The sequence below is a fragment of the Triturus cristatus genome, chromosome 4_1 (genome assembly GCF_964204655.1).
Source record: "Triturus cristatus chromosome 4_1, aTriCri1.1, whole genome shotgun sequence".
Taxonomy (NCBI): domain Eukaryota; kingdom Metazoa; phylum Chordata; class Amphibia; order Caudata; family Salamandridae; genus Triturus; species Triturus cristatus.
The window spans coordinates 1,191,660,310-1,191,804,488 of record NC_140585.1 but is presented as its reverse complement, the minus strand read 5'-3'; the positions used below and the strand labels follow the sequence as shown (position 1 = coordinate 1,191,804,488).

At 43.9% G+C, this 144,179-nt stretch overlaps 1 protein-coding gene across 3 annotated transcripts; it reads left to right on the top strand.

The window, feature by feature from the left end:
• Positions 1 to 50,025: 50,025 nt before the first annotated feature.
• TRIR (telomerase RNA component interacting RNase) lies at positions 50,026 to 126,526 on the top strand. 3 transcript variants are annotated; one of them, XM_085654465.1, is made up of 3 exons: positions 50,028 to 50,580; positions 81,672 to 81,749; positions 83,459 to 83,581. In XM_085654465.1, the coding sequence occupies exons 1-3, from the start codon at positions 50,083 to 50,085 to the stop codon at positions 83,462 to 83,464; spliced, it is 582 nt and encodes a 193-aa protein (XP_085510591.1). In that variant the 5' UTR covers positions 50,028 to 50,082; the 3' UTR covers positions 83,465 to 83,581. The 3 variants fall into 3 exon arrangements, with proteins under 3 accessions (XP_085510590.1, XP_085510591.1, XP_085510589.1); XM_085654463.1 differs by lacking the exon at positions 83,459 to 83,581 and adding an exon at positions 125,241 to 126,526 and having other exon boundaries at positions 50,031 to 50,580; XM_085654464.1 differs by lacking the exons at positions 81,672 to 81,749; positions 83,459 to 83,581 and adding an exon at positions 125,241 to 126,526 and having other exon boundaries at positions 50,026 to 50,580.
• Positions 126,527 to 144,179: the final 17,653 nt, after the last annotated feature.

Here is a 144,179-nt window from a genome sequence, read left to right as displayed (position 1 = left end):
CGGTTATTAATATAGACCGGATCAAGGATACCAAATTAATTGCCACAACGTCAGGAAGGTTATTATAAAAGTTCACTATAAGGAAGCTGTCCCTGTTGTTTAAAGTCAGCCTAAGAATCTGAAAATTTGGATCCAGATTTATAGGCACTACTTCCGTTGTGTTAAGGAGGTTTGAAACATAAATTGTTAGACCTCCTTTCGCTCTCCCGGATATGGAGGGTTGGGCAGGTGTAAAATAGGTTTTAAATCCCTCCATGTGTATCACATCAATAGCCCAGGTCTCTTGAAGTGCTATGATGTCAAATTTAGAGCTGAAATCCCTCCATACGTCATTTGTAACCTTAGATCGTTGGCCTGCTATGTTCCAAAATAAAACTACAATACAGGGTTTTCTCTCCTCCCCTATACGTTCCTGAATATCTGGTGCGGATCCGGTAATAGAATTAGAATTTAGATCCTGTTCAGAAACAGGGGTAGATTCCACCTGATTCAAATCTATGGCCTTGCCCAATAGGTCAGTGGATGTGGCCTGATACCGTTTACATCTTGGATGAGAGACATGAGAGGCATAAACAGTATGGTTAGTATTTGCTTCTGTGCTTGTAGTTGTGGGAGGCACCTTTTGTAGACTGTCAACAGCATCCTTTGTTATACCTCTAGAGTCAAGTCAATCCACTCCCTCCAAACCTGATAATGCCGCATAGCAGTTATAGAGGGGTACAGGATGATCATCCTGATGTTGAAATATGGGCCTAAAGCGATCCTCTTGATATTGAAATAGGGACCTGAAACGACCATCCTGGTGTTGGGATGGAGGCCTAAAGTGACCATTCTGGTATTGAGTTACGGAGCTAAAGCGATCAGCCTGAGACTGAGATGGTGGAACAGAACAATAATTCTAATTTTGAGGTAGGGGCCTAAGAACATCATTCTGGCATTGATGTGATCTGGGAGTAGGGGCCTAAAACAATCCTCCAGATGTTGAGATGGGTGCCTAAAGCAATCAACTTGGTGTTTGAATGAGGACCTAGAGTGCACGTCCTGATGTTGGAGTAAGGGTCTAATATAATCGTCCTGATTTAGGAATGGTGGCCTCGAATTAGTTTCAGAGGTCATCAATGCTCTAGGATAAAAGTAGGACAATTCACGTGCTGTGATTGCGTTACTGGCATTTAAAGGAAACCAATTTAGAACATGTCTAACTGCCCTTTTATCTCTGAAATTGATTATAATGATATCCCCCATAATGTCTTTTGTTCTTTGTCCTAGCCAGGGAAGACGCCTAACATATAGAATTTCTCCATTTCAGTTAGGAGGAAGTGGGCGATTCTGCCTAAGCCAAAATATGCCCTTATTTTTTAGCTGACTGTGATCTTCTCTCTTTCCGTCCTCCAGGACAGGGACTCCCGTAAGGACCACCACGAGCGGAGCTGCTTCCGGAGGCAGTTCCACATTATGGCTTTTGAGCAAGGATGTCCTTGCAAGGTCTTCATGGCCATTTGGTTTTTGGGCACTTTGTGAGAAGTTAAGTTTCCCACCCACCTCAACCTCTTTTTCTCTAATTTTTGCATTTAGACGAGATTGGTGGGGAAGCATTTGATTCAGGGTTTTTGATTTAGCTTGACTCGTAGCTTTTGCTCCCTTTTGATCGGTAGTGTTTGGGGCTGATACAATAGTTAGGGGCACTGATGAGGACTTTGGTAAGTCCTTAGTTCCCTCTTTGATCTCCCCAATTGCCTGTTCTATATTCCCCAGCTGTAGGGCTATTCTTTTTAGTCTCTCTACTAATGGCGATATGAAAGATCTAATCAATTTTTCGATATTTTCGATATTTCCCATTCGATGGGTGTCTAATGTTTCTATTATTGGGAAGTGTGATGGAGTAGCCGATGTGGGTAGTATAGGTGCATTGGATGAGGAGCTCTTAGAGTTACCAAGATTAGTTAGTTTGATCTTGCTTCTCTTTGGTCCACTCCCCCTCTTTCTCCTTTTTTTCGGTGGTGGGCCTTGGACTCGAGAAAATTTTGGAGTAGTAATAGATTTTTGGACAGTCTGTACAGTTGGTAACAGTGTGTCTGACAGAACTTCAGGGTCTGTTATTGTGTTACTAAAGGAAGCAGATAGATTTATAATTGAGTCATTTTTTGGCTCAGGTGAAGAGGTTCTATCTCGAAGGAGTAACAGTATATTGTCACTGAGAGAAGCATCAAGACCCTCGCTTTCGCGAGGCGTACTGAGATGCGGTGACATGGCTAGCTGTGACGGGCCCAGGGACGAACGTTTGTTCTTGATAAACTCAACAGAATGGCGTCTCTCGCCTCGTCGCTCAGCAAGTGCGATATCCCTGTCAATTCCCATGGTAGCCCTGATGACATAATTATCTAACGTTCCTCGGTTAAACGCTCCTCCCACCAAGGATTTTTCTTTAGAGACAGGCAAGGTCATGATACGTGCTACAAAAATATAGGTAGTTAGTCAAAAAACACCTAATCTCTAGTGCTGACTAATAAAATACTATAATTATACAAATCACAATATACAGGAAGGCCAAGTGATGAACTTTAAGTGGGTCAGCTTACTAGAATCAGGTAGAGACAGTTCATACTCGGCGTGAATTTACACGCCGATGGGGGAGGGGCCCAGCCCAGCCTCCTCTGGCCTCTGAGGGCCACAGAGGACCCGCCCTTTGCCCGGGCTTCGACCGGCGCCGCCCGCGCGCGTCCCGCGACGCGGAGCGAGCCTCTGTCTTTTCAGCGCCTCCGGGCGCGAGGATAGCGTCAGCCGGCCGCTAAGCTACCTGGGAGCTGTAGTCTCCCCCTGCAATGGTCGCGCGATGGTGAGTAGCGGCGGCAGGGGAGATACACAGCGTCAGGACCCCAGGAGCGGCGGGAAGGCAGGTAAGGAAAAGAGGTCCCCTGAATAAGCAAAGACAACTCTGGAAATGTCACCCGCTCCACCGAGGGAGCCTCTGTCTTTTCAGCGCCTCCGGGCGCGAGGATAGCGTCAGCCGGCCGCTAAGCTACCTGGGAGCTGTAGTCTCCCCCTGCAATGGCCGCGCGATGGTGAGTAGCGGCGGCAGGGGAGATACACAGCGTCAGGACCCCAGGAGCGGCGGGAAGGCAGGTAAGGCAAAGAGGTCTCCTGAATAAGCAAAGACAACTCTGGAAATGTCACCCGCTCCACCGAGGGAGCCTCTGTCTTTTCAGCGCCTCCGGGCGCGAGGATAGCGTCAGCCAGCCGCTAAGCTACCTGGGATCTGTAGTATCCCCCTGCAATAGCAGCGCGATGGTGAGAAGCGGCGGCAGGGGAGATACACAGCGTCAGGACCCCAGGAGCGGCGGGAAGGCTGGTAAGGCAAAGAGGTCCCCTGAATAAGCAAAGACAACTCTGGAAATGTCACCCTCATGTAGTTAGTGACCAAGTGATGCAGCATGTTACAACAACAGAGACAGTGATGCACACATTCACATAGTTTAGTTACTAATCCATGTATTAAGTGAGACACTTTTAATTACTCACTTAAACAGACAGTCAGACAGCTACTAAATCCTCCATCCAGACAGTTATATATCCACTCAATCTTCAATAAAGATTGGTATATATATAATACATATTTAAATTTCAAACTAAACCACATTCACTGGATGATGTCATCAGTGATGTCATTTGAGATGTCATCAGTGATGTCACTGACCATGTCATGAATGATGCAATATGTGACATCATCAGCAGTGCATGCGGGCGCGCGAGTTATAGTTAGCAGAACTAACTATAACGGAGGAATTTCTATGGTTTTGAATGAGTGAAATGGCCAGCTAACTATAACACCCCTGAAACCTATTTTTTTTCTGTGAATTTCTAAGGTTTTTTACATGCTAATTTCTTCCCATAACATCTCTGAAACCTATGTTTTTTTCAGTGAATATATATATATATATATATATATTCAGTGAAAAAACCATAGGTTTCACACACGTTATAGTTAGCTGCACATTTCACTCGTAAAAAAACCAATGAAATTTCCCCGTTATAGTTAGTTAAGCTAACTATAACTCGCGCGCCCGCAATGCACTGCTGATGACGTCACATATTACATCACTCATGACATGGTCAGTGACATCACTCATGACATCACTGATGACATCTCAAATGACATCACTGATGACATCATCCAGTGAATGTGTGTTTTTCTGAAAATTAAATATGTTTTATATATCTCAAGGTCGATGGAAGAATAAATGAGTATATAAGTGTCTAAATGGATGATTTGTTTTTGAAAAATTGATTGTATTACTGACTGATTAAGTGTATCTTATTGAATACATGGCTAAGTGAGTAATGTTTAAATGTGTAAATACCTGTATCAGTCTCTCACTTTGTGTATAAGTGGCTGCATGGGTTGGTGAGCAGCAACATGAGTGTCTATATAGGTTATTAGTTGGTTTTTTGAGTATCAGTATGAGTGTCTGAGTGTCTGTATGGTTCAGTGGGGGGTATTACGTAGTGCATAAGTGCATGAATGAGTGACTCACTGTTTGTATGTGTTGAAGACAGCATATGTGCAGGACTGTATGGGTGGAAGAGTGTGTGTATGGGTGTGTTAGTGAGTGAATGGCTGTCACAATAGTGTCTCTATGAGTAACTACATATGTTTTAAACTAGTATATGTGACTATTGGTGTATATAAGTGAGTGTATGTGAGAGTGAGAGATTGAAAGAGTTCCTGTATGAATAAGTATGTGTTTCTATAAGTGATTGTTTAAAAGACTAAGTATGTGTAAGTTTCCGTAGAAGTAAGTGTGGTGGTGTGTGTATAACTGTATATGCAAGTAAATGGATGTTTGATTCTTTATTAGCATGAGTAACTATGTGTGTGAGTAACTCTATGGATGAGTGGCATTGTGTTACAGGATGTATAGGTGTATGAGTACATATGATGTGTGAGTACACGAATGAGTGACTGTACAGGACTGTTGGTGAATAAGTGGATGTTTATGTGGATCTTAGAATTATTGAAGAGGTTGTTGTAATTGGTATTGGTATGTCCATTTTTTTGAAAATTTCAGTCTCTATTTTTGAATGTGTGTATCAAAGGTTATATTAGGGTGAGAGGAGGTCTGCCACTCTATCACATGGATGATGTCATCAGTGATGTCATCAGTGATGTCATTTGAGATGTCATCAGTGATGTCATGAGTGATGTCACTGACCATGTCATGAGTGATGTAATATGTGACGTCATCAGCAGTGCATTGCGGGCGCGCGAGTTATAGTTAGCTTAACTAACTATAACGGGGAAATTTCATTGGTTTTTTACGAGTGAAATGTGCAGCTAACTATAACGTGTGTGAAACCTATGGTTTTTTCACTGAATTTGCAAGGTTTTTTAAATGCTAATTCCTAACTATAACGTGTGTGAAACCTATGGTTTTTTCACTGAATTTGCAAGGTTTTTTAAATGCTAATTCCTAACTATAACATGTGTGAAACCTATGTTTTTTTCAGTGAATTTGCAAGGTTTTTTAAATGCTAATTTCTAACTATAACGTGTGTGAAACCCATGGTTTTTTCAGTGAATTTGTATGGTTTTTTAAATGCTAATTCTTAGCTATAACATATGTGATTCCCATATTTTTTTTTATTGATTTTTTATGATTTTGTTATTATAAATTCTTATATTAAATGTGTTTTTTTTTTTTTTAAAAAAACAAGTTTTTTTTAACTTTTTATTCTCTTAAAACACTATGTTTTTTTTCTAAAAAATCTGCAATATTTCAAGTTTTCTCTTTTTTTTTTTTACCAAACAGGTAAGATATATTAGTATAACTTTGAAAATATATATTTTTTTTTATTTTTTTTTTTTAGTGCGCGTACGGTAAGCGTACGGTAAGCGTACGGTTTACGCAATGTCCGTAATTTATCTACTCTGTTTGCGTATAGTTACGCAATTTGCGTAGCCGCGCGTACTGCGCGTGGGGCGCGTACGTGTGTACGCTACACGCGCACGTTACGCGGAAGTGTTGGGGAGGGACTGTTATGCGCATGCGCGCGAGCGCGTGTCTTTTTTACGCGCATGCGTACTTTTGCCGTAAGCGCACCGTAAGCGTAACGTACGCGCACGGTGGGACATTTGATCATGAAACACAACTTTTGATTGGTTGAAACTACTTTCAGTTCTAGAACTCTCCTACACCACACCCATTCCCCTCATTTCTGCTTGTGACCCCTTAGGAGAAGGAGCTGGGTTGTCTTTGTGATACGATGGCAGAACAGCAGAGCTCTTCTGAGAGTGAGGCTAGCAGCACTACCTTGAGGCAGAGAAGGAGGAAAGAAAAGACCTCTTTCATATGGGAGTATTTTACTTTTCCAGAGGACAAGAAAAAGGTAAATGCACCCTTAGTGACTTGTAAGCTGTGTGGCCGTGTACTTTCAAGAGGGAATCCCAACAAGAAGTATTCCTTCGGGAATCACACCATGTTGAGACACCTTAAAGATGTACACAGAAGGACACATGCTCGACATACTGAAGGTAACCCTTCAGTAAGTCAACCAAGCACATCCACAGCAGCTCAGCCTGGTCCATCATCTGCAGGGCCGAGTCCATCTTCGGCAGGTCAGGTGAGCCCTTCATCTGTGGTGGGAGCATCTCCTTTTTCTTCTCCTCTGGAAACAAACCATCGGTTTCTGAGGGTTGAAATACGGTGCACCACTTGTCATGATCTAATTTGTCATAGGGAGACCAGTGTTTCCCTAGTGAACAATAAAATAGATCAGCACATTTGTCGTACCGACTAATATTCCCATTCTTTCTTTCCTCTGTCCCTGCATGAACACAACGGCTCTTGTAAGAGCCAACCTTACCTTTCATCTATTTTTTATATATGTTTTTAAAACTTTTTTTGATTTTTTTTTTACCGTACGCGTACGGTACGCGTAATTATTATTTTTTTTTTAAAAAAAACACTAAAAATCAATTATCACATTACAAGGTCCTTGAGAGACTACAATGAAAAACTGAAAATGTGATTGTGGAGAAGTGGAAAAAAGGGACCATGAAATTTTTGACTTACCATACCCACTCAAAAAAATATTTATTAATTTAAATTTAATTTTAATTGCTTTAAAAATGGTTCTAGTTTTCGAAAATTTTCTATCTCAATCTGAAAAAAAAGAAAAAAGTATTAATATTTAATAAAACATTTTATAATACAGTACACATATTTGCATATTTTTCAAAAAAAAAGTTGCCTTTTTTTTGCTGTTTTCAGAATATATTGCATTTCACTATAAATTGTGAAAGCAATTGCATTCATCATTTAACAGCGGGCAAAAAAAAAATTAACAATCTCAAAGATTGTTTTAAAAAAGCCCACAATCTCTTTTTGCATAAACATAACTTTATAGAAATGCATAATATTCTTAAAAAATATCATCTAATATCAATACTTATTTCTTTAAAATACCGTCTGACATTTTTGTTTCAGAAGTATAATCACAAAAATATATCTCAAATAACTCCACAATACATCTGATTCCATTTCCTTTAGGCCAAATAGTAATTTAAAAATTATTTTTTGATTAAATTTCCAATGGTAATCCAATAAAAATCTAAAGTTTAAATTGTACAGATCTCACCGATTGTCTGTAACATTTTGGTTTCCGAAAGATTAATTAATAATTAAATAAGTCCACAATAGAATTGTTTACCTTTCCGCATGGCCAAATAGTAATTTTAAAAATCTTTTTGGAATAAATTTCCAATGGCAATCCAATAACATTCCAAAATTTAAATTGTGCAGATGTTACCGATTTTTTCTAAATTTTTGGTTTTCCAAAGTTTCATTAAAAATTGAAAAAGTCCACATTACAATTGGTTACCTTTCAATTAGGCCAAATGATAATTTGTAAAATCATTTTTTTTTTAAATTCCAATGGTAATCCAATAAAATGGTAAAATTGTTTTGTACAAATCTTGCCAAGTCTCTCTAAAATTTTGGTTTCAGGAAGATTAGATAGGAATTTGCTAAATCAAAAGGCAAACGTTGCTTAAAAATCAATTGGGAATCATTACACAGTGTCCAGCCTTTTTCACATTTAAGATAAACTGTGTAATGACCAGAAGTTACAGTAGGTCCATCATGGAAAATTATTGCAACTGTTACAAAAGTTTTTCCTGAAATTGATAATTGCTGTCCTGTAAACTTCTATTTTTGAACCATCAGCTTTACTGCGTTGCATCATTAAAATTACATACTGTCCGTATTCCTTTAAAATTAACGTTGAAAACATGTCAGATTGACACTCACTGCATTCCATGCTATGATTAGCATCTTTAACTAATTTAGCAAAAGTGACTGTTTTACTTTCTGGCAATGTTAAATAAATAAACCTTTCAGAATCAACATTAGAGCCACATATATTATAACAGTTTTCACAACTATGTTCCCATTTATAAGAGAGACCAAATAAATTTTCAATGGGAACCCCTTCTTCTTCCAGTACCTGAAGAAAAAACATCAAGAATTCCTGTGCGTCTTGCTGTACATTTTGAGAAAACTGTGTTCGTCCTGAACATACATCTAAAAGTTTTCTAATTTCAGTAGCACTTTCTATTTGAGTTTTATCATTACTCAGCTTTTGAAAAAGGAGACTCAACTCAGAACAGAATCTTTTTCCCTGATTTACTATTATCTGCTCTTGCACACTTTCCAGATAAAATGCAACATTCAGCACTACATTAGCGTAGCAGTTGACACCAGAGCTATTTTCAAAATGACATCCTACAACCTGTTCTTCATTTTCCTTTTTCTTTTTTGCTTGCAATTACATCACTCTTTTTTTTTTTCCTCCTCTCTACATCTTCATTACAGATATTCTCATTTCTCCTTTTACGAGAAACTACACGTTTCTCCAACACAGGATACTGACCTAAATGAGGAGCATAGCTTCTTCTTAATCTATTATACTCCTTTACACAATTTGTATCAGCACTAACTTTTGAGTCATCAAAGTCTATCATGAATAAACCTGATAATGTTTTCACTCGTGACAAAGCAACATATGCCATACCTTCTTTGAACACAGTTGAACCAATGTTCACAAATGCACAATCTACAGTCAATCCTTGAGACTTGTGAATAGTTACAGCATATGCTAGAGAAAACGGAAACTGCTTCCTACGTACATATAAGTCTTTCACAAGCATGAAACGAACTGAACAACGACAAATATCTTTAACTTCTTCTATCTGATCAAATTTTATTTTTAAACATTCAATTCCATCTTTTTTCTGATAATTAATAAAACCCACAACTCTTCCCATAGCTCCATTAACTAAACCTTTTTCAACATCCAAATTTCTCCTTAAAAATACTCTACAGTTCATGCAAACATATAGATTTTTTTCTAATCCAGCTGTTTTGGAAATGTTCTTCTCTAGTGAATCCAATTTATTTTTCAGTGTGCCTGTTAATGTGATAGTAATTCTTCCATCCTCAATTTTGTCCACTGCTTCCAATTTCCTGATATCTTCCTTTTCCAATTTCAAAAGCTCCTCATTGAATATTGAGCATTCACGTAGAGTTGGCATTAAGCAGATGACACTTTTCTTTTCTGCAATGTTCTTGTATATCTTCTCTGCAACTATTTCTTCCTTTGGAAATAAATTATGTAGCAACCGACTCTGTAATGCTTTTGTGCCAGCTTCAGTGAGTAGTCCAATTCTGATATCTTTCAGAATACTTCCATATTCTTCATCGTTTGCTTGCCTCATATTAGTAGTAAGTTCCTTGTACTCAAAGAAGGACCAAATATTTGCATTACCGATGCTTCCCAATGACTTCTTTGTGTTTTCATGTGTCACAGTATTAAACACTGGTTGTCCTTTAACTGGAGTAAGCTGTAGAAGATCCCCAAAAACTATGACATGTTTTCCACCAAATAACACGTCATAGTCCGTCCTTAGAATTTGCTGCATTCTTAAATGCACAAAGGCAAGCATTAAGTTTGATACCATGCTCACCTCATCAATAATGAGAACTTGCATCTTCTTCAATACTCTTGAAACTTCCAAGCATGCTTCTCCAGTTAGCTTGTTGTATTGTATTTTGTTCTCATGCTCCACTGGTAACATTAGCAAACGATGTAAGGTGATTCCTTTTATGTTATATGCTGCTAACCCAGTTGGAGCAGTAACCACACAAGACAAAGTAGAATCCGTTTTTTGCTGTAGGTAGCTTCTGATGACTTTTATTAAGAAACTTTTTCCAGTTCCAGCTTGTCCACTTACATACATCCTGATTGGATGAAATGATGTGCATGAGCACTCTTTTTTTTCATGTAGAAATCCGTGATCAATTTTGTTTCTGATCTCTTCATAAATTTGTTGCTGCTCTTCGTTCAGTTGTCTTTCCAAATTTTGTAAATCTATAAAATCTTCTTGAGCTTGATTCATAGCCGTTTCCACTTCATTCATGGCTATTGATGCTTCATTTTCAACGATTGGTTATCCTAGGGGATCTTGACTGAGTGTTCCTGAACTTTGGCTGTCCTGAGAACTGTCTCTAGCTACTTCTGCTGCAATTGTAGTTTCCTGTTCAATTTCTTCATTTAACATTTGCAGATAAGTTGAGAATGTACTGCATTGTATGCTGTCTTTGCAAGCATTAAAAGAATCTTCATAGCTTTGAAATTCTCCCAGTAGTTCATCCTCTGTACGCCATGGTTTAAACAGCTGTAAAAGAGCCAAGTAGTAAAATTCCTTTTTGTCAGTACGAATGTCGCAACTCAGCTTCCTGTGATTTATCAAACTTCCTTTTGTTTGCTTCACCAAACATCCTTCCTCACCAATGACTTTATATTTTCCATTGTTGATGTCTTCTGCGGCTTTCCGTGAATAAATGTAGTTCTGCAGCACTTCATACAGACACATGTTCTCCAGATGATGACTTCTCTTTGGGTAATATGTGTCCAACATGTTTGATTTCAAAATATCTGTACTTTCTGGGTCATTCTCGGCCAAATATTCAATTTCTCCAACAGATTTCAGTACCCGATTTCTCATTGCTGCAAGGCCTAAACTTGCCCAAATTATTCTTCTTGATTTCGAGTAGAGACTTGCAGAAGATAACCTATCTGAACATTCGTAGGATCCAATTTCTCGATGCGATAACATCTTTAAACTGAAACTGTACAGCTTCTTACTGACCGTCTTCTCGTGAGAAATCTCTTCCCACATTTCCTTCAATTCTGTTTTTTCTGATTTCGTAATGTAAGACGTTACATATCGAGCAACAGCAATGGAATTGTCAGCTACATACTGTATATCCATGTTAGCATTCCACATGGATAAAATGACTGGGTTGTAGTCATTTATATTTTTTTATTCTTCTTTTCTTTTAAGGTTGTAGGTATTCTTAGGTGATTTTCTTGTGATAGTATGTCTCACAGACGACATAAAACTGTTTACTCTTCCATTTGAAAGAACAGGTCTAGGAAATCCAAATCGACATTTAGTGTAGTATTTATCTTTGCTCTTGTATTTCCGTCGACAGTATTTTCCACACCGATGACTTTGGAAACGTAAAACTTGCTCCTTTAACTTTTTCTCTTCTGTGCTTTTTGGTATAGCACATGTTGCATATTCTTCAATGTAAGATAACACTGCTTCATCAGCATCTGTTCCAAACTTTGGGGCATCCTTGATCCACAACAGCATATGAATATGAGGAGCACCTCTTGCCTGGTACTCTTTTCTCCAAAAGAAATCCACTACTTCTCCTAGAGGTGGATTTTTTTTATTGCAGATGAAGGACATCATAGCCTCAAATCTATGATTGAAATATCTGCAAACATTAACCGGATCCAATGAGCACAGTTCTCCTGCTGTCTTGTATTCGATGTTTTTAATGTTTGAATTTGCCTCTCGTAGAAAATCCAGTAAATCATCCCAAGCGTACTCAGCACAGCTTAGGGTAAGGAACCATGTTGGTGTTCCTAAATTCCGTAACATGCATTTTAATTCACCATGGCGTCGGTACCAATATTCATTTGTCCCACGCTGACAAGCCATCAGATTGATCAGTTGTGTTTCCAAATGATCATCTCGGTGCTGCACTTTCTCCATAAAATCCTTAGCAGACACATTTTGTAAATGTACTCCACTTTTTAAAATGTGATTTACTGCATAAGACAGTGCAGACAAGTCGCTTTCAAATAAAAGATGGAACAAATAAGGAATACTTTGTCGAAATCTGGGATCTTCAGCATATAGTCTTGTAGTCCGATACTCAGAAGCTGGAATCTGTTCTGGACGTTCATCGTATCGTCCTCCTTTTCCTTTAGGAAACAGCTGGGGAAAACATCGAGCTTCCAAGCTCTCCTCCCATACACTCACGGGAGTTCCTTTTGCTTTCTTCATCTGAAACAGATCAATATTGTCTCCCATAACTTCTTTTGAATGAAGAGGATGTATGCTAAAATGTTCATAAATTTCTTCTTCCTTTGACTTGTCCACTTTTTCAATTTGTCCAGTTGGTGTTTCTGTGTCTTCTTGTAAATCTTCTTCTTCTTCTTCTTCTATATAAATTGATTCATACCATTTGTTATTCCTTTTCAAATACAAATTTGCTCTTTGTACTTTCCGTACATCTACCAGCTCCTGCCAAATCTTCTTATTCTTTGTAGGTACACCATTAACCAGAATAACTAATGGTTCAGTTTCCAAAGTATCTGCATCAATAGTTTCCATATTTTTTTTCAAATCCAAGGGCAAATACACCACTCTACCTTTTAAACCTCTCAGTAAATCTGAAGGAGGTAATTTACCAGTTTTGGGCTCCATACGTACTATGGTCTGGAACGGATGAACACATTGAATAAGTATAGACTCATAAGTATTTAATTCAGAAAGTTCGGCAGGAATAACATCCAATTCTAAATTATTATGTACAGCTCTGGTCGGCATTCTATTTTCTTCTAATTTGTTGTAACAGTATTTACAAATACGCTGAACTTCACCCAATTCAAAACAATTTTCAAGAAATATATATGTGGCAAAATCCTTCCACTTATAATTATCTTCATTTTCACTTTTTCTATAGAGATCAACATACCTGGTTTGTTTTCTATAATGAGTTCTGCGGCAACAAATACAAGTAATATTTGGTCTTTCATTAGAGATTTTTTCAAATTTTGTTATGTGATCATTAAATGTCTTACTTACAAATGGTTCTACATTCTCTTCCACTTCTTCCTCATTTACTGTGTCCTTTTCTGCACTGTTTTGTTCAGGACCAAAGTAACAAAACTGAATTTCATCAACAACCTTCTCTACATCTGATACTGACCCACGGAACAGAGCCCTATTCAATTCATCTAACTTTAGTGCTGGACTTTTAGCAAAATACAACCGTCTCACAAACTTTCTCATTTCAGTATGATGAACAGCCAGCATCCTAAAATGATGGAAAACACTATTACACACTTTTCTAGATAGACAAGCCAGAGAATGACCCTGCAAACCAGTATTCTCTCTCACTCTGCATGGATCTAGACTTTGAAGCACCTTAATCTTCTGTTTTACACTTTTTTTTACTATATTCTCTTAGAAACTCACGAAATTTATCAATAGATTCCTGACGCACAGTGCAAATACTACTACAATTCCAAGTGTACACTGGGGCTTTAGGACGTCTCCCCATAGCCTCATCCGCCATCACTTGTACCTCATCTCTTGGAACCATTATCTCCTTCTCCATTATGCAACCATTTTTCACTTCGTAAGCACGACCTCTGGTGTCAACTGCATGCAGCAAACTATTACTTTGAAAATAGCTCTCTTCATTAAAAAAAGGTTCACTACTTGAACTATGCATCCATTTTCCTAAAAACACTTTACAAAAGTTTGTTCTGTTCACTACTCTTTTCCTTTTGCTTTGTGATTTCAGTACATTAACCATTTTATCTAATGTACGCATCCTATTCAAAATTAAAATGAATAGTTTCCTTTTTAATTCTAATGCCTTTGCTGCAATGGCTTCAATTTCTTTTTTTCTCTTGTAAAATTTTGCCTTTTGCTTATATTTCTTCACATCCTTTATCAAATTGGACATAACTCTTCTCTGAAACATTTTTCTACGTATCTCTTTAAACGCTGTTTTTCTGTTTAAGTTAATCTTTATATTTACAGAAGGTATATTTGCATTAACTAAATTCTCAATTTTTTCCTGTCCTTGCCTATTGAAAACATTCTTTCCAGTACAGACATTTTGTACATTTTTCCTTTTTTTGAATATGTTCTTTAAAAAATCTTTTGTCTGCTTACCAGAAGATTTTTTCTTTTTCCCAACATGAGCATCTCCAACTAACTTAGGTCCTCCAGTTGTCTTCAAATATAGGTTTTTTTGTGGTCTTTCTTTAGTCTGGATTTTGTAGGCATCTTAAATTTTGTTCACTGCTCTTCAGCAATACCTGAAAAAAACTAAAAAAAAATTCCTTTATTTTATTTAAATATATTACTACATTTTTTATGTTCTTTAGAAATCTTAAAATACTATAAACCCCTTTCCTATAAATGAAAATCACAATAACACCTTCACAAATTAAATATCTAAAAATAATTCCTGTGTGCACACAAAGTCATGCTTTGAAATTAGACAGAAAACGAAATTTCTTTGCCAATTGCAAAGCATACTTTCTACTACTTTTTAGGCAAGTGAAAAGTACTTTTACAGACTGACACATTATGAATCCACTTTTCAGATTCTGATAAAATCACATGTCCAAACAGCTTTTTCAGACCAGCACCATGTGTAACCTGGGTGACTGACTACACTCCAGCAAGGGCAACCAGCCTTAGTGATGCTGAATGTATTTGCATTACTGACTGAAACCTCAAACCCCACTCGCTTGTGAATACTGTGCATGATTCCACAGGGTAAGCAGCTGGGTGTGTGCTAAGAGTGTGCTCCTGCACAAAAAAATGGCTCCCCCTTTCCATCTAATGCAACTGTGAAATCACCAGAGCAATACGCAATAAATCTCTGCCTGTAATTCCTCTTTGCACACAGAGTCATGTTTTCATATTAGTCACAAAACGAAATTTCTTTGCCAATTTGAAAGCACACTTACTACTCTTTTTTTGGCAAGTGATAAACACTTTTACAGACTGACACATTTTAAACCAACTTTTCAGATTCTTAAAAAAGCACATGTCCAAACAGCTTTTTCAGACCAGCAACATGTGTAACCTGGGTGACTGACTACACTCCAGCAAGGGCAACCAGCCTTAGTGATGCTGAATGTATTTGCATTACTGACTGAAACCTCAAACCCCACTCGGTTGTGAATACTGTGCATGATTCCACAGGGTAAGCAGCTGGGTGTGTGCTAAGAGTCTGCTTCTGCACCAAAAAATGGCTCCCCCTTTCCATCTAATGCAACTGTGAAATCACCAGAGCAATATGCAATAAATCTCTGCCTGTAATTCCTCTTTGCACACAGAGTCATGTTTTCATATTAGTCACAAAACGAAATTTCTTTGCCAATTTGAAAGCACACTTACTACTCTTTTTTTTGGCAAGTGATAAACACTTTTACAGACTGACACATTATGAATCCACTTTTCAGATTCTTAAAAAAGCACATGTCCAAACTGCTTTTTCAGACCAGCACCATGTGTAACCTGGGTGACTGACTACACTCCAGCAAGGGCAACCAGCCTTAGTGATGCTGAATGTATTTGCATTACTGACTGAAACCTCAAACCCCACTCGCTTGTGAATACTGTGCATGATTCCACAGGGTAAGCAGCTGGGTGTGTGCTAAGAGTCTGCTTCTGCACCAAAAAATGGCTCCCCCTTTCCATCTAATGCAACTGTGAAATCACCAGAGCAATACGCAATAAATCTCTGCCTGTAATTCCTCTTTGCACACAGAGTCATGTTTTCATATTAGTCACAAAACGAAATTTCTTTGCCAATTTGAAAGCACACTTACTACTCTTTTTTTTGGCAAGTGATAAACACTTTTACAGACTGACACATTATGAATCCACTTTTCAGATTCTTAAAAAAGCACATGTCCAAACTGCTTTTTCAGACCAGCACCATGTGTAACCTGGGTGACTGACTACACTCCAGCAAGGGCAACCAGCCTTAGTGATGCTGAATGTATTTGCATTACTGACTGAAACCTCAAACCCCACTCGCTTGTGAATACTGTGCATGATTCCACAGGGTAAGCAGCTGGGTGTGTGCTAAGAGTCTGCTTCTGCACCAAAAAATGGCTCCCCCTTTCCATCTAATGCAACTGTGAAATCACCAGAGCAATACGCAACAAATCTCTGCCTGTAATTCCTCTTTGCACACAGAGTCATGTTTTCATATTAGTCACAAAACGAAATTTCTTTGCCAATTTGAAAGCACACTTACTACTCTTTTTTTTGGCAAGTGATAAACACTTTTACAGACTGACACATTTTGAATCCACTTTTCAGATTCTGATAAAAGCACATGTCCAAACAGCTTTTTCAGACCAGCACCATGTGTAACCTGGGTGACTGACTACACTCCAGCAAGGGCAACCAGCCTTAGTGATGCTGAATGTATTTGCATTACTGACTGAAACCTCAAACCACACTCGCTTGTGAATACTGTGCATGATTCCACAGGGTAAGCAGCTGGGTGTGTGCTAAGAGTGTGCTTCTGCACAAAAAAATGGCTCCCCCTTTCCATCTAATGCAACTGTGAAATCACCAGAGCAATACGCAATAAATCTCTGCCTGTAATTCCTCTTTGCACACAGAGTCATGTTTTCATATTAGTCACAAAACGAAATTTCTTTGCCAATTTGAAAGCACACTTACTACTCTTTTTTTTGGCTAGTGATAAACACTTTTACAGACTGACTCATTATGAATCCACTTTTCAGATTCTGATAAAAGCACATGTCCAAACTGCTTTTTTCAGACCAGCACCATGTGTAACCTGGGTGACTGACTACACTCCAGCAAGGGCAACCAGCCTTAGTGATGCTGAATGTATTTGCATTACTGAGTGCAACCTCAAACCCTTAAAGTATTCCTTATTTTTACCAGTACACCTTAATTTATCGTGAAAACATAGTCCATATTATTTTACATGTTCCTCACATTTAAGTTTCTCCCAAAACAGAAAATGATAAACACAACTTCAACAAAAGGAATTCCATTTCTATTATTCATTTCTTAATTTACCATATACATCCCCTCTCAAACTCTAAACTCACCTTTAAAATGAGTTAGCTGTGAAAGAAATGTGGCACTCAAACAGCAGATTATCAGAGCCAGGATCTCTGTTCTTTACACCTCTCTCCTCTCAGCAGAACCAGATAATGGCAAACTTTCCCTCTCTTTTTCCACACATATACATGTTAATTTCAAATCTCAGTGCTTCCCCCTTTTTTTCAAATGTAATCACACATTTCTATTGGTTGAAAACCAACCCTTTTCCAAAAGTACCCTTACCCCAACTTGACTTCTGCCTAGTACCCTTCCCCCAACTTGACTTCTGCCTGCTACCATAGCAACAGCTCAGGAACACTGCTGTGTGGAGTTAGGTCAGAAGTTCACCAAACAATGTTTCAATTCCACAGAGCAAGAGTGCTTGACTTTTCAAACCTAACAGCAAATCCATAGTACTGTTCTTTGGTAACACATTTTTCTGTACCAATACAAAACATGCTTCTATTAATTTACACATACAGCCTAGTTTTTATTCTAGAATGGTATGAAACAGCCAATCAGTTCTTTTTTTTATAAAAAAAATATGTATGCCTCCATTTCCAAACTGTCTTTCATTTCTTTTTACCATTCTACTGAATTACACCTCCTGAGTGCATCCAGTTCTCCTTTGAAGATGTTCACTGTGTGGATTGTAGGGCACAGCTATGTCTTCTGGAGTGAAAAGTATGCAGAGAAAACAGGTATGGTGAGAGACCTTGCTTTGCCAAATGTAGACATTAAATGGATTGGTCAGAGAGGGTTAAAGTGGCACCAATTGATGCCATTGGTGAAATCCTTCATGCAAATCCAAAACCCTGACCTCATAATAGTGCACTGTGGTGGCAATGACCTAGGCACTTTGACTGGGGTAGGTCTCGAAATGCTTATGAAGGAGACCTTTGCACAACTGTTTTCACTTTTCCCTATAACTGCCTTTGTGTTTTCTAACATATGCCAAAGGCAAAAATGGAACTGGTCCAATCATTTCTGTCCGCAGATTGACAAAGCAAGAAAGCACGTCAACAAATCTGTTTCTGCTTTCCTCCGTGACTATGGTATGGGTTCCATTTACCACAACAACTTGCGTTACGACATGCAAGACATTTATAGAGGAGATGGTGTGCACTTCAATGATGAAGGGAACAGAGTCTTCCTCTTGAACCTTAGACTCTGCATCGGTACTTACTTGTAGGTACCACTAAAAAATCACTTCATAAACACAACGGCTCTTTTTAGAGCCCCCTAATATCTAAACTCTTAAATCTGCATTTCATTTCTTTTATTTTATTTTTTTTCTACCGTACGCGTACGTTGAGCTTACCGTACGCGTACCCCGCGATTTTTTTTAAAATCAATAAATGTTTTCTTTGTACTTTTCTGTCCTTCTTTGACCCCCTTACAAATGTTAGGGGGTCTGTAACTCTCTCCCTTGCCCCCTTTTCAAGATATCACACTTTTTTTTTCTGAGTGAAACACACGAAATGGCGGCCGCCGCTTCCTGGTTTCGACCGATTCGAATGTTTACTAAGATCTAACAGCCAATCAGAATCGCGCTCGCGCACGTCACCGTACGCGTACGGTAAGCGCACCGTAAGCGCACCGTACGCTGGCTCAGATATATATATTGATTTAAAGGCTATTTTCTCAGAATCTACTGAACAGATTTACACCAAACCTACAAAAGGCACTTCCTTGACCTGAGGACTACCTCTCTGCCAAATTTCAAGTAATTCTGTTCAGCCGTTCGGGCTGTAGCTGTGTCTAAAGGTCCTATGGAAAAATGCATGGGAAAAACGCGTTTTGGGACCCCCCTTTTATCTCAGCCCCCGCTTGATGAATCCCCCCGAGACTTTCAGGGTAGGAGCGGAGCGTAGCGCCCCACCTATTTTGAAAAATTCGCGAGGATTCGTCAACCGGCGCCAAAGTTATTCAAAATAGAATGTTGCGGATTTCCTATGGAAACGTGGTCCTAACTATAACTACCTACTGGCGACCGCCAGTAGGTAATATATATATATATATATATATATATAAATAAATGTTTTTTTTTTTTTTAAGCAAATGACACTCGCACTCAGGAATCTTGACAAAATTTATTGTTAACAGAGTTCCCTTCTGTTACACCGACGCGTTTCAGCCCTGTCGGCCTTGTTCAACAAGGCCGACAGGGCTGAAACGCGTCGGTAACAGAGTTCCACCGACGCGTCGCTGAAACGCGTCGGTGGAACTCTGTTAACAATAAATTTTGTCAAGATTCCTGAGTGCGAGTGTCATTTGCTTCAAAATTGACTTTGGCCGCTGGCTTGGCCCAACACTTGCACCCGCTGCTGAGCGATCCGAATCCAAGCCGCATTGAAAAAAAAATATATATATATATATATATATATATATATATATATATATATATATATATATATATATATATATATATATATATATTACCTACTGGCGGTCGCCAGTAGGTAGTTATAGTTAGGACCCCTTTTCCATAGGAAAACCTCAACATTCTATTTTGAATAACTTTGGCGGCGGTCGACGAATCCTCGCGAATTTCTCAAAATAGGTGGGGCGCTACGCTCCGCTCCTACCCTGAAAGTCTCGGGGGGATTCGTCAAGCGGGGGCTGAGATAAAAGGGGGGTCCCAAAACGCGTTTTTCCCATGCATTTTTCCATAGGACCTTTAGAACGAGCTACAGCCCGAACGGCTGAACAGAATTACTAGAAATTTGGCAGAGAGGTAGTCCTCAGGTCAAGGAAGTGCCTTTTGTAGGTTTGGTGTAAATCTGTTCAGTAGATCCTGAGAAAATAGCCTTTAAATCAATATATATATCTGTGGAAGCTTACGGTGCGCTTACCGTGCGCTTACCGTAAGCTTACCGTAAGCTTACCGTACGCGTACGGTGGCGTGCGCGAGCGCGATTCTGATTGGCTGTTAGATCTTAGTAAACATTCGAATCGGTCGAAACCAGGAAGCGGCGGCCGCCATTTTCTCTCTCGAACTGTCAGGGGGGTGAATAAAAAAGGTGGATAATGTGAAAAGGGGGCAGGCTCGACAGTTCCTGACCCCCTAGCCTTGGTCAGGGGGTCCCAGAAGGACCCTCAAGGGCAAAAATAAAAAAAAAATATTTTTCGAAAAATCGCCGTATGCGCGTAGCGTACGCGCACGGCGACCTGCGAAATTACGCGTACCGTGCGCGCACGGAAAAAAAAATTTTGCGAAAAGGGAAGCTTAAAAAAAAATTAAAAAAATTGTGAGGTAAGGTTGGCTCTTATAAGAGCCGTTGGGTTCATACAGGGATGGAGGAAAGAAAGAATGGGAGTATTATGAGCGTCTACAAACATGCTGGTCTATCTTATTGTTAATAAGGGGAAGACTGACCTCCCCAAAAACAATAAGACCACCACATTTTGTACACCTCATTTCAACACTCGCAAATCGAGGGTTGATGTCCAAAGGAAAAGAAGAAGGTGATGCTCCAACAACAGAGGAAGGGCTCAGCTGAGCTGCCGATGATGTACTCGGCTGAGCATCTGAGGCTGGGCTCTGGTGACTTACTGAAGAGTTTTCTCCAGTATGTCGAGCAAAGGTCCTTGGGTGTTTGTCCTGAAGGTGTCTCATCATAGAGTGATTTCCAAAGGAATATTTCCTACTTGGATTTCCTCTTGATAAAACACGATCACAAAGTATGCAAGTGACCTTTGGAGCATTGACCTTTTTCTCCCCCTCTGGAAAAGTGAAATACTCCCATACAAAAGAAGTCTTTTGTTTCCTCCTTCTCTGGATCATGGTGGTGCTGCTGGCCTCACTCTCAGAAGAGCTCTGCTGTTCTGCCATTGTATCCCAATGTCAATCCAGCTCCTGCTCCTAGAGAATCACAAGCAGAAATGAGGGGAATGGGTGTGGTGTGGGAAGAATCTGGAACTGAAAGTAGTATCAACCAATGAAAAGTGTTCTTTCAAGCAGTAAAGAGGGGAATGGGTGTGGTGTGGGAAGTTTCTGGAAGTGAAAGTAATTTCAACCAATAAAAAGTGTTCTTTGTAAGTCACATGGCCTACCGTGCGCGCACGTGACGCTTACGGTGCGCTTACGCAGCGCTTACGTCACTTTCGCGCATGCGCATTACACGCCCCTGCGTAACCGCGACGTTGCTTCCGGGTGTACGCGTACGGCACGCACGTATCACGTATCGCGCATGCGCATTACACGCCCCTGCGTAACCGCGACGTTGCTTCCGGGTATACGCGTACGGCACGCACGTATCACGTAGGCGCGCTGCACTAATTACGTCCAGAGCGCGTAGCGTCAGCTTACCGTACGCGTATTTTACAAGCGCGTAGCGTCAGCTTACCGTACGCGCACGGAAAAAAATGCATAAAAAAAAACCTTTCGATAATGCAGGATATAGTACATAAATTATTTAAAAAAGGCTTACAAAAAATGAAAAAAAAAAAAATTGCATTAAATTATAATAAAAATATAAAATCGAAATAAAAAACCACTATCCACATTGACCCCACCCCCTGTGCTTTTGGTGGCGTTAAGTGGGCGCGCACGCCACGAATGGCGTAAAGTAACTTAGCATTTAAAAAACCGTACAAATTCACTGAAAAAACCATAGGTTTCACACACGTTATAGTTAGGAATTAGCATTTAAAAAACCTTGCAAATTCACTGAAAAAACCATAGGTTTCACACATGTTATAGTTAGCGGAAATTTTAATGATAAAAAACCAGTGAAATTCCCCCGTTATAGTTAGTGCAGGCAACTATAACTCACGCGACCGCAATCTTCTGCTGATGACATATGTGTCTTTATGAAAAAAAAATATTTGTAATATATGTATAGCTAAAAATTTATGGAAGAAGACATGGGCAAATAAGTGTCTAAATACAGTATTAGCATCAGCAGAGGATTGCGGTCGCGTGAGTTATAGTTGCCTGCACTAACTATAACGGGGGAATTTCACTGGTTTTTTATCATTAAAATTTCCGCTAACTATAACATGTGTGAAACCTATGGTTTTTTCAGTGAATATATATATATATACACATACAAAAAGATTCCACTGCCAAACTGACGAATGGACGAAATAGCAGACCCAGATTCAGTGCAAATGTGTAGTTTATTGGACAAACGCCCGCACCTCTGCCATGACGCGTTTCTGCCTCCCACGAGGCCTTGATCACATATATTTCGGTTTCCGCCAGTCCTTCAGATTGATCCAAAACCACGGACCACAAATACAATGTTCTTTAGATCTTTATTTGGATGTCACCATTACGCGTTTCAACTCTCAAGGAGCCTTGATCACCAGACAACTTTGCGGTATACTTTTTTTCTTTTTCAAGTGACGATGTGATATATATATATATATATATATATATATATATATATATATATATATATATATTACAATAACAGGGTTTACCCCTCCGTTGAGGTGCACTCACTGACGGCACACATCTGATAGAAACAAGAGTGTCCGGCACAAAAACACTCCTCAGTTAAAAAATGCCAACGCGTTTCGGGCTTTGAACGCCCTTCTTCATGGGCAAACATCACAAGGAAATGACGAGCGTGCAACTTTCAGAACATCCCCTTTATATACACGATTCACATCAGGTGAGTATCGCCACTTAGAATTCTGGGACTGGAAGTTCTTTGCTTTAACCCAGTGGGTCGCCACCATTTCCTCACAGTTTTCAATAAAGTTCTTCGATGGAAGTACAAATATTGCGCTCGAGAGCTCTTGCCATTTAGACAGTGTTGGAAAGGCGTTCTCCGGGGGGCTTCGGAATACGTTCCTGACCCCCCTTTGACCCACCTCTCCCAGAGTTAGGCCGAGCAAGGGCGGGGAGGCCCTTCCTGGAAAGGTCTCATTCCTAGGATCGCACACGCTGAGCTTGCACTATCTGACAGAGGGACACCACACAGTAGTTCTTCGTAAGACAGTATACTTTATCGATAGTTTCAGGGGATCTTTATGATCCGAGATGTAGTTATTAAATCAATGCCCCAAGCGGCGGTGGTCTCGTGATAGGGGTATTGGGGTAGCGGGACAGTCTTTGATTTCAGTGTCTCTGCGGAGTATCCTTCGCACAGCTCCCAATCCTCGAGCTGGGGGATGTTGTTTCTCTCGGCAATCTCTGCCGATTCTCCTGGAGGGGAGCGCCGCGAGTCACTCAGCAGGCACAGGTGGTTTCGGAGTCGGGGAGCCGCGACAGCGTCAGCAGGGCTCAGATGGTTCAGAGTTCGGGGAGCCGCAACAGCGTCATCAGGGCTCAGATGGTTCAGAGTTCGGGTAGCCGCGACAGCGTCAGCAGGGCTCAGATGGTTCAGAGTTCGGGGAGCCGCGACAGCGTCAGCAGGGCTCAGACGGGTCAGAGTTCTGGGAGCCGCGACAGCGTCAGCAGGGCTCAGATGGGTCAGAGTTCGGGGAGCCGCGACAGCGTCAGCAGGGTTCAGATGGTTCAGGGTTCAGGGAGCGTTCTTCGGTTCAGGGATCGATCGAGCCGCGACCAGGTCAGCAGGGCTCTCGTAGGTCCAGGTCTTCTCTGCCTCCCGTCCCTTCAGCACCCCTTGTTATACTCCCCCTCCTCTTTGAAGTCCGGAGTCCTCGCTGAGAGGGGTCTTGGTGCCTGGGGGCGGTGTGTCGGGATTTCCTGTCGCTTGGCCCTTTGATCTGTTCAGGTGGGTCTGGGAGGGACTCCAGACGCCCAGCAGGCGAGGCGCCCGCTCACCGGGGGCCTGGTGGCCGATCGAAACCCTCCTTGGGGAGGAGATCAGAGGTGTGACCGAGATGGCGTCTCCTGGTCTTGCTTGGGGGTTTCCCACTCCCTCGGCCGGGCATGCGCGGTAGTGTTGTGGGTTCGGCTGGGGCCCCGGCCGGCCATCGGGTTTGTTGGGTCATGGTGGCCGGAAGTCTGTGACATCGGGGATCAGGTGCGGTTGCAGGGTTGCTTGCTGGTCGGGAGGGCCCATGCCACAAGGCCGGTCTCACACGTCCCCCCCCCCCCAGCTGAACGGCGGGGAGAACTACCCATCCACTTGGGGGTTCTCCTCGCTGAAGCGGAAGAATCGGGACAGGCCGTCGGCGTTGGCGTGGTCCGTCCTGGGGCGATGCTCCACAGTAAAGTCCATCCCCTGGAGGGAGATTGACCATCGTAGCAGCTTGGGGTTTTCTCCTCTCATTTGCATCAGCCACCGTAAGGGTCGATGGTCCGTCTGAACTCGGAAGTGGGTTGCGAACAAGTAGGGCCGCAGCTTCTTGAGAGCCCAGACTACTGCGAAGGTCTCTCTTTCAATGGTGCTCCACCGTTGTTCCCGGGGTAGTAACCTTCGGCTGATGAAGGCTATGGGCTGATCTATGCCTTTGTCGTTGAACTGTGAGAGGACTGCCCCGATGCCGTGTTCCGAAGCGTCCGTCTGGACCACAAACTCCTGAGAGTAGTCGGGGGCTTTGAGTACCGGAGCAGTACATATAGCGGCTTTCAAGGCGTCGAACGCTTTCTGGCACGGGGGAGTCCACTGTATCTTCTTCGGGTGCTTTTTGGAGGTTAACTCTGTGAGGGGGCCCGCGAGGCTGCCATAGTTCTTAATAAACCTCCAGTAGTAACCGGTGAGGCCCAGGAAGGCCCGGACTTCCGTTTGGGTCGTGGGGGGTTCCCAGGACAAGATGGCATCGATCTTCGGCTGGAGGGGGGCGACCTGCCCGCTCCCCACCTGGTGCCCCAGATAGATCACTGAGCCTTGTCCAATTTGACATTTGCTGGCTTTGATGGTTAGGCCGGCCTGGCGCAGGGCCAGCAGTACTTGTCGGAGGTGCTGGAGGTGTTCGGTCCATTGGGAGCTGAATACTGCTATGTCGTCTAGGTACGCTGCGCTGAACCCCTCTAGTCCAGCCAGGACCCTGTTCACCAGTCGCTGGAAGGTGGCCGGGGCATTTTTCATTCCAAACGGCATAACCCTGAAGCGGTAGTGCCCATCCGGGGTGGAGAAGGCGGAGCGCTCCTTGGCTCCCTCAGTGAGCGCAATCTGCCAGTATCCGCAGGTTAGGTCGAAGGTGCTGAGGTAGCGAGCGGCCCCAAGACGGTCGATGAGCTCACCTGCGCGGGGATAGGGTGAGCGTCCGCTCGGGTGACCGCATTGAGTCCCCGGTAGTCCACACAGAATCTCAGCTCGGGGGCGACACCAGGGGCGGCTGCTTTCGGGACCAGGACTCCCGGGCTGGCCCAGGGGCTGTCGGAGGGTTCAATCACCCCTAGGGCCAACATCTTGGTTACTTCGGTCTGGATGCAGGTCCGGACCCGGTCAGGGACCCGGTAGGCTCGGTGTCTCACTGGCGGGCTGTCGCCGGTGTCTACATCGTAGACACACCAGTCGGTGACCCTAGGAGTGAGGGAGAAGAAGTCTGTGAATTGTCTCAGTAGCTGGCGGCAGTCGTCGAACTGTTGGGGGGTGAGGGTAGATGACAGTCTCAAACCCGCTACGGAGCCATCTTTCTCTTTAGCACACAGGGGGTCCGGAAGGGGCTCTGTGTCTTCTTCAGTCCCATCGTCGGTGGCCAGGAGCAAGCTCAACTCCATCCTCACAAAGTGGGGTTTGAGGCGGTTCACGTGGAGGACCTGGAGGGGGTTCCGAGGGGACTGAACATCAACTAGATACGTGACTTGACTCTTCCGCTCGACCACTTTGAAGGGACCAGTCCATTTGTTTTGGAGGGCGCAGGGTTTCACCGGGGCCATTACCCAGACCTGTTGGCCCGGCTGAAACTCGACCAGCATGGCATTCTGGTCATACCAGCGCTTCATCTCTTCTTGGCTAGCCTCGAGGTTTGCCTCGGCGAGCTCTCGGAACTTCCGGGTCTGGTTGCGGAGCGCCAGGATATAGCGGAATACATCAGGAGGGGTTCCTTGGAGAGCCGTTTCCCAGCCCTCTTTGACCAGGCTCAGGGGTCCGCGGACGGGGTGTCCGTAGAGTAATTCGAACGGGCTGAACCCCAGAGATTTTTGGGGAACCTCCCGGTAGGCGAACAGGAGGCAAGGGAGGAGGACGTCCCATTTCCGGCGTAGGGGTTCTTCGAGGCCCATGATCATCCCTTTCAGGGTCCGGTTAAATCGCTCGACTAGGCCATTCCCTTAGGGGTGGTATGGGGTGGTGAACTTGTATGATACCCCACACTGCTGCCATAGGGACCTCATGTACTTGGAGATAAAGTTCGTGCCACGATCACTCACGACTTCGCGATGGAACCCCACGCGGGAGAAGATCTCCATCAAGGCCCGGCCTACCACGGGGGCCGTCACGGTGCGGAGGGGAATGGCCTCTGGGTAGCGGGTGGCATGGTCCACCAGGACGAGGATGAATCGGTGGCCCTGGCCGGTCTTGGGATCCAGGGGTCCCACGATGTCGATTCCCACCTGCTCAAAAGGGGTAATAACAACGGGGAAGGGTTGTAGCGGAGCCTTGCGCTTCCCACCACTTTTTCCGCTGGGCTGGCACGTGAGGCATGACTTGCAGTGGGCTTCTACATTTGCTCGCATTTTGGGCCAATAGAAGTGGGTAACTAGTCGCTGATAGGTTTTGTCTTGGCCTAAGTGTCCTGCCAGGGGTACATCATGGGCTAGGCCCAGGAGGAAACTTCGGAAGCGCAGGGGTACCACCAGTACCCGGGCCGATCCCAGCTCGGACGACTTCTGTTCGCTGTACAGGAGGCCGTTTTCCCAATATACCCAGTGGGTTCCGGACTGGTCGCCTGCTGCCTGGGCTTCGGCCTGCTGTCGGGGTCCAATGAGGGAAGGGCAGGTGGCCTGTTCCCTGCAGAATTCTTCTCGGGAGGGACCTCCCTCGCAGTGCCACTGGGCCATCTCGGGTAGGTCCCCGAGCTCGGTCAGTTGCTCGGGATCTGGATGCACTGACCCGTCATCGGGAACGGTTTCTTCTTCCGGAAGAGGGTCGTCGGGCTCGGGTATCGCGTCCCGGTCCTCGGGGACGGCGACTGGGTTCAGGGGTAAGGCCTCAACTCCCTCGGAGGAAGGCGATCGGGTAGTCATGGAGCGCGTGGTGGCGCATACCCATTCGGGTAGGCCCATCATCTCCAGATGGGCTCTTCGTTCCACTTGTCCCCACGGGGAACTCTCGAGGTTGTTGCCCAGGAGGCAGTCTACGGGTTGGGAGGTTCGGATTGCCACTCTCAATTTACCGGTGACTCCCCCCCATTCGAAGGGTACCAGGGCCATCCGGCAGAGGCTCTCGGAATTGTCCGAAGATATGACTGGACAGAAAGTGTCGGGAAGGATCTGGTCTTCGGAGATCAGGTGGCAGTGGACTGCTGTGACACTCGCCCCGGTGTCGCGGAGGCCCTCGACTCGGTGACCGCTGACCGTCACTTGCTGTCGGTACTTCTTCGTGTTGGCGGGTAGGGGTGTTCCGGGGACCATCTCTCAGTCCCCTAGGGAGACCAGGGCCATAGCGGCTGGTTGCCACTCTTCGGAGTCTTCCATCTCTTCTCCTAGGGCTACGGAGGCCATTTGTCGGGCCAGAGGGGTTGTCGTTGCGGGTCGTTGGTACATGGGACACTGGGGGTCACTGGCATAGTGTCCGGTCTGTTGGCAGCGGAAACAGGTGATCTTGACTCGGGGTCCCGGCCTCCCCGGTGGCCCGGTGCTGGCTGGAGGTGGGGCTGGAAAGTGCGGAGGTTGGCCTCTGGGGGGACTGTGCTGGGAGCCCACCTGGAATTCTCTCGGTCGGCCTTGGTTCCCTCCGCCCCTCTGGCGGCGGGGTCCCTGACTGTGGCGACCGTAGTCTCCCACGGGACCCCGGGAGGCCCGGGTGTTCACCCATCGGGCAGCTTCGACTGCCAGTTTCCGAGGGTCAGTGAGCTTACTGTCCAGGAGGTGCTGGCGTAACTCCACAAAGCAATTTGCGGACAAGTGTTCCCATGCTATTAGGTCAAACAGTTCCTCAAAGGTGGAGACCTTGCTGCTCTTGATCCACCCGTCCAAGGCCCGGCTGTAAAAGTTCACGTACTCTACCCATGTAGTACCGGGTATCTTCTTGCAGTCTCGAAACCGTTGCCGGTACATTTCGGGGGTGAGCCCATATCTGGCTACTAGGGCCTCTTTCATGTGACTGTAGGAGTTCAGCACCGTGGAGGGCAGGTCCAGCAGGGTATCTCTCCCCTCGCTCAGGAACCGGCCCCACAAACCAGCCCCCCAATCTTTCTGCGGAACTCGGTGGGAGGTCATGGCGACTTCGTAGGCCTTGAACCACTGCTGGATGTCGTCGTTCTTGTAGTATTCCTTCACCACATCCTTGGGGATGTGGACCTTTAGTTCCACGGCGGCGGAGGGTGGTTGATTTCCCGAGGTTCTGGACTCCTCACTTTTGGCCTTGAGTTCGATCTCTTTCAGGCTGCGTTTGTGTTCTAGTTGAAGTTTTCTTTCTTCGTGTTCTCTCTGGCGTTTATTTTCCTCGAGTTCTCCTTGTAGGCGTAATTGTTCTACGGCTAACTTTTTCTCGGCCAGTTTTAGCTCTCCCTCTATTTTCAGTTTTGCTAGTTCTAGTTCGTGGTAGCGGCCCCTCTCTCGGTCCGCTAGCTCCTCCGGGGATAGGCCCCCCTCTGGGGCGCTGCTCCTTACCGGGATGCTTCGTGGCTCGTTTGGCGGCTCTCCTTCTGTTTGGGCCAGGGAAACTCCTGCCTCGACCCAGGTCTTCAATGCTCCCTAGAAATCTTCTTTCGTGCTTAATCCGGTGGTAGCGATTCCAAGGTCTTTGCAGAATTGTTTTAGTTCTCGATGCGTATAATATTCCAACTGGTCCTCTCGGAATGTCGGGCTTGTGTTGGTACCTGCGGCACCTAGGGAGGTTTCTCCTTCCATCTCTTTTCGGTAGTGCGTCAGCCGTTTACGGCACGATCTCTAGGTGTCGGCTCGGATCCCGTCGTCTGCCACCAAATGTTGGAAGGGCGTTCTCCGGGGGGCTTCGGAATACGTTCCTGACCACCCTTTGACCCACCTCTCCCAGAGTTAGGCCGAGCAAGGGCGGGGAGGCCCTTCCTGGAAGGGTCTCGTTCCTAGGATCGCACACGCTGAGCTTGCACTATCTGACAGAGGGACACCACACAGTAGTTCTTCGTAAGACAGTATACTTTATCGATAGTTTCAGGGGATCTTTATGATCCGAGATGTAGTTATTAAATCAATGCCCCAAGCGGCGGCGGTCTCGTGGTAGGGGTATTGGGGTAGCGGGACAGTCTTTGAATTCAATGTCTCTGCGGAGTATCCTTTGCACAGCTCCCAATCCTCGAGCTGGGGGATGTTGTTTCTCTCGGCAATCTCTGCCGATTCTCCTGGAGGGGAGCGCCGCGAGTCACTCAGCAGGCACAGGTGGTTTCGGAGTCGGGGAGCCGCGACAGCGTCAGCAGGGCTCAGATGGTTCAGAGTTCGGGGAGCCGCCACAGCGTCAGCAGGGCTCAGATGGTTCAGAGTTCGGGGAGCCGCGACAGCGTCAGCAGGGCTCAGATGGGTCAGAGTTCGGGGAGCCGCGACAGCAGGGCTCAGATGGGTCAGAGTTCGGGGAGCCGCGACAGCGTCAGCAGGGCTCAGATGGTTCAGAGTTCGGGGAGCCGCGACAGCGTCAGCAGGGCTCAGATGGTTCAGAGTTCGGGTAGCGTTCTTCGGTTCAGGGATCGATCGAGCCGCGACCAGGTCAGCAGGGCTCTCGTAGGTCCAGGTCTTCTCTGCCTCCCGTCCCTTCAGCACCCCTTGTTATACTCCCCCTCCTCTTTGAAGTCCGGAGTCCTCGCTGAGAGGGGTCTTGGTGCCTGGGGGCGGTGTGTCGGGATTTCCTGTTGCTCGGCCCTTTGATCTGTTCAGGTGGGTCTGGGAGGGACTCCAGACACCCAGCAGACGAGGCGCCCGCTCACCGGGGGCCTGATGGCCGATCGAAACCCTCCTTGGGGAGATCAGAGGTGTGACCGAGACGGCGTCTCCTGGTCTTGCTTGGGGGATTCCCGCTCCCTCGGCCGGGCATGCGCGGTAGTGTTGTGGGTTCGGCTGGGGCCCCGGCCGGCCATCGGGTTTGTTGGGTCATGGTGGCCGGAAGTCTGTGACATCGGGGATCAGGTGCGGTTGCAGGGTTGCTTGCTCGTCGGGAGGGCCCACGCCACGAGGCCGGTCTCACAGACAGCTTCCGTCTGCTCCGCTGCGCCGTCACAGTGAACAGCTGCGGACCCCCTCGGGTCTCGGGGTGGTGCATCCTCGTGACCAGGGCCGGCCACTAAATATTACAAAAACAGGGTTTACCCCTCCGTTGAGGTGCACTCACTGACAGCACACAGCTGATAGAAACAAGAGTGTCCGGCACAAAAACACTCCTCAGTTAAAAAATGCCAACGCGTTTCGGTCTTTGAACGCCCTTTTTCATGGGCAAACATCACAAGGAAATGGCGAGCGTACAACTTTCAGAACATCCCCTTTATATACACGATTCACATTAGGTGAGTATCGCCACTTAGAATTCTGGGACTGGAAGTTCTTTGCTTTACCCCAGTGGGTCGCCACCATTTCCTCACAGTTTTCAATAAAGTTCTTCGATGGAAGTTCAAATATTGCGCTCCAGAGCTCTTGCCATTTAGACAGCTTCCGTCTGCTCCGCTGCGCCGTCACAGTGAACAGCTGCGGACCCCCTCGGGTCTCGGGGTGGTGCATCCTCGTGACCAGGGCCGGCCACTAAATATTACAAAAACAGGGTTTACCCCTCCGTTGAGGTGCACTCACTGATGGCACACAGCTGATAGAAACAAGAGTGTCCGGCACAAAAACACTCCTCAGTTAAAAAATGCCAACGCGTTTCGGGCTTTGAACTCCCTTCTTCATGGGCAAATATCACAAGGAAATGGCGAGCGTGCAACTTTCAGAACATCCCCTTTATATACACGATTCACATCAGGTGAGTATCGCCACTTAGAATTCTGAGACTGGAAGTTCTTTGCTTTACCCCAGTGGGTCGGCACCATTTCCTCACAGTTTTCAACAAAGTTCTTCGATGGAAGTTCAAATATTGCGCTCCAGAGCTCTTGCCATTTAGACAGCTTCCGTCTGCTCCGCTGCGCCGTCACAGTGAACAGCTGCGGACCCCCTCGGGTCTCGGGGTGGTGCATCCTCGTGACCAGGGCCGGCCACTAAATATTACAAAAACAGGGTTTACCGGACACTCTTGTTTCTATCAGCTGTGTGCCGTCAGTGAGTGCACCTCAACGGAGGGGTAAACCCTGTTTTTGTAATATTTAGTGGCCGGCCCTGGTCACGAGGATGCACCACCCCGAGACCAGCGGGGGTCCGCAGCTGTTCACTGTGACGGCGCAGCGGAGCAGACGGAAGCTGTCTAAATGGCAAGAGCTCTGGAGCGCAATATTTGTACTTCCATCGAAGAACTTTATTGAAAACTGTGAGGAAATGGTGGCGACCCACTGGGGTAAAGCAAAGAACTTCCAGTCCCAGAATTCTAAGTGGCGATACTCACCTGATGTGAATCGTGCATATAAAGGGGATGTTCTGAAAGTTGCATGCTCGCCATTTCCTTGTGATGTTTGCCCATGAAGAAGGGCGTTCAAAGCCCGAAACACGTTGGCATTTTTTAACTGAGGAGTGTTTTTGTGCTGGACACTCTTGTTTCTATCAGCTGTGTGCCGTCAGTGAGTGCACCTCAACGGAGGGGTAAACCCTGTTTTTGTAATATATATATATATATATATATATCAACATTTGACCCAAAATCACATATGGCTGCTAAAATTCTGAGAGAAAATAAATAAATAGTCCACAATTCCTTAATCAGGAAGTTGTTTGCGTTTGACAAAGTTGTGCCTCTCAAAAATGATGCTTGGCTCCTCAGTAAATTGTTTTTGTAACCTTTCTACATCTTCAAAATAAACATTCCATGGGTTATCCCCAGATTGAGCACAGGGATTCACTGCAGGAGGTAGATTACCAAAAATGTGTTGACGGGTAACCCTAAACTGCCATACATAAGCGCTAACTTGCGTTCAGAAGAATAATTGCCAGCGTCAATAGCAACTAAATGGTTCTCAAATAAATGGAACCAATGTGTCCATTTTATACTCAGTTTGCCATGTGAAGACAAGAAAGGAGGAGGCTGTGTGATCTGATGAGAAGCACCATGTAGAAAGATTAAAATTAGATATGTCGTGGAATGTCAATATATAAAATCCAAAAGGCAGTAATATGAATAACAGTACCTGTAATATTCCAGATTCTGAAATAGCGAGCTGAAGATTCACTCTGGATGTGAATGCTGTAAAGGTTTTCAAATAAAAGCGTGTGAACTGCAATGGTGAAGTTAGTTTTCTAATGGGCATCACTTTTATTTTGGTGCCGGAAACTATTTTCTATCCCAGTTCAGCTCTGCCCTAATCTGAAACTCTGACAGATGACTCACACTTAAGCAGCCAGGCCAGTGCACCCAGACTGCAGCTTGAATTTTTAGTCACCAGTACAGCAGCCCCTGGCAGATTGTTTAATGTTTAAACCAGGTAACCATGTGAGACATGCAGCTCTGATTTACCTAATCTTGAATTCTATGTAAATATGTACTTTTACTACATGTTTTATTGTAGTTTATTTCCATTTAATACATGACTCTTGTATAGTGCATAAAAGATTAAATGAGTTGCCTCCATATGTCCGTATAAGTTCACATTTTGGGTGGTCTGCATTAAGAAGCATGACTGAAAGCTCTGGGGTGAGGATTAAGGAACTGTGATCTTTTCACAGTGCCTGCTGGAGGCTTGTGAAAGTGTTCACACCACATACACTTGGAACACACTGAACAGATGCTACACTCGACACACAGACTCCCGATCTGGAAAGTGTGTTTGCCTCCAGGGCTTGTGAAACTGCTTTTTGTCCTTCAGTTATGCAGCCCTGTCCTGTCTTCACTACTTGCGCAGCAAGCAGGTTCAGAGCGGGGCAGTGTTGGGTGGCAGCCATATTGTGCCATGCGATTCACAGTCTAAAATTTAATTAAACAGATTATGGTTTCTGGGACCCTCTTCATAGTTCAGGGAGGTTCACTTTCAAATTGTTCACACGTTTCCTGCTTCAGCTCGTTTTCCCGAGCAGCCTGTTCCATTTCCTACAGAGATAATTAACTACCCTATTGTTATACAAAAGAGCTCAGTTAATTTGATTTTTCTCTGCACATCGGCATTGCTTTGCTACTTAACAGATTGTTGGCGGGAAGGCGGTGGTAGATTGTGCTTGCACTGGTGCCGTTTCTTCAGCCGCCATTGTCAAATGCCAGAGGTTTGATGGGCAGAGATGTCGGAGGACGCATAATTAACACTGCTGAACAAGACTGGCGTTCGTATGAGTACAAACGCAATTTGAAAAGACACTGAGTGGTGTCTGTATTAATAATCGTGTTTGTCAGAAGGAATATCGAGCAATAGCTTTTGCATAATTCTAGTGTTAAAAAAACGCAAATGCCAATTATGGGCAATTGTGGTGTGAGTCCCACAAACTTCACGTTCATCCATAGATGTGAGATTTGTGATAAGACTTATTGAAAAGAAAACTCGTGTAATGTTGTAGGGTGCCAGGCAATATGTACTTTCCCCCACAGACACTCTGGAGACGTTCTGTTTGGTAATTGCGCCTTTATTACGCTTTGTATGCACCAGTGGAGAGAGCGCCGGGCAACACGCTCCGATCGCGTCTCTCGTTCGCGCCGTTGTTCCTCGCGCATGCGCTGTAGCGTCCAACGTCCGCTACGCGCCTTTGCGTCACCACGTAGTGCGCGCGTCCACTAGACCGCGACACTACATATCTCCCCCTTTTCACACCACTCACACAGAGTCCCCGACCCGGAGGTCAGTCCATTTCAAAGTCTCTGAACTTGGATGGTCTCACCACTGCTCTTCCCCCTCGTGTGTGTCTTACCGGAGTGGAATGTCCTTCTCGGCTTCCCTCTGTGACCAGGCCTCCATCTGTACCTTTCGGAGAGCCCTGACTCTCTTTCTCTTTTACCTCGCCATCTTCTCTCGTGGTCTCTCCCCCAGGTCTTCTACCTGGGTTGTCTCTCTCTCTCTCTTGCTCACCGCCCATGTCCTCCCTGGGGCCTCCTTCGGATGAGTCTGTGTCCTTTATCACCCCCTCTGCCGGGTTTTCTCCTTCCGTGCACTCTCGGGGCCACTGTAAGATCTTATTGCATTTTGCCATGCGCTCGTGTGACCACACGTTTCCGTCACTGAGCAGTGCTGCCCTGTCATACACCTCTTCTACTCTGAGGGGTGGGGAGTATTTGCTTTCTCCTTTCCGCTTAAGGATCGCCAGCTTCACTCTGACCCACTCCCCTTTTTCCAACGCAGCATCTTTTGTCTTCTTGTGGCGGTTGTAGTGCTCCGTGTAGATGCGTTGTGCCTTCTGCAGGTTGTGCTGCACCACTGCCGGAGACCATTTGCTAGTGATGGACTTCTCCTGCCATGCCACATTGTCTTTGGTAAAAGGTTGCCGTCCCCGTAAGATCTGGAAGGGACTGTACCCCGTTCCCGTGGGGGTGATGCGGTATGCCCATATCGTGCTGAGCACCTCCTTTTCCCAGTCTTTACCTCTTGTGATGGCCGCCTGTATGGAGCCCATCAGCACCCTATTGAACCTCTCTACTTGTCCATTGCTGGATGGGTGGTAAATCGAAGTATGTTTGAGTACTATGCCATTTCTGTTCGCGAACGTGACCCACTTGTCGGAGATGAACTGGGGGCCATTGTCACTGATGATGCTCCTGGGTATGCCTTCCCGAAGAAACATCGCCTTGAGGAAGCGTAGGATCTCGTCCGTGTCCATGACCTCGTTGATGTGCACTTCTGGCCATTTCGAGTATCTATCCACCAGTACGCATAGATATTTGGGGATGCCTTGGTCGTCCAGTATTGGTCCCAGGATGTCCACTGCTACCTCTTCCCAAGGGTTGCTGGGGTTAGTGAATTTCCCTAGGGGTGGTCTCATCGGTTTGAGAGTCTTGTCTGCCCCTTGGCATTGCGCACAGTCCTTCACGTGCCTCTCAACGTGCGTGTCCATTCCTGGCCACCAGTAAGTTTGTTTTGTTCTGGCCTTTGTCTTCACTATTCCCAGGTGGCCTTCGTGAAGTATGGCTAGCAGGGTAGGTACGATGTTCTCCGGCGGCACCACCCTGTCACCCCTGTAGACGAATACTCCATCGTTGCCCACCGACAGCTCTTCTCTGACTTCGTAAAACTGCCTGATTTTTGGACCTTGTCGCCTCCTGTCCGGCCATCCCCGCACAATGCACGCCTTGATCTCCTCCATGTCGGCATCCCCTTCATATGCATCCTTCCAGTCCTGCCTGCTGATGGCCTTTTCCGGATCGTCCGTCAGAGCCACCATCTCGTCGTCGTCTTCCCTGTCGTTGGACGCGTTGTCCATCGCAGATGCCCTGCTGAGGTAGTCCGCTATTTTGTTCCTGGAGCCCGGGATGTATTCCACGTCGTATCTGTACTCCAGGAGTTTCAGTGTCATTTTCGCTATCCGGGGTGTGGCGCTGGCATGGCCATCGGATGTCAGTACTTTCACGAGAGGCTTGTGGTCTGTCTTCACCTGGAATCGGGTCCCCCACAGGAACTGCCGGTACTTCGCCATGGCCCATACTACCGCTAGCATCTCTTTCTCTATCACGCTGAACTTTTGTTCCGATGCTGTCAGCGTCCGGGACGCGAAGCTGATCGTTTCCGTGCCACCTTCTGGTCTTTCTTGCATGAGCACGGCTCCCAGTCCCTTTTCACTCGCGTCCGTCATCAATATCGACCGCCCCTGGGGGTCGAATCCTTGCAGCGGGACTGCTCCGCCAATCTCCCGTTTCACGGTGTCGAACTCTTCTTGCGTCTCCTCCGTCCATCTGAACGCCGTCTTGTCCCTCGTGAGCTGCCTCATGTGGTGGGTTTTCGTGGCAAAGTGGTGGACGAATTTACTGTAGTACTCTGCCATCCCTAGAAACGACCGCACTTCCTCCTTGGATGAGGGTGGTGGTGCTTCGCAGATGGCCTTTACGTTCCCTCTCTTCGGCGTTATTCCTTGTGCCCCTATCTCGTGTCCCAGGTAGGTGACAGATGTCATCCCAAAAAGGCACTTCTCCCACTCTGCTGTGAGGCCCTTCTCCTCCAGGATCTTCAATACCGCCGACAGTTTCTTGTCGTGGTCCTCCTGCTCCGTCCCCATCACTAAGATGTCGTCCTGGAAGTATTGCACTCCCTCAATGTCCTTGAATAGGCGGGCCATCAGCTTCTGGAACACCGCCGCTGCCGAGGCGAGACCGAAGGGCATGCGGCAGAATTGGTAGCAGCCGAACGGCGTGATGAACGATGTAAACTTTTTGCTCGTCGGATGTAGTGCTACTTGATGGTACGCCGATTGCAAGTCTATGGTGGAGAACCATTTCACTCCTTTCGTGCGGGCCAACATTTCCTCAATGCGTGGCAAGGGGAACCTCTCCACCACTATGCACTTGTTCAACTCTCTGAGGTCCACACAGAGGCGCACTTTGCCTGACGGTTTCATGGCCACCACCAAGGGGGCCAACCACTCCGCGCTGTCAATGGGCTCAATGATTCCTCCTTCTTCCAGTCGGAGGAGCTCCTGTTGCACTGCTTCCCTAACGGCAATCGGGATGTTCCGTACCTTGTGTGCGACTGGCCGGGCGTTGTCTTTGAGGACGATTTTGTGGGAGAACTTCTCCAGCCTCCCTATCTTCCCGCCGAAGACCTTCGGGTGCCCGCTCCGCCATTTTCCTGCCGTCGACTCCTCTCCGTCCAGTGTCGCCAGCACTTGGGTGTCCCCTCCTGCGTTCAACTGTATACCCAACACTCCTTGGTCCATCCAGCCCAGGACTGACTGTCCTTTCTCTGCGACGTACAGCTTGCAGGTCGCGCTCCTCTCCTTGAATTGGAACTTCATTGTCTTGAACCCTACCATAGGGATCGGGTCCCCTGTGTAGGTGACAGGTCGGATGTCGGGGGGTTCCAGGTGTGTGCCCCACGTGGGTCTGAACTTCTCGCTCCATACTGAACGTTGGATTATCGTGTAAGGAGATCCAGAGTCCGCCACGATGGTGATGGGTATGCCTCCTACTATCATGTCGCATTGGGGCTTGCGCGATCTTCTCTCCTCTATGCCCAGTACCTGGTCTTCAATACACAGGACTTCCTCGTCGTCTTCACGGCCTTCTGCTTCTTCCCCCTCGTCCTGTGCCACGAATTTCACCGCCTGCTGTCTTCCTTTCCTGCGGCAAACCTTTTCGTAATGGCCGACTAGGCCGCAGAACGCGCACTTGGCTCTGAACGCGGGACACCGTTTGTCGTGCGCTGCATGATTCGAGCTGCCGCACCTGTAGCATTTCATGGCCTCGCCTTTGCCCTGTTTCCATGTCGGTCCGGGTCTTGGTTTCCCTGTGGCCGCTCCTCTGTACTCCCCCGTCGTTTGTTTCCCCCGCGTCCGGTGGTCCGCGTCGTCTACTTTGTTGACTGTGAGTCTGGGGGCCTGCTCTCCTTTGGCTGCATCCGCACAGCGTTTCGTTAGCTCCGCTCTCTTCACTATGGCGATCACTTCATTTAGCGTTGCATCTCCATTCGCCCATAGTTTGTCCTGTACTGACTTGCTTGTCGTGTGCATGACGATCTGGTCCTTGATGAGTTCGTCCTGCAGTCCGCCATACCTGCACGTCATCGCCAGCTTCCGCAGTGCCGCCACATAGTCATCCACGGATTCTCCCGCTTCTTGCTTCCTCTGCTGGAAGTTATAGCGGTCGATTGAGGTGCACACTGCCGGTCGGTAGTGGTTGTTCAAATCTTCTATGGCGTGGGTGAACACGTCTGTGTCTCCTGCTGGTCTGGTGATCGGTGTGAGATTTTGGAACACCCGTATTCCTTCTGGTCCTAGGTTGTGTAGGAGTATCCTCTTCCTCCTGGCGCTAGAGAACGCCTCCTCGTTCTCATCTTCTAGCGCTTCCAGGTAGTTCCTGAAGTACTCCCTCCAGTCTTCCCACTTCATTATGGGTTCTCCCGGGCGTGGTAGGAACGGTATCGGCGTCGTCAGAGTCGCTGACTGTGCACTCATTTTGGCGTCCACTGGCTTCCTTGGGCTACCTGGTGCGTCCGTCCCCACACCCCTACTTCGGGTACCTGGGACTGCGTTCGAGCCGGCTGCTCCGTCGTCCCCTGACTCCGCCAGGATCTCTTCTGCGGCTCCGCCGTCCGTCCGCGATATCCCCTACCACGTGGCTGGCTCTTCGTTGCCTACGTGCCACTCTCCGGCTTCTTTCTGCCTCTGCCGCGCTCTCCCGGTGTGTAGGCGTCTGCTGTTTCGTCTCTCCGGTCTCTCACCGTGTATGGTGGTGTCTCTCCTGGCTGGCTTCTCTGTGCTGCAGGTTAGGGGGGCACCTTCCGCCTGTTGCACCTGGGGTTCTTCTTGTCCCAGTCTCGTCGCCACTGTAATGTTGTAGGGTGCCAGGCAATATGTACTTTCCCCCACAGACACTCTGGAGACGTTCTGTTTGGTAATTGCGCCTTTATTACGCTTTGTATGCACCAGTGGAGAGAGCGCCGGGCAACACGCTCCGATCGCGTCTCTCGTTCGCGCCGTTGTTCCTCGCGCATGCGCTGTAGCGTCCAACGTCCGCTACGCGCCTTTGCGTCACCACGTAGTGCGCGCGTCCACTAGACCGCGACACTACAACTCGTTTGTTCTGTGTATGTATATTAAAAGCCTTTGTGGTAAAACGGGACGGAAATTACAGTTCATAAGAGTTCAATATTATCATTATTAATCATAATAACATGTATGCCTGGTTGTCTTTTAATGACACTGATATACTTTGTGAGCCTATTACAACTGAGTGATTATTAGCAATACACAGATGTAACCGCTACGAGTAGAATGTAATGACTAGGGGTGTGAGTAATAAAAGTTCTGCTGATCGAGATATGTAGAATTCACAACTTTTCAGCTTGTGAAGTTGCAAAGTTTGTCACGTGAGCACAAGTTCATGTTGGGGAAATATTTCTCAATACATTTTCTTGGGGGACAGTTTTTCCAGCAACACCATTTTAATTTAAAAAAAAAAAACAACGCATTTGGTCAACTAACAAAATCATAGCAATAGCATGTGGTATACCAACATATTTTTTGTGGTTAGAATGTCAAGATTTACCAGAAAAAAAGTGTGGCCACTGTAGATGTTGTAGCATGGACTTGAATCCTTACATTGCACTACAAATCAATTCATATCCAGACCCCATAGTTCCCCTCTGAAATGAGAAAGAAAAAGAGAGGTAACTAGAACCTCCCCAACTTTCTGGCAGAAGATTTGACTCTATGATGACTGTTTGTGGCTTGTATCGAAGGTGTCGATAAACGATAAAGGGGTCCTATGCAGTAGGAGTCAGCCATTCCACTCTAACTACCCATTTTAGGTACAGAGCCAGGTAAATTTTTCCACAATCAACTGTTTGCATTGTTTCGGTATCCAACCAAAGCCATCTTGTAGCTATCCATATTTTTCTCAAGGTTGTTAGACGTTTCTTCACTTGACACTGTTACAAGATAAACAAGGCCACCTGTGCACTACATTTCACCCTTGTACAACCACTCTGCACAGTACTCCGGTCGCTGTATTCAGAAAGGGGACCTCCAAACTGAGGCAGACAAGGAGGGTGGCAAGAGTGCAACACTGCGCACTGACCTTAAGTAAGTGTTTAGTTATTTATTTATTAGTTATTTGTGGTCTTACTGCACCGACATGAGTGGAGAGATAATTGCAGGATGACCTATAAAACACCCCACTGTCCAACAAGGTGAGAACCGAGTACCTACACTAATGGACACCCACTGATTGAGCATTAGGGTACAGACCAGAAAGAAGTAACAACAAGCATTGTAAATGACAATGCCTTTTATTTATGTTTTGAAACCAAAGCATAAATAAAAGGCATTGTCATTTACAATGCCAATAGCTCAAACTCGCATAAATGCGAGACCTATTGCATTGCAAATGCTTGTTCTAGATGTTATGAGTCTGTAGTTTTTTCATGCAACATCTGACTCTTGTATAATGCACACTTTAAACAGAGTTGCTTCTTAGTATCTGTATATGTTCCTGTTATGGGTGGGTGCGCATGACAGTGCACAACTGATTACTCTGGAGTTGAGGCTGAAGTCAGTGGAAGTTTCTCACAGTGCCTCTCGATGGGTCATTCATTAATTTCAACTAAATGCTTATCCCATCTGTACCCTTCTACACAGTGCACAGACCGATTGTCACATCTGTGACGATTGTAAATAACATTTTGTGTGAAGGAGGTATGCAGCTGAAATACTACTGTATTTACATAAGGAGAGTGTATGTGTGTTTGTGTGTGTGATAATAACAAAGAGAGTATCACAAGAAAGTAATGCGGAAAGACAGTGGTGAAGAGAAAGGACATTACATGTGAGATTTGCAGATGGAGGTTTCCTGAAAGATGTGAGCGAAAAAAGGTGCAAGTGGCTTAGAGAGCGAGAAACTGCACATTAAACCGTCATGAGGGAAAGAACAGGAGTGACTAAGACAAACTGAAGACCAAAATCCTTTAAACAGTCCTAGCATTTTTTAATTCACATCATAATACTCTCAGAATGTAAATATTGGTAATTCTATTTATTCACAACACAATTGTAATATGAAGATAATCCATGGAGACTCTCTTGAAGTTGAAGAGTAGTTTATTGAAGCATCCACCTCCTGAAGAGGGGTGGCAGGGGACAATCAGCAATACTTATTTTGCTTGACCTGTCTGCCGCTTTCGACACGGTCAACCATGATATTTTGCTGACCCGTCTAGAGGAGGTGGGAGTAGTGGGCACTACCCTGAATTCCTGAATCGGTTTCGATCCTATCTATCTGGCAAGTGTCAGACTGTGGCTCTTCCACCGTTCCAGTCAGCCGTTACTAACATCTGTCATAGGGTTCCACAAGGATCTGCCATCAGCCCAATTTTATTCAACAGTTATCTGAGCCCATTGATTAATACCATTCAAGCCCACAATGTGAAATTGGTAAACTATGCTGATGACAACCAGATCATTCTATCTCTTGATGGAACCCAACCTAATGCCCTGGAGGAATTTCATGAGTGCATGCACGACACTGCGCAGTGGTTACAGAATAACTCTTTGCAATTTAATTTGGATAAGACCGAAATTCTACACTGCGCAGTTGGGAAGGTTCCTCTGCCTCTTCCTTGTAACTTCTGGCCTCTCGGCACTTCTACTCCCTTGGCACCGTCCACGACGGTGCGAAACCTGGGAGTCAAATTTAATGCCAACCTGTCATTGGAGACGCAAATGAATAAGACGGTGGGGTGCTGTTTCGGCCTTATGAGAGTTCTTAGAAAGATCCTTCCATTGCTTCCAGTCTCGGCCAGAGCCTTGATTGTTCAAGGCGTTATCTTAAGTAGACTTGACTACTGCAACGCCTTACTGTTAGAGTCCCCCAAGTATTTACTCCAGAGACTACAACGTGTTCAGAACACAGCAGCGAAACTAGCTTTGTCCAGACCACTAGGTTCTTCTGCCTCAATGTGCCTAGCCGAGCTACACTGGCTTCCTGTGCAGCAAAGGATATTTTTTAAATCCCTTTGCATGGGGTTTAGAGCGCTGCATGGACTCGGCCCTAAGCCACTACAGAAGAAACTGGTTTGGTACACTCCTACCCGAAGTATCCGTTCCTCTTCCACCTATCTGGCAAAGGTACCCAGATTCTACAGGGCCAGACTGGGAGGAAGATCCTTTAGTTTTTCTGCCGCGAAACTCTGGAATGAACTTCCACTCGCAATCTGACAATGTAGTACCTTGTCCCTGTTCCGGAAAAGGATCAAAACGTGGCTGTTCCCTAGAAACTGATTCTGTTGTCTCTGAGTAATGTTCATATTAGGCTCTTTTTTCTTGTTCCTTGCTGTTCCGTGTTCACGTATCTTCAATGCCGGGGTACCCGTAGGGTGTTTGTCGCGCTCTATAAATATTATATACAATACAATACAAGAGCAGCAGTGTAACCGAGTTCGAACTGCTCTTCAGAATTTGGAACGACAAGAAGATATTCAAAAAGATACAGACAGCGCATTGTAAATACAGCCATGGTAATAGAATACAATAAAGAGAAACATTCTACTATCATATATCTTCCTTCCTTACAAAAGAAAGGAAAAGACCAAAATAAAAAAGAGGATAAGATACCATCAATATAATTTTTAGGTAACAATTTCTGTCTCTTTGTGTCAGTCGACGTGGAAGAAGATGAACTGGAAAGAGAAATAAGAGTATCAACGTTTACCAAAGACTGAGAACATGTTGACTCTATTCCTTTTTCCAAAATAACAGAATCACTGGAGAAATGTTTATTGGAAGAACACAAAGATGTTTTGGCATTGTTTTTTTTTCTTTTCAGACTTTTATATAGCGCGAACTAGACCCGAGAAATCAGAGCACTTTACATGAGCACCAGTTTCATTACAGATGGACACATCCATTTTTGTTAGGCACGGGGAGATTAAGTGATTTGCCCAGAATCACAGGATGTTGAGCGTTGTTGCCGAGACTCGAACCCGGTTCCCCAGCTTCGAAGTCGCCTGCTCTAGCAGTAAGGCTACATTGTCTTTGGCAATTTTAGAAATGCTCCACCAAGAACCATTGTTTAAAAGCACATATGTCTTACCAACCTTCTGAATAATAAAAACACCAGAAAATTTTGATTGGCCTATTTTTTCCATGTACAGGTAATTTGATTTTAACTTTGTCACCTACTTGCAATACAGGTTGGTTAGGATAAACAGAGTTTTTGGAGTTGTTACAATTCTGTTTGGCTAACATGTATTTTATCTATATCCAACCTAGTTTCGAGATATTTAGCCGACGAAAGGGATAATTCTTGTCTGGGTTTCCTACCTTTTAATAGAACAAGAGGTGAAAACTTAGTGGTACAGTGTGGAGTACACAGATAGGACCAAACCAATTCTGCTACACGAGCTTTAACATCAACACGAGCTTTAATGGCCAATTGAATACTCTCCACTAAAGTTTTTTTAAATCTTTCTACAAGGCCATTCATATTAGGAGAATAAAGAGCAGTCTTTATATGGAAACTATTGGCATTTTTGAGAAAAGTAGTAAACACATGTGAGGTGAATTGAGGTCCATTATCAGATACACTCGTTGATAGTAAACCTTCTTTTTTGAAAATTTCTTGAAGAAATGTAATAATAGACAAAGAATCAGATTGGTTGACCCATTTGATTTCAACCCACTTAGAGAAATAATCAATAGCAACTAGCATATACAATTTCTCCTTCGAAATTCCTTCGTAAGGACCAAGGACATCAATTGTAATATCATTAACAGATGCTACTACACATTCTTCAAAACATTCTACTTGATTTGGGGTTTGAGAGTCTGATAACAACCTGGACAAACAATCAGCTCTCGTATTTTGAGAACCAGGAATGTAAATGACTTCAAAATTGTATTCATACAGTTTAGCCAGAATGCGAACTAATCTGGAAGATGCTTTCCCAACACCATTGTTAGATAGAAGAGAGATTAAAGGTTTGTGGTAAGTTTTGAGTTTAAAGGACTTGCCCCACAAATAGGTTTTAAAATGTTCAACTGCCCAGGAGCAACCCAAGGCTTCTCTTTCAATGGTAGAGTACTTTGATTCAGCAATAGACAACGGTCTTGAAGCAAAAGCAATGGTGACTTCGTTGCCAGCTTTAACTTGACTGAGAATAGCACCAAGACCGATGGCATTCATATCAACCGTGACAACATTGGTAGCAGATGATGAAAAGGGAGACAAGGGATTGCATCCAATAATGGCAGATTTTATAGCATTGACAGCTTGTGAATGATCCGGGGTCCAAATAAATGTACTGCCTTTTTTAAGCAACAATATTAATGAAAGAACTATGTCAGAGAACTTTGGAACAAATCTTGAATAATATTCACATAATCCTAAGAAGGATTTAAGTTGTTCTTTGTCTTGAGGATCATTCATATTCTTAATAGAGATAAAGAGATCCTTCTTAGAAAAAATGCCATTGCCATTAATTTGATGACCCAAATATTCAACATCGGATGAGAAAAACTTACATTTATCTAGACAAATGGTCATACCTTTATCTTCTAGCACAGATAACACTTTATCTACTGTTTCATGATGTTTCTCGATGGTGTCAGAAAAACTCATGATATCGTCCTGAAAAGCCACCACTCCATCAGTGTCTCCAAACAAGCAATTCATTAGCCTCTGAAACACTGATGCAGCCGATGACAGGCCAAAGGGCATTCTAATATAACTGAAGGTTCCCTCAGGTGTAATAAAAGTAGTGATGTCTCTTGTATCCTCTGTTAACTCTATTTAATGATACGCTGATTTGAGATCGATGGAGGTAAAAAATGGTGCACCATCGAATTTAGCTAATAAGTCTTGAACCTTAGGTAATTGGTGACATTCCATAACAATTTGTTTGTTTACCAGTCTCAAATTAATGCATATTCTAAGTTCTCCATTCCGTTTCTTAACTAAAACAATTGGAGAAATCCATTCAGAAGCATTGACAGGTTCTATTACCCCATCCGCGTACAATTTTGTTTATCATGTCAGCCAATTCATTCCTTACAGACAAAGGAACATTTCTCAATTTGTGTTTGGACAGAACAACATTTTATTAACACTATTTTGTGAGAAAATCCTTTAACATCTTTGTTTGTTAAAAATAGCTCGAACAACTTTCTCATTGTTCTAAAGATTATCATGGACTACCTGTGTATCTTCCACCATACATACTTGTATCTTGGCATTAGGACACAAAGTGATATTAAATTTACCTTGGTGTTTCCACCACAGCACCTGCAATCCATCAACAGCAATATAAACTTTCCCAAATATAGTTTTTTGTTTAAAGGAAATATCAGAAACAAAATACCCCAACATTTCAATTTCTTTACCCCCAAAACCATAAACACGAATATCGTTAGGTTCAAGCGTTTTATCTTTCGAAGACTTGTTGAAAAAGGAATAAGAAATGATTGTATAGGGAGAACCAGAGTCTGCCATGACTTCCACCTTTTTGCCATCAACAGTAATGGTACACATGGGAGGAACATAAGTTTCCGAATCAATATATGTATTTATATTGTAAGTGACTTGACCTAACTTGTGACACTGAGAATAGTCTTCTGTTATACAAATAATAGTGTTTTCAAACGTTGGTTCATTATTCACTTCATCCACAATTTCCTCATCAGCAAGACTACCAACTGTCCTGTTGGTTTGACATAGCGCTCTAAAATTACCTAGTTTTTAGGTTAAGCCTAGCGCAGCGTGCAAGTGCTGCTCTAGGAGATGACCTTTAGAAATCGGTCAGCACTTTTGTTACACGCGTGCTTGTACATTCCTCTACTCTCATCACAGGGAGCTCTAATATTTAGTAATTAAAGTCGGGTGTTACAGAAAATAAAAATGATCAATAAATATTTATACCTTACGATTTAAAATATGAAGTCTGCAAAATGTGGAGACTTTGAATTGTTTAGTATTGGATGGATTCTTTTTTGGACGACGCATGTGAGAGTATCAAGTCTTCACACAGGAACTCATTGGTGCAAATTGGGCAGCAAACGCCGCCCATGTGTACATGGAGTGTGTGCTCACATCCTCCTTGCGCTCTTCCTGGACATCCCTATGACGTCACCCTCTGCCCCCTCCGTTCCACAGGCGCGCATGCCCTCTCTTTCCACCCCCCATTCCGCCAAATGCGCCCGGCCTCAGTCCTGGCGTTCATTTCATTCTTTCTCCTTCATTCCGGGCATTCTTCGCACAATCCTTTAAAACAGCGGCAAAATGTGTAAGTGTATCAACATTGTACAAACACTGTTCCTCTCTAATAAGCCACAGGGAAAACAAGGACTAAAATACTTCTAATTATATGCATCGAAGGAGCATCCTTGAAAAAGAACAGCTACTCACTACGTATGTTGAGAAAATACATGTTCAAAGGCTGTAGGTAATGTTGAGAAATGTTAGTTACCTGAGCACATAATGGACCTGTGCATTCTGATTGAAGCTGCTCTGCGACAGGGGCATGGTAGTGGGACGGCAGTGACCGTTGGAAGACAGTAAGATCCGTAATCCTGTAAAACTGTGATATTAACCATCTCAACGGATGGGAGCAATGATACACAATGATGTATGTAAAATGGGGACAACTGAACAAGGTTAATAAAACACTTCAATGAGGCACTTGTCTCGGCTGCTGAGCAGCTTCAAAAGAAGAAGTTAGGGCTGGGTTTCGCTACACCTACATGTTCTGTTTACTACATTGGGCTTGTGACAATGTTTAAAAACACATGGTATTTGTAGTTTTGTCATTATATACATTATTAGTCTAATTGTGAAATGGCTGCTGAGAGTACATGTTAAAACAAGCATTGGCATAGCCAATAGGTCTTGCCTTTGGGACCTTAGAAGTATTTAGTTATGCAGTACAATATCCTAGGTGAAACAAAATCAACTGTTGCATGGCTAAACACTTAAGGTCCCAAAGGCGAGACCTATTGGCTATGCCAATGCTTGTTTACATTTGTAACACTCTTTACCTCTAGCTGGGCAATGTCTAAACTGGAATGAATGAGATTTAGAACCACAATGAGTGCAAAATAGTTTACCTGAGTTTGAAAATTGTTTATTAATCAGGGTGTATGATGTAGTGGGTTTACTAGGTTTAGTTCTAAAATTACCAGGTTAAATATTGGAATCGTTCAAACTAATAGTTGCTACACCTGTAGATAGATTGTCTAAATTAATCGTTTTGAATGAGGAAATGGACCGTTCAACAGTTTTGGCAATTTCAATTGTCTCTTGTAATGACGGATTGTGTTGCCTTAGAAGTTGCTCTTGAATTTTTTTATTAGAGCAACGAATGATTAGTTGGTCACGAATATATTTATCTACCTGAGCCCCAAAATCACATTCTGCCGCTAGCATTCTTAAACATTCAACATAAGCATCAACCGATTCATTAACCAATTGATGTCGAGTATAGAAATTATATCTCTCCATGACAATTTGTGGTTGTTCAGTAAATCCTTTTTTAAGCCTATCTATTGCTTCTGTGAAGCAATTATAATCACCACTCGCCATTCCTACTGGTGTTGGAGAAGGAGGTAAATGTTCAAAAACATCTTCAGCATGACCTCCCAACATATTTAAAAGCAACGTTTTATTTCTCTTCGCATTGAAATTATCATCAATGGCTAATAAATTATTATTAAACTGTCTATACCATTTCTCTCATTTCATACTGGGCTGATTGGGACCAGAATAAAAGAGAGGTGGAGGGTTACCACAATCAGTACTCATTGTACAGTAAGTATGAGTAATAAGAGAGACAACAGTTTTACTGCAAAATTGAAGAAAAGAGTTAAAATAGTGCAAATATATGAAAAAGAAAGAAGAAAGTTAAAATGAGGAATAAATACCAATAGGGTGTGCGTGTCACAGAGGCACGGAGAGCAGAAAGAATTAACAAGTTATGCGTGTCACCGAGACACGCAGTATAGCATACGAACCAAAACCCAATCGAAGATGGCGGAGATGTGATGATGTAGCACATATGCGTCTGGAGTCCTCAAGGCAAAGTCAGCGTGACGTGCGTCGAATCGTGGAGACAGAGCAAAGTCAGCGTGATGTGCGTCTGGTGCGAAGAGAATCGTGGAGACAGAGCGTTGGAGAGAGCGTTGAAAATAAACAGTGCGAGCTCTTAACTAGCTAAACCTGCACGAGTGCAATTAGACTATGTGACGAAGTACCAAATCTTCGGAAATGAAGAAGAATTACCGCAGGTTTCAGGACGAAAAGCAGCAGTACGCGACCAGAGTTACACAAAGGCAGGCGGCTTGGTAATCAGCAGAGGCAGCAGGCCGCTCGGTAATCATAAGATATGTAAGCGCACACTCTCGCTCAGAATGGATGAGCAAGAACTTTCCCAGTAATTCCTCCAACGACGACTCCTCGATACTGGCAAGACACACAGAGAGAGACAGTAGATCCAATGGCAATGAATCAAGGAAAGTCAGGATCAGGAAAAACAATCCAAATAAAGGTGTGAGTGTGGATGCTCCAGCGTCTTAAGGCATGTAGGAAAAATCTCAGATCGTCAACAATTTGTAACACGCATTAGCAAAGCCAATAGGATTGGATAGTTTTGGGCATTTGTTCTTTGCTGTATGATGCCTGGATACATGAGCAAAAAAAATCACAGTCATTCAAATAATGGCTATTGTTTTGATGTAATCCCTAGAAAGGGTGACTTGAAGAAGAGGTTGAAGTGGACCGGGTCAGTGCCCCTACTTTTGGATTTATGAACAACCATTCCCCTACTTTTTGTAAAAAGTCAACTGCGCCGGTACTGTTCATTCCGATAGTTTAAATGCTGCAGCTGAAAGGTCATTAAGTGAGACTGAAGCCGGCAGACAGCCAAACAAGCATTCCTGCCAGAGTGCCTGCTTGTTTGAAAGAAATGCAAACGTGGTTTACAAATTATTATTATTTTTTTAATCTTATTGACATTTTCTGAACGTGGTTTATAAATTAATCTGCAAATGTAAAGGAGCCGGTATTGGCTTTAATTAATCGAATCACTGGAAGCTTTCTGAAGACAAAGAAATTTTGGGGGAGTGGTAGTGCAATGAGTTAACAACTGAGCAGTGAACTGCTTGCTTTTAATTGTAATGATATAGTGTTTACTATGCCTATTGAAGGGAGAGTTACATTTTGGGGATTTTGTAGCAGCCTATCTTATACTATGTGTAATGCAAGTTTAAAATAATGACTTACATAAGCACTGTTGCTTTCTGTCACAGGCTGTGACCTCGAACCAAAATACACAGGTCACTATTCTCCACCACACCGACCAAGATTTAATTATGTAGCTCTCTGGTAACACACAAACCTCTGTAGTGCATTAACTAATAGAGGTTACACAATGTACTATAGTGCATTTCCTACTGAGTAACAAGGTTTTTATTAATTTTTCATTTAAGCTGTGCGTTATAGCTACCTGAAAGACCAAAAAAACGTACATAATATTTTTATGAGCCACACCTTTGACCGCGCCCAATTGACTGCAGAATCTTGGTTCCCATGCATTTTTTAATGCACTTCGACCGCTGACTTGCAATATCACACATTTAAGAATGTCACATCATGTATCGACATCGTGACTGTAGAAATGTCACACGTTAGCAATCAGAAAACTTGGCCGCTAAGAGAAAGAAAGCGAACGGGTGGGTTAGAATACCAATATGTAGCAACTTCTGGAGACACACACAAAAATCGCTCTGGATTTTACACATTTTGCTGGACAAATCTCGGAGGGAAGAACTCCTTAGTTTAGACACATCAATCTACCCATGACTGAAGTTTAGTGACCAAGTTGTCTTATAGCAGCTCCCTGGAGTGTGCCTCTACTAATCATCTTTTTGGTCCAATCTCGCACCCGACGCCCCATGTTCCTCATAACGTCGTAAAAAACATAGGCCCAATTTTAAGATGGCCGACGCTGATTACTACCTACAAGGCTACTCTCCCGCATGACTGCTAGTTTCAAGATGGCAGCCCCAAAACTTCCCCGTCCACAACTCCCGGCAGCCCTCACGCTCATCTCTTCCCCTCCCGTCCTTCTACGAGTCCGTTGCCAAGATGGCGGCAAAGCGGAGTCGGTGGGAAGATTCCGGAAGGTTCTGTGGCCCGGAGGAAACCGAGAGCTCACCTGAGGACTCTGAATCTCGCCAGACTTCGAAGAAAGAAAATAACCCCAGTGGCGAGCCTAGCCCTGGGGACAGTAGCAGCTCTGGTGGAGAGAGCAGCCCTGAGAGGGACAGCAGCCCCGAGCGTGGGAGCAGCACCGAGCATAGCGATGGCGGGGAGCAGAGCTCCGACGACGATGAGAGCCAAGACGGAGGGGTGCACCCAGACGAGGAGGAAGGTGGTGCCTCTAAAGCCACCGATGAGGGGCGCGGGTCGCCCAAGGCATCAGAAGAAGGGCCCGCGGGGGGACCTGGGGTGAACATCTTTGCCAATGACGGAAGCTTCCTGGAGCTCTTCAAGCGAAAGATGGAGGCGGCGCAGAATGCTCCGGCTGCAACCTCTGCCCCCACAGAGGAGCAGGAGAAGAAGAGACCCACCGCTTTCAGCTTTGTAAGGAATCCCTGGGCTGAGGGGATAGTGGTGGCGGAGGGTGGGACCTGAGTGGAATGGTGGTAAGGACTGAGATGTAGTTGGAAGGTGCGCGTAAGTTTGTCAAAGGCGCATGAAAAGTGACTGTTTGGAAATAAGGGATTGGTAATGGGCTGTAGATTATGGACACGATAGACCAATTCAAGGGACGAGGTTAATGGGTTGGGTGGGGACTAGCATAGAACAGTTATGACACGGAGGAGTAATGTTTAATCTATGCGCAAGTATTCATGTGCTTGGGGATAATCTTCATCGTATCTCTGGTGTCAACTGCTTTATAACGTCTTCGTGTGTGGCGTTACTGCCAAACGCAGGTGCAGATAATGCCCACAGCAGTGGTCCTCCCAGCCTATTCCGTGGTAAAGAAAAGTGTTAACAATGTCCATCTGCATTACAGTAATCAGTTTACTGACGGCGCTGAATATGTATGTGATGGCCCCTGTAATCGAGGGATTTAAGCTTGTCAAATATATGCAGCTTCACTTTACGAAGATTATGAATTCTAAACCCCGTGCGAAAAAGCAAACTGCAAGGAACCGCGCATTGTCAAGGATCTCGGAAACCATTCCATCGCAAATTACTCATGGTGTCTTTTTTTCGCTTTAGGAAGTAATTCCAGTCGTCTTTTAAAGGTGCATTTGAAGCCGCCTCCACTAGAATTGCCCCAGGTCATTGTCATCAGACTATACGAGAAAATAATTGTAGTTTTTATGGCTTAGATACAAGAATCCCCTTCCTGGTCTTGAATCGTATCCCGCCCTTGTTCGTACTGCACTGTGTTGTTCTCCAGTTAAGTTCACGTTGTAAAAGTCATTTGCATACTGAAGCCGGGGGAGATCCTTTAAGTTTCAGATCCGAATACGCTTTATTCGAATGGCCAAACAACCGAGGGACTTTCTCAGACTCCATCTAGGCATGTTACAAGGTGGACCTAGACAAACAAAAACCCGGTCCAAGGAGTGTTCAAGGCATAATCATAGGACCCGGGGGGGGAAAAAAAAAAAACCCCGGACACTATCGCCATTCGATCAGCAAGTTCCAAAAAATTAAATTGTATTTACTGCATGATCTATTAAGGTCCGCCTTAGATGTTTCGTATAAAGATGAGAGCCACCCAGAATGTAATGGGGCTGTTTTTTCCGTCCAGTGGATACAAATTTGCCTTCTAGCCAATAGAATTGCGTAGAAGAGAAAGGACCTCGCCTTGCCAGTGATGTTATCATCCAAACCAAAGATGACAAGTGGTAAGGTTATTGACAAGGATACATTTAAGATGGAATTTAGGGTGTTCTTCACTTCTTCCCAAAAGCCAGCGATGGCTGGGCAGTCCAAGAACATGTGGACATCACAGGCCTCACTGTAGTTACATTTGTTGCACTTTTTGTCTGGGAGAAATTTGGAGAGTCTCAACGGTGTTATATATGCACGATGAACTGAGAATATGTGGTTTAGTTTTAGCCATGATGGTTTCACAATTTTATGGAGGAGACCAAAGGATTTTAGCCAAAGCTCTTCACAGTGTAGGCCAGTCGCCCCCCCCCCCCCCCCCAATAGCTGGTCTGGAGAAGGAACTCTCCATCACTTTCCTCCATCAACTGCCAATACCATATGGCTATTTCTTTCCCTCCTGAGGGAAGATCCACTAACCGTTGCTCTAAAATGCTGGCCTTCCCTAGATAGGGGTCTATACGTCTTTGGGATCTAGCCCAACTTTCCAGTTGGATGAATTTGAATCTGGAAAGTCCGGGCCCAACACATTCGTATAGTTGGTTCCAAGCTATAAATGACCCTTCCTTAAATAGCTGACCCCATCTCCTGATACCAGCTTGTTGTATTGTGGAGGACAGACTATCATTCAAACTTTGTGGGAGACCCGGCGAGTCCCAAATTGGGGAGAGATCAGAGTAATAAGACAACCCTATTCTCTTCCTAATACTGAACCAGGTTTTGGTCCATGAGTATAACATTTTTAGTTTAATTTTTTTGAAAAATTTCTGACTCCCAAATTTGAATAGAAACCCCTCTGCTGATAGATTCACCCCCATTAGCATTGCTTTGTATATTGACCCAGATGGAAGGTTGGATGGCATTTTTAAAAAGCATCCTGGAGTGTGACAGCAGGAATGCCCAGGCATAGTACAATAGATCTGGCAAGGCGAGCCCACCCTTCTTCTCCTTAACTTCTTCCAAGCTATTCTAATAGGTTTATAGTTCCATATAAAGGAATTTATTTGTTGTTGACATTTTTCAATTAGTTTGGGATCAAATGCCAAGGGGATTGCGTTAAAAATAAACGTAAACTTAGGAAGAATAGACATCTTTACCAGGTTTACCCTACCCGTTATGGAAAGTGACAGGTGAGTCCAAGATTTTAAAAGTTTTTTAGTCTCGATGTATATTCTATTCAAAATGGCCTGCGTGAGAGAGGTAGACGAGATTGCATCTTACAGTATCTGAAAGACTCTCAGGCGCAGGTCATAGTTCTTCAGGAGACACATCTTCTTAAAACCGAGGCTACAGCTCTGCTAAAAAAACATAAGTGGGTCGATAAATTTTGTTCAGCGGATCATAATGCCAACATTAGGGGGGTTATATTCATTTTTAAAAAATCTGCCAAAGCTCAAATTTTGGACTGCAAAGAAGACCATTCAGGGAGATGGCTATTAGTAAGAGTCTCGTTAGATGCTCAGATCTATACTTTAGTTGGCTATTATGGCCCCAACTCCGATGATCCATCCTATCTGGATGCGATCAGGAATCATTTGGTACTAGTTCAAGATCCAGTGATTTGGATGGGGGACTTCAACATCGTCCTCAATCCCAGGCTGGACAAATCTGTGAAATCTAGATTTTGTAGCTCTGTTAAATCCAGGCACACCCTTATAACAACCATGACACAACTTGGTTTGGCGGATGTCTGGAGAGAGAGAGCGGGTAACAAGTTAGGGGTGTCCCTTCGGAACAGCCGCTTTAAACATAAATCCAGAATTGATTACGCGCTTTTTAGCTATCGCCTAAAGGACACTCTTTATTTGATAGACTATCTTCCCTCGCACCTGTCAGACCACTCTGCACTGGCATTTTCTTTAAAACGGGGAAACTCTAATAAATACTCATCCTGGTCATTCGACCGGACTCTCCTGCTCGAAGATGAAGAGGTCCATTTTTTAGCAGATGAGTCCTCAATCTTTTTCAATATTAATAGGGACTCGGTAGGCTCCACCGTTGTCTGGGAGACATTTAAGGCCTTTTTAAGAGGTCAGATAACCAACAGAGCCTCTTTTAGGCGGAAGACATATATAGAGAAGGTTGCTAGCATTGAACAAGAGATGAAACTCCTAGTGTTAAGGACTGACTCTCCCTCAGGAACATCGCAGGAGCAAGAAAAATTGGCCGAACTAAAATCACAACTCACTAATATCTTACAGGAGAGAGTAAATAAAAGATGGGAAGCTTCTAAGACTTCCCAATTTGAATTTGGTGAAGCCGCAGGGAAAGTGCTAGCTTGGAAAATAAAAGCTGAACAAGCTCTTAAATTCATTAAAGAAATTAAGATAGAAGGCGAGGCAGTGACAAGATCCACCCAAATAGACATAGGGAGAGCCTTCTTTGAATTCTTCGAGGAAATATATAAGGAGGTCCTTCCCAATGACCAGCAAGCAAGAGACAGTTGGCTGGGAGCTATTACCCTCCCATCCCTCTCGACAACACAAAGTATGGCCTTGGAGTCCGAGATTACAGAGGCTGAGGTGATTAAAGCCATTCGACAACAAAAAAAAGGGAAAGTGGCTGGCCCGGACGGGCTGCCAGGGGAGATCTACAGATCTCTGGTAGATGTTATAGCCCCCGTGTTGACGACCTTATTTAATGGTATCTTAATAGAAGGTGAGTTGCCCCCCAAATCTTGGGGGGAGGCTACAACTGTACTTATCCCGAAACCTGGGAAATCTCCCCTTGAGTGCGGGTCATACAGACCGATATCATTATTAAACAATTATTATAAAATCTTTGCAACAATCATGTCAGTTAGATTGGAGAGTGTCAGTGGTGCTATAGTCCATCAGGATCAAAAAGGTTTCATTAAAGGCCGACAACTAGCCGATCTAACACATCAATTGATAGGAGCCATAGACATCGCTACTGCCTTTTCCCTACCTTTGGCCACTCTAACTTTGGATGCAACTAAGGCATTTGATAGAGTGAACTGGCTCTACCTCACCGATGTACTTAAAAAATTTAATTGTGGGGATGGTTTTTGTAGAACTATAAAACACCTCTATACTACACCCTCGGCCAGACTGCTGATTAATGGGGTTCTGACAGAGGCTTTCATTATAACCATAGGTACAAGGCAGGGCTGCCCGCTTTCCCCTCTCCTTTTCAACTTATACATAGAACCGTTTGCTCAGCTTTTGCGCGAGGAGGCTAATATTCCATCTTTTAGCTTTGGAGAATGGGAAAGACGGGTAGCACTTTATGCGGATGACATTTTGATTTTTACTTCTGACCCAGTAAAGGCATTTCCCGTGGTTATCAAACAGGCAGAAGAGTTTGGTCTCATCTCTGGTTATGATGTAAACTCTAGTAAGAGCAAAATAATGGTCTGGAACTTACCGGATATACAGCTGGGGGTAAATATTTCCACATCCATGCGATATCTTGGCATAAGAATCACCCAAGAAATGGACAGCATAGCTCCGATTTAGAAAAATATTAAACCATAAAAGCACAGTACATGTTAAAAGACATACATTACAGCAGGATAATTTAAATAAAATGTATTAAAAAAGGACTCCGACAATTTAAAAGGGTGGAACCATCCATTGTCATCCGGTATCTAACCACCCCTTTCAAATATTTGACAATATGATCAGTCACAGGTCCATCATTCAAATATTGCAGCTTTAGGAAGGCGGGTTGAAATTGTAACAGGCCATACCACTTTAAAATAGGTAAAATCCATTTTTTCCCGGGCATGGTGTAAAATGTACAAACAATTAACGTGAATTGTCGACTGTGCAGAGGTGTTATCACACAGTCATAAACATAAAGAGCTAGACCAATCGTTATGCGACCTTGATGTGAAAAATACCAAGGCGTAAACGGGTCAATAACAGCCTATCATAAGCTCCTATGGTATTTAATAGGTATGGTTGTATTCCTGGGTGAGTCGAAAGTAGTTGGTGTGCTCTCACTGACGATTTTGCAATATTAGTAGCTAAATTAATAGACTCCAGATCTAGGCATAATGATATTAAATAATTTCTAGTGACATTGTTCATACTGTCAGGGTTGGAAAAATACTCTGTGTCCTAGATCCTTTAAGAAGTTTTTTACTTACGTCAACCAGAGAATGCGGTCTGCCCCATCAAGGGACAGGCTATCGGTGAGTCCCTGTTCAGGCCAGTAGAAATACCGGTCCAAGCCTTATCCCACAGCAGGATAGGCTGCAATTTGATCAAATCCAAGAGATGGGGCTAGTCCAGCTCAGCGTGGCATATGGATACGGCTATACTGTTAGGGACTGCTAGGAGGTATCTTAAAAACCTATTTTCTGCTAGTTGCAGGCACTCGACATTAGCATAGCCCCAAATGCCTGCTCCATACATTTGTACAAGAAAAGAATAAGTGGATATGCTAAAATTATCTGTTCATCATTATTTGTACACATATGGTATAAATTTAGATAAAAACATTTTATGACCACAATATTGGGTGCTAATACACTGCCAAATACTTGTCCACTCAAAGTATTATAATATTCTTTGTAACTACAAGTAGTCCAAAAAATCGAATCCACTTTTATGGGCAATGTAGCACACCAGAGTATAGTCACACATTTCCATAGCAATGTAACAGCGTTTACACTTAAAAGACCATGTCCATCAAACCATATAGATTATGAAAGACTACAAATCGCAGTCCAATTCTTTGTTGCGATGTTATATTCGATATTTTAATCCCAGTCCAATTCAAACAGCAGCCCCTGCAATTCACACTAATTCTCGCAGCGTTCTTCGACGCGCGAGCCGAGTGATCCACTGCGCATCAATGAAGAACGCAGCTAGCTGCGAGAATTAGTGTGAATTACAGGGGCTGCTGTTTGAATTGGGATTAAAATATCGAATATAACATCTCAACTAAGAATTGGACTGTGATTTGTAGTCTTTCGTAATCTATATGGTTTGATGGACATGGTCTTTTAAGAAATGTGCTACATTGCCCATAAAAGTGCCTGCTCCATACATGGCAAGGGGTGTACATTTAGCTTTGTAGATTAATAGATCAGCGATTGGGCGCCTCCCTAACTTCCTGACAGTCAATCAATGCACCAGTTGCTTTACAAAATAGTAATTTTCTAGATTCTAGAGCTTTAGCCCTTAGACCCTTCTTTCGAATACAATGCCCAGGTATGAAAAGTGAGCTGTAAATTAGTTTCCTGTTATCAATAAAGAATTCTTTGCACTTTGTGCTGGGCTTGCAGCATTTCATTGTAAATGTTTTGTTTTATTTTTACATGGAGGTCGAGATTTAACATATAGGCAGAAAAGCTAGAGATCACATTTTGTAGGTCAAGGGGGGGTGCGGGCCAATAGGACAGCATCGTCCGCATATAACAATGCTCCTATTGGTCGTCTGTTTATACATGGTAAATCCTGACAGTCACTACTTAAAGTTGTTCCCAGCTATTAATGTAAAGAGTGAACAGGAGGGGTGCTAGCATGCACCCATGCCTCACCCCTTCTTTACAGGGAAGCTGTGGCTGAGCTCGCCACCTCTTCCTTAACGCACCCGGGCCCTGGCGTCTAGGTAGGGCTGTTTTAAGACATTTAGAATAGGTGAATCGACCCCCAAGGTTTCTAAAATGCTCCATAGCTTCTGGTGGTTGACACAGTCAAAAGTTGAACTCAAGTCAATAAAACATAAAAATAAACTCCCCCTTTTTGGCCTGTAGGTATTTTCCTAACAGCAAATTCAGATTCAGGCTGTAACAGGACGGGTCGTCGCGATTACCTTTCTTGTAAATAGGGACGAGTATCGACTCTGTCCAGGTTGCTGTGAATCCCAAGGTAAAGCCGGCCTTTAGAACCAGGGCTAACAAGGGTCCCCAGAGTGCTGGATTTAATTTGAATGAATCCACCGGTATGCTATCTGGGCCTTGCCGCCCACGCTTTCATTTATAGACAAAATCACCTCCTGGGGGTCCAAATTAATTTCAACCGGAAGATGATTTGGGAAATTTATGCTTAAGGCCTCTTCATTTTGGGGATCCACCAGATTGTTATAAAGGCCAGAAAAGTGAGTCACCCATTTATCCTCCCCTATTGTAATTTCGATACTGGGCGAATTACCTGAGGCAAGGAAAGGGGCGTTCACTGCCTTCCAAAATCCTTTCATGTCTTTCAAATCTGATGCTCGTTTTAGATTGTGCCATAATTCAAGCTTTATGGCCGACTTGCGTTCCTTAAGGGACATCTTGTAAGCTAATCTGGCCCTTTTTATCGCTTCTCGATCTTTTATGGGCTTATGTAAGGCGGTTATCAAGGCTGCATGAGCTTGTGAACATTTAGAATCAAACCAACCGCTCTTCATGTCGGTCCATTTGTTTACATTTTACCCGTAATCTTTTTTGTATGGATTGGGTTGTGTTTTTAAAGGAGCTAAGAACGTCAGATTGGTTAGCAGTTTCATCAAGGCAGACCATGAAGTTGTTTTTACAAGTGATTAGAAGGTGCTTGCATAATTTGGATGAATTTACGCCTGCCCATTTGACTGTGTAGCCATTTTGTCTGTTAATAACAATATCTTCCGCCGGGTGCATTGCCATTGTTTTACTAGTTAACACCTTGGCAGGAAGATCTAGGAGAACGCTAATGGGGTAGTGATCACTAAAAGCGACGGGGTGTACTTTAAAATAGTGTATTCTGTCTGCATATCTATTTGATACTAATATGTGGTCTATAACAGAGGACACGCCACGTCCATTAAAAGTACTACTGAAGGGAATTGGGAGTGAACACACATTGTTAGCAAATCCCAGATCCAGAGTATATTTTAACAAATAAATAGATCACTAGTGTAGGAAGGTGGAATCTGACTATATGGTTGCCCCCACTTTTTTCCTGGTGTTTGAATGGTTTTTGACTAGTCTGGCTGGGATTCTGCTATCTAGGACCCCAGCCTATCTGCTTACTCCCTTAAATGATTGGTGTGCATATTAGATGCACTAGTGATTGGATACTGTGGTACCTTATGAGCCCCTAGTATATGGTACCTAGGGCATTGGGACTTCACAGGCCTACCAGGGGCTGCAGCATGTATTATGCCACCCCTGGGAAGCATTCACAATCTGACACCACAGGCCTGCTACTGCAGCCTGTGTGAGGTAATGTTAGCACTCCTCACTGAGGTATAGGTTTCTATATCTCACCATACACACACATATATACCTATCAGTCACCCCTCTTGCAGGCCCTAACAATCCTGAGGGCAGGGTGCTTGGTTTACCATGTGAGGGGGTGCTTCTGCATAAGCAGGACCCCTCTGCAGCTGGCAGTCTTTTCTCTGCTGCTGTTTGTGGATGCGGTTAAACCATATACTCTTAAGTGCATTAGAACCTCGCGGTAAATGCTAACTTTGGAATGACTGCTTCAAAACATGTCGTGTTTGGTGTCAAACAACTTGGAATCATACCCCCACACCAGTAACTGGTGTGGGAGTATGATCCCACCCTTCTAGAGGGGACGATATGTACCCACTGTACTAAACGGTAGAAATCTTCTAGAGCCCTGGCATCACAAAATGGATGCCACCAGCACAGACACTGGGCTGCCCTCCTGCTGCTGACTGAAACTCGCAGTGGAGGAAGCCCAACAAAGGGTATCCTGTCACAGGGAGGTGTCACCACCTCCCAGACAGGATTTAGTGTATTGGAGCTGGGAGGGTGCACTTTTAGAGTGCTTTGAAGTCCTGCACTGGGGGAGCAGTAGGCTCCTCTGTGCATATGCCAGCTGAAACCGGTTCAGGGGCTACCTGCCCCTGCTCTGGCGCGAAACTGGACAAAGGGAAGTGGGTGTAACCACCCACTACCCTGACCCTCCTAGAGGAGTGGTCATAGAGCTAGTCCCTCCCCTATCTTCACTATAAGATACCAAGCATTGCCAATGCAATTCAGATTAACCCTAGACGACTCTCTACAAAGAAGAATCCTTCCCCTTCGACGTTCCGCTATCTCTGGAAGACTGAAGAATCTCCCTTGGAGTCAAGGAGTGACTCCCCTGCTTGGCAGGCACCAGTAACTTTACTCAACGGTTGCAAACTTCACCGTTCCCGCCGGAGTCCGAAGTCCCTGCGTCCCCTGAAGCGGATTTCCTGACCTCTCTACGGCCATTTTGAGTCCCCAGCGAAGCTGTGGCATCTGGACCCCACGAGTGACAAGGAACAGCAATACCAGAGAACCGTGCACTGATTTCGAGTGCAAACCCTAAACAACGTTCTACGAACTTGTGCTTTGGACCATCTGTAGTCCAAGTCCCTAGCAGGTCTGGTACCGAAAATCAGCGGCCTACCCCGTCCCGAGTGACCGTGGGCTCCTGTGGAACTTTTCCTGCAAAGGCGTCTTCGCGGTTACTTGCCCGTTGGCTAGTGACTCACCCGAAGACTTTCTCATCGACTTCAAGGGCTCTCCTGGTTACTCCGGGCATGCCCTCACTTACCCTCGCTGGGTAAGTCCATCGGACCTTGCTGGTCTGCATCATCTTCAATCTTCAGTCCACACGAGACTTGCAGTTGCCAAGGCTTGTTGGCGCCAGTCCGGTTGCCAACACCGTCATCAGCTGCAGACGTCGTGGGACACTCCGAATCCAGCTGCTGGTCACCGTCGATCTCTCCTAGACCTCGTGAGCGAAGAGATAAATCACCATCGACGACCTGAAACGACGCAACATCAGTGGTCATCCATCCTGCTGGCCACCGGTCACTGGCAAGTGACTTTGAACACTGTCCCCTCAATTTTCAGGTCCTCTTCAACTTCAATCCATCTTCGGATTCCAGCGGACACCTCTTCAGTCGTCTCAAGCAGCAAGTCTTCATTGGTCTCAATTGAAAACAGCATCGCGACCCGACACCAAAAGACACCTATGCATCCGGCTTCCCTGGGTGAGGTAACTCGTGCACTCCGGTGCCCAAGTGTGTGTTGGCCCTCGAAATACTTACCCTGTAAGTGGCTTGCTTGTTGACTTCTTCGAAGTGCCCTAAAACTTTAAAATACAAACCGCGACTTGCGCCATTGTAACCTGTAGGAAACCCGCAGCTGTGTTTAGAGACTACACGCGTCTCCCGTGGGCTTGTTACTTACCTGCTAACACTGCAGAAGTGAAGCCCCAGTGATGCCCTAGGCTTTGTCATTTTGCAAGTCGAGTTTGTTAACCCATTTTCTTAGTATATGGTCTGGTACGCCCCTAGGGCTACAGCCATATTTGTGCTTAATTTATTGAGAACTGTTGACATTTGAATGTGTATCTGGGTTCTAATCTCAAAGAGATTAGTAGAGTGTATCTAGAAATAAATACATATATATTTGAGATATATACCTGTGTGGTGTCCTTTTCATTTGGTAATTCAAGAGATTATAAGGTAAAACAAGCTGCTTTACATTCCTCAGCGACTTAGCCTGAAGGCTGCTCTCCACAGCTACCACTAGGATAGCTTTCATTAAAAGGTTGTCTTAAACCTATCTACCATAAGAGTCGAATTGGACTGGTGCAAGGTGGCCACTATAACTAGTGACCAGCATATGCCAGGCCAACTTCTCACAACTAGGAACAGAATGCAAAAAGTGGGACGAATCATTGATCTAACCTAAATCTATACCACAAACATCCCCTATGGTATGTGGGCAGGGTCCACAATTGAAATCCCCACCCCAGATTATGCAGTAATCTTTGCCTGTACTTATTTGAATCTTGTCCAGGTCTCTGAAGGGGCATTAAAATTTGTTGGGTGTCCGCAACAAGTATATTATTACAGAAATGTATTGAAACTAAATAATGAATGTTATCTAGGTTAATTTTAAGCACCTGATAATAGATCTTGGATTCCGCGAGGTCTATCTTGCGTACATTTAACCTATAGGACACACAAATACAAAGGCCACCCTTATTCCTCCCCTGACTTGAAGGGACCGCTGGACTGAAAAATGTTTTGTAACCATTAATATGTGAAATGGTATCAGTCCAGGTTTCTTGGGTGCATATGATGTCGAATTTGTGAATAAATTCCAGCCAGGATTAATCAATTTGGCTTTAAGACCTGCCACATTCCAAAACATGATTTCCATTTCATTAGTTCTAGGCCCGGGCTGAGATGCACAATTAGTGGGGGAAGGGGCGGCATATGGGCCATCAAGGCTGTTTGGTATTTCACTGTGAGTGATGCTTATGGTAGAATGAATTATTCCATTCTGGGTATTGCAATTATTAACAATATCTCTTGCCCCGGTGTCGACTTGCTCGACATTTACTGTGGGAACTAGGCATGGCCAGGGTATTCCCGTGGTTTGACATTGGACCGCGTTACTGCTACTATTGCTGAATCAGTCTGTCTTCAGGGAAGAAAGAACCTCAAATCTGTTATGCAGGGGTATGCTGGGTTGGGAATAATACAAATAATTCATGGGATGAGCCGGGGTCTGCATCTGCTGTCCTACATAAGGAGGGTAGTTAGCGGGAGGATAGAAGTAGCCCAAGGGCAGTACATTTATACCATAATTGGTCACATGAATGGAGCCCTGTCGGCAAAAGATTTCTTGTATTAGGTTTGGTATTCTAAATGTGAGAAATACAATCGCCAGGGATCCTCTTATCACTTTTCCCTACCCATCCTACTCTCCTTACCATTTTAAATTCCTTGAATAGGACATCAGTTAGGCCGGTTTTGGATCAGAGCCAGCCAAGGGTCTTATTGCGTAAGGACTCCCATGATTCAGTTGAGTTTAGAGGTGGGTTGTGGTACATTTGCCAATATTATTGTGTAAGGTGTAGCTTCTGGTGGTAAATTTAAAGTCACCCCCTCTCCATTTGCCCTGCCCTTTTCACTGGGAATAACACGCGAATTAGGCATCCTTTGTGAGTCACTGGGTGCTGTTTGAGGTGGCACTTGGTTATAATTTAAATTAGGAGGACCCTTTTTGGCCAGCACTTCCCCCTGGGGCTGGTTGTAGGGTATCTGCCATAGGGGGATTGGCTGCTCTTCCATCATTTAGTGTGCTTGCTGGGCGACTGTGCAGTGTGTTATTTAAGCCTACACCCTGTGCTTTACTCAGCAGATCCTCGATGACCGATGTCATGGCTGACAGTTTCTCTAGTGGAACCAGGGCTGAGTTTTGATGGTCTAAAGCATTGCCAGAGCTCTGTCCCTCCCTAGACACCTGGGGGTTCACAGGGGTGGAACACGACTCGAAGCGCCCAGACAGGTTAGTCAGTATGCCATCCAGATGCTCTAGACGACCATCCAATAGGGCAAAGTTTCTGTCAATGGATTCCTTAATCCGTTCAAAGACTGAGTCCAGGGCGATCACACCGGCAGCAGTGGTGGCAGTGTTGTCCTCCGAGGGGCAGGGGTGCGTAAACGATGAAACATCCATGTTCTGTGTGATTATTGAGCAGGTCCTCACCACACATTTGGACTGAGTAATACACTGAGGCTCTTTTTGATCTTTTAGTGGACCCGCACCCTTCTTGCAGGTCGCGGATGCCTTCGCGCCCTCTATAGGGAGGTGGGAAGTCCGGGTCTTAAAGGCTATACCGGGCCCGTTAGAGGTATCCATATGTGGTGCTGACGAGTCATCATGTGCACTGGCCCGGAATATCCGGGGCGGCCGGTGCTGCCTCCAGATTAAGTGGTGATAAGCAAGAATGTGTTGGGTTTGGCTTTTTAGCCAGGTTATATGTTCCTAATGAGAATCGCCTCGAGAGAGATAAAGGGTCTAAAGACAGCCGCCTCTCTGTTAGTTCTATTTCGTGGCAAAGCAGTGATTCTGCCCTCATTATAAAGGCGTCCAAAGTCCCCTTGCTCTTGATCGCTGCGGGATTGCTTATTTTTTAAACGTTGGTGTAATCACTCTGCCACAGGAATAAGTACCAGTCACGCTGCGCATAGAACATGGAGGCAGAAAATGTAATCAGAAGACAGTACCTGGAAATCGATGTAGGATTTATGAAAGGCCTGTTAGAGGGGGGGGGCCCAGCCCGGGCTCCGACGGGCATGGACGGGCACGCCCGCGCAGCGGGAGGACGTCTGCGCTTTTGTGCGCCTCCTGGCACGTTGCGCTGGCGCCGCTCGGGCTGCTGGATTTTGTGGTCCTGGCAGCCCCAGATGGATCTCCCACTCGCTGGACCGGGAGGCAAGGCAAGGTGGTGGCGGCAATACAGGTAGGGCAGGTACGTTGAAGCTCCCGTGCTGTGGGAGGCCGGCCGCGATTTGTGCACGTCCGATCGTGTTGCGCTGATGCCGATGCAGGCGCCACTTGGGCTGCTGGATGTTGTGGTCCTGGCAGCCCAGGTGGATCTCCCACTCGTGGGACCGGGAGCAAAGGCAAGGTGGTGGTGGTGGCAATACAGGCAGGGCAGGTACGTTGAAGCTCACCTTGAAGTTTAACATTCCAAGGTAGCTCACATTTATGCAGTTTTGTCTGCGTATAAATTTAGGTGGTGATCTCTACATGGAATAAATCTGATCTAGGGAAAGGATGCACCTACCAAGGAAGCGACAAGATCAATCACTAAGCTAAATACTGTGAGCTAAAGTAGCAATGCAAACCAGAGGCTGACTTTGAGGTACCCAGATACATCATTGGTCAAGCCCAAGAGTGTTTTTGACAGTTTGAAAAACTGTCTTTAATTTCCATTTTTGGAAAGACGCGAAAAAGAAAAACATACGTCCCACCTTAGTAGTAAGGGAAGTGTTCCAGGACGAAATATGATGGCATTAATGGGCATTGAAGCATTTAGTTTGTGTCATATCAGCCAAAAACATGACCCATGGCCTCTGTAGGGGATAAGTTTGTGAGGGAGCAACCACAGTGTCGCTCCGGCATGGCTTTAAAGCCATAGATATTCCTAAACAGAAGTGACTGGCCAGGGTCACGTAATTTAAACATGGACATACAAGTTGCTCAGCTAAAGACTTAGTTAATTTAGATTTCACTGATGTGAACTAGGGAGCAGTATGTAAGGACACAAATGGCACGTCATAGGCATTTTCTGTTTACTCGTGAGGGAGGCAATTGCATTGATGAATAAGCATTTACAATACAATAGGTCTTGCACTTACGAGAGTTTGAGCTATTGGCATTGTAAATTACAATAGCTTAAATTCTCGCAAATGCGAGACCTGTTGCATTGCAAATATTTTGTTTCTAAGCGCCCCATGCCGCGCTTGCACGGTAAGAGGCCACACCCCTTTAACGAACCACGTCTAAAGAGTGACTCAGCCGCCATTAAAGTGAAGGCACAGTATATGGCACTTTTACCCAAAAAGTATTTGTTTGAAAAACAAATGCTTTTTTGGTTAAAGCTCTGCAAAAAGCAATTTCATCTTAATGGCGAATGCGCCCCTTTCTTTAGAATTGGCGCGTGTAAAGAGGGCGTGGCCTCTTAACGTGCAAGCGCAGCTTTGGACGCTTGGAAACAATGAATAAAGATTAAAAAACACATGATGCTGCTACAAATAAACCAAAGGCATGACTGCTGCTGTGCCATTTAAAAAGAAAAAAAAACAGCGTTAGGAGAGAAACAGTCTTGCCTGCAAAAGCAAGCGGGTGAAAGCAATTTAAACAAAATGGTGCTTGGAGGCTGTAATTAAAGCCTACGGAGTAACACATGTAAGAGGGCCAGTCCTTATGGGAGGTTACAAGATGAGACCACACGGTACTAAGGAGGGACTACTAAGCCTATTGACCAATGAAGAGGCAGAGTTTACAAAGGACCATCTCACAAGCCAATGTAAAAGTGTGGGTGAAGCTTTAAGTCCATACCTGAATACAGCATGCCTTACGGCTCGACCTAAAAAATGGTTCCGGTGGTTGTTATGCAACGCTTGTTTCATTTCTTATCACAGCCACTCCTAGGTGAAGAAATAGTTGCAGAAAGTCACATGCATTGTTACTGACGTTTCTAGCCTGACACTTTAAAACGTGTGAATATTTAGTTTCATGTTGGAGAAATCAAGTGATAGCAGCTCCAAACAGTGATATGACAGATTAGGGGCTCGTATCTAGGGGTGTGGAAAATGTACGTAATTTGCTTTTTCATACTTATGATAGATTTCAGCTAAACTGCGTAATCTTACAAAATGCAAGTCCTTCATTTTGGGGTGTATTTTTTTTGGTTCAACGTCACATTTCACACGCAACAAAATAGTAATAAAACGGGACAGAACAGCTGGTCATGTTCTGTGCATTTATGGTACATTTTTAATTCAATTGGTGCATAGTTGCGCAAGGGGCATGAGTTAAGTAATTGTGCATTACCCAAAATGTCCGAAATTATGTGAATTACTCAGAAGTAAATAGCTCAAACTCGCGTAAATGCGAGACCTATTGCATTGCAAATGCTTGTTTTTAATTGTGTTGGATAGGCGAGGGATTGTTCATTGTGATCTTTCCGCAGTAGCAGCTTCTGTTATGACGTCACCCCACTGCCACAGCCAGCACTTAAACATGTAAAATAAAATGATGATAAAGCAGTTTTATTATCAATTTATTTTTGGCGGGGCAATCCTCTTGACAGGCAAGCATGGAGGGCACTCGCAGTGGTGGGCCCTGCAAGTGCGCATGACTTGTTTTGCTGGCTGTCTTAGGACGGCCAAACTGTCATACGCACTTAGATGTCCCCAGGCTATTTTGTGGAGAACAGGCACAGGCTCCCAGTCCCTCTGGGAGCATAAAACCAACCCACTCTGCCCAATCCCGGCGCTGCTCATATGCTGGGTAATAGTATTACCAGCATGAAAACAGCATCTGGATTGGCGCAGGGAAGTCTGCGAGCCTGTTATCAGGTATGTTTTTTTTAAATTTCAATTTATTATTGTCCCCTGCGTTGCACAACTGCTTTTCCCCTCATGGCCTGGCAGCCGCTGCTGTCCTTTCGTTCTTTAAAAGGAAAGGAAAACGTGTTGAAGATGGCTCTCTTGCCACAAAACTTTTGTTAGATCTTGGAAAATTGAGGAAGATATTGAAGGCAAGGGGGCCTTTAATACAATCAGCCTTTCATTTTTAGAAAACGGAAAAAGAAACTGCCCCATTGAAACTAATGATAACCTACTGGAAGGAATGTGTTTGAGTAAGCAATGAGCACACAGGAAAAAGGGTGGACAGAGTAGACATGGGGAGTGTGTTAATCATGGAGCATGCAGGGAAGATAAAGGGGCAGGAGGAAGGAACAAAGTGGGTGGCATGTAGGCGAGACAGGCAGAGGAAGGTTGAAAAGGGAGCCTGTAAGAGTGGACATACATACCATTGTGAAAGAATCCTTCGTACAGTTCAATGTAAACCCTCTAATAGAGATGGATGTATAAATCATAATAGCTATTAGTATTAGGGGCGGGATGGCCAGGTGGAAGAAATAGAATGAGAAACTGGAAAGCGTGAGGAGCAGCAGGGTGCAACAAGAGTAGACTAGTTGTGAAATATGCCCTCATGCAGTTCGATGCAAGCATTCATTGGAGATGGAGTAGTACCTCCCAGTAGCATCGAGGGTGAGAAATATTCCTTTGGCAGAAGCCGGGATGCGATTGACAATCTCATGCCAGTGCCCTAAAGAGTCTCGGCTAAAGACAATGGTGAGGGGGCGCAATGCTTATTATAGATATGTTAACAAACGCAAAGGGGTTTGATCCAGTAAGGCCTATTATGTGGGGAGGGATCAATGTCAAAACACAAGAATACTTAGAACCCCCACTTGGCCATTATTCAACATTAGTTTGGAAAAAAACACAACATTCACATCAATCTTGTGTGCTTGAGCATTTATCTCAAATATATTTCATACTTATTTGCCATTCTCTTAATTGCAATCATATCCATCTGGTACAAACCTCCTCCTTTCCCCTGATGTGCTGTTCTCTCTCTTGCTCTTATTGTGTAATTAGGAAAAGTGTCTCAGTCCCCAATTATAAGTCCTGCTTGGATACAGCGTCTCAAACTAAGCACAGTTAGCCACAAATGTATGCACTATTGCATACAGCTTTTATATCCAAGCTCTGGAAATTGAGATTTTCAGCTACTGATAAACCTGGAAAAAGCCAGTGGATTGTTTTGTTTATTTTGCTAAAACCAGTAGGATAAGGCAATTAAAGCTGGACGAGGAAACTAAAGGATGTTTATATTGAAAGTTCTGATGCCCTCAATCCAGTCCTGTTTTCGTTTCTTTGTCACAGAAAAGCTGGATTGCATGGGAGTCTTCATTATGATCCTTTAGTACCGATGATCTAGAAGAAGGGCTTTAATATAGGCCCCCTGACCTTCATTCGACATGCAATCAAAAAGAGGACAGATGAATATAGACATTTCATTTCTAGAAACAACAACAAAAAATACCAGGAACTTCTAGCACTACTGAGAAGGCACTGTGAGAGGATGTGCTGTTAAAGGGGATTACTCACGGTGGAAGGGGGTGGGTAGAAGGAACACAAGGGGTTGGGAATGAGTAGTACACAGGAGGAGGAAGGGGTGACTGCTTGAGAGCAAGACATACAGAGAGGGAGCTGCTATAGTTGTAAAGCAGTCCATCATGCAGTTCAATACAGGCATTTCATTGGGGGGTGTAAAGATGTACCTTCGCAGCCAGTAGCATCAGGTGAGAGTGAAATACTCGTCCGGGCTGAGCCACAACATGATTGGCAAAGTTTCAACCCAATGGCTGAAAAAGGCGGCCTTTTTAAAAGAGGGGAGGGGCAGCCGATGTTGAGAGCAGACACAAAGGCAACCGAGGGTATTTTGTAAGCAATACTCTTGTTTAGCAGTGACAGTCTACCCAAACCTAAAATAATAAAGCGATACAAATTTGCCACCTGTGAAAAGGGGAACAATCAAATTGTTCCTCTCAATCCAAGCCCCTTTTCTGGGAAATCATTGTGAGGTAGCCAGGCACAAAGTAATCCGTTTTCTGAGACAAGACTCTAGTTTGTGTATTAAGTAGTATGTGATTAAAGTGCTAACAGTTTAATTGTAAAATACAATTTAAACGGACAAGATCACATGTCGCCACTGTTTACTTGGCAGCGGTGTAGAAGAAAAACATGTGTTTAGAGGTTTAGGTAAAGTAGAAGAACAAAGACCAGAAATGTATTGTTGAGAGAAGTTAGAGAAAGGTGGCGATAAGCAGGGGAATGCTAAAGTTAAGGTGAAGGGCAAAAATGTTTAGACTTGAATAGTATGGCTATTTTGCGTGTAGCAAAAAATGTTTGAATTGCTATCAACCGTAATAGTTGAAAAGCCTACATTAAACACCTTTTTTGTTAGATTTTAGACACTGCTCTGTCAGTCAAGGAAGTAGCTCTGACCACCCAAATTGACAAAAAGAAATACTTGCAGCGTCCAATAGAAACACCTAGTTCCTCCTAGTCAATTTGCATGAGGAGGCGGGTACTCTGCACCGTTTTATGCTGCTGCTTATTCAGACTGACTTTCTGCCTTTTATTAGATGTATTTTTATTCTGTCACCTTTTTTTTGTCTCAATGGTAAGGCACCCCTCAAAGAGTGAAAATCAGAAATATAACATTAAGTGAATGGGTCCACTCAATAACTGAGTTCTAGATCAAAATAAAAGCTGAGGGGTTTTATTGCACATTAAAAATAAGTGTAATGCCATGAAGGCTGTCGATGTAGGAGTTATCCAGAGAAATTCAAGTTTAGAATTTGTTATGAAGTCTCAAATGAGCAGCAAAATCGGGAGAATAACAGACAGCATCCCTAGTAGAACAGCACGGTCTTCAGGCTAACCCCCAAACATTATTTTTGCATGTGAAATACAAAATCTGCAGACTCATTGGATAAATGTGTCCTGGGCAGGAAAAGTATTTTTGTTTTATTTTTTAAATCGGCTTTAACCCCTTCGGTGCCACGCCCTTTCCCCCTCCTGTGCCGGGCGTTGCACTAGTGGGTGGGGTTCATGACGAGATAGTCTCGTCATGGGCACAGCGCAACCGTGCTCCATGAAGAGGCCATCTCGTCATGGGCACTGAAGAGGTTAAGTAAAAAAAACTCATGGCACTGCTACCCCTCCCTCTTCATCTCACTATAGCTACACAGCTTTTGATAATAGAGAGGAACCTTGTTGCATTAATGATCCCACTACCTCATGGCACTGCTCCCCATCCGTCTTCATTGCACAATGGCTCCTCCATCAACGGCACTGCATCTCTCCTTTCCTCCACTTGCTACTACTTCCCGTCATCGCATCATATTCCACACTGCTCCATCACACTTCAGTCTGCCGCAATCTAGCCTACTGCAATCCCCCATCTACCCTACTCTTCAGCCCCCCCTCCAATCTACCCCACTTAGTCCACCCAATCTGCCTCACTCTAATCTACACTACCTGAATCTATCCCAAATTACTTCACCCCAATCTACCCACCCAAACTACCCCACTTCAGTCTATCCCATCTATCCCACTCCAATTTACCAAACTCTCCTTTACTCCAGTACAAAGTACCCACTGCAACTTACACCAATCTACCCCTCCATTCTTCCCCAGTCTACCCCACTAAAATCTACTCCAACCCAACTCACTCCAACTACTTCAGTCTAAACCCCCAGAATAATCTATCTACACTCCTTCGAGAATATATTAAATTTGGAAGATACTCCAGACTTAACATCAACTGGAGTAAATCCACTGTGATCCCGCTAACAGAAATCACTAAACCATTCCCTCTAGAATGGCAAAATGACCCAGTCAATACTTAGGAATATGGATTCATAGAGATCCAACAGAAGTGATTAGAGCAAATTATGGGACAGCAATAGCAAAGTTAGAAACGCAAGTGGAGAAGTGGGTTCAGCTCCTGCTATAATTAGCAGATCGAATATCCATTGTAAAAATAGTCATATTGCCTACATTTCTGTTTAATAATCCAATAAAACTACCAAATGATATCTTTAAAAAGTTACAAACGCACATAGTCAGGCTGGGCTGGGAAGCACCCGAGAATAGACTGGAAAACAATGGAATTACCGTATGAACAAGGGGGCTTTGCAGCACCGGATTTAATGCTATACTATTTGTGCACAGGCGCAATATGCACACTGTTGGTAAAATCTGGTGAGATACATGCCACATCAAGCAGCGGAAGAGGGATGCTCACCCCATTCAACTAAGTAATATTATGACCCACAAATGGGTGCAAGTAACTCGCACTTAAATACAGTGCAGGCCACAACCGAGGCATGTCGTAAGATGGGGAGTATGGTGTGAAAACTACCACTATATGCACCAGCAATGCAACTAGCAAATCATCCATCACTATCAGTAACACAAGATAAAGGAAGTATAACAATGTTGCTCCGGGGGGGGGGAGGGGGGGGAGTAAACACAATGGGGGAACCTATACATAGAAGGGAAATTTATAGAGACTACAGACCTAAACTATGTACATAACAATACACTATTATTTAGATTTACATATCATAGACTGAGGGCAGCCATTAAAGCACTATATCGTAACGTTCCCGCAGAACCACCTACACTGGCGCCACTACAAATGGTAATCAAGGAACCCACAAACAAACGATAGTGGCTAAGTTATACAGAGCAATGCAAATAGAGCTAGCGCGAAACACCAAGGCACAAAAGCGCTGGAGTTGCATACTAGACACACCATTAATAAAGACGAATGTCAATTCTGTTGTAAATTAACTGAAATGACCCCGAACGGAAATCTGCGAATCATACACTATAAATACTTGCAACCAAAAAACTATACACCTATGAAATTATGTAGATATGGACTAAGGGCAGATGCAAATTGTCATAGATGTGGTGCACAAGATGCAGATTTTGCTCATTTAGCGTTAAACTGTAGAAGGGCCAAGGAGTATTGGGAACAAGTCATGAAGATGCTACAAGATATCACTGAGTTGGAATGCTCAGTAAAACTGTTTACTAGGATTATTAAATAAGATACCGCTGGTAAAGCGGAAGTTGGTGGCAATAGCATTTCTGTGAGCTAAACGGAGGGTCTCAATGCACTAGGACAACAAAATAAGCCTCACAATCCCGAAATGGATAAAGGACATGGTGTATTGTAGTGGTACTTTAAAGGCGTACGAGGAAGAATTGCCTACAGCGTCACGACCCAAAGACTTTAAGGGCACCACTGACATCATACCTATTGGAACATCAAAACATTCTGAACTCTGATGCTGTACAAATAAGTAACCTGGGAGAAGTCTATACAGATACATAAAATGAGGACAAGTAAGACAATTGTAAGATATATGCTGTAACACATGACTAAAGATGTTGTATGACTCAGTTGTATTGTTAACTGTTTTTATTTGAAAATCAATAAATAAAAAAACTACTTCAGTCTAACCCACTCCTATCTACACCACTCCAATCCACAACACTGTACCTCAATCCAATTTGGTCCTCAACAACCTACCCTACTTCAATCTAACACAATGTCTGCCACTCCAATTTACCCCAATCTACCCCACCCCAATCCACCCAACCCAGAGTACTCCGCCTAAATCTGTCCCACCCCAATCTGTCGTAGTTTCCCACCTCTATCTACGCCAGATCTACACCCTTCCAAATCTACCCATCCAATTTTTCCAGCCTGCCTCACTGCAATCTACTCATACCTAGCCCACTCAGACTTCAATCTCCACAATCTACATCACTCCAATCTACCCCGCTACAATTTATACCAACCTACCATCTCCAGTCTACCACGCTCTAACCACTCCAATCTACTCCACAACAGTCTACCCTACTCCAATCTGTCCCACTCTATGCCATTCCAATCTATTTCACCTCAATATGCCCCACCCCGATCTATCACACCTCAGTGTACAACTCCCCAGTCTACCCTACCATGCCCCACTCTACCACAATCCGCCCCATCCCACCTTAATCTACCCACCCCATTCTACCACACTACAGTTTACCCCACCATACTCCACACTTAGCCATGCTGACAGCAGCCGTACTGATGTACAACATGGCCAAAACACATTGCCAATAGCTCTTGCATAGGCAAAGTTTATTTTAATAGGTTTTACACCTTTTGTCAAACCTATTTCTTTACCAGAAAAATCCCATACCTCTTCTTTGACGGCATTTCTTCGATACAGAGGTAAATCATCATTGGTCGGGACTGGGAACCGGACTCTGGAGTCTTGTGATTTAATTTCAAACACAGAATCTTCAGCTCGGGTTTCAATTGCAACGTCATCCAGTGTAAAATAAATCATACAGTTCACCTTTCACAGTAAATCTCTGCCCAGCAAGTTTATAGGACTTGAATCACACAAAATGAAATTATGTCTATTTTCCAATTGTCTCTATTTTAACAGTGACATCTGCTGTGACCCCATGAACAATCTGTATATTAATGAAGCATATTAATGAAGCATACAACTAGGTCTAGTCTTCCTGATAGGATAAGTTTGCAACCCCCACAAAACAAACCGTAGAATGCGTATCCCCCGTATCTATCAAGAAATAAACTGACTGATTGCAATTGATTTAATCAATTGATTTGTGGTCTGCTCTGGCCTACCTCAAGGACTGTTCAAAGTAAGCAGTCTCCCCCTCTTGGACACAGTCATTGGGAATCATTCTCTAGAGAAAACTGAGGAAAATTATTATTCAGAATCAATGGATTCTGTTGGTGCCCTGGTTTATATGGCATTTTTTTCTTTCATATTTTGTTGCAGCACTAGGGTATGGGCATATTCATGCATATCTGTTTCTGATCATGAATGTTCGACATAGGAGCTGGTTGGGCTAGGGCCATGGATTGCATCTGTCCAATTCACATTTTTATGCATCCGGTAAAAAATCATTCATTCTCACTTTCAATTTCCAGTTTTATAGCAGAAATGACGAGCAGTGCTATTCCTAAATATGTCAATATTTGCATTGATTCCAGAATTTTTCACAACCACTCTTCCACGACCCTGCATCTACATTATTCTATTTCCCATTTTCGCACCTTGCATTGAGGGCATTACATTCATTCCAGCCCCGTTAGATGGCACATATGCCAAATCGGAGCCCATCAGCTGACTACTACCATTGCTCTCAAACCACATTGCTTGGGCAACCAACTGCTTTTCGTCGAACCTTTTCTGCTTTGCATCAAACCAATCACTACTGTACTGTAAATTTCAAGATTTCATGGCTACTCCTTGTCTGCCAGCACATCGCACTTTGCTGTATATGAGAACCGAGTTCAGGATGCAAACACATTACAAAAACAGAAATAAAAACTGTAGCACTATTTTTTAGGTCGAGGACCGTCCGGTCTGCCGAAGGCAGAACCGGAAGTCGGAGATTTAAAGTTTCTGAGAGTGGCTCCTTAGCCCGCCTCTCTTTTTGCCTCTCCTCCATTGGCTGGCTTCCTAAACGGAGGCCAGCCATTGGAGGAGAGAGCCGTCCCTCCAAATAGGCTCTGGCTTTTTCAGATTCGGGGGCGTGTTCCTTGCTGTTCTTTCCACTTTTTAGCCACGCCCTTTTTCGAACAGCAGGAACACTCCCTCGAATCCGAAAAAGTTTGGAAGCTTCCATCCGCCATTTTTTAGCAACTACGCGAAGCTCCGAGTGCCCTGCCCCCTCGATTTCTGCAGCTGAAGGCGGCACAGTAACGGGGCATGGTACGGGTAAATGAGTTGCTTGTTTTTTTATTTGATCAGAAAATGCTTTAGTTTATCGACTGAATTTAAAATAAACTATTTTCGCATAATGTAAAGTAGTAGGCCGTTTAGAAGTGGAAATTTACTTTAGTTCACAAGACGTACTGAGGCTTTTTATGTTTCTCACCTGGTTCCCGGAAGAGGGCGAATTGGAGGTTTGACCGGTGTTCGAGGAAAGAGCCGTTTAGGCGAGTTTAATTTGAACAAAAGACATGCCATTTGCTCCAATAACTATTGGCGGGTTATAAAGTGATGAAGCGGAGGTAGTGACAGCGAGAGTGCGCCGAAGACTTGTGCTTTACCGCGCATCCTTGACGTAACGTCTCCCTCTCGCACCCATCAATTACTGAAAATTGCAATCAATTAGTTGCCGCCATTGCTCCCAGGGCGGGGGATGGGCACTGCCTTCTATGTAGTACTCTCGGGTGAAGGGGGCTGCTAGGTGCTTCCCTTGGAGCCTCGCCGGGTGGAGGGGCAGATCCCTAGAGGTCTGAGCCTCCTGCTGGACCGCATGCGAGCAGCCCAGCCCAGCAGAGGGCATCTCTGCCTTGTCCTCGCTCTAAGGTGGCCATTGTATGTGTCGAGCAGTGCCCTGGGGACGCAGCGGCCCTCGCGCTTTTGCTCATTTCAGATACAATCGAAACCGATGCCTGGCAGCTACAGCCAATCCCTAGGACACGCTCTGCTCAAGTTACAGAAGAAAAACGAAGGGGAATAAAAAAGTTACGCAATACATTATTTCATTTTATCCTTGTGTACACGATTATTGAAACAACCCAACAGGACCAGTAACTGGACAATAAATATGGCTTTCGGGGGAGTAGTAAATACTTATCGAGTTACTTCTGAAGAGTACGAGCTAACAGCCATTGTGAGTTATCTTGTTTTTCAGAGGGTAGTGTTAGTTTTAGTCTCGTGTGTAGTGTTGCACTTTCATTTCCAATGCGCACGTTAACCTTGCGAGTTGCAGCCGAGAACTCGGGAGCCCAGTGCGTGGTCCACAACCACCCCCCTCCCCCGAACACACACACACAATTCTGCGGGGCCCGGTGCATCCTCGAACCCTGCGGGCACGGACAACAGGGCCCTGGTGCTTCGTGGGGCAGGGTGAGCTGCCAGCAGTTCACGGGCAGCGCAGAGTATGCTGACAGGTCGATCGCAGGTCTGTTGCGCACGCAGGCTGCACAACCCTTGACTATGGGCACACACTTGGAGATGCTTGGAATGATCATGAAACAGCAGCAGTAGCGGTGCATTGAATGTTGATTGCTTCGTGAGTGAATGCGTATGATCATATAGTAGTGGGCTGTGTTGCACTACGAACACGAAATGGTGCGGTTCATCCCCTGCCTAGAAATGCAGACGGGCCATTCAACTGTCGCGATCAGTGGACGCGTGAAGGTAGGGTCTAGGGAGGCACAATTTTATTAGCAAAAACAAACGACCTGTTGAATTGCTATACCTGCTATCCCTTCAAAAGCCTACACGAGACAGGAGTCCCTCCTCCCTCTCGCAACAGCACGTTAAAAGAAGGGCAGCATGCTCAAACTAGTACGGCAGACCAGGTGGTCCGTGTCCCTGCTGCTTCTGTGGGTTGGGACCCTGCAGTTTAAACATACGAAAGTCACGGAGCTCTTGCTCCGACTTTCATCTCTTTCTGGTGGATACAGAAACTAGTGTCGTTTAGTTGGGGTAATACTAGTCACTTAAAGCTCTGTAGAATATTTTCTGTTAGGTAGCAGTTTACAGCGCATTTCAGAAGTTCTTGTCCCTACGCCAGGCTCCTTCCGCTAGGCATCACATTGCTGGTGTGAACCGGGTTGTTTTACAATATCTAAAAACTCAACTTTCTTTCTTTGGCGTAACAACGATTGGAATTGACCAGTCCACGCTTTTCTTGTTAAATTGTGTTTTTGTTTGTTTGGTTTTTATTTTATTTTCAGAAGGGCACCGCTTCACCTGAACGTCAGGAGAAGTGTTAACAATAAACTCAGAAAAATACGATGTGATGCTGCGTTTGTGAAGGGTTCAAAAACGTCTACAGTTAATAAATTAAATCGGGGTTTCTTTGTACATAAATATGTTTTGCTAGGGTAACTAAGATATCTACAACACAGCAGGTGATACAGGAAACAGGTTTACAACGCTACACAGAGTGCAATCTTTTTTAAACATTTCAAATATACAAAGCTCTGTTCTTTACAACAACAGTATTTACATAGTTAAACTATCACAGTTTGACTCGAACAGTCCATATTCTAGCCGTGTAATTTCCCTTTGGTTTGATATAAAAACCTTGGTTGGTCTATTGACAAAGAAGGTAGTAAAAATAACTTTAAAAAACAAGGTACACGCTTTGCTTTAAGTGCATTGGTTACCTTTAAGCCTCAACTGAACTTTCCCTCCTGCAACCGACAACCCCCTTTGCCCCCAGACGATATGCGAATTGCTGAATCAAAAATTTAAAAATATCATCCGGGGCTCCCGAAGGATCAACATAGCGTACCTACCAGGAAGGCGAACATTCGTAAACTTAAACAAAATCAGTGAGAGTAGGAATGAGCACTTCAGCCAAAAAAAGTGACGTTCTCAGCTAATCGCCGCCTCAAAGGAACATTTGACATCATTGTGCAAATTATTTAAAAATATACTTAGTATGTTTTTTTTGTACTCATGAGGATGCTATTAATGAGGCTGGGCAGAGATTACGTTTCTTAAAAGTAGCAGCTATGGGCTGGCAGTCCCGGCAGCCTCGCCACTGTCCATGTGATCGCTCGTGTCTGGCTGCAGTCAAGCTGCTTGTCCGCGCTCTGTGTCCTCCCGCAGGGCTTTCTTCTCGCTGTTTGTGCATTTCCAGTTTGGTCTCTGGTTGCGTCCCCGGGTCAGTCTCTAACACACCTCCTTCCCGGCGCCGGGCCCAGGCAGGGGGCTGAGCTGTGTGAGCTGGGCGGCGTGCTCCTTGGCCATATGCAAATCAGTCTTGACCCTGTGCCTCATGGGAACAGTCCAGCCCGAACTCCCAAGCCAGGTCCTCCCTGGACCAGAAACCAGCATCCTAGGACCTAGGTTTTGGGGGTTCACCCCTCTTCAGCCAGGATAGCTTGATTCCAGTGGCACAGTGAGCCCAGGACCCACGTCTGGGCATACCTGGCGCACTTAGGGCGAGAAAGCAAAAGACACAATTGATGGACGATATGCAGAACAAATCAAAACATTCACCCCCAGTCAAGAGATCTGGGTTAAATCCATCATTCTTTTGCTCACCCTGCCACCCCAGTATAGACCTGGCCATATGCAAATCAGTCTTGACCCTGTGCCTCATGGGAATAGGCCAGTCTGCACTGCCAAGTCCTCCCTAGACCAGAAACAAGCATCCTAGGACAGGTTTCGGGCTTTCACCCCTCATCAGCCAGTGTGTCTGTTGCAATATACATTATCAGCCATGGTTTTCTTTTCATCTGAACTTCTACGCTTAGATGTGGTCAAAATATATATTATTTTTATATTGTGGTAACTGTTATGTTGACTGTGTCATTGGGGTTTCTTATAGACCACAACTATTTTAGAACTCAATAAGAAATATATATATTTTTTTAAAGTCCATCTGCCTAAATGAGTTTGACAAGCTAACAGAAGAAAAACCTAGAGTGTAAGGATTCTCTGAGGTTCTGGTGATTGTCATGGTTATCATAAGTTTCCCTGCCAGGTGATGGGTTTAGCAGCTGACATGAGTATAGCTACCCAGAAATCTGCTGTTTTGGTTTGAGTGGCTAGCAGAGATACAGATTTGAAGCCCCTCACGAGAAGTTACGGTAAACATTTTCCAGGTGGGAAGCTGATAAAGGCTTACTCTTCTGTCGAAACCTCCAACTCTGGCTGTCCTGATGATATCGTGGTCACTAAAACTGAGAGCAAGAAAGTTGTGAAAGGTAGTATGGTAATCTGTCTAGACAGTGCTGTAACATCGTCCGTCGCCATACCTTGCCCCTGAGGTCCTGATTCTTTCAAAATTAGTTTGGAGGGTCCAGTCCAGGTTGCAGTTCTCTCTGGTGCCATAAAAAGCTAAGTGCCAATAGAAATGACAATGCCATTTATTTAGGGATAAAAAAATAATGAGCAATACCAATAGCTCTACCTATAATATTGCCGAGACCATTGCATTGTAAATGCTTGTTTTCTCTAGAGACTCGGCTCTTCTGTCTTTCATATAAAAAAAACATCTGCACGAGTCTCATGATGGCCATGCACTGACTATTTCAGTTCTTGTGTAAATCTAAATCTTTGCCCAATGAATATGCCTCTGGCACCTTCTCTTTTTTAAATGGTCTATCACCTTTTTGATCTATGAACTATCTTGTACTACTTTTCAGGTTCCTATTGCAATTTTGGAAAATGTAGTAAATCTATAAAGACCATCTCTTGGCCAAGGCACATTCACTTGATTCCCTCTATGTACTTCTTAGTGGGAATTCTGAAACTGTCGATATTTCGGAATCACTAGTTGTCCCTTTCTTACCTGACTTTGAAATGTTTTTTTTTTTTAGTACCGCCTTTCGTCCACATTTTATCTGTTTTTTGTTGGATCACTCCATTCTTTCGTCTTTAATTAAATCTTTAATGTGAGATTTTAGGATTATTAAACCTAATTCCTTCATTTTCTCATTTGTAATTTTTCCTCCCACTTTTCATTTTACTGCTATCTACTTAAGTCATCAGCCTATTCTTCGAGATTGTCATGTTTCGTTTGCAAATCTAGCTGCTGCTTTGATCAAATACCTCATTTCATCAATATTGTATGTCAGTCTGTTTGAATCAACTGTTCCTTGTATAATTTCCTCTCATTTAGTCTTTAAAAGCCCAAATTAACTCCATCAGAGGTTTAATTGTAGCAGTGGCAGGTCAGTTGGAGCTAGAGCAAGCACCTGTATCTCCACTAGTACTCAGCAGTGCTGTCATTGCAGTCTCAGATTGGCCACTAACTATTTTCCTCACAGGTGTAGTTGGTCTCTGTGCTTGTACACCCGCACTATCTCCAGCTGCACTGTATCTGGTTCTACAGCAGGACTCTGTCCTTGTCTTTGTACTCCAATGGAATATGGACGTCTAGAATTCTGAAGGTCATTTAAGGTTATCCTCCTCATCTGAGACTTAATTTTGTTTCCCTTGATATCCCTCATAAATTGTTTTCTCTTGGACTATTGCAGGAATATCTCTCAATCCCTCCATCATATGTCAGTATGACTTGCTTTCAAGCCATTGTCTAAATGAACACTTTACCTGCGTCCACTTTTTCTTTCTCTCCTTCTGTGTAGCCATCAGATTTCATTTATTCAATGTCTCACACCTACCTTTAGGTAACTGCTTTCTGTCATTCATAGACTGGCTCAGGAAATTTGAGCTTTTTAATGTTAATGGTACCCTCTAAAGGAAACTGCAATTATCAGAAGACATGTATTCATGCCATTCAGAAATCTAGGTGCACATATAGAACCCATTGTCTGTCTTTTTAGATACAGGAGTTTGCACGGCAGGCAATTTTTGACTCAGTGGAAGGTACGCTAGAAGCTTTTGTTTTTTTTTTAAGACACCATTCATTATTTTTGCTCAAACAATGTGGAAATCGTACAGAATAAGCTACCAAACAGCAACCACATAGTAGCTCTACTAAAGGTCAACTAATCATAGCTTGGACCAATCGGCCACAGCAAAACTTCTGTTAATAGGCAAAGAGTTGCAGAGCGTTTCAATTAACTTACACTAAATAAGCAAAAATAAACCTGCCCGCTCAACAAATAGGAGAACATTTAGGATAAGACATATCTTACAAGCCATCAAGCAAGAGCAGTTCTAATTGAACACAGTTCACACTAAGGAGATCCCTGCCCCGCTGAAGTCCGCCCTGGATTAGAGTACTTACTCCTGTGCACTTGGAAGCAAAGGTCACCAACCTAGATTAAGAACACAAACTCCTAGAAAGGAAAATGTGTTAATTCAGTAAACCTGGATTGCGAAGATTCAGATAACCAAAACAAGAACAGACTAAACCTTTTTGATGCAAAAAGAAATATTACTTCAAGACAACAGTAATCAAACTACCAGTTGAACACAATCGACATTTAATATCTGCTTCACATACATCCTAACAATTTCTCTCTGTGCAAAACTCGACAAATCAATACCCCCGTCAGAAACAATTAGTCCCCAGTATCATTCTGCCCTGTTCATACTTGAAATCCAAATCGTTCAGGAACAGCACTACAAGTTGGGTTCTCTTCAAAATGCTTTATATTACTAGAGCGGCTTACCCTTGGATATTTAAATCCAGATTTTTGTTCACGAGATTGTTGCATGTCCCAACGTATATCTCGTCAAAGTGTAAGATCTACACCCTGGTCAATCAGTGTGATCTATACAGCTTTTAGGATATAATTGTTGGGCCAATAGAAGGACCATGGGAATGTTGGATTGTGACCGAGATGGGAAATGTTTGCAGAGAGCAAAATAACGAAACAGTGGAAATAAACCTGTACATCTCAGCTTTAATGCATGCCGCAGAGTTTGAGAGGAGAGAAGTGGGCAGAAGTCGAAACAATGTTACTAACAGAGGTGACTTCCATTTTAGAAAAGTTGATATATGTACCTAATTTGTGACCCAGTTGACAGATAGCAGGAAAAACTCTTTTCCGCACGTTATAGAGAATGTTTCAAAAGTATAAGTATCGTATCAATGTATACATGTGGAATAAAGTGCAAAAATACATTCCACATGTTAATGATGCACTAAAATATAAATCCACAAAAGTCTTCCACAGGGGCTAGGAATGGGGGAACAGGTACTAGTTTAGGGGGGGGGGGGGCAGAGGGGTTATGGTTCCTTTAAATTCAGTATCTCCCGCTAAGTATCGTTTGGCGGTGCTAAACTCTGGTTGAATTGTTATTGTCTGCCATACTTGATTCTGAGTGTATGCTTAGTACTGCATTGTATCCGTGAATGTGATAGTAAATGCCTAACCACGTGCAGTATACTCTAACGGAAGTAATCCCTGTTCCATTATATAGTGGGCCACAGTGCCATTGCAGCTGCCAGGGCTCGTATAACGGTTGCAGTCTTCTATTCCCCTAACCCAGGTGGGCAAACGGAGAGGTGGCACCAAGCTAGCCCTCAAGACTGGAATAGTTGCGAAGAAGCAAAAGACCGAGGATGAGGTAAGCGGCCTTTTATTTCCCTTTCTTAAGTAACTGAAAGTTCTCTAGTTGCATAGACTAAAATGCAATTTACATTAGACGCTTAGCAGAAGATTTTGATGGCAGTTTATTGCATGCATGTTGCTATTTCCAGTTGTAGAATTGAAGTATTTTCTCGATTGTGGAATTAGTTGACTGTCAACCATTGAGTGGGATTCCAGGGGAGCATCCTTCTAATACCAGAGCTGCCCGTCCTATATTAAAGTATACCAAAAAGTGATGGGTAGAAAGCTTGGATTAATCTCAGCCACTGGTAATTACCCAGGGCTGCATTCCAAGCCATCGTTCTTTTGCACGCCATATCACCTCAGTTAGGACCTAGCTATTTGCAAATCAGTCTTGACCCTGCTCCAATTGAAGTAGCCCAGGCCTAACTGCTGAACCAGGTCCTCCTTTAACCAGAACACAAGTAGCCCAGTTATGGGCTCCAGTGACTCTGTGCACAGGACCCACGTCTGGGTATACCTATCCTTCTTTGGTCGACACTAAAGTATACAAAAAAGTGCGGGATGGAATGCTTGAAGTATTCTCAGCCACTGGTAATTACTCGGGGCTACATCCTATTGTTAAATTGCACACAATTTCATATCAGTTTGAACCCAGCGATATGAAAATCAGTCTTGACCCTGCACTAATTGGAACAGTCCAGCCCTTGCTGCCTCGCTGTCCTATCCTAAAAGCAGTCTTGCTGGAGCAGTTGTTCCTCTGCCGCGCCTGCTGCAGGTTATACACCCCAGTGCGCCTGAACATCTTCCATGAAGACGACCTCTCCCTCCGAAGCACTGAGTGGAAAAGATAGATAAGAGTATAGGTGGATATACTGCTGACTGAATCTTTGCTACGGGCCTTTCTTGAACTGCTTGACGAGTGAGCTTTGTACAGATACTTTTTATGGGCTGAAAGTCAGAAGCTGCACGAAGCTCAGTCTGCTGCACCAATACCAGTGTTACACAAACTGGGTCACAAGTCGATTTTTAGTGTCACGAAAGTCCAAGCCACAACATGAAGATGTCTTTAAAATCTAAATTTATCTCGTCACGTTTGCTGCTCTTCAAAGACAGAGGTCAAGTGTTAGGCTAAGTCTTTTGATAATAGCTACTTTGTATTTTTTTTTTTTTTAATTGGGGACTGGTGTTCACACTCATTCCACTTTCTAGTTAGAAAGTAAAGTGAATGGTGTGACAATCTTGTTGAGTTGTAGGTCATGCGAAAATAGACTGAAAGATGTCATTTTTTTGTAACACATCTGTGGGGTTGTCTCTTTGGACTTGCATGAGATGTCTAGGAGTACTCTTGGTTACATATGGCTTTGAATTGTGACTTCACCTTGGACTATGGCTGAATCCTTACTTGATGATTCGAGTGCTGCTATTTCCATCTGGACTAAATGGTGGATATGAACATAGGCCCCACTAGGGCTTCCACCCTCTGACTTATTGGTATTTGAAGCAAGTATCCCAACAATACACATTAACCATTAACTCGCTGTTCTATCTAGCCTCAGGTGTTAATAATCACCACTGTACTATTGATTCATGTTTTTTTTGTTTTTCCCAGAGTTTTATATAGCGCAAACTAGACGCGAAGATATCATGTATCAGAGCGCTTTACTTAGCACCAGTTTCGTTACACAACGACACATTCATTTTTATTTTTATTTTATTTTCTAGGCATAGGGAGATTAAGTGATTTTCCCAGAATCACAGGATGTTGAGCGTTGTTGCCGAGGCTCGAACCCAGTTCCTCAGCTTCGACGTCGACCGCTCTAGCCACAAGGTTACATCCTCTCCCCTTCCAGGCAAAATATAAGTTGTCCTGAAGATGATCCCACAATGCAAAGGGATCGAAATGTTGTTGACCCACACTCTGACCTGCTAGACCATGTATAAACTTCCCTTTGGGTACAGAAGTACTTTGTTCTTGTAATTTGTGACACTAATGTTGCATGATTGCCGTTAACCCTCTGCTCTTTGCCTGTGTGTTTTTTGTTTTCTGTTTTTAACACTTGTTTTGGATTACCCCTGCGGTTGTACATTGTCTAATTTGTCTTTTACTTTGAAAATAGTCTGCCTTATTGTCACTGGAACAACATCTGGGAATTCTTTTTTCTCCCAAAGTATTATGTTCACTTTTAACTGCTTAGGGACCGCAGCTCCCTTTACTATTTTTTGTAATGCACAGCGAAAAACTTAAATACCTGTAAACGAACTGCATCCGGTTAGCATTTAGGAAAGCAAAAAGTAAGCATGTTTCTTGTTATTTTGAAGTAGGGTGGAAACAAAGTTAATAGGATCAATCAAGACACTCAATTGGGCCATTCACCAACTATAATCTCTCAAACCCATTTCCACACTGTGTGCAATATAGTTTTATCAGTATTACCGTATGCACGTTTAGTGGCCATTTCAGTGGAAAATGTGCTGTCTGTGGTGAGCTACCACGCGCTGCATTAGCTACATTAAAAAATCTCCTTCCTCGCCCATTAAAGCTACGTGACTCGGGAATAAAAAATGGGTCATGGTTTTAAAAACTGAGAAGCAGTGACCTGTAGGCAGTGAGGGATAAAATGGCGAGGAGAAAACTAATGGCGAAAGGAGATCGAAATAAAGAGCAAACGGCAGCATTGAAATATGAGTTAAGAACATAAATACTTACAAAGAGAATACGGAAGAAAAGCTATGGAAGTGTGAGCAAAGAGGATATAACCGGTATAACAAACATCTGCAGAAAATGCAAGGTTGGGAGATGAAAGGTGATATACAGTGTAGACGACTGAGGGCAGTACTAGACATGTCAAAAATGAAAGAAATGATTGAAAGGTAAAATGGACATGGGGGTAATTGAGCTAAGAGGTTGCAGCAGCTGCCAGAGGTTTAGTCCTGGTCTATTCTGCAAGCTAAAAATGTGCGATGCCGCTTGAGAATATGTACCTGTTGCAGAGATTCGTTTATACTTAGATTACTGGTTCCCTTCCTTTTGAGATTGTATAGTTAGTAAGCTGACCACAGACGGCTGAATAGCCTATTCATCCCTGTCTGATAACTGTGCGTACATGCCCCTACTGCAGAGGTTTGTTTATTCTGCAGAGCAAAGACTATAGTCCCATAAAGAAAGCACAGTTAATGCATCTCTCAAACTGGCCAGTAAACCTAGAACTCGCAGGTTACAATCCTAATGGTATAAATCAGTGAGTCCGTGCATCTAATGGAGGGGTGTGTGTAGCTTTGTCACCGCATCTGATCCTAGCCTGGAAGCCCCTCCCAGCACTGCAGTGACAGTGTGAGTTCTACATCAGAAGAGGCCCATCATTTAAAAAGAAGAAACCGAAATGGTTAAGAAATTGAAATATCTTGGTGGAAATTGTGCACGTTTTGCACCAAGGGCCAGGTCCTGTTCTGACCACTCTATGCCCATTTCCTGTATAACTTCCCGCAAATCTTGACCCTTTTCAATGTTGCCTATGATGTCCTTTGCCTTGACTTCGCCAGTCAGCTGTACACCGGATGATTGGTTATATTTCCCGAGGAAGAACCTACTTCGGTCTGAATTCCACAGAGAACACAACTATATATACTGCAAATCTCTAGTTTAAACGTGAGGAAAAGTTTATTTAAAAAAATAACAATTTAAACAGATTAATGTGGAAAGGAAAAGAGGGCAAGTTCGTTTTGAAAAATTGATGACAGTTTAATAAACTATGGAAGTTTGAAGCTTTTTCACTACAACCCAACCAGTAATTTTTTGACCAGTTTAAAATAAAGCGAAAATGTGCATCTGCGTTGCGTGGTGGAGTTACGTGGTCCCTGACCAGAGTGTGTGTGTATATATATATATATATATATATATATATATATAATATAGCCAAACCCCCAATACCTCTCAGCAACCCATCAAGTTCACGACCAAAACATCGTCTACCAAGACCTCATTGACACACTTCAAACCCAAATCGACCTTTAATCCTATCGCTCTGCATGACTCCATTGATGCATTTCATGAGGCAGTCACTACCAAGATCAAAAGGCTCAACAAGACCACCCTGATGGCCAAGAGACGATACAATGAGAGAGAAATTAAGTACAACAATCTCATGACTAAACTCAAACTTAATAAAGAAACTGTGATTCGAAACAGCGATAAAGGAGGCAACATAGTCCTATTAACACAGGAAGACTACAAAAATGAAGCGTTCAGACAATTGAATGACAGAGAATGTTACAGCCGTACGAACACGGCCCATCTCAAATCAACATACCAGGAATACTATAACAAACTCGCTGGTTGGAGGAAAAGAGAACTCATCAGTGAAGATGAACTTACATTTTTTAGAAAAGACAATCCCACAACTCCATCTATTTATTTTATTCCTAAGGTGCACAAAGACATTGTCAACCCGCCGGGAAGACCAATCATCACCGCAAAAGAAGGCCTTCTAGAGAATACATCCATTTATGTTGATTACTTCCTTCAGGATTTTGTAAAGAAACTGCCATCGTATGTTCGCGACACCAGTGACTTTCTAAGGAAAATTCAGGGATTCATATGGCAAAAAGACTACCTCATGCTGGCTCTTGATGTTTCCTCGTTGTATACCAGTATCCAACACTCAGATGGTATCAACGCAACCAAATTCTTTCTTGCACAGCGTGAAGTTGAATATCTGTCGCACAATGACATGCTGATATCTATGATTGAGTTTTGCCTCACAAACAACATTTTTATGTTTAACAACTTGTTATTCCAACAGACTAGAGGTGTAGCCATGGGGGCCAGCTTTTCCCCCAGTTACGCTTGTCTTCACATGGGCTGGTGGGAAGAGCTGGTCCTCAACAAAGAGTACCAACAGGTTATGGAGAACAATATTATGATATGGCTTCGCTACATCGATGATTTATTTGTGATCTGGAAGGGCAACATAGAAGGGGCACTAGAGTTTGTTGACAACTTAAACTGTAACCATCTCAATCTACACTTCACGGTCAATGTCAGTGATACTACAGTCAACTTTTTGGACACACAAATATATGTGCACAATGATAAACTAGAGACTCGATTATACAGGAAAGAAACAGCAGGCAACTCTATCTTACACGCTCAGAGTTCCCACCCCCAGCACCTTATAAAGAGCATACCATATGGAGAAATGCTCAGTTTAAAGCGAGTATGTAGCAACAGCACTGACCTCAGGATTGCCCAAGAATCCAGCAAAAGTAGATTTCTTGATAGAGGTTACCAACTTAAAACCATTGAATCTGCCATATGCAAAACGGCAAGCATGGACAGAAACACTCTTCTCCAAGACAAACGCATTTCAACACACCTAGAGACCATAGACACCACTAACAACACGAAACCCAAAGAAGACTTTCGCCTAATCATGAGCTTTAGCAAACACAGGGCCATACATAAGATCGTGCAAACATGCTGGCCTTTAGTCTTGTGTGACCCGGTAATTGGACCCCTGCTACCGCAGAGGGTGTCCATTACTTATAGTAAGGCTCCATCTATGAGGGACTGTTTGGTGTCGACTGACCCAGAAATCATGGAAAAAACCTCGTGGTTGCAAACACACAAAGGTTTTTTCAGATGTAGAACATGCAAAGCATGTATTCACGGGATCAACACATTAACTTACACCACCCCCTTTTGTCAAACTGAATTCAAAATTACCAAACTTCTGACATGCAAAACCGAATTTGCCGTTTATGTTTTGATATGCCCCTGCAAACTACATTACATTGGGAGTACTAAACTCCAGGTTCATAAGCGCATTCTTCAACACCTACGCGCAATCTCTAATGAAGACAGTACATATCCTGTGGCTAGACATTTTAAGAAATTCCATCAATCCAACAACAAAGGTCTCAATTACTTTGTAATTGATGCTATACCTCCCAGTAGAAGAGGTGGAGACCGAGAATACAAACTTAGAAAACTCGAGACAAGATATATATTACTTCTTGACACCAAGCACCCGAATGGCTTGAATGTGACTGAAGATCTGTACACGTGCCTGTAGAACCATTGGTCATTGGTGTCCCTCCATCAGTTAACAACCTTACATGTTAGCCACAGAACGACTCACACATATTTTCTATTGATATATTATCATAATTATTTTTTATAGGTTACAGACACTGTAATTTTACTTGTTTTACGGTAGAATTTTAACCTGTCCAATTCTTATAAAGTTACCATTTTCTTCTTTGAGATCTTAATACATATATTTATATATTTATTCTTGCTATTTTGCACATCTCTTATACCTTCCACGCCTTTTTCGTGTGGTTATGTATCTAGGTACCTTACAGGTTTCTATTTGACATGATATTTACATGACAAATGTATACAGTCTCTCCAACCTCATGGACATTTTTGTCCTCTGTCTCACTATACACTAGACATCTATGTGTGTATATAGTGGTTATTATATGTGAGTCCTCAAACTTTTGCTCTGATTCTGTGATAGGCACACACTATGGGGATACCATGCCATCTAACTCGCGGGTTTCAAACTAGGGCACCTACCCTCTTACGATTTAGATGGGAATCACACCCACATTTAGAAGGAGCATCTGATCGTATTTTATGGTGGTTTGAGTCGTCCTTTTTTATCTTGTCCGTGTTTTAAGTTTGATGTTGTCTGATAGGACCCATTCTTAGCACGTGATTGCCAATCTGTATTTTACATTGATTGTGAGGCTGATATTCTATGTACTGACCCATGTGATATATTCGATATCTTTCATACACTATGAACTCTGTCTATCATATGCTGGCTATTTCCATTTTTGATGTTGAGCTTGGACTGTCTCTTAACAAGATGAGTATGTTAATGCCAACTTACAGGTTTGTTTTTAATCTTTAATTCTCAACGTTCAATGTTACACTGTTATTTGCACTAAACATACAGTTTACCCCCAGCGGATTGATAACTTGTGAGCATACGCTGATGTATATTTCTTCTATGTCTATCTATTTCCAGACCACGTGGGGTATGACGTATGTATGCACGGTCACTTTAAATATATGCACTTTACGATACCATGTTGAGTGAACAAGGCTCTTTCGAGCCGAAACGCGTATCGACGACTCTTGGAATAATAAACACTGCAAGCACTCACTTCGGGTCTGTGTCCATCCTTTGGTTCTCCTTCATTGGAGCCGTGCTGGAAGAAAGTGATATATATATATATATATATATATATATATATATATATATATATATATATATATATATATATATATATATATATATATATATATATATATATAATCTACTGGCGGTCGCCAGTAGATAATATATATATATATATATATATATTATCTACTGGCGGTCGCCAGTAGATAGTTATAGTTGGGACCGTGTTTCCATAGGAAATCCGCAACATTCTATTTGGAATAACTTTGGTGCCGGTCGACGAATCCTCGCGAAATTTTCAAAACTAATGGGGCGCTACGCTCCGCTCCTACCCTGAAAGTCTCGGGGGGGATTCGTCAAGCGGGGGCTGAGAAAAAAGGGGAGTCCCAAAACGCGTTTTCCCCATGCATTTTCCCATAGGACCTTTAGTCCGCTACAGCCCGAACGGCTGAACAGAATTACTTGAAATTGGGCAGAGAGGTAGTCCTCAGTTCAAGGATGTGCCTTTTGTAGGTCTGGTGTAAATCTGTTCAGTAGGTCCTGAGACAATAGCATTTAAATCAATATATATATATCTGTAAGCGCGCTCTGTGCGCTTACCGTACGCGTACGGTGCCGTGCGCGAGCTCAATTCTGATTGGTGGTTACATGACTGTAAACATTAGAATCGGTCGAAATCAGGAAGTGTCGGCCGCCATTTTCTGTCTCTCGCACTGAGAAACAAAGGTGGGGAACGTGAAAAGGGGGCAACGAAGAGAGTTGCAGACCCCCTAGTGTTTGTCAGGGGGTCCAAGAAGGACCCAAAAGTATGAAAAATACATTTAATAATTTTAAAAAAAAATCGCGGAGTGCGCTTACGGTAAGCTTACCGTACGCGCACGGGAAAAAAAAATAAAGAAGTAACAATCACATTTATTAAATAAATTAAAGGACCCACAAGGGAGAAAAAAACAAATGTTACTGTGTAAAAAAAAGGCGAGGCGCGCACGGCATGGACTGCGCAACGTGGGCGCTCGGTGCGCGAAGCGCACAGAGTGCCCACAGCGCGAGCATGGTGCGCGAAGCGCACCGTGCGCGCAGGGTGTGCGCACAGTGAAAAACCAGAAAAAAAAAAATAAATACATAACTTAGCATTTCAAAAAACGTACAAATTCACTGAAAAAACCATAGGTTTCACACACGTTATAGTTAGCTGTACATTTCACTCGTAAAAAACCAATGAAATTCCACGTTAGTTAGATCAGGTAACTATAACTTGCGCGACCGCAATCCACAATGTGTAATTTCACATGTCATCATTGATGTCATGAGTGATGTCACGGACCATGTCATGAGTGATGTAATATGTGACGTTATCAGCAGTTTATTGTGGGCGCGCAAGTTATAGTTACCTGATCTAACTAGAACGTGGAATTTCATTGGTTTTTTACGAGTGAAATGTACAGCTAACTATAACATGTGTGAAACCTATGGTTTTTTTAAGTGAATATATATATATATATATATATATATATATATATATATATATAATCTCATAACCTCACGAGAGACTCATGTCAGCATGACCAGAATTAAGGCTATTTCATAAGCAGTGTTCCTTTTAATAAGAGCAGTTATGTCAGATAGCACTGTAGATACTGACCCGAGGATGGTGCCTTGGATCCTGGGGGCATGCTGATGCTAGTCATGCATCGTCATGGGGCATTATGGTCAGTGGCTCGAACATCATGATTTACGTAAAGGGACGATTTGGACACTGGCCTAGGAATAGTGCTTTACATAATGGGGCTTTGAGGATACTGGTGTCTTTTAGAAGTGGAGGCTAATCATGCAGGATATTGCTTTAATATTAGTGCTTCTTAGTAACTGGCTATGGAGCTATGTATTCTAGGGCACTGCTGGCCGAACTATGATGCTTTACAAAAGTCACTGAAATATTTAATTAAGTTCTGAGAAACTGCCTGCAAAATAGTTTCCTTTATAGCTAGATTTTTTTTATAATATGTGCTTTGTTTAGCCCAATTTTTTTCTGTTTCTGTGGTGTGTAGGAATATGCCTCTGCGATGTGGAAAAAGTTTGGCTCTGTAGCCTCTGCCAGCCCTGCTTACTAATATTTACTCGACATGCATTTTGCTGGTCTATTAATGTGATTGGGGTTAAAAAAAATAATAATCATTGAACACATTTGAGTATTTTGACATCTTTGTCTCAGTATCTGCCTTGCTTTTGTCGCACAGTGGTATTGTTGAAGCAAGTAGGAATTTAAAATATACTTATCTAGCATGCTACACTGGGAAGGTGTCTAGATGGTTAAAGATGTCAGTTGAACCCACAAATACCCATGTTCCAGCGGCTGTCAGTTTGGTGAAGCTGCTGTGCAATAGGTTAGGTTTTGTGACACATTCATTTATGATCTTTTTCCTGCTTAGGTTGACGTTTCCGCCTTATGCTCTCCAGTAGAGGGCAAAACTCTTTTTTTTTTTTTTTTTTTTTAATGTAATAGCTGACTGTATACCTTGATTAAATCTCGGATAAATTGCTGGAAAGTATGGACCTTATTGAGGATTAGGCACCCTAGTTTGAATAGAATTTTAGATGATCCCGGCATCGCAACACGCTTAAGTTTGTTTAGGTAGCACGATTCTGTTTCTTTAGGACGCCCCACACCCGGCTTGTATTGATTCAGTTTTTAAGGCCCTCTCTAGTTATGGCACAAGTTTCTGTTCCAGTCCTTTGTGAATGGAACACACGCCACATCTACCATGATTTACCAACTCTGTATCAAGATCCCGGGTGTAAGTTTCATAGGAGAGAGCATTGAAATCCTCAACATCGAAAAGCTGAACCCCTTTTTCGGTCTCGCCTAGTGTTGCAGTGCATGCGCTGCTCGCTTTGCGAGGCATGCTGTATTAGGGTATTTTTTAGAAGTGCTGTGGAAGCCCTGCCCATATTTTTCATTGGCTGTCATCATCGTCCATGGTAAATGCTGGCTTCCGATTGATAATGAGGCTTCCTAGTCCCTCCTTGTTACTGCCCTTTCTCCTTTTGGGACCGCCCATCAGGACTGGATCGTTTACTTGCGGCGTTACACTGTCGGTAAGCACTATTTTGTCACAATTGCGACATTTTTTTTTTATTTTTTTGTTCGTCGCAGTTAACACGCAATGCGACGCTCTGGGGCAGCTGTGTTGAAAAGCTGTTGCCGATAAGCTATCTCTGCTTGAGGATCGGCTTGTTTTCATTTGCGGGGTGAATGTGGGCGATTTAGTTTTCTCTGAGGAGGCATGCGAGGTTTGTCGCACATGGAAGAGACACTGGTCTAATTTTTCGTATATTAATCATACATTGATGGCATGGTGATTTTATTGAGGCAAACAAGAGGGTATGTAAATGGAGCGAAATCCTTTACCTCCTGCACAAGCCTGCCCCCTAGCTCTTTCTTCTAGCAACAGGTAGGCAGGTACAAGGCTAACCGCCCCCCACCCCCGAGGCCTATCACCCCTGAGAGCCAACTGCTGGAGTCTGTCCCCCCCCCCCCCCCCCCCCCCTTGCTTACCTCTCCTTGCCTTCAAATGGATCCCGTGCCCCCTCCCGCTTCCTGGAGCATGCAAGGTCTGAGGCTGCAAGAGGCACAGGCAGACAGGACAGGTACCAATTTCTAATGGTTTTATGGTGGGCGGAGGAGTGCGGTCCAGGGTCGGAGAACAAGAAGCGGTTCAAAGATACTTCATTCCTGCTCGGTCACCCAGGGCAGTCACGCAGGACAATTAGGGGGTAAGGTTGCACCAAACTACTAGGCCTCATGAAAGCTCTCCGAGCAGTCTGCCTTTAATGCACTTTATGGCACCTGGGATCCTTCCATCTCGCGAACGTGCAAATTATTTACCTCACTAATTTACTCAGTCCTCACCATACACGGGCTTAATCTCGCCCATTGTGGTCTTAAACCCCCCCCATATCCATAACGTGGCCTCCAGACCGCAGACCACCCTCAAGGTGCATTGGCAAGCACCCTCCCTCCTCGCAAAACTTAGACTCCAGCAGAGCCTACTTTGACAATAGAATACAGAGACCGAAAAGAAGATGGGGGGGGGGGGGAATTCCCTCACTGACCCCTCATCGTCCCACAAATCATTTGTATTTCTGACCAACATTATCATGTGCAAGTTGCAGTACATGATCAAATTATAGCAGAAATTATATTGCCTAGCTGAAGAAAAGTTGAATGTGTTTGTGTGTGTTTTAAAGACGGGAGGGCTGAGGTGGACCACTGAGGGTAGGTAGGGGAATCACCATGTTGTGTGGGTGAGCACCATTCCCGGGCAGAGGAGGTGGCGATTGAGTCCTTTGAAGGCACTAGAAGGGGCCTGAAAGAGCAAGTGGGCAGGTCAAGGTGAGGCCCCTTGGCAGAACCTGCTAGGATTTGGCGTTCAAAGGTGGTGGGGACTTGATCACCAATCCGTGGTCAACACATCCACTGCATCCCTTCCCCACATAAAATCTGCAATTGTGTGGCACTAGTCTTCAGATCTGTTCACTGTAAAGATACTACCCACCCACGCCACAATAGTTAGACCTAAAAAGGGCATAGTTTAATGGGTAAGGGCAAGAAGCCAAGGGGTACTTGGGGAGGGGTATATGCTGTGCTCTCCCATGACCTTTCCTTTACAGCCTACTGGTACCATATTGTCACAGGCAGACACCAGTGGAATATAGGGACGGCTGGAACTAGTGTTAGCACTTTTCTTCGTACAAATCTGGAGCCCATAAAGCACTATCTGATGAACGGAAGTTCACAACTAAGGCTAGTCATTAAGTAAATAACATTAAATAACGCATAGATATCACCAATAACACCTTCACATGTTTATAGTGGCCCTCTCACAGAAGGGAGTGCTAAATGATATACTTTTCCCAGGAAGTTGTATAAACTTAGCCTTGAATTTTAATGTGAAGAACCATAATTACAATATGTTTGTTGCATTACTAACAAGCATTTGCAATGCAATAGGTCTCACATTTACATGAGTTTAAGCTATTGCCATTGTACATAACCATGCCTTTAATTTATGTTTTAAAAACCAAATCAAAAATAAAGTGCATTATTTGCAATGTCAATAGCTCAAACTCGTAAATGCGAGACCTATTGCATTGCAACTGCTTGTTATTTTTTGGCTAAGTGCATGGACACTTTTATTAACATGTGTGGATGCTTTTTAATTAGGCTCTAAAAAATCAGTTGAGCTTAATGCATCAGAGCAGTCTATTCTCGAATGATCATCAAGTAGCTGAGGAGGGTAAAATAAGGGGGTATTCAACATTTTTGCATTGGCCAGCAAACGAGCACCCTGCAGATAACAAAGTGGTGGGCTTAAGGTCATTTCTGCTAGACTTTGAGGCTTCCACTTTCAGGAAGCAAACAGTGTGTTCGAGGCATATGAGCTGCAGATTGTACAGTTAGCATAGATCGCCATCTGGTGTTGGGCCCGGATGTTTGCAGTTTGTTTTTGTTCTTTGGACAGTCTTTGGAAGTCACGAGTTCGGTGACTCCTCCTTCGGTCCGTACTGCGCATGGGCTTCGGCTCCATCCTCCGATTGTTTTTTTCCGCCATCGGGCTCGGATGTGATACTTCGTGCTCCGGCTTCGAACTTCTACGGTTCCAGCCTCGACAGAAAATCCTCGTTCTTCGAGTTTCTTCATCTATCTTCATCTCTCGAAGCGGCACTTTTCTCCATTCCGCACATCGGCACCGGCCTTCGGGCCCTCCTCGACTCCGGTCCCGGCTGATGGAAAGGACTCCGTTCAAAAAGTGCCCAAAATGTGGGTCTAAATTTCCCCACACCGACCTCCATCAGGTGTGTAACCTTTGCCTCTCTCCAGAACACTAGGCTAGAGACTGCCCCGCCTGTAAGTCTTTTCGATCAAAAAAGACCATCCGGGATCGAAGAGCTCGACGCACCATGGCGCACTCATCGACCGCAGCTCCACCGGACATCTTCGGAGACGACGCCGGAGCTTCGGGGCAACTACACACCGAGCAGGAGGAAGACGTCAGCGCTTCTGAGGCCGACGACTCCGACGTGGAGGACATCACACCGGCGCAGCGGGTCGTGAGTACTGTACCCCCTCCCACCCCTGCGCCCAAAACCAAAGAGACTCAGGTTACACCCTCGCCTGGAGGCCTGGGTAAAACCAAGCACACAGTTTCTATCACCCCAACTTCGGGCCCGGTGTCGAAGCCTCAGAAGTCTCACGGCAGCTCGGGCTCGAGCCAGCCGATGCCTGGTGCCGAAAAACACCGTCCGGCACCGAAGAAAGTGAGGCCCAGCTCGACTCCGAAGCCACCGGTGCCGAAGCCAGGACTCTCGGTGCCGACAAAACACAAACACAAATCCCTCGGCACCGACGCGCCGGCGCCGAAAACTACTTCGACGCCGAAAAAACCGGAGGTTCCAAAAAAGCATGGCGCAGAGAAACCATCAAAATCCTCGGCTCCGAAAACATCGGCGCCAGCGGACGATTCGGTGCCACTGGACCTCTTTACACCAGACCCTTTGCAAAAGACTTTATTTAAGGATCCAAAGACTGGGCTATTGACTTTAGTTGTCAAGAAAAGACGTCTTGACACACCGGCTCCTCCTCCACCGCCTAAGCGGAAGGACTCTGCTACTTCTCCTCTCAGAGTGCCCTCCCCATTACCTCCTCCTCCACCCCCTCCCAGGTCTCCGTCACCCTTGCCTCATCATTCCCCGACCACGTCCCCAGATCCGGATTACGGGGATCCAGATTATGACCCGGCGGACGCCCCAATGGACCCCACTCCACCGGGGACCCCAGACCCATGGGAAGACTACCAAAACCCTGACATACCGGATGTGCCTCAGGACGACCTATACCCATCCAGGCCGTCTCCCCCAGAGGACTCCTTAGGGTTTCACCACTTAGTGCAGAGAGCAGCACACTACCATGGGGTGGAAATGCATAGTGAACCAGTGGAAGACGACTTCTTACTGGATACATTTGACATTCAGGATAAGTCCACAGCTATCTTGCCCATGCTTAAAGGTGTCACCAAGCATGCTGCAGAGGTGTTCAAAGTCCCTGTCAGGGCCAGGGTATTGAACCCTAGAATAGAAAAAAAGTATAAGGCGGCACCCACAGACCCTACATACATTAAGGGCCCTGCCCCCTTAGATTCCCTAGTTGTGTCCACAGCTAGAAAGCGGGCTAACTCCCAGTCCTCAGGAGAGGCCCTGCCGCCAGATAAGGAATCCAAACTTCTAGACGCGTCTGGCAAACGCACCGCCTCCCAAGCTGCAAACATCTGGCGCATTGCGAATACACAAGCGCTGCTTGCGCGCTATGACAGAGCACACTACGATGAGCTTGAGGCTCTTATACAGCACCGCCCCGAAAAACACAAACGCAAGGCTCATGACCTGATACAGGAGGGTAAACTAATTACAAACACCTCCATTAAGTGTGCCCTTGATGCAGCTGACACTGCTTCTAGAGCCATAAATACTAGTGTCCTGCTTCGTCGTCATGCCTGGCTCAGGATCTCAGGGTTCAAGCCTGAAGTCCAGGCGTCCATACTAAATCACCCCTTTGACCAACAAACTCTCTTTGGGCCAAAGGTGGACGAAGCATTAGAAAAAATGAAAAAGGACACAGACACAGCCAAGTCTATGGGGGCATTACAATCACAGACCCCTAAACGCTCCTTTCGACGCTCATCCTTTCGTAGCACAGGCAGAGGCTACTCCACCGATAGCGCCTCTACCTCCTACAAGTCCCCTCCTCAAAATACCTTTTCAAATCGCTATCAAAGGGGTGGTTACAGAGGCAACAACAATAAGGGCAGGGGCAAAACTAACACCACCCGTTCTGCCACCCCCCCGCACAATGACTTCCCTCCGCTCCCCCCAGACCATCCCACTCCGGTCGGGGGCAGACTACAAAACTTTATCCACGCATGGGAATCCATAACATCGGACAAATGGGTGACCCAAATTATTCGGTCAGGATACTGTCTCGAGCTAACATCTACCCCACCCAATATCCCACCAAGGCACCGTCCAATGTCTCAAGAACATTCCACACTGCTCAAACAGGAGGTGCTCTCCCTCCTCCAAAAACACGCTATAGAGCAGGTCCCCGTCAATCAGCAAAATCTAGGGGCCTACTCTCTGTATTTCTTAATACCGAAGAAAGACGGGACCCTGAGGCCCATTCTGGACCTCCGGCCTCTAAATGCGTACATACATTCAGACCATTTCCACTTGGTCACCCTGCAACAAGTCCTCCCGCTCCTCTGTCAGGGAGACTTTCTCACTACCTTGGATCTGAAAGACGCATACTTTCACATTCCAATACACCCTTCTCACAGGAAGTACCTCAGGTTTGTGGTGGACGGTCAACATTACCAGTTCACAGTTCTCCCCTTCGGGGTCACCACCGCACCACGGGTGTTTACCAAATGCCTAGCAGTTGTAGCAGCACACCTCAGACGTCAACATATTCACGTCTTCCCTTACTTAGACGACTGGCTCATAAAAGCCGCGTCCTACAACCAATGTGTGCAACATACCAACAGCACCATTCAACTGCTCTACCAGCTAGGCTTCACGGTGAACTACCAAAAGTCCCACCTCCTACCATCTCACACAAAGCAATATCTCGGGGCCACTATAGACACCTCCAAAGGTATTGCCTAACCAAACTCAGCCAGAATCGCAAGCATACAAGCCTTGCGCCAAACGTTCCTTCCTCAACACTCTCTTCCAGCACGAGTGTTTATGAAGCTCATAGGGATGATGGCATCTTGCATTTTCATAGTGCCCCATGCAGGACTTCACATGCGTCCACTTCAAGAGTGCCTAGCACGACAGTGGAACCAGGCCCAGGGACAGCTGACGGATCTGGTGTTGGTGGACGGCCGCACCCATCACTCTCTGCAGTGGTGGAACACCACAAACCTTTCCAAAGGGCGGCCGTTCCTGGACCCGGTTCCTCAGGTGATTCTAACGGCGGACGCATGGCTCTCCGGCTGGGGAGCGCACCTCTTACACCTCACAATGCAAGGTCTATGGACGCCACAGCAAAAGTCGCTCCACATCAACCATCTGGAGCTCTTGGCGATCTTTCTAGCCCTAAAATCTTTTCAAAAACAGATTTCGGCCAAAGCAGTCCTCATTCGCACAGACAATATGACTGCAATGTATTATATCCAAAAACAGGGGGGGGGACACACTCTCCCCAGCTCTCCCGCTTAGCCCAGAGCATATGGAGATGGGCAATTCCTCAAAACATCTTTCTCCTGGCACAGCATGTTCCAGGCGTACAAAACACCATGGCAGATCTGCTCAGCAGACAAACGCAACAACTGCACGAATGGGAACTGCATCCACAGGTCCTTCACCCATTCTTCCAAAAGTGGGGGCATTCTCAGATAGACCTCTTCGCCACCCACGAAAACAAAAAATGCCCAAGCTTCGCCGCCAGATACCCACACCCATTGTCCAAAGGCAATGCGATATGGATGAACTGGTCAGGCAAATTTGCATACGCCTTTCCACCTCTCCCGCTAATTCCATTAGTGGTAAGGAAGCTACAGCAGCACTCCCTCACACTCATTCTGGTAGCTCCAACATGGGCCAGGCAGCCGTGGTACACCACACTACTACAGCTCTCGGTGGTACCACATCAAAAACTGCACCTGTCCCCATGCCTCCTAACTCAGAACCATGGAGAAATCAGGCACCCGGACCCAGCTCAGCTCAATCTTGCGATCTGGCTCCTGAAGTCTTAGAATTTGGGTACCTTAACCTTCCCCCTGATTGCATGAACATTATCAAGGAAGCCAGACGTCCTACCACTCGAGCATGCTATGCCGCAAAGTGGAAGAGATTTGTAGTTTACTGCCGTAACAATACAATCAACCCCTTAGATGCATCCATACAGCACATCATATGCTATCTGCTCCATCTTCACAGGTGTAACCTGGCATATTCATCCATACGCCTACACCTAGCAGCGATTGCTGCTGATCTACAAAACAGACAGCATTTATCACTGTTCAGAATGCCCGCTATTAAAGCCTTTATGGAAGGCCTTAAACGAGTAATTCCTCCCAGGGCACCACCTTCCCCTGTATGGAATCTAAATGTAGTTCTTACAAGGCTAATGGGTCCGCCCTTCGAACCAATGCATAAATGTGAGCTACAGTTCCTCACCTGGAAAACAGCTTTCCTCGTAGCTATCACTTCCCTTAGAAGGGTTGGTGGAATACAAGCGTTCACTATACAGGAACCCTTCTTACAAATACATCACAGCAAAGTGATACTTCGTACAAATCCAAAGTTTCTGCCCAAGGTCATTTCCCCCTTCCATCTTAATCAATCGGTGGAATTACCTGTCTTATTCTCGCAACCTCAATCTGTTGCGGAAAGGGCCTTACACACACTTGATGTTAAGAGGGCTTTACTGTACTACATACAGAGAACGCAACCTTTCAGGAAAACTAAACAATTGTTTGTTTCCTTCTCTCCACCACATAAAGGCAACCCCATCTCTAAATCAGGGATAGCTAGGTGGATTGTAAAGTGCATACAAATTTGCTATCAAAAGGCAAAAAGAACATTATCTGTTCCACCTAAAGCCCACTCTACTAGAAAGTTAGGGGCTTCTATGGCTTTTCTAGGGAACATACCCTTAGATGACATCTGCAAAGCAGCCACATGGTCAACACCGCACACCTTCACAAAACATTACTGTGTAGACGTGCATTCCAAGCAACAAGCTAGTGTGGGCCAGGCTGTACTAAAGACACTTTTTCAAACCGCTGCAACAGATACGGGTGGTCGCCGCTAAGGTTGGGTCCTGCTATATAATCTATGCTAAGTGTACAATCTGCAGCTCATATGCCTCGAACGGAATATGCTACTTACCAGTATGCATCTGTTCTTGGCATGTAGAGCTGCAGAGTTGTACACGCCCACCCGCCTCCCCGGCTACCTGTATCCGTTCCAGTCCATCTTATTTAGATACAACACACATGGGTTTCTCACTGTTATTACTACGCTCCATCATTTCCCTGTTGGCGAAAAACAATCTGAGGATGGAGCCGAAGCCCATGCGCAGTACGGACCAAAGGAGGAGTCACCGAACTCGTGACTTTCAAAGACTGTCCAAAGAACAAAAACAAACTGCAAACATCCGGGCCCAACACCAGATGGTGATCTATGCTAAGTGTACAACTCTGCAGCTCTACATGTCAAGAACAGATGCATACTGGTAAGTAGCATATTCCTTACAGGTAATGCGGCCTAAATTCACAGCACATGTGACAGTTTCCCTGGTGTCCACATTCTATTTTCTCTGTGGCGCTGACCTATTTGCTGAGCTTGCTGTTAGCTGATCGAGGATCATATGTGATGACTGGTGCTAGTGGAGGCTATGGTCTTTGTAGGGTCCTACCATCCCATAGACTTGTACGCTCAGCACAGCTCCTGAGAGTGGCAAATTTCGCAGGGCCACACAAATGGTCATCTTGCCGGTAGGTTGATAGCAGAATTTAACACAATTGTGGGGAGTTTCATAGCAGAATTTAACACAATTTTGGGGAGTTTGATTGCAGAACTTAACACAGCTGTGCATGAAAAATAGCTTGCTTTTTCATCTATCCTTGAAGCCTCAACTTCCATTATATTTGGCCTCTTTGGTGTCGAGCATTCCAGTTTGAGACAACAATCCCCAACAGGATTAGGAAAACCATCTCGATCTCAAACCTTTGAGGAAGCTATCACCTTCCAAGCACTTATAGAATGTAAACAGTATTTCTCACACACAAACCTCGTTTATATTACTCAAAATAAGAAATTTAAAATTTCGAACAATTTAAAAAAACACAATGTTCTCGACCATCCCTTTGAGGCAATGGTCACCTAGTGCAGATTAATACTCTGCTAAGATAGTGCCTTTTGGGCTTACTCATCAGTGCCAACTTATGGTCAAACTAGGCCCACTGGTCAGTATTACCATCTTTTTGAGGAGCAATCCTCAGCAGAAATCTTTACATGAGCAATGCTCTAATCTGCAAGCAGTCTGTGGCAGTCCCCTCAGACCCCACCTGGTTGTTTATCATACGTTACCCATGCATTCTGGTTTGCGCACCAACTACACCACTAGTGACAGACTACTAATAGCGAGACCGAATACGTCATGCTAACCACATGGTGGGAAACTACCCCAAGGCACAGTAGCCTCCTAACCCAGATCCACTCCCTCTTCATTAACTCCTATATGTCAGTCTTCATTGTGTCTAGCTTCTTGGTCAACTTTTCTTCAGCGAGGGCCCCAGGTGCAACACCCTTTAAGTTTGTCTGGGACAAGACCATCGAAGATGGGTACAGCAAGATTCACTAACCCCTTTGATCGCTACAGATGTATCACTACTGTGTCCTGCGTATTTTGCTTGGAAAAGTCAGTAATACTGGTCCTCTGAGCTGTATTACATACCCAAAACTAACTTCCTATAAAAATTCTTAGTTTTAAAATGGCAACCAAGAAAAGACGGGCTTCCTAATTACTGATGTTTATGCCAGCCTCAAAATAAAGAACAAGGTCAGTTTGTCGTTTTCATAAGACATTCAAAAGATTGGCAAGAAGTTCTCATAAAAGTATGCAACAATTACAGCAAAGTTACATAATGCAACAAACTTGATGCTGCTAGATTCTTTACCTACTACAGATAAGGAAACTAAACATTAATACCGTTGGTCCAGTGATAATCAAGGCCAGCGAGAGGGAACATGAGACCCCAAAGACATTTTTCCTGTCCTCCTTCGTATAAAAAATCAGCTTACAGTATCTCAGGAACCGACATCTCCCAGAGAATGAGTACAGCTGACTAAATATTGTATTAAGGCCATACATCCTCATCTGTCTGGTCATCCTGCAGCAACTGTGCATTTTAATCAAACCTTTAACCCACCACAGCAAACGCATCCCAAGGCAGAGACCTTGTCCCAGGCTGAAAAGAAAAATCATCATGCAAATGGTCATCCAAGAATACGCTCCCATGTTAATCCCCTTCCAACTTGTTCAGTAAGGATTTTGCACAAGTTGCCTGGGACCCACCCTCAGCCGACCATACACATCCAGTCTAGCCAATCCATCACTGTGCACCACCCCACCCCCGACATTATCCTCTATAGCAATTGGTGTACTTGACGTGCAGTCCACCTTCATTCTGTCAGCACTTAAGATCTCCTAGCTGAGAATAGATGCCACTTGTTTGTTCCTGGGTGGGATCTCAATAAGACCAATTAATCTGCTATCCTCTGTAACCTTTAGCCTTCTGGTGTACATAAATAATCACAAGGTGAGGAATTGCTCCTACATGCTCCACATAATGGAGGCATCATGCAGCATTTCAGTGCATAGTAAGATTACCATAACCTTTCCCTGTTTATGGTGGACATGGATGACCAAATCAAGTCTCATCACCTTCCATTCCTCCACATCACACATTTTCCAGGGTCGGGTTGGGTAGGGATTGGATTCTTTTGGTGCTTTGCCAACCATAACCTTTATAGAGGCACACTAGGTTCTTTAGAGGATTAGCCATGGTTATGTCAAACTTGTGATCTTAAATTTGTTCAAATGCTTTTTTTTAGGTCTCGCCTTGCTATCGCGCAAGCGATCGCAAAGCGAGACTATTGTAAGGGGCTTTTAAAAGTGCTCCCAAAAAGCGGATTGCATGGCTAGCACGCGCACAATCACGCGCATCGTGCCGCCATGCAATCCGTTTGGCATCGCACTTCAAAGGGTCCGCTCCCCCGCCTGCAATGCGCGCCCTCCGCCGGGCTTGTCTTGTGTGTGTCACTTTGCCACGCTCGAGAGGGTATTCTCACGCTTCAGACTGATGATAAATGGCCAATTGTAAAAGGCTGTGCCCATCTCAAGTTTTTGTTGGTGCTCGGAGCTAGTGAGTTGCACAATTACTAAGCATGCATGCTTAATCTGTTTATATATTGCCAGTGCTAGAAATACTTTCCTCTCCTTTACTCTAGTCACGTGCTTTGGCGTATTTCCACTGAGAGGTACTGCGCAGAAAATGGAAAATGTTGTAAGGCTTAGAAGTAGTTGCCACATTTGAAGTCAAACGTATCCGTGGGTGTTGTATCCATCTGTACTTTTTTTTTTCTATGGGCAATTTAAAAAAAGGTATTCCTTTGGATGGTTAAATATCACCCTTTCTGTAAGCATTTTAACGGCATTATATTTATTCACCAGTCAGTTGTACTTTATTAGTACTCTGCAAACTGCCATTGTAGGAAACATGGCAACGCAATTGTTGAACATTTGGTAACATGCGCCTTTGGTTTTGAATGTAGGAATGCTATTACTATTTAAATTAATATATTGATAACACTGAATCGGTGTGATTCTTCAAGGCATACCCAGTGCGTAAGTAGGTTATACCCAGTGCGTAAGTAGGTTATACCCTGTGCGTAATTGGGTTATTCCTGAAACTCTTTCTTGTCCACAGTTAGGCATCAGACGAACATGTGGCAGCATCTTTTTGAACAATTCTCACAACCGAATTTCTAGGCGAGGTGGTGGTGTGCTATTGTTGTTTCTTATGAGAGCTGTATTGCTTTAAACTTAATTGAAGTGTGTCCTGTTATTTCTCTCTCCGATAGAGTACGCTACGCTGACAGTTTTTTCAGGTGCGTCAAATATGACCGGGCATATAGACAAGTTAAAAAAAAAAACGCATTATACATAACATACATTTGACTATCTGTGAAGTAACTTTTGCCTGCAGCCAGTATTGTCTGACATTCCACATCCTGCTGCACTCTTGAGATGTGTGTTGCATTGAGGGGAAGCTTTAAACAAAATAACCATAAAGGCTCTAAAATGAGCCCTGATTTTTTTTGTTCACTGCTGTAGCGGTGAAAGTGCGTATCCTGTAACTAACGTAATAGTATTATTTTTATCTTCAGCGTTTTACTTTTGTTTTATATCTGCTTCTGGCCTCTGCTCATTCAGCGGCTGTTTGGTCACTAACAAGTAACAGGAGGTTATACACATTAAGAGACTTTTGAGCCTCGATAAACAGGCTTTGTTTAGAAGAGAGCAGACACTTAGCCGAGGCTCCGTTAACCCGAGGTGCGCAGCCAATTATTTTATGGAAAGTTGTTGCCTCGATGCACCACGCGTTCGCTTTAACGCGATTATACGGTAACATTTTATCGTTCCCTTTCAGACTATTGGCGGGGTCATACGGGAGTAAATTGACATCACCTGATTCCCCGGATATTGGCGAATCCCTCTGTATCCGGTAGAGCGGCCCCGTTTCTTTAAACACTGGTTAAGCGTCGCCCCAAGCTTCCACCCCACCGGTAACCGGGAGTGGGGGTTTGCGAATCCCAGCTTCTTTGTGCTGTGTCCGCTCTCTGCAGCCATCCACCCTTCCCTTGTTGATGTGTGTGCACAGGGTGTAGTGAAGCACCGGCCAGGCCGGCTGCTAAGAAGGCTTTGTGCATTCACACACTGCAAGCGTCAGGGTGGCAGAGAAAGGGGCTTGAAAAGACGCAGCTGTGGCGTGGCTTGGACGGCAGGGGGTATGGCTGCCTGATTCCGTCTCTCGGAGCACGGAGGAGCGATTTCTCGAGCATATCAGGGGTTTAAAGTGACCTTATGAAGCTACAGACACCAGCTTCTATCACCTGAATGTGCGGAGCATGTGGGGCAGTTGAAAATTCGGAGATAATCCTTGCGGAAAGATGACAAATCTCGAGGGATGGAAAGACACTGACCCAAAGTGAATCTAACAAAATGGCGGCTCCCACGGACGTCCGTACAACATAGGAAGCCTTGAGATATGTTGGTGTGTGCATCTTTCCATATGCAGGCAAGTCTATTCATCTGCGCAGTTTTCAAGACGAGCTCAGCCATGAAAATCAACATGTAGTCATACATTCTGTCCCACCTAACTACGTGTAGGCATTACCCTAGGAAGCCTGACCCGCTTTTGGTCACCGTGAAGAAGGCGCGAACATCAACACGCGAATGCATAAATGTGATCCTGTATATAAAAGCTGTCTTACACATAGAATGTAAGCGATACAGCGACGCTTCATGCGCTCACTAGGGTCTGTTGCTACTTTACGAAGGTTCGACCTTGATGCGCTGGGCGCTTTACTCACTATGCCTGTCCCTAATATGGCGCCCAAATAACTATTGCAGCCGGCGCTGGTAAAACGTATAACGCTGGATCTAACGGCTTGATCAGAGATCGCTTGTGCAAACGCAGTATCAACCGTTTATGTAAGTTAAAGAGGTAATTCTGCCACTGACCTCTATATTCGTATATGCAACGAGCTCTCAGACATTGCTTGCCTTCCACACAGGATAACGCACTCCATGCTACTCATATCCGACACTCCTGAAATGGTGGCGATGAGCAGCTCACGTCGAGACATTGCGTTGCCTTTCCACACTAACTGGATCTAATGCCTACCCACAATATCCACAGTGGATAACCGGACCCCTACGCACTCGAGGGATTCGGGCTTTCTGAGTCAGCCATGTTGCACCTATGTTGCACTTACCCAACAAAGTAACGTGCACCACTGAGCACTGCGATCACTCCTGTCATTGCTGTTACTGCCATTTGACTGTCATTTACCTTTTATTTGTCATTTGTCTGCAATACTGCTAATTGTCTACCAATTACCTTCAGAAGGTTGCAAAAGTTTCCAACACTTCGTTTTTAGACACTGTGGTCACTCCTGCCACTGCTGGCCTTGCCAGCTGTCTGCCACTGCCAACTGTCTGCCACTTGACTGCAATACTGTAATTCTGCAATACTGTAATTCTGCTATCTGTCTACTAATTACTTCCAGCAGGCTGCATAAATTTGCACAAAAAAGTGAGTCCTGGTCACATTCACTCTCTCATTATCGTCTTGCGACTATTACCGGCTTGAGCATGGCGGAGAAGGAAGGCAGATCCTCACACAAGAAAGTAAAACCGGAACCAACCACTTCGGATTCTCCAATAAAGGCCAAACCAGATTTAAGCAGCACGATGGATATGATACTAAAAAAATTGGCTGAGGTGCATGATTTAGCTAAATCTACGAAGCAAAATATCGACTCCATGCAACTGGAGCTCACCGCAATCCGCGCGAATATGGACACCATGAATACAAGGATTGGCGACGCAGAATAAAGGATCAGTGATATTGAAGACACAACCTCCCAAGCCATCAAAGAAATCAAACACCTCCACACCATCACCAATGAGCTCAAAAAACAGAACGCGGAGTTAGAGGACCGCAACAGAAGAGGGAATATTCGCATTTTTGGCATTCCGGAAGGATCCGAGTCAGATGCTGGTTCATGCGTGGCCTTCCTCGAATCTTGGATACCAATGATTACGGGCCTAAACTTCCAACATGGCTTGGAACTTGACAGAGCACACAGAATTCCAACCTTTAGTTCTCCAAATAAAAGAGGTTCACGGCCAATGATTTGCAAACCACTCCGCTACCAACACGCAGATCTCATACTAAGGTATGCCAGAAAGAACCACCACGTTACCTGGGAAGGACAACGGATAACCTTTACACAAGATTATTCCAAGGAGACAGTTGACAAGCGGAAAGGCTTCCTACAACTGAGAGACAAATTGAGATCGAAAAACATTCAGTTCTCTTTTGCGGGCCCTTCTAAGTTTAAGATTCTGGTAAATGGCGGTCCACTCATCTTCACGAATCCTCAAGACCTCGTACGTCACCTGGAGGGGGCTCCCTCCCAGGAGATGGACCTATCTGGAAGTTCGTCCAATAAGCGGAAAACCTGAGAATCGGATATCATGAGTGTTGATGTCCCATTGGAAAATTTATTATTCTTTATGCAGTGTTTACGAAATGTTTGATATACATGGTTTACGTAAAGATTCTGAAACTGGCGATCCACTCATCATCACATCTTCACAATTCATCTTCACAAATCCTCAAGACCTCGTGCGTCTCATGGAGGGGGGTCCCTCTCAGAAGATGGACATATCTGTATGTTCGTCCAATAAGCTGAAAACCTGATAACTGGATATCCTTTTGAACTGCTTGACTGTGTGTTGATGTTCCATTGGAAACTTTATTATTCTTTATACAGTGTTTACGAAATGTTTATGATATGCATTGTTACGTACTGCTCATATCATAGTTAATAGTCAATTCACAATTGTTTCTCCTGATGAGACCATGTTTATTCGTATCACTCCGTGTTGCCTTAGACGGTCCTACTGTCGCAGCTCCTGAGTTCGATTTCTTCAGGGAGGGGGGGGGGGGGGGTGTTGGGAGGAAGAGGGGGGCGGGGAGGGGGGTATATGTAAATTTGATTGTTTCCTTTGTGTTTTTATCCCACTTTTGTATGCTTGTTAAATCAAACCTTGCTGTTATATCAGCTGATGTCTATCCCATACGTATCTTCAGGAACAGCTACCTTACTCTCTCCGGCACGTGTAACAGCCCGCTAATACCTCGCTCCGTAACCTGTCACACATGTTTCACCTACGACAGTCTAGTCAGTGTTGACACTCTTACTAATATTACGTCCCTAGGGCTCACTATTTCTACAAGCGACATCAGACGCTTAGATGGCACAACATAAAACGCTAACAGATAATCTCACCATTGTATCTCTGAATGTTAAGGGCCTCAATCACCCTGTGAAACGGAGGAAAACCTTAGAGTACTTAGCAAAAACCAAAGGCGATATAATCCTACTCCAAGAAACGAAGCTCTCAGAGGAAGACGTAAGATTCATAAATCACAACTGGATTTCTCATACCTTATGCTCTCTGGCAATCCATAAGAAAAGAGGTGTGATCACCCTTATTTCTAAAAAATCCAACATTACTATTACCTCACACACCCATGATGACAATGGTAGACTTTTAGTCGCGCACCTACAGAGAGAGGACGACCATATCCATGTAGTCAATGTCTATGGGCCTAATGCCGACGAACCAGTTTTTTGGGAAAAGGTCTCCAATGCTCTTGAGAGCCTCCCTCAGGAAAATCTTATAATAATGGGCGGCGACTTTAACCTGCCAATGGACCCTCATTTGGATCGACAATCTAATTGCAAATACCACCCCTCCCGCTCACATGAGGTCCTGAAAAAATTATGCTCCAAATTCAACCTAAAGGACTCTTGGCGTATCCAACACCCCGACACGAGAGACTACACATTTTACTCGGCACCGCATAACTCCTACTCCAGGATTGACTAGATCTTAATCTCAAGCCCATTTACACATCTCATAGATATTACTGATATTGCCCCTAAACTTGTATCTGACCATTCCGGTATTAGCGCCAGGATCGCAGGTACCCGCGCCACCCTACCACCAAAAAGATGGCGCTTTAATGAGGATATACTATCCGACCAAGCTAATAAACTAAAAATTGATGACGCAATTAAGGAATACTTCACATTAAATGATCTCCCCGACACGAACACACTAACACTTTGGGATGCGCTTAAAGCTAACATCAGAGGTGTCGCTATCAGTATCAAAGCGCAGATCAACAAAAAGCTTAACCCCTTCCCCGCTCATGACGGAACCGTTCCGTCATGAGCCACGGTTGCCGTGTGCTCATGACGGAACGGTTCCGTCATGACACGCCCGTTGGCGGCCGCTCCGCCTACGCGGCGCTGTTTCCCCGCCTGTGCGGGGGGACAACGCAAATGGGCGGAGTCATGACGGAACGGTTCCGTCATGAGCACAGCTCAACTGTGGCTCATGACGGAGCGGCTCCGTCATGAGCACAGGCCCACCGCGCTGCCCCCCCCTGCCCCCCCCCCCCCCCCCCCCCCCAGCGCTGCAGCGGAATGTCCGCAGCAGCAAAGGGGTTAATGTAGAACTTGAATCACTGGAAAAATAAATTAAATCATTAGAAATCTTGCACTCGACGAATATAAGCCACAAAACCATCTTGGACCAACTAATCAAGAAGAAGTATGAATATAATAAAATAGTGAGCAAACGGGCTGGAGTGTGGATAAATAAATTCAAGGCACTCAAGCTATGTGAGGGTAATGGGGCAGGGAAACTACTTGCGTCATATCTCAAACACAAACAAAAACAATTCTCTATCTCATCGATTAAGGACCCCAAGGGTGATATCCAAACCAAACAAAATAAGATACGTATATTCCATAGCTTCTACGAAGATTTATATAAAAATAAACAAACAATGAACCTGGAGGAGTGTTCCAAATATCTACAATCACTGAACTTGCCAAAGCTGTCAGACTCAGCTGTGCGCTAGGGTCTCCCTTCACTGGAAAGGAACTTTCGACTGCTATCAAATCCCTCAAAAACAATAAAGCCCCGGGCCCGGACGGCTTCTCGGCTACCTTCTATAAGGAGTTTGCCGATTCCTTAAGTCCCACTCTGCTAAAACTATTTAACACTATCGCAAGGGAGGGCAGTGTCTCCAAATCAATGGGTGAAGCCAATATTATCGTCCTTCCGAAAGAAGGTAAAGATCCCCTCTTAAAGAATTACAGACCGATCTCACTCATCAACCTAGATTGCAAGATCTGTCGGACTCCTTCCACTTAGAACAGGGCACTAGACAAGGGTGCCCCCTCTCCCCTGCACTTTTCCTCTTAGCCATAGAACCCCTAATCACAGATATCAAAGATAACGCTGCAATTAAGGGAAAACATTTCGGGAAAAGTTGCGTGAAGCTAGCCGCATACGCAGACGATATCCTCGTGATAACGGAAGATCCTGGTGAATCCATCAAGGCTCTTATGTCTACCATAGAAAGATACTCGATATACTCTGGCTATAAGTTAAACCGGGACAAGTCTGAAGTTAAACCGCTAAATATTCTAAGCTCTCGGGACGTGCTCGGTGACTCAGGTCTCACCTGGCAACCAGAATTCATTAAATACTTGGGGATTGAGTTTGGTGGCACAACATTAGAGACACTCCAGCGCAACGAAGCGCTTACACTAGAGAAAATAAATCTCTTCTAGATACATGGTCACCTAGATTTATAACATGGTGGGGAAGGGTTGAGGCCATCAAGATGATGATCTCTCCACTAGTGAACTAGCTAATCACTATGTTACCCCTAAAACTAACTGAGGAATTCCACCACAAAATCGACTTCCTACTCAATTTTTATGGAAAGGGAAAAGAGCAAGAATCAGTGTGAAAAAACTCAGACTTGAAAAAACACTAGGGGGGGTCAATTTAGCTGACTTCAAGCTCTATCAAATGGCATTCTTGGCGAAACAAGGCTCTTACTGGCTGTTGCCACCGTCCGAATATACTCCTGTTTGGCTAGACATTGAGAAATCAATCCTTAAGAATCTCGCGCCTGCAGCCCTCTTGACCACACACCTGAATTCTGTCACCTGCTCAAAGTCAATATTCAAGAACACTAAGTCCGCCCAACTGAGCATTGACAAACACTTAGAGATTAGCCTTAAGTATTCTAACTTTGAGTCTCTTTGGAATAATCATAAAATACGCTATAAAGGGAAAACCTTATATAATGAATCATGGATCAGTAAGGGGATCTATTATCCTTACCAACTTTCCAATGAGACCTACCCCCTCTCCTTTAATGAGTTACAGGCCAAATACAATCTACAACCGATAGAATTCTATAACTTTTTAAAAATAAAGTCAGCAATATCGAAAGCAAAACTCAACATTACCTCCTTCCCTCCCGGGTTACTTATTTAAAACTACACAAACTAGGTCACCAAGTATCCTGGATCTATAAATTAATACGCCCACAACATTCTTCCCTCAATAAGGAACTCATTTCCTTCTGGGAGACACTTGCCCCCTTTGCGATCTTGGAACAAGATTGGTCCGAAACTTGGAAATCAACCATGAGATATAAGATCAGCCCAGTATTGTCACAGACAAAATTCTGGCTGTTGCATAGGGCCTTCTGGACTCCAGCCAGACTCCACTCCCATAAACTCAGGGAGGACCCCATCTGCTGGAATTGCAAAGACAAAACAGGGGACCTCTAACACTTACTAATTCATTGCGATTGTGTGACACCATTCTGGAACAAGATTTTCAAATTCATACATGATCTTTTTTCATATTCCCCTAGTAGAGATCTCCCGACACTAGTGTTTGGTTTTCTCAAAGCGGGGTCACTCAACGGTAATGATCAGGCACTTCTTGACTTACTACTTATAGCTGCCGCTAAGACTATCCTTAACAACTGGAAAGACACCCGCAAAGCCTCCTTTAAGTGTTGGCTAAACTGGATCACTAACCTAAGGGGAGCGGACAATATAACTCTCCAGAACTCTCCATGGAGGCCTTCCTCCAGACACATGTGGGACACCCTTGACCACTACTTTACCTCTCACAAGCCTCCATGAATCTCCCCACTTATAGCTATATCCCCCTACAAGACCTCTTATGCCAGGGCTCTCTACTAACTCTCTCCGATGTCCCTTTGATTTTACCCATGTGAGCGACGACTGATTCAGCCGAACAAAGAGTGTTATAGCCTTATTACAGGGATACTACATGTGCTATTCTGTAAGATACAGCATATCATTCTGTGTACTTGTAACAATGATTGGTTGTGTAATTATTGCTCTATTCCTATTGTTTATTTTGATATGTCTGTCTATTCTGTTAGAACCCCCATGTATTGTACTGTAAGTAAGTATTTGCTTTGGAAACAATCAATAAAAATCTTCTGAAGTAAAAAAAAAAAGAATAAAGTGTTTGCTAAAGGACATGTTGTTCTTGGAAACTTAGACACGGATGCGCTTACTTTTACTCAAGAACGGTGTGAGTTTTGTTTAATCCACGTGGAGTTCACGAAGAGTGGCAAGTTAAAAATAACACTCACCGAGATACATTTTTCTCTAAAAGCATATTGTCGGGAGTGCCCCCCATCCAAATAAAAGACTTTGAGCAGGACGTTCACAAACGTTCTCTCACTACAAGTTTTTTGTGTGCTGAAAACTGACTGCCTTTTCAAACAGCCTTGGAGGGAAGTTTGGGACTTTAAGCAACCCTGATGGAAACTTCTATGCTGGCCGGTACCTTAGTCTATAGGCCACCTGGCTACGCTGGTCCTTTTCTCAGTGGTCTTGGAGAGGTGCTTGTTTCCCGCGCATTGCGCTTCTCGCAATACCTTTTCTTGGAAGACTTTAATATTCACCTTGACCCACGGGATTTGAGTGACACTCAAGCCTTCCTAGAAGCGGTTGATCAAGCTCAGCTTACCCAATGGGTCAGCTCTCCTACCCATTGTGGCGGTCACATCCTGGACCCTATCTGCTCAAATTTCCCTATCTGTATTGAAAACCCGCTTCCAGTCTCTTGGTCTGATCATTTCCTCTCTTGCTTCGCATGGTCTGTGAGTGAAGGGGCAGCCGACCAGCAGGTCAATTCCTGTCCCCCGTCTGCTAAAATTGATCCTATAGCTTTTCGGCTCTGTCTAGATAACTCTAGGGTTACTCTTCCGACTGATCTGAAAGGGGCCCTTGCAGGTTTCTTGGGTTGGATTGGAGGAGCTGTGGACAGTCTTTCTCCCATGTCTTGCCGTCGTCGCCATAGAGATTCTCCCTCGCAACTTTGGTTTTCCCCTAATTTGAAATTGCTTAAACGGCACTGCAAAAAGCTTGAACGCACTTGGTGTACCGCCTTCTGCCTAACAGCTAAGAAGGCGCTGAGAGATGCCCAGAAGACTTACGACAGGCGAAAAGCCTTTACTATACTATGCGGATTGAGTCCGCCAGTAACAACTCTAAAAAAAAATTCAATCGTTCAGAGTTTCATGGCCCCTGAAGCTATGGCCACCAAACTCCCTGTTTCTGCGTCTTGGTGCGGAAAGCTATCTGACTTTTTTGCTGCTAAGATTCTGTCCATTCAGGCGACGTTTGCCTGTAATAGTGGGCCTCCAGTTGGAGGTCCTACTCCGACTGTTATTTTTTACCTTTTCTCCTGTGGACCTCTCCGAGTCCCTGAAATTATTGCAATCTTTAAAGTCAGGGTCCCCGTCAGATCCGTGCCCGGCCAGGCTTTTGGCCTCCATTGCCGAGACAGTCAATTCGGAGGTAAATTCACTTGTTAATTTGTCCCTCACTGAGGCTGTTGTTCCACGGGAAAGGAAACAAGCCAAAATCATCCTGTTGTTAAAAAAGCCATCCCTTGACACCGGCAACCCTGCCAACTATCGCCCGATTTCTCTACTCCCCTGCCTGGCAAAAATCTGTGTAAAGGTAGTCAACAGACAGCTGACTGCTTTCGTTGAGAAATCAAGGCTTCTCCATTCCGCTCAATCGGGTTTTAGAGCCTCCCATAGCACTGAGTCTGCCTTGGTTGAGGTTTCGGAAGCTATCCGTGAGTGTCTGGATTCGAGGGGAAGTGCAGCCCTTATCCTTCTGGATTTGTCGGCTGCATTCGACACCGTGCCGCATGCGATGTTGTTGTCTCGGCTAGCTGATATCGGCATTACAGGTCCGGCCTGGAAGTGGCTGAAATCTTTTCTCTCTCTACGGTCTCAACAGGACTGGCTCCCGCCTTTTGCGTCCCCTCCTCAGCCTGTGACTACCGGTGTGCCTCAGGGATCCTCGCTGAGTCCCCTGCTTTTTATTATTTGTCACACCCTTAGTTCAACTGGCAGAGGAATGTGGGGCAAAGGTTGTTGCATATGCCGACGACACTCAGCTCCTGTTCACATGGGGTAAATCTGATTTCTCTACTACCAGAGTACAGGGCTGTCTGTCTGCAGTCTTTCATTGGCTATCCGGCGCTCAATTGAAATGCAACAATAAGGATAAGACGGAAATCTTACTTTATGGTAAATTTCCTCCTCATTTTAGAGACTCTCTCTGGCCCTCAGCCTATCCCTCTCCTTCCTGCACGGGTCTCCCAATCAAAAACTTGGGGGTCTGGTTTGACGAGCAGTTGTCCTTTCAGACTCAGATTAAAAAACTTACAGGCTGCTGCTTCGGTATTCAGATCTCTGCGAAAGTTTTTACCTTTGCTACCTAGACCAGCTAAGGAAACAGTGGTCCGGGCTTTGATCCTCTCTCGTCTTGACTATGCCAACGGTCTATATATTGGCCTTCCCGACTAATTACTTAAAAAATTGCAGGTTATTCAGAACGCGGCAGCCCGGCTGGTGGTAAATCTTCCCATCAGAAACTGTGTTGCGCCTTCGCTCCACTTGCTGCACTGGCTGCCAGTCAAGAAACACGTTGAATTCAAGGCTCTGGTTCTTGCACATCGCGCTCTATATGATGGAGGTCCTCTCTATCTTAGGAAGCGCTTCTCTTTCTACAGACCTACCAGGCTTTTGAGATCTTCTTCTCAGCTCCTTGCGTCCTCCCCACGCGTATGTCTTCATCGTATGGGGGGTAGATCTCTTGCTTCTACGGCTGCCATGCTGTGGAATGCATTGCCACTATCCTTACGTGCTATTCAGGACTCAATGCTGTTCAGGAAGCACCTCAAAACATTCTTGTTCTAATTTCCTTTGTGTCACTGTCCTCTTAGCTCGCGCCGGGACACTCTTAGGAGTAGCTGTGCGCGCTATAAAATTACAATAACATAACATTGGCTGAGCCAGTAGGTCTCGCATTTGCGAGAGTTGGAGCTATTGGTGTTGTAAATGATAGTGTTATTTATGTGTTATGTAGTGGATGTATGTGGTACGGAGTGGAATTATGTGTGTTGTATTTGAATTATTAGTTGTTTAATTGTATGGTCTTGAATTGTGTGGTGTGTTGTGTAATTATGTTGAATGTTTGTATAGTGGAATTATGTGGATAGTAATTATGTTGTTTTTAGTGTATTGGAATTGTGCAGTGGGATTGTGTGATATGAATTGTAAATATGTGGAGTGGTATTTTGTGTTGTGCAGTGGTATGTTGTGGAGTTTGTGTTTATTTTTGTGGTGTAGGTAGTATGTATGTAGTGTGTTGTGTAATTGTGGTGTTTATTTTATTTGTGCGGTTTGTTGCCAAATTGTGTTTCAGAATGTAAATGTATGTATTTCTAATAGTGTTGTATGGAATTGTGTGGCGTTTAGTGAAATTCTGCTGTTTGTAATTGTTATATTGTGAAGTGTATTTATGGGTAATGTTGCTGTGTGGCAGTTGATAGTGTTTTAGAGTGTAGTGTGGAGTATAGTGTTTTATATTGTATTTGCAGTAGTATAGTGTTAAGATTATAAAGTGGTGCTGAGTAATGCTGAGGTGGTGCTGAGTAATGCTGAGGTGCTGGGTAATGCTGAGTAATACTGCGGTGCTGACTAATACTCAGGTGGTGCTGAGTAATGCTGAGGTGGTGCTGAGTAATGCTCAAGTGGTGCTGAGGTGGTGGTGGTGCTGAGGAATACTAAGGTGGTGCTGAGTAATGCTGAGGTGGTGGTGCTGAGCTTGTTCTTTGTGGTGTTGAGTTGATGTGCTTTTGTAGTGCTGTGTTGATGCTCAGGTGGTGTTTGCGGTGTGCTCCTCTAACAATCTGTAATAAGCCGGATCGCTCCTAACTGGCAAGGGTTATTATTTTTAAAAGAGGGAGTAATTTAGGTCGCATTTACAACTGCCAACTTTGCATTACATGAAACAGCTAAGATGGGCTGGGGAAAGGTCACTTTGCACCCGCTCTGTAACCCTGTACTAACAAGTTTTTAGGTCTCGCCTGACCCCGCGCATGCGCTGGTCTGGCGAGACTTAGTGAGGGCTCAAAAAATGCTACCATGGCCAGCCTAGAGCTACAGTGCATGTGCGCGGGCGCGTGCTTAGGAGCAGAGGCACCATATGGCAAACCTCATCATGCTCATTAAGCGCCCTCGATCACTTTCACTTTTGCCACCAATCACTTTCGCGGCGCCCCTTTGATGTTCTCGTTCAAAGAACATCAAACATCAAAGAACATGTTGTGTTAATGCTTTGCTGCGTCCGTTTGACTTACAAAGTGCTTTCTCTTTCCACAAACTCGATGTTTGTTTGTGTTCCTTTATTTTTATATGCTTTTAGTATTACTGTCACACACACAACCACAACCACGCACAACCACACGCGCGCACACACACACACACACACACACACACACACACAACCACACACAACCACACACCACACACAACCACACACCCACAACCACACATCCACCCACAACCGCACCCACACACAATTACAACCGCACACAATTACAACCGCACACAACCACACGCACACAACCACACGCACACAACCACACGCACACAACCACACGCCCACACAACCACACGCCCACACAACCACACGCCCACACAACCACACGCCCACACAACCACACGCCCACACAACCCCACGCCACCACACAAGCCCACGCCACCACACAAGCCCACGCCACCACACAAGCCCACGCCACCACACAAGCCCACGCCACCACACAAGCCCACGCCACCGCACGCCACCACACGCCACCGCACGCCACCACACGCCACCACACGCCACCACACGCCACCACACCCGCACCCTCAACCACACACCACACCCGCACCCTCAACCCCACACCACCACACCCGCACCCTCAACCACACACCACCACACCCGCACCCTCAACCACACACCACCACACCCGCACCCTCAACCACACACCACCACACCCGCACCCTCAACCACACACAACCACACCCGCACCCTCAACCACACACAACCACACCCGCACCCTCAACCACACCAAGCATTGGTATAGCCAATAGGTCTCGCCTTTGGGACCTTATAAGTGTTTAGCCACGCAACAGTTGATGTGATTGCACCAAGGATATTGTGCTGCATAACTAAATACTTAAAAGGTCCCAAAAGCGAGACCTATTGGCTATGCCAATGCTTGTTTGCTTGGGTGGCTGATCCTATAAAAAAATTATAATATTCTGGGATGGTCTTGTATGAGAGCTGTGCATATATGCCCTACTCTCTACTCCTATTAGACAGTCTGTCCAGTGACTTCAGCTGAATTTGAACTGATGGAGGTGAACAAATGTTCTATACATGGGATTCATGGTTGTCATGTTCTGTTCCATTGTCCCATTTCTTAGCCTGGTTTCTTTGTCATTCTTTTTTCTCGCTTTCACCTCCGATTTGGAACTGCTTGCACCACAGGCAGGGCAGGAAGATTTCTCCTCAAAATGCTAGCACTTCAACAATTTTGTGAAGCTACACTTGAAAAAGGGTCACCTCCCTTTGCCCAGGCCCTACCAGCACATCACCCAGTGTCCCAGCATGGTTCTCAGAAATTGCATTGCTACATATGGTTGGAGCGCAGCATGTACTTAACCAAATAGCATAGCTATCCTTCTTGAACGGCTTCTTGGAGCTCTTCGCAGAAGCTGGCGCAGACTTTGCTGATTCGGGTATGAGAGACACTTGTTATTTTCTTGTGATCAGGAAAAATGAATGTTGTGAAAGAGGGAGACCATCAGCAAGTCGCCATTAAGCTAATGGTCCTCCTATTCTGTCAGTTTTCTCTTCTTGTGCCCAACTTGGGGGAATCCTAGTTTCACGCACAAGATGCTGTGAGGGTAAGACAGCTTAACAGGTGGTTGCCAAGTTAGTTTGTGGTGAGTCATCCACGAAAGAAGGTTATTGGTTTTCACCCCCACCACATATAGGTTGGCCTAATGTGCTACTTTCACAAAGACAAAAGTAGATTAGCAGCGTCTCTTCAGCAGTAGTTTACAGCCTTGAGAGTCCTTATTCAGTGTGCAGAGTCCTCTACGCATCAATTCAGGACATGTTTATTTGAATTTGTATTCCATTTAGATATGAAGAAAGTCGTAAATGTAGAAGGTTTGCATGGTCACATGCACTTCTTTGTACAAAAATAGTCTTAGGACAGAGTACCACACAACTGCCAATATAGATGTAACTAGGTTTGTGTGCACGGCTCCTTTCAGATACTGTGGTCTGTTCTCTTCTCAACCAATGGGATTCCTTACCCCAAGATCATGAATTATGGCTCCAGTAATCACTGGATAGCTCCAATCTCCTAACACTGTTGTTGGAAGTCTCCTGCTGGCTTAGGTTCCCATTATGCTTCTCTTGACTGCTAGTGACAGCTGTAAACCTTGGAGAGAAATGCTGGATGGCCTCTCTCCGAAAGTTGTAGTCACTAAAACAGTGCAGAATTTGTTTGAAAGAATGTTTGTTATACAATCTCTTTGGTCGTGCTCTTCTGCACCAGCGTTTTTAACATGAATGTAGTATTACTGTACTTGGCGACATTATAGAATGTAGGCCCAGTGGGGAAGAGATGAGCAAGATCTCAAGTGGTTTAATATGAACTACAATAGTAAACCACCCGTAGCCCGGTGTGCTTGGAGGTTAAAACTTGCTGGGTGTGAATTAGGTTCTAGGTGGTGCAGAAACAAACTGCTGGTGCAGGGGGTTGCCTGTTTTTAGATTTGCATTACATAAATTTGATAAATGTTTGGGTATATAGTCTTCATAGTAACACTGTGCAGACCTTTTTGAAATGCTAGGTATCAGACACACATATAGTGTTATTTGTTTGTGGAATTACTGCTTATGTATTTTCTTCTTGGTCCTTATTGACATTATGAATTCTATTGCTGTTAATCACAAACGTTTGCAATGCAATGGGTCTCACATTTATGAGATTTTCAGCTATTTGGTGCAGCGGTAAGCACAAAATCCGACCTTTTGGGCCACTGTAAATATCAATAGCTTAAATTTTCGCGAATGCGAGACCTATTGAATTGCTAATATAGTTTGTTTCCAGGCGCCCCATGCCGCACATGCACCCAATCGAATGTAATCACCACTTTCTTTAGACGAGTCGCGTCTAACTAAAGGGGAGTGGGCTCGAAGTGCAATCGTGGCATGGGGCGCTTCGAAATAACCCCCAAAAAAATATTTGTAAAGCAGTAGGTCTCGCATTTGCAAGTGTTTAAAGTTATTGTCCTTTACAATACCAATAGCTCGAACTCTCCTAAATGTGAAACTTTGGGCATGGCAAAGAAGCGTCCGCCATTATCCCGGCTGCTTGGAAAGTGAAAGCGTGCATGGTGCACTTAATGTTGCTGCAAAGCATGTCTTGCCTGCAGTAAGACAACTCACTAAAGAAAATGGTGCTTACAGACTAAACACCGACGGTGTAACACAAGTAATGGGGCTGGTCCTCATGGGAGGTTACAAATGAAGACAAGGCGGTACTAAGGATGGACTAACAAGCCGATTACCAAATCAGAAAACCGCATTTACAAAGGACAGACACAAGCCAATGAAAAATATGGGCAGAGAGTGGGCGGCGCTTCAAGTGCATACTCTAATACAGCATGCCTCGCAGAGCAGCGCATGCACTGCCCATGCTCTACCTAATAAGTAAGGACCACCCTCCTTTCCCCCAACATACCTCCCCTTTTCTTCGCTACCCTGGAAAATTGACTGCCTTAACAACTTGCATCTTACCTTTGCTTCAGCACGTTGCTTGAAAGCCAGAAAGATGTGCACTTCTTAGTTGTCAGATTTTTAGACTACCTTTGGTCACAAGTTGCCTGGAACTGAGTCGTCCAATTCAGCTCCCACAGTGCCCAAACTCTTCTCCTAACCTGCATGACACTTGGTGGGCAATCAAATGGTCTGCAATATAACATTGTGGGCCATATTTTCCAATCCAAAACTGACTGACATAGAAAGAACTATACTATCATTTTTAAGCTGTCAGGCCTGGTAACCCCAAAATAATCTTCGATTGGGCTTCATTTTCTATATGGTCCACCTTGGACTTGAGGTGTGCAATTCAGACTTGCTAATTCAGTTCTAGCTGCATATTTCTTATCTTTGAATGTTCCCCGGGTGTCTGACAGGGTCAGGAAACTTTCCTGCAGAACCTCTGCGTGTCGGTGGGCGAAGCCATGTGGCTCAGCACTGGGACAGTTCTGCTCCGGAAGTGTTTAGAGCAGACATCTGTTCCTTTCTTTCTGTTCCATGAGATGCAGCTCCAAAGTTCTGTCTCTCTCTGAGACATTACCCCAAAAACTTTATTAGTGTGGATTAGTGTGCATCAGTTGATTGTGATAGACTGGGTTCTCTCGTGATTTCCAGTCTCCTTTGATGGACATGCCCTTCGGTGGGACTTGCCTGCTTGAGGACAAAGCTGATTCAGCTCTCCAGCATTTAGAGGAGAGCAAGGCTACCCCTCTCTCTGTGCCTTTGTGCTCAACTTTGCCAACTGCAACAGTTCCATCTCTCCTTTTGTAGCTTTAGCTGAGCTGCATATCACGTCCACGATCAGAATGATGCTCAGTCTACCACTGAAACCTTTCCACTGCTTATCCCCCACCCTTCCACTTTCCCCCACATCCCCCACCTGCTAAACATTTTTAGTATACTCTTACTAGAACACAGCCACATGATGGGATCAGTCTACTAATTCTTGCTTGATTGGCAGGCGACCACGTTGGACAAGTGGGCCTGACATGTTCGCAGGGAATATGCCTTGCTTTTCATTCTTCACCGCTGCACCTTCTGCCATCCCTTTAGTGACTGATAGAGGACCCTCCCTCTGTTTTGCGGCAGAAAGTGGGGTATGTCGAAAGGGTGCCAGAAGTAGGACGTGGTTATTCCTGCTACTTTCTGGTGCCCAAAAAGGAGTGAGGTCTTTGGCCTATTCTCAGCCTGGACCCTTTCAGCGCTTTCCTCCGGTAGTATAATTTAAAAAAATCCTCTTACCCAGGTCTCGTCCTCCTTTGAGAATGGATGATGGTGTTGGACCTTCAGGACGCAGATTATTTTTTTTTTTGGGTAAATCAGTCCTGTCAGCCCCCATTATACTACCTCCTTTTTGTGCTGTGACAGGAGCATTTTCAGTTTACCGTGCTCCCCTTGCGTCAAAGCTGCATGTTGGTGGTAAGGTTTGTGGCCATTTCAGTAGGAAATGAGTAGCCTGTAAATGACAATGCACTATTACATCATCCTTAAGGAATATGTTAGTTAAAAGTGAGCTTTTAAACTTGAACTGAAAAACTTTCCTGTCCCTGTCCTTATGACAGTGCTGTTGGTGTACTAAGAGGCAAGTCAGGGGCCATGTGTTTCCTGTATGTGGGCTAGGTTCTTATAGATGGAGCAAACTTTTAGTCTATTAAATTAAACAAAAGATTTTTTGTATAACAGAAATGCTGAATTCCACTATATGAATGTGTTCTCGTGATGAAGATTGACACCTCTGTAAAATAAAATATTTGCCTAGGATTGCTCAATTTGTCACCAGTTTATGGGTCACACTTATTAGTTGGATCAAGTAGATTATTCAACTCCCTTTAGCTGCAGGTCTGGTAATGTTTTTATGAAGTCTCAGTGGGCCCAACATCAAGGGGACCTCTGACCATATTGAGATTTAGGAGGAGACTGCAAGAGATCTGCAGTGGTGTGTCTGCGCTGACCCAATCATGGTCCAGAACCCATCTCCCTTCCCCACCCATACTAGGGTGTTGACCGATTCATTGCTTCTGGGTTGTGGCAGCCATCTAGGAAATGTGGAGATCAAAGGCCTCTGGACTCTGGTGGAATTCCGGCTCCACATCAGTCTTCTGGAGCAGACTGCCATCCGCTTATTGTTGAAAGCCTTCCCTCTGTGAATCAGTGGGAGCCAGTTACAGGTGCTCGGCCATGTGATTCTGCAACAAACTAGGTGGGGGTCACAGACCTTATGCCAGGAGGCCTTGCACCTCTGGAAAGGGCTGAACCTCCAAGGGATTTTCCTGATGGTGAGCCACCTGGCAGGGTATTTGAATTGCAGGGCAGACAAACTCTACTGTTAGCACCTAGCTAACCACAAATGGCAAGTACATCTGGATGTGGTGCACGGTCTCTTCCATGGATGGGGAGAACCTTTGCTTGATCTATTTGCCATTGCCAAGAACGTGCAGTGCTAGCACTTACACGCATTGGAGTTTCCAAGGCATCTCGCTCGAAGATGCCATCTTCCTCGAGTGGAATTCTAGACTCCTGTATTCCTTTCTGCCAATACTACTCCTGCTATGAGTTCTCAAATCAGGACTGACCAAACCGAAGTCATCGTAGTGGCTCTATATTTCGCATTGAGTATGGTGTTTCAAACTCCTGGGCTTGAGCACATATCCTCCGATCAGGCTGCCCATCCAGAGGACCTACTGTCGCGACAGGGCAGGGGTCTGCACCCAGGCCATTGCCGTCTCCACCTTCCTGCTTGGAGTTTCAGCAGTGACCTCTGATCACGATCTACCTTCTCTGTAGGTGGTAGATGTAATCTTGGCAACCAGGTTTGACCAAAAACTATATACGCCGGTCGTTGGAACAAATTTATGGTTTGGTGCGGCACATGCCAGATTGATCCTCTCCAGGCCAGGTTATCAGGCGTTCTTTTTTTTCTCTTGCACAGCACTGCTTTGGGCACACATGGGTTACCTTACCATCTTCTTATGGTTGCCAGTTCAGCCCTTGTTGAAGTCGCCAATTGTGATAAGATTTTTGAAAGGGCGCAACAAGTGTTCCCCCTTTATAATTTTGCAGTGCCCCAATAGGCACTTAACCTGATCCCAATTTATTTGATGTGCTCTACTTTTGAGCTGCTTCACAGCTATCCTTTATGGCTCCTTACTATTTAGACTGTCTTCCTCATGGGCACAGGTCTCCTCATTCTGTGGTTGGACTCTTTCCACTAATAAGATCCCAAGTCTCGGAACTTGCACATTGTTCACACCAGTATTCTTTGGAGGCTCTGCGTCTGGTGATGCAGACAGTCTAAAAAGCAACTGAAGTCCGCGCGCTGGAGTGGCATCTATATATGCTCCACATGTCATTTCTGAAGCAGAACCGCGTCAGTGTGGAGCTACATGGCGCTACCTACTGGTGAGAAGTACTGCTGAAATGTTTCTGGATCCAGTCTAATGCCTGCAGAATATTCAAAAGAGGAGTAATCTTCCGCTAGATTGTCTCCCAGAAAGCTACTGAAGGTAAGTGACTTGTTCATCAGCTCCATCTCAGTAAGGTTCTGTGAGGAACCTCGCACAGTCTTCCACTGTGCGCTGTTTACACGTCTGGCTTGTCCTGACTCTAGCCAGCACATAACTGGTCCACTTCAGTCAGTCAAAAATCTTTATTTTGGTAAAATACCATAAAATATAAAACAATCAAACGGACATCATACTTTCCGATTTGAAACAACATACAAATAAACGTTAAGAGATGCGATTATAAAAAATTACAAAAATTGACACAACAGCATACACAGGATACCTATACAACAATTAGCCTGTAATTCGTTACTTTTGGTGCTGCAGACAAGCCAGAGGATGCAATACAAAGTAACTGGGACCCATAAAGTGCAAATGCGCTCATAAAATTTGTGCAGTGGGCATATCCTGAGTTTAAATTCCAAAGCATGAAGTAAAAAAATTCGTAAGATTACCTAAAAAGCTTCAATGTTTACATGAGATCAAGAATACAAGATTAACATTTGTCGGTGTTAGGAGATAAAACGTATTTACATCTAAAAAGAGTAGCCATTGTGGCAATTAGTCTTATAAGAGGAATTCGTCGCATCAATGGCTCTCAGGGATTGGTAAGGGTATTAACAGTGATCTCCTAATTGTCCAGAAGTGGCCCAGAAATTTCTCAATTGGGCGAACAAATATGGGTCTTGCATCTGATTCCAATATGCGCAGGGCCCACTCTGTGATCTTGGGTCCCATATTGCCTACAAACTGGAACTAACCACTTGCCGCTGGGTTTTGCATAGGCTGTGCACGCAAAAAAAACATGACCTACCGATTCGTTTTGGCAGGGACAGCAAGGGCAGCCCTTGGGCTGGGCTTTATTAATCTGCCAAGAGTTTGTAGAATTATTGATTGGCAAACTACCATGCCTGAATTGGATATAGAGCTTCCTGTCAGCTGACACCTTAATGATCTCCAAATAACTTTCAAGGGAGCTGCAGGTTTTCAGATCTCTAAATTCTTCTGTTAGTCTACCCTGGTTGCTTTTGCACTGTGCTGTCTGCTCAACCCATGCCCAATATAATTATTTGATCTGGCCTCTGGTGAAGGCTGGTGTGCAGCCAATACTATGTCCCGTCAGAACAGTGCTGTCCAAGAGTCTTAACGTGTTTGATCCAGCCAACTTTTTTCGTGGTGTCCAGGGCGCTAGCCTCATTAAAAGCTGCGGCATATGGTGCCAGTTCGGTAGTGGTAACCATTCTCTGCCAAAATAGCAGGGGGCGAAGCTTCGCTATGTCGCTAATGAGTTTGATGCCCAGATCAAGCTTGAGAGGGGTACTTTGCGGGAGAGAGACCACATTTGTAAGATACTTGTTCTTCATTAATGAGCGGTCGCTTGCACTTACCATGCCCCACAGCTCTTTCCTTGGACCTCAGTCTGACTATTTTCTGTCTAATCATGGCTCAAGGTCAGGGTTGTACCCAAGCTATTATAGTACAGCCTTCATGGTGCATGGTTAGCTGTGCCCCCAACCCAGTTGGTTCTCCTTGGAACGGAGTAACTGCATTTTAGAAGTCTGAATATTTCATGATATAAACTTGTTGAATACCTGAAGACATCAGTGGCTGAAGCAAAAGGTGTTGCTAACATTCTGCACATATGGTAATCTTAATCACAGCAAGTTTTGAATAGTTACATCTTTTAGAAGGATTTTAAGTAACCGGGTTCTACTAGAACTGATGCTTGCAAACTTTGTCTGGAGTTCTTTAATATCTAACTCTTTCAAACACTGAAACCTACTTTTACCTGGGGAGAGTTCCACCTGTGAGATTACATAGAAATGTCCTGATAATAGTTGTGGTGATTTCCATTTCATAAGAGGATCCTAGGAGGGTAGGACAGTATTATCGGGCTATTGGATAGCACAGTTTGAGTACATTAATTTTTTGAAGGGCAGTCTACCAAATTTAAGGGGTTTAAAACCTGGATTTAAAGGGTGAAATGGTCCTTTAGAAGAGTGTGCTTGTCTTTCATAAAGGTTCTAGACAGATCAGTCATTTGGGTTTCAGGTTCTGCTGTAGCTGTTACTGTGTCCTGATGTGGCCGAGAATTGGCATGATCTAGGACTGTCGAGTTTACTGTCTAGTGCACCTCCTTCCTGAACTTCGTTCTTTTGATGTGCAATTGTTTGAATAACCTGTTGCAGCTGCCTGCTGTTTTGCTTTTGAAACAACCCTTGGTCTTGTTTGTACACCCTGTACTGATGTGATGTTCTTTTCTCCCTCCAGATTTCCTCGAGTAAAGGTGGTGCATGGGCACAGTATATGGCTGAAGTCAAAAAGTACAAAGCTCACCAGTGCAGCGATGATGACAAAACCAGACCTCTTGTCAAATAACTTTCCCCTGGGATGACTGGACTTTGTACATACTTATTTAAAACTTACTGCTGGGCACCAGGAGCTCACAGCAGATGGAGCCAGCAGGACTGTATGTTCTGACTCTAGAAGCTGGGGGCAGCGGACTTCAGAGCTTTATTTTTCAACTCTTCTGCACTGATCGATTCGTCAAAGACCGACTTGTCTACCTTGGAGCTTTAGTTGTAAAACACGGGTCTGAGAAGTTGGTGCTATTCACCTTTTGAGTACTAAAGGTTTGCTTAATCTACTGTTCATTTTCCTGTCCTAAAATAGAGGTTTTTCAAAACACTCTTCAAAATTAATGCCAATACCTACTACGAAGGATCTTAGTGGAACCAAATATGTAGATCATTCCCAGCACAGCAGTCTGTTCAGCATACGGTCATAGTGTGCTTTTGTTTCATGGAAGCGTACGGTCCTGGTGCCCAGCACAGCTGCGTTAGTAAATTCTGTATAATGGTCTCTTTTGGCCTTCAAAAGCTTTCAGTACTTTGTATTCCATTTTACCAAGTGTCCAAGCTGAAGACAACTGTTGGTCCTCTGCTTGCAAGCAAGTATAACGAACAATAGATCTTTGTTTTTGATTTTCTGTTTTGTGTACTGATGCAGTTTTGTTTGGGTGCTCCTTTGCAGTGGAGCTCTGCAGGTGTAGGTCATGACTTTTGTGGAGTCCCCTTCCTCTGTGACTGGCTGAAACACCATAGAGACAAGGACTTCGCTAATAACGCTTTAAGATATGCTTCAATGTGAAAACATTTCTTTATCCCACCCGCCCACCCCCCCCCGTCCCCAAATCTTGCATATATTCCTCAGTTAAGATAGGAAAAGTAGATTGAAATTTAAATGAATACTGATTTTGTGTTGTAATTAGCTTTTGTGCCAGTCTCATGCTTTTTGTTGAACTGGGAGACTTTGGGATCATCAACATTCTGCAGCTTCCCGTACCCAATAAATGTTTTATTGCTTTTCTGATATGAACAACTTCACTTAATTGTACTCGAAAGGTAGTATCTCCGTTTCAGAGCTCTGTTTTCCATTCCTCATCATTTTGCTGGTATCTTATAAACTTGTAAGGAGACAAGTGCTGAGCTTTGTCCAATCCAGTGCATGGCGAGAGTCAAGGGATTACAAATAAACAATCTGTTATTTGACCAAAAGGGGAGGCAGATGAATTGTATTTATTTTATGTAGCTTGAGAATTGACAGAAGCTTGTCATTGACTGCAGCTGATGTTTGCTGATCAGTGGCATTTTTGTGCCTACTTTGCTTGAGGCAGAATTGATCTGTGGACCCAATGTTTTGCTAATGAAGCTTTGTTAATAAGCAGCAGAGTGCAGATGGATACCGATTAGCTGCCCAGTCTGTGGAAGCTCCTCCAATGTGTAGGCTAATGGCCTGGTAGCGAGAGGGGCATCAACCGTGTGAATGTTCGGTCCCTAGGAACACCCAGAGACCTATCTATGGAGGACGTGTGGGTGCTCTATCCAAACCTAAATAGCTATGAAGTTGGTGCAAGGGAGGGGTACAATAAATGGGGAAACCCTTGGCATTGAGTACTGTTCGTTGTGAAAAGTCTTAAAGAATAACTTGGAAGATTTATTGTGGGATAAATTTAACAGCAAACATTTTAGTTTTTCTGAGACTGTGCAGATGTGACTGCAAGGTACTATGAATCTGGGCATTAAACAACTTTGTGCTTTTCGGATTTAAGGAAGAAGTAAGGTGCAGTCAGATTTTCAGTTAACATTCCTTTTTTATATTCCTTGTAAAGCACAGGTAATCTGGCAAGATCTGCTATCAAAAAATGAACTACGAGCTGTTGATTATTGGAAAATCTGTGCGGTGTTCTTCTGCAAGAATTTAAAAAAAAAACTATTTTTTCACAGCCTTTTGTAGGTTAAGGAAAACTCCCTGTCTGGGAATGCCTCTGAGATTTCTGACAAATTCCACTTAATAGTGGTGCCATGCTCTAGATACTTCAGACGTCTTCACTCAATTTAGCCCAAATTGAACAGGACCCGTAACATGATTGGGCATTTGAAATGCTTGTTCTGGCCGTAATCTGACTATTTTGAGAAACACTGTTCTGAAAATGTCTACAGAGGTTTCTGGGTTTGCCCAGATTTATATACTTGCAAAGAAGTAAGTATTGTTTGGCTCATAACATTGTTTGTACCTCTACACCTCTACAATAATAGTAGAGGCAGATATGTCTGTTTTTAATGGGAAGCTACCCTAAGCCCCTTCCATGCTTTCCTCTTGTTTCCTTTGCTTATCTTCGCCCGTTTACACATACTGAGGTGTCGCCCCCCCCCCCATTTGATATTTTTAGGTCTAGCTTGACAACACAGCTTTCGATAGCCCTGTTACCAATTTTTTTTTGTTTTGTGTTATTTAAACGCATACATAGAATGGGCTCGGGTTTTTCCCAGAGGTGTATTTCTCCTGCAATATGCTGTTCAGTTATATTTTACATTCTATTGAGTCCTTGCAAGACACAATTCATACAGGCAGCAATTGTGTTTTCTCTGCCGATTACATTTTTAATTTTTTTTTTATATATTTTTAGTCAGTACTCCTTGCATGCCAGACCTATTGGTTCTTTCAATGCTTTTTTTTCTCTTCCTTGTTATACATAGATGCAGTATAGACCATAAGTAATGTTTAGAGTTAAAGTTAATTGAAATGCGTAGATAGGTGTGAATGTTAATTAGACCTTTACATGAAATAGAAGTGTGACTGTTGAAGGGTTATTAACCATTCCTGGACTATTCATCTTCACTTGAGGTCCTTTATGTTTAGAGTTGAATAGGGCAGGTAACTATTGTCTCCCAAAGGTCTCAAAACCTTTCTTAATACAGTTTTTCATATATTTTACAGTGCAATCACAAGTCTCCTCTCAACTGGTATTGGGACTTGAGTGTTGCTAGTTATCTTTCTTGTTGCCTTTTGTCTGTTTAACTGCTAAGATGATACTCAACTGCCTACAAATAAAAGAAAGGAGTGTTTGACAAGTAGCATGTTTGATTGTTGAAGTCAAATCTGACAGTCTTCGAAAATGTAATGTTTTTAAAATCGTACGCTTAATTTATTTCTTGCTGAACTCCTTAATGGCAGTTATTATGTGTAATAGAGAAGCTATCAGTCAGCCAAACGGGGTTTGTGCAAGGTGATAAAGGCTGGTTCTCTCGAGATGGTTTTAGTTCCTTCCCTTTGCGTTGGGTAGAAATTAACATGTTTAACAATTGTATTGCTTAACATTGGATAAGAGTGGAACACTTGATTGACTAGATTTGAGAACATTAATGTAGAGGCACGGCCCGATGGGAGTGTTGCCACTGAAGACTAAATATTTTCCTTAGCGTGAGCCTATTTTTTAGCAGCATAGTTTTTCCTCTTATCTCCTAGCCTTGTTTACCACACTACTTCCTAGCAAATCTGAAGGAATGAAAGTGATCAAATTAGATCATATTTGTGAGTCTTCCTTTCATTCTGCAACATGCTCATTTTGTGTTCTAGCGAAACCTTCCTGCTGGCAATCCTGCAGCTCAGAGGGTGCACGGCATTGCACAGTCGGAGTCTGTATGATCAAATTAAAAGTGAGGGCAAATTGACAGTTATGTTCGTGGTCTAATTCCAACTCCCCACTATGGTGAAAATTGACTACCTTTTCCTTTGTTCTTTGCGCAACATGTCTGTGGTGTAATCTCCATTAGTGCCTTAGCATACTTTCCACATGCTCAGTGCCTTATAATTTAAATTGCTGGTGGGATCAGTGAAATACTGGTCAGGTGGCAAACCTATCCTCGAGTCTTACAGTTTCTTGCTGCGTCTCCACCAACCTTGGGATGCTTGCACAAAAAAAACTAGGGATACCATCTGTTCCAAAACAAATATCAGTAACTTTCTTATGTTTTGATGATCTAGAAGGGCTGGTAAGTGAAGCGCAATTTTGTGTAAAATCCTTAATATTCTTTTGTAATACGGCAGTTATATATTTTTGTTTTAATCCTTTACAAGTTTGACAGTTATCTAAATGATTTATAAAGTTCTTTTATAATGTTTTTGCCTATTTAGGCCAGTCAAAAGAGATTACAGTATTTCACTGCTTTTCCTTTTTGTATTTAAACTGGCATAGACATAAAAATACTGACCAGACTTTGAATACTGGCCAGATGGCAACTCTTACAGCAAAAAAATTTAAACCGCCATACCAGCTTACTAAACAGCTTGGAACTGAGCATATGGTTTTCCAGTTGTCGGGTGCAGCGGCTTCATTGTCTTCTGCTTAAGTGAGGTATTAAGGAGGTGGGAGGGTAGTGAGTTGAAGAGGCAAATAATTGATTTCAAGTATCCAGATGACATTCCTTGGAAGTTATGTGCAGAGTGCATAAATACATTGTTACCTGTGTATGCAGTACTTTTTTTCACATCTACTTTTTTCACTCTGGCTCCTCCCCCATAGTCTCCTCTCCCCCCACCACCCCCACCCCTTTGCTTCTTGTGATTATCCTGTCATAAACGGTGTCACAGCCTGTCCTGGAACTCAACTTTTTTCAGGTATGTTGTTTTTTTCTTCATGTTCTTGCATGTAGTTTCCAATGAGTGCAAATAAAGTATGTAATCACAAATTTGAGGCACTCTTTGTATGTGAGGCTTGATTGTTTTGTGAGCTAAGCCTGCCTTGCTCTTGTCTACTAAAACATTTTTTGTGAGATAGTATCCTGCACGGATGCCATTTGCCTAACAGTGTAAAAAGAGATCCAATTTCGGTGCTATTAGAGTATTGGCCTTTTTGTTGAAGTTAAAAAAAAAAGACATTAAATTATAAGCTATTATATTAGTCCTCGTATTGCCTAATAAGTTTGCAAGAGACAGCCGCCATGCATAGATTCCTGGTACTATCCTCAAAAGATAAGACCGTAATATGAAAAGTGCAAGTACTAACTGTCAGTTTCATATTCTAGCAGCTATGCTGAGGAATGTTGACAATATCTCACTTATGCAAAGGATTTATACTCAAACGTATTCCCAGGGTTGTGGCAATAGTATGCAAGATCAGATGGACCTTATAATCTGCAGTAGGCACATTAGTTGTTAATCAGTGACCTTGCGCTGATTTGCGAAAGTGACCCAGGGAGACTTGTATTGCTACCTGGAAGTTTTCAAAGGTCACATGCATATATTGCAAATGCCTTCATTACTTTGTCTTAGCTGCAGTCACCAGAATAATACATGGTTTACAAAAGTTGGAGGTGGGGGATAATTGCCTCTTTGGGATTTGATAACTATATAAAGTTATAAGCTTAACTGCACAGATACTTTATTATGATCTCTGATCTCTGTGAATATGTGCATTAACAATTGAATACTCAACCTTATCAAAGCAACACTTTTTATTTATAAATGTAGTCACTTGGGTTTTGCTGTATTTGTTGCTCAGAGATTTGTAACTGAGACCAGGTTGTGATACAAGAATGTGCTACTTGACGTGGGACAAAGTCTCTGATCCTTGTTTATTATGGCACATCAGCTAAAGATCCTCACCAGACCATGCAGTTTAGCAAAAGACCCAGAACCATACAGAGTGAGCACAGGGTGTTATGGGCCACTTGGAAAGGAGAGTACTTATTTGTTGTGTTCAAAAGAGAAAGCTAGCTGTCTACTGTACAAAGAGACCTAATCTGAAGATGTGCTATAAAACCAGACATTAAGAATACACAGAGATCTGATCATTGTAGTCCATTTGCTTTCTGCACAAATGTTAGTTTTATAGTTGAAGCAGTCTATTCAGACCCAGCAAAAATGTTCTTTGGCATATGCAAGAATCGGGCTGTTACGGAGAATTCATTCGATTTACAGATTTACAGAGGCTGTGCTAGTTAACATGTTTTTTCCCCAGCAGGAGAAAATTGGCTATTTAAAACACAGCTGCAGGAATTCTACTCAGTATACAGACTTTGGCTCAAAGGGCATAAGCAGGGATAGAATGTATTGACTTGCAACACAGCTTACCAACCCCACCCCTTTTTTTATCACTTACTTGATGAATGGTAATTAATGGAAATCCGAAAATTGAGAAGCCACATTGGAGGAAACCAAACCAATTTTAATACAACACAATTGTAAGGAAGTACAAAGAAATGGAAAATTAAAGGAAATAGTATCGTAAGGAGAAATCCAAATTACATTAAACTTGGGTGAAGTTTAGGAATTGAAGTGATTTTTGAGTTCAGGGATGGGTAAGGTTCAGGGGTGATTAAGAGTCAAAGGTTTTTTAGCGTTCGGGGATGGATGAGATTTAGTGTTAGTGAGGTGTACTTTTTAGGTATCCGGAATGAGTGGTGGTGAGATTTTTAGGGTTCACGGATGAGTGGAGTTTAAGGGCAAGAAGTGTTTTGAAGGTTCAGAGATGGGTTGAGTGTAGGGGTATTAGGATTCTTGAATGGGCAGAGTTAGGGCTGGTGAGGGTTTTTAAGGTTCAGTGATGGGTAAAGGTGTTTGGGATGGTCAAGAGTTTTTAGGGATCAGGATTAGGTGGAGATATGGGTGGTGAGGGGTTTTAAGGATTCAGGAATGGATAGTTTAGCAGTAGAAGGGTTATTTGAAGTTCAGAGATGGGTAGAGTATAGGAGGGGTGAAGGGTTTTTAGGGGTCATTAATGGGTGGTATTTAAGGGTTTTTTTGAGGGTTCAGGGTTGGGTGAAGTTTGGGTGAGCTGAGGGGTTTTAAGGAGTATAGGATGGGTGGGGTTTGAGCATAGAAATGGGTTTTGGGGTACAGAAATTGGTGAATTTTATGGGTGGTAAGGGCCTTTATAGTGACTGTCTTTTCAGTTCAGGAATGGATGGAGTGTAGGGGCAGAAAGGGCTTTTAGAGTTCAGGAATGAATAGTTTTGGGCTTGGGGATGTGTGTAGTTCAGGTTTAGTGAAGGGCTTTAGGGTTTTGGCAGGGGTGGTGTTAAGGGGGAGAAAGGGCTTACAGAGTTCAGGGATGTGTGGGGTTTGGGTGTGGTGAGAGATACTTGGGTAGCAGGGAAGACTACTGTTTAATGGTTATGAGGGGTTTGAGGTGAATGGTGTTTGGTGAGGTCAGCAAATTAAAAGCATCCAAAGAAATTTTGTAACAATGTAAAATACATAAATCTGAAATGTCCCCAAAGGAAAGTATTAAAATAAGTACCTCAAAAGTACGTTTGTCAACCATTGTATTTGAACATTTAAAAATAAAGCACGCAAAATCCAATTTCGGACAAAGTACCTCAGGTAGTACCTCTGAGACAGCTGCCCCCCCCCCCACCCCCCCCCCCCCACTAGTATTGGGGCCACTCTGGCTACTTGGACAATTGCAGGTGTAGGCATATGTTATATCTGCCTGTAATGGGGCTGCCCCTTGGAAGCTTATACACTTCATGGTAGCCCCACCCCCCCCGCCATCACATCAGGTGGAGGTCACACCTCCCAGCCCAAACCCCTTTGTTCCCTTTCTTGTGAGCCATTCACACCTGCCAGCAGGCTACCTGCTGTCAGTTGGGGATTATCTCTGAAAGGGCTATTGGATGCGTAAGGCAGAAAAATGCCTTTCTAAGTGACATTTACGAAAAAGCTATTTTTAAAACACTGTGCCATCAGTTAACATTTTGAATTCCAATTAATTTGAGTGGTTGAACCATGGGTTTAGCTGTTCCTATACTAAAGATATGTCCTTTAAAGTTATAAAGGTAACCCAGTGCTTATCTACGGGAAAATCTGCTTTGCCACAGTAAAACATGACTTTGGAGATGTTTGTCTGTCTGGACATGTAAAACTTAAATACACATGTTCTAATTTTTTAATATCATGCACCTTGTCCTATAGGTATTAAGGGCCTACCTTAGGTGATATGTTCAAGTTTTAAAAAGTAAGTTTTTGGCCTGGCAAGGATTTATTTTGGCAGGTTGAATTTGCAGTTTTAAATGTACCCACCCAGTCTGCAGGGGCAGTCCCGAAGATCTACTTTGCGCTGTTGCTTTAGTGGTGGAGCAATAGCTGCTGCAGTCAACTAGTGACTTAAAGATTTAAAGGCCCTGGGCATCCAGAGTACTATATACTAGGGACTTGCAGGCAAGTTAAATATGCCAATCCAGTATTAGCTAATTGCACATATACTTTGAAGGTATGAGCACCTATACTGGGTGCTGTACATCCATTGCCCCATTGTTCAGTCAGTAAACCTGTACTAAATCTAGTAAAACGTGCAGAAGTTTTGCTTGCATTTTAATTTCTTTGTGGGATATGTCTGCTTCAAGTTGGTCCAGGTATGTCTTAGTCTTATTGATGGGAGTTTGGTGGTTTTCACTGGTATATAGCTCTTTGTAAAAGTCTTAGAATACTGCTACAATGTCCGCATTCTTGGCGTGACATGTCCATCTTTGTGTCTAATGGAAGATATTTTTTTTTTAGTCTTGAAGTACTTGGCTAGCATCCTCCTGTTTTGATAACCCGATGCATGGTATTTCACATTGGTCCTTTGCAAAATGTAGTCCAGTGAATAAGGGCATTGTTATTGCCTTCAGCTTTGTTTCATTAGGTACTGTATGTTAAAGGGTTTTTTGGTTGAAGATGTTTTGTCCCTTCGTATTTTTGTGTATTAATGTTTTTAGTTTCTTCCATCATTTTCTTTCTCACTGCGTTTGATCTATATGGTTTCTCTCGAGTGTTGGTTTGTAGGCCTCCCACACTATTTCTATGGCTAACTCCAGTGTTTCATTGATGATTTTTGTGTTCAACTTATAGGCTGTATATGAGCAATACATTAAAACTCCAGTGTGTCGTTTTTCTTTGAGAGTAAGTTTTCAGAAGAGTTAAAAAGGAGCGTGGTTTGCAAGTACAATGGATCTAATATTTACTTTCACTTTGTAGATTAGTAGGTTTTGGTTAGCAACGATCTACTCCGTTCTAGGTAAGGAGCTGTATGGATGTGAAAGTGTCCACTGTTTGATCTTGTTTAGCGGCACTCCAGGTGTCTTATTTTCATCCTTTGTCAGCCTTCTAAATCTCTTTTGGATTGTATTCTGAATATCTTGATTTTGATTTCGTTTAGAATGGTCGGTATGAAAGTATTATTAGCACTTGGCAGTGTCAGGTTGGTATTCTTGGTGCAGTTTCTAATAATGTCATGTATTTCGTTCCAGGATCTGATCACCGGAAGCTGTAGGATAGATAAATTTAGTATGGTATACGTTGCATTCTTGAGGTTTAGAAAAAAAAAAAAAAAATTATATATAGATCTATAAATCATTTTAAGAAAACAATTATGTTGGCCATTACAAAGAGGCATCACTTACCAGTATATGATAGTCTGTAATCACACAAGGTATGTCACCAATTTACTACACCAAAGCACAGTTTGCATATTTATGTAATAACAGTAAAGTCTAGTGGCCACTCTGTTTGCCACATCTGCAGGAAAAACAACGTTTTGTGCATTGTTACAGAATAAGGCTTTGCATTCGTCAGGCTATCATATCATGTAACGGCATTGAGTAGCCATGTTTAAGAGGACACCTGATATCCCTCGACCCAGATGATGTTGGCATTATTTCCACTTGTAATTCTAGGTGGTTTTTTTAACAATATACTAGATCAGACAGCCATTGTGTAAATTTAGTGGCGCTGCCTCTTCTCCAGTGACAGGCTATTTGCTGTTTAGCCAAGAAGGGTGCCAGTGCGATAAACCCCTTGTGTGGATATTCTAGATCTTTCACCCAACCCAATCGAGCAATCCTAGAATCCAGCTGGATAGTACACTCCGACGGCTGTCAGGATTTCATGCCAATATAGCTTAACCGCAGCACAGAACCATGTTAAATGTAGAAATCCTGCTTCCAGTTAGCCCCATCATGATCACTTTTTGAATTGTCTCTCAGGGTAAGACTCCAAAGCAACCAGGAATGTAATATGCCCATGGAAGGTATTTATGATGCACAGCCTACTGCGTAACAAGATGTGCCCAGTTTGAGTGCGAGTAAAAGTCTATACCTCTAAAATCTCCACGCTTAGTTGTCACTTCCTGCCCATGTGGGGTGGCAGTTTTTCCAAAGACAATTCCTCCTGTGCCGAGCCGTATAGTGGGATTGCTGGTTGTGGCTCCCAAAAGCGTTAACGCATAAAATAGAAACATGAGAGCTGTGTATGGTATTGTTCCTTTGAATATGCTTAGTGTGATAAAATGAGCTTCCTTGTAGAGGTTCCCCTCACCCCCATGTCATAAATCCACGGGCAGTTGTGATATTGCCATCCAGAAAGGGGTGATGGCTTAGAGGCATGAAGGGTGAGTAGGCAATGTTTAAAGCCATTTTCTTGCGCTGTCTACCCCTGGCATTTAAGGCGCAGGTGGTAGTGGCAATATCTTATCTATTTTGTGGAACTAGTATACAAATCAAAGATGAAAGGGGGAGTCTGGTACTACATCCCTTTCTACTTAAATGGGTGGTAGATAGGAAGATACCAATATTTTGCAAAGTGTGTCTGGGCACAGAGGTAGTCTATTTCTAGATGTGGGGCTTCAAACCACCACTACGAAAGGGCAATACAAGAGTGTCCCACTGGACTCGGTTGCTTGCCTGCCCAAGCCAGCCTAATTAGTTGTGATCTGAGCGTTCAAAAATAGGAAGAGTATGATGGGCGTTAGACTGACAAATCGCTCGCTTTGTGATAGAAAGCTGAAAGTTGGTAGAGACATTCGTCTTTCTAATAGTAATTGTATAAGAGCAAGACCCCAGGTGGATCTTGCCTAGGATGTCCTAGTGTAATCGAAATCCAAGATGGCTGACAAATATCAAAAAATCATTTAAAATTTTCAGATTTGCATCAGATTTGGCACAAAAGTGCATGACCACGTGGATCTAGACTTAGATGTCATAAATATAAAACCGAAATGGCTGCCAATAAGTATGCCAGAAGTAAAAACAAACTGTTGAACTGTTGTGAAAGTAAACTTAAAATTTGCATCACATGTATCCTTACAGCATATGCTACGAACATGTGGATAATATTTCCATTGTAATTGAACAATAAAAGACTATACTAAACCCTGAAAACATTTCTATGAAATGAAACCATGATTATTCGAACTGGTGAACTGTCTTAATCTTCATAACAGTTTCCACTGCAAAAGCAAAGGTTTGGTGCATGGCAGGCTCGCCTTTGAGCATTTGCATTAATTTCGGCTTGAATTTTTGCACCCACAACAAAATTAGTTGTTTGCATTCCTTAGATGCCTCCGGAATGGTTGTCTTGCATGGGCACTAAAGTCGGACCCCAAACATTCTATAACATGTTGAAGAGGAGTGTCTTGCGTAGGTGGGATGTTTTCAATCGTTCTGTTGCCACGTACAAACCTGAATCGGCAAGCACTGTTTTTCATACAATGGACAAATGTGGCTATACATTAGTACAATGAGTCTTGACATTTACAAGGTGAACAGGATCAACCGAACTTGGTTGTTCTGACAAATTTAAATGCGCGAGTAGCAGAAGATTTTGCCATCCGGTTGTTACACACTGCTTTATTCCCTCTTACATGTAAAGCTGGCGTGGTGTCGCAACTGGAAAACCGCATGGAAAAAGGGGCAGAGGTTCACACACACATGCCGAAGCTTACTACTATACTGTGAGTTGGTATGTAGCAGAACATTTTCCCTCTACCAAATGCTAACAGTTCTTGACATCTAGTGTTTTTAAATTGTCAATCGCAAGGACAGCTACTTCAGTACCTGCTGTACGAATCATTATTGTGAAGGACCTTCAGTTGCATGTAAAGAAAGAAGCGTAACTTGTGTGCCTGCTTCCTCGTGATTGCAAGGCAATATCATTTCGAAATTTGTGTGAAACTTGCAACTCTAGTCTGACAGGTGACAATAACTTGCTTCTCTTTGATCTTAAGTTAGATATGCCTACTCAGTAAAAGAAACAACTGTCTTGTTTTTGTCTTGTCTAAGGAAACTATGCCAATCTTTGGGTACAGGAGTGTTAGATAAAACTTGCTTGCAAAGACCCTGGTCTCTCTCTTCTATAACATTTTGCTTGATGCTTCCGGTAATATATAGCCATCCATATATCCCACACAAGGTCCAATCGTTTCACTTTTCTTGCTTGAGTTTCTATGTATGGTATAAAAACTATTTTTGAAATCACATTTTTTACAAGACTTGGGAGGTAGCATATTTACTGCATTGTCCAGTAAGATATCTTAGAACGGAGTCTGCCCTGATGGTACCATCCTACCAGGGTGTGGATAGGTGCCAATGAAGAAGCCGGTCCGATTAACTGAGTGAGGCATCTACCTCGTTATTTGGATACCCCTGTAGAATGGCAAAGTAGTGTCCTTAAGGGACGCTGTCCCTTCCTCCTTTCTTTCGCCCAGTTACCTGTGTGCGAAAGAGCATAATTATAGCTGCACCATCTAATGCATTTACATCCACCTCTGGAGTAGTCTTGTGTATGGTGGTTCTTCCAGCAACGCAGTCCAATACCTGCGACTTCTGTCCTTGTCTGAGTTTTCCATTCACAAATATAAATAGTGGAAAAGACCGTTTTTCGTGCTTAAAAAAATTCTTCCAAATTCCCATTTCTTGGCTAACACCCACTATATAATCTAGCAAACGGATTGCAATTATTTTTTAACGAGAATAGTTTCTTTAGAAGCAGGCTGGTGGTGAGTAATTTAAGTCTGTTCCTTGGTATTGCATCCGTTATGGGCTTCGAACAGGTTTGCAACACTTCAAAAAACAAAAACATAGGTAGATCGTAATATAACCCCTAATTCATGTGCTGTTTTTCACCAATGTGATGACTGTAGCAGGCTCAACTTCTTTGCTGTCCAGATTGAATAGATCACCGCTTCCTCTCTAAACGGATTACCAACTTCCTCAGTTGTATACAGTAGAGATTTTGCAAAAGATTTTGGTACACTAGGTAGTTCATGGTGGCAAAGGTTGTTTTTCTTTTTCATTAGGTCTCGGCTAGCGATGGCTGTGCTTGCGCAGTCTCGCTCGCGAGATTTAATGTTTTTCAGAAGTGGGGCTTGAACCCGCCCCTCTTCTCCATTGGCTGGCCTCTTAAATGCTGGTCAGCTATTGAAGAAGAGCTTTGCCTCTCCAAACAAGCCCCGTCTTTCGGATTCGGGGGCGTGTTTTTTTCGCGTCTTTCTCTCTTTTTTTTTTTTTCTTTTTTTTTACTCCCTGCCCCTTTTACGTGTGGTGGGCGTTTGTTTTTTTTTGTTTTTTTTACCATCGGAAGGTTCGGCCATTTTGTGCGTGGTCGGAACGGAGCGGGACGTGGGGTCGCCGCTTCCTTGCTGCAAGACTGATCTCGGCGTTTCCTGGTGCTCGAGGACGTGTGGCAGATACGTAACCGGACTCTGTCCCCGGCCGCACTCAGTGTTGCTCTCTGTCGCTCGTTTGCTTCTCCCCTCCCTGTCCATGTTGTGCTCTCCTTCAACTGCTTGTCACCCTCGCCCATAAGCTCCTCTCCTACATATTCCATGTTGATGTTCCTTCTCTCCTCTGCACCTCATGTTGCTTTTGTTCCCCCACCCTCAGTGCCTACTTGTGTTTAGGCCTGAGCGGAATTTCAATAACCTCTGAGTAATTGCAGTAATTCTGAGTTACTTTTTGATGCAGAATTACTGGTGATAATGCGATTACGTCTGCTCACATTATTAAGAATAATTTTGGGGGGATCCTACTGCAAGAGCGCATTTAGCGAGCGTGGGTGCCTGCTGCTGCTCACTATTCGTATTGTGTTGAATTTAGTGCTATTTAGAGCAGAGTGAATCTTTGAGTCCATTTTGCCTGATTAAACTAACGCTAAACACAGTTACTCTTCTCACATAATACTGGGTAATTCCACTTGATTCCGCTACAAGGAATTACACAAGTTACGCCCACCCCTACTTGTGTTGCTCCCTCCCCCTGCACTTTTTTATTTACCGACCCAACTGGACACATGGGGAAAAAATGCTCACATTATTTTACAGACCCACGTGTATATGGTGCACACAACTAGAAACAGACGTGCCCGCTATGTTATAGCACCTTTTTTGCTCCTTTCCTTTATCCATCCTGCACAACATTGATAAAAACCATTGGCAAAGCCAATAAACTTCTAAGTTAGAAATTGGCTTGAGTTAACTGTCAGAAATGTAAAATCTTAAAGTAAAAGAAGAAAATGAAAAAAAAGCAGTCTGACGGACCATCGGTTGTGTATTTGGGACATTAAGAGCACAATACAAAACGCAAAATAAAAATTGAAAAAATATCACTAAAGAACCGGTAAAAAGAAAAGTACGAAGGATACTGGAAAATCCGGAACTACTGTGGGGCGCGTACACGGGGGTCATTCCTAAATGAAAGGTCATTCGTGGTGAGTGCGTACCCATCCCTCAAAGGCATTTTAATACCCGATGGCAGAACTTGAGACGTCTCAGTCTGGAACGGGTTAACAACTGGTATGTTCAACACATGTCCGAGGGTTTCCGCTCCCAGCCCTTAGCTCAAGAACCTCTGTGCATTCAGAGGCAGCCGTTTGTTTTGGAGCACAGGGGCCTTATGCAATGTAAATAAACGCTGAGGTAGTGGGGGGGGGTGGCTCTGTGTGTGGGTGCAAATGCAATAGGTCTCGCATTTGAGAGTGATTAAGCTATTGACATTGTAAATAACAATGCCGTTTCTTTAAATGTTTTAAAAACATAAACAAAAATGTCATGAGCAATGCCAATAGCTATAACTTTAACAAGGCCGAGACCATTGCATTGTAAATGCTTGTTTACGAATGTTTGTTCAAATTTATGTAAAACTCTGAAAATTTCTGGCCCAGATATAATCCATTTTCTGAGTCATACCTACAGCACCTCCATCTCCCTTGATGATAGCATTTTCCTGTCCATTATATAGATAGATATATATGATATAGAGCAATTGATGTGAATGCGCGTTGGTTTTTATTGGCAACAAACTCCTTTACAAAACTGGGTGGGTGGTGTTCTGCTAATGTCTCCATGTTGTGAATGTGTACAGACAGGATGTTTACAAATATGTAGCAAACATCCAGGGGACCATCTGATTAAGTCCTAGAAGGTACAAATCCAAGTTACCCGTTCCAATTGAACGAAAAAATTCAAGATCTGCAGATCCATAACAGTTGGCCAAATTGAAAGTGAAGGTGCTAGTTTGATTTCTGATTAATCCAGTTAGAAAACTCCCTTGTTTCTTCAAAGGACTGTCTAGATTCAAGCTAACCTTGATAAGCCTTCCTCTGTAATCTGCGCAGCTCATCAACAATAATTTGATGAGCATGAGTTGTATTGGTTAATTGGGGAAACCTTCAATATAGCATCAGCTTTCCCTATGGTAGTGTTGTCAGCTCTCATGATTAACATACTGGCCCAGCCACAGTTCGAAAGCCAGTCTCCCAGTACTTTAAAGAAAGTGATTTTGATCTGAAGTGCGTTTGCCCCCCCCCCCCCCTTCCCCGCTTCCCCCAGGCACAACATATTTATCTTCACCGTATAGATGTGGCACATCCCATTGAATTTGTTTGCTAGTACAAAGAGAGGTTGGTCCATTAAATAACAGGTGTTTTTCCTGGATTGAGATAATGAACATACTCTTTAATGACTTTCATGCATTGAGAGACCATGGATTTAGAATGAGCACTTTCTGTGAACAGTGCAGTAGTTGACAGTGGTCTATTGATAGGTGGTAGCAATAATGCATGATATGCTGCCCAAGATATGCTTTTATGAGAAGAAATATTTCCACTCTCAACATTGCGTATCACTCTTTCAAGCCATTTATATTCATAGGTGTTCGCTAAAATTAACTAATTGATGTTGCTATCAGCTACTACGTGAAGTAATGGGACTTGATAATCTGTAATCTTCATTGAAGCTGGGTCAATATTTTTATATAGTACTGGAAAACTTTAAATCTGTTTTGGGTTTGCCATATTAGGATTAATCTTCCCGATCAATTCCTTCTAGATGTCATTCTGGGTGTTTTGTCAGTTATTGCTGTTCAATGAAAGTATTCTATCTTTTATGGAACTTGGGTTGTGATCTATGTTATCAATGGTCCACTGGTGAGTACTTTCAACTTCATTTTTGGTGGATACACACATTGTTCACTCATACAGTGCTCAATTGCTATTTCCAAAGTCAGCAGATATTTGCAAAACTCTTATATGAAATACAAATACCTAGTTTATGGAACTTGTCTAGAAGTTGATTGCTTGTTTGACTACATAGAAAGAGCAATATAAGAACAGAGGAGGTTCTGTTATGTCTAGGAAATGAAAAAGTCGTCTTGAATTCTTTACACTATTAAACATCAGCATTTTGGAAATAGACAATGCTATATAGTGGCTGTTTCACAAGAATACTGATCGCTTATGTTGGATCAAGTATTTTAACATGGGCAAGAAGCAATTCTGGAACTGATCCGTTTCTACTATCCTCCCCAAACGTTCCATTGAAGTCTTGCCATTTCTGTATCATGGCCCTTCTACCAATGTTTGCTGCATTAGCGATATTTACGGTGTCAGAATCTGACTTGCCACAGGCAAATACTAATATGGATCCTATGTCCTCTTCAAAAGCTAACGGGAAATCTCTTCCTTCATGGTATGCCTTCAAAACTCAGGTATTTCTGAGAATTCTCTCTTTCAGTCTTGTCAAGTTAACCTTGCCTGCAGTGGAATTGAGCTGCTTTACTCTGCTTGTGTAAAGGTTTACAAAGTCACAGAGTGAAAATAGGTTTAACATCTCTCACTTGCAAATTTTTCAGATATGATACAAGCTCAGCTAGAGCTACTCCTTCTACTGAGGTCTTACTAGGTGATTCAGTTGTGTTCTTTCATATACTGCGTGCTGTTATAGAGTCCAACTAAGCATTTATGATGGTATTCAGCATATCACTCATAGCCAATAAGTGCTGTATCTTGAACTAACTCTGCACCCTGAATATCATTAGCATCCACATCATCTGTTTTTGCTTTATGCATTACAGATGTCTGATTTGTTGCAAAAGAAACATGCTTTTTTCCAGGAATTTTATTTGAAATTGTGTGTGTCTTTAATGGGCTACCATATAGATCTGCATCACTGTTTTCTTTTCTGAGGCAGTTGCAGCTTTAGATTGTTGCACTTGTTGAAACATGATTCATGCCACACTTTGTTAGTCCTTAGTGCTCAATATCAGAACCATCATTAAGATGTTCTAGTTTTATATTCATAGGTATGCAATCTATTTCTTTAGGTTATGGACTAAAATGCAAAATATGCAGACCCATAATGTTTGTGTGTGGCATTTGCCTGGCTAATAAGTATTTCTGAAGTGCTTTTCTGACAAAGAACACATATAGACCAATTTGTTGCAACATCATTGTGCTGGACAGCTTGATCACTGGTTATGGGTGTTGCAATAAGGTATTGTCTCGACATGTTACTCATATCTGGTGTTATCCGAAAGAGAAAGATCTGTGGAGGTAATCCCTAAGGGCACAACAGAGGCTTGTGGAATCCCTTTTTACTCTGGTAGAGGGTGTCTGCCATCTTTACAGTGTCAGTATTGTTTGTATAGGATATCTAGAGGGTATCCGTATCATTTGTACAGTCTTTTTCTTAAGCTGCTAAGGAAAGGACCAATTCTCTGCCGCAATGTTGGTGCCTCATATATTCCCCTCCATGAACAATAGCATTTTGAGGACCAAGGGTAAGATTCATCCGTGTGCCAAATATGCACAGATGTGATTTTGACTCATGAGCTTTTATTCTTGATCCTTGTGCTGTGTGTCTGACTTGAGACTCTGTGACAGAAGGAGAGCATGAAAGAATAAAATAAATAGGACTCCACTCTACTGCATTGTTTTGCAAGGACAGAAACTGACTCTTGCCTCAAGTTTTTACGTGTTACTAGTACTTCAAAGCTGACGGCATTCATTTGCCTTAAGGATTAAATCCACTACTGTCTGGGAGCCACCTCGCTCCCATCAATTACATGATTAATTCTGCTGATTTGGCATTGGATTAGTTATCCAGGTTGCTCCCCATGTTAAATGGGTATCCAGTCCTGAAGAAGACATGCCTTTGAGGCATAGATTGGCCGCCACTCCCCTACATGTTTCCAGGTCGAGATATCAACATTTCCTACAGCCTGGATTGTCAATGATTCCACACAGCAGCAATTATGAACAATACGATTAACTCTGTTTAGATGCGACTGCTCTGATCCTCTATAAGAAGTATACAATAGGCTATTGTGTAAATACAATATATGTATTGAGTTTAATTGCTTTATTTTTTTCTTTTCTTCACTCGTGAGCCCTTCTATCCTGTGTACCCTTTAGCTTTTTTCTGTGAAGCAACCATATATGTATACAATGTTTTTATAGTTTTCAAAATACTGAAAATGTATACATTCAAATGTGTCTTCTGTGTGTGTGATGCAAACAATTCTACCTTATTGTTAGAAATATCTACTCCCATCTTTCTAATATGACTTGGTACAATTGAGAAATATGTAGGATAAGTTTATTCATTAAATCCTTATCCGTGTTCTTATTGGATCTCTGTTGTTGCGTATCAGTAATAACTGTGGCTGCTCAGAGGAGAGCTAAAACCCCCATTACCCTATCCTCTGGATAGTAGGCCGCTAGACAATCTGGGCTGGAGAATTAGTTGAATGGCAGCAACGTATATTAAGGTGGCCAACTCTGTCAATTCTTGGATGCTATGATCGCCAGTTGTAGCATTACATTGCACCACCATTG

Excerpts from the sequence above, each read along its gene's own strand:
- TRIR (XM_085654463.1), top strand. The coding sequence starts at position 50,083 with ATGGCGGCAAAGCGGAGTCGGTGGGAAGATTCCGGAAGGTTCTGTGGC. Across the intron at positions 50,581-81,671 it reads GACCCACCGCTTTCAGCTTT|GTGGGCAAACGGAGAGGTGG; the intron begins GTAAGGAATCCC and ends CCCCTAACCCAG. Across the intron at positions 81,750-125,240 it reads AGCAAAAGACCGAGGATGAG|ATTTCCTCGAGTAAAGGTGG; the intron begins GTAAGCGGCCTT and ends TTCTCCCTCCAG.